At 49.2% G+C, this 144,179-nt stretch overlaps 1 protein-coding gene across 1 annotated transcript; it reads right to left on the reverse strand.

The window, feature by feature from the left end:
- Nucleotides 1-4,524: 4,524 nt before the first annotated feature.
- On the reverse strand, nt 4,525-100,417 carry Hpcal1 (hippocalcin like 1). The gene is made up of 5 exons (XM_051205942.1): nt 100,209-100,417; nt 25,760-25,848; nt 9,573-9,974; nt 7,692-7,797; nt 4,525-5,350 (listed from the first exon to the last, which is right to left on the reverse strand). The coding sequence occupies exons 3-5, from the start codon at nt 9,948-9,950 to the stop codon at nt 5,253-5,255; spliced, it is 582 nt and encodes a 193-aa protein (XP_051061899.1). The 5' UTR covers nt 9,951-9,974; nt 25,760-25,848; nt 100,209-100,417; the 3' UTR covers nt 4,525-5,252.
- Between the last annotated feature and the right edge of the window lie 43,762 nt (nt 100,418-144,179).

The following is a 144,179-nucleotide window of genomic DNA, read 5'->3' on the forward strand; positions in this document are numbered from 1 at the left end:
GAAGCCAGGGTGTTGTGGAGATGGGCCTGGCAAACCACTGACGATCCCACAGGCCTGTTTCTGAGAGCTCAAGGGCCAGCCCTGCCTCTGGGCACCTCATCTGCCCCAGGGTGCCACAGTGGACGACTCAGCACTTCAGCTCTCAGGACACATAGCTCCTATGGAGGACCATGGGCTTGCCAGAGTCCCGTGACTCATCCACAGCACATCCGACACACAGAAAAGTGAAGATCTTGTTTGTGCTGTGGTGCACATTTGAGTCGGGGCACAAGAATCCTTGCTTAGGAAGGTGACTTACGGGTCTGCGGTGTAAAGTTTGTCACATAACTGTTAGGCATCAAACCTAACAAATGGCTCAGTGTCTACTATCTGTTACAGGGTCCTCCTGGCTGTCCCCTACCCTAAACTTCTCCAGCCCAGAGGTGGGGCTGCCCTCTCCCCAGATGCCCTTCCCTGTATAATCCAACCTTTTTGGTTACCTGTTTGTTTTTTTGTTTTTCCCATCTACTCTCTTTGGGTGAATGATGCACTTAGTTCCCCTCTCTCCCATCTCAGTTGCTCTCCCTCTCAGGGTCATGTCCACTCCCACTCTCCCAGATGTTCCTGCCTCTGGTCATATCTCCCTTTTATCTGCAGTGACCCTCCTCCACCGTACCTAGGACCAGTCATGTCCTTTCCTGTTTTTCATTCAGCAAGCTCCCCCAGATGGCTGCACAGGGCAGCAGAGATCCTGGGATCCCAGAAATGAGAGCACAGGACCAAGAGGCCTTTCTGAGGTGGTTCCTTGAAGGGGATCCCTGCTTGGATAGAAGTTGAAGGTTCATTCTGGGTCTTCCCCTCTAGTGGGCTTGTCTTCTTGGCATGTGGCCATCATCTTTTGGGGCTACTTCCCTCGTTCTCCTAGTCAGCAGCAGACTGACTCCCCGAGGAACCACGCTGATTTAATGAGTTCCTGATGGGGCAGGGTCTCCTAGGATGCATATCCTCTACATTTGTATTACAAGGAGCTGCATGCAACCTGTGTCTTCCTCTTAGACATCCCCCCTCTCCCCAATAAGGTCTTATTCATCGAGACAGCAAGTAGCCTTGGCTGCCTGGTACTTGTGTGACCAGCCTGGCTTCTAACTTCTGACAATTAACCTCCTGTATTAGGTGCTTGAGTACTGGGACTAGACATAAATCACTACACTGGTGTGTGTGGAGAATTTGCCCTTCATTTTGTGATGGACACTGGCATCCACTTGGCTTCATGCTTGTACTTGAACCACATTGTTGGTTCTGGGTCTCTGAGTGACAGGGCTGAAGATATTAGGGTCTTCTAGTCATCACCATCACTTTCACTGTATCTACTACACATAGCCAGTTAGTGAACGAACAGATTGCCCACCTACTTAGTCATCTCTCCCATCCCATCCTCCATTTCTTTTTCTCATTCATCATGATCATTGTGGGTTGGTGTTTCTTCTTCTTCTTCTTCTTCTTCTTCTTCTTCTTCTTCTTCTTCTTCTTCTTCTTCTTTTTCTTCTTCTTCTTTCTTCTTTCTTCTTGTGTCAACTTGGAACAAGTTGGGGTTGATTGAGAAGTGGGGACCTCAATTGAGAAACCACTTCCATCGGGTTGTTTGTAAGTCTGCTTGGGGGCATATTTTTTATTGGTGATTGATGGGGGGGTGCTCAGCCCACTGAGGGTGATACTTTCCCTAGGCTGATAGTTCTGGGTGGTATAAGAAAGCAAAAGGACTAAGCCAAAAGGAGCAAGTCAGTAAGCAACACTCCTTCAGAGGCTCTGCCTCCAGGTTCCTGCTCTTAATTCCGTGCATGATGGATTGTATACCATAAGAAGAAATAAACCATCCAGTGTTGGTGGTATGCACCTTTAATCCCAGCACTTGGGAGGCAGAAGCAGCCTGATCTACAGAGCAAGTTCCAGGACAGGCTCCAAAGCAATACAGAGAAACCCTTTTGGGGACGGGGGAGGGGGATACACCCTTTCCTCCACAAGCTGCTTTTGGTTATGACGTTTTCACAGCAACAGAATGCAAACTAGAACAGAATGGGGTATTGCATGACCACAGTGGTTGGGGCAGGATTGTGAAAGCGTTTGGAACTTGGGGCTGGAAAAGCCGTTGAGTGTTCATAGCTTTAATGGGATTCTGTGGGAGTGTGGAGAGAAGTAAGGCCTGGCTTGTGAGGGTCCAGAGGGAAGCAAAGGCTCTCCCAGGCCATTTGTGTGATACTACTTTGTACTCAGAACCTATGGCTCTGGTGTGAGCAGCGACTGCTGAGCCAGCAATGACTCACAAGAGACCACACCACTGATGCAAACTTCTGCTTTGCTGGGACAATGTCACTCAGCCAGGGCAGAAAAGTCAGCCCTGATTAGGAAGAGGCCAGCATTGCTGAAGTCAGCTCTGCTGGGGAGGTGTTTGCTCAGGGTCAGAATGCAGAAGCTGGGTCCAGCGCAGGGAGAGCTGCATCTCTTGCAGGCAGCCAAACTTGGGTTGTGTTTTCCACATGGTGGTGATTTGGGCTGCATGAAGCTGCAGGGTCAAAGGTGTGGTAGGGGAAAATTGAGGCTTGGGTTGGAGTCCCTGAAGAGAGGCCAAGAGGCCATTGGCAGATGCAGGGTGGACCCAGCCTGAGCCCATGAGAGAAGATGTCTGTGTGCTGTGGAGCCAAAACTGGAGCTGCTTAAAACCCTTTCCAGCCCAGAAGATTGTGAGTCCCAGGTGTTAGATATTGAAGTATTTACACTTTTGGACTTGGTGGTGTTCTTATTTCTTTGTTTTAAAAGATTATTTATTGTGTGTACAGCATTCTGCCTGCATGTATACCTTCAGGTCAGAAGAGGGCACCGGATCTCATTATAGATGATTGTGAGCCACCAGGTGGTTGTTGGAAATTGAACTCAAGACCTCTGGAAGAGTAGCAAGTGCTCTTAATTTCTGAGTCATCTCTCCAGCCCTGGACTGGGGTTTTGCTTTGCTTTGATTGTAACTGTTCTTCCCTCTTGAGTGAGAAAGTATTTAACTTGTTTTTGACATATACAGGAATATATAGTTAAGAGGTTTGCAATTTATGCTGGGCGGTGGTGGCACAGGCCTTTAATTCCAGCACTTGGGAGGCAGAGGCAGGTGAAGCTCTGTGAGTTCAAGGCCAGCCTGGTCTACAAAGTGAGTTTCAGGACAGCCAGGGCTGTACAGTGAAACCTTATCTTGAAAAACCATTATATAAAGAGAGAGAGAGGGAGGGAGATTTGGGAATTTTAAAGATGATGGGGACTTTTAACTGTTCGAATGTGTTTTATATTGTGGTATTGATATAGGATCTTGGGGATAAAAAAGGGAGCTTTATAGCGTAATAGTGATATATTTGTGTCAAGCTGATAAGGAGTCAATTCTGTTGGTTTGGTGTTTTTCTCAGCTTGACATAGCCTGGGGTCATCTGGGTGGAGGGAGCCCTAATTGAGAAAATACCTCTCCAGGTGCATTGTGAGTCTGAGGCCAGCTTCATCTGCATATTGAACTCCAGGTCACCTAAGCCTACAGTGAGTCCCTGTCTTAAAACAAAATGAACAACAACAACAACAACAACAACAACAACAAAAAAACCCCACCTCCCAAAAAAGTCCCAAATCAACCAGACAAAAACTAGTGAGAAAATGCCTCCATCAGATTGGCATGTAGGCGAGTCTGTGGGGGCATCTCCTTGACTAATGATTGATGTGGGCGGGGCAACCCTTGGGAATGGTCCTCAGGGAGTTGGGATGGTGAGATGGAATGGCAATTAAGAGCTGGGTATTGATGGTGCACGCCTCTAATCCCAGCACTCGGGAGGTAGAGACGGGTGAATCTCCAAAGCTACACAGAGAAACCCTGCTTTGAAAAACAAAACAAAAAAGCACATGCTACTCTTGCTTGAACACCAGCCCTCACTGCTTTTGCTGGTGGACTGTGATGTGGAAGTGTGAGCAAAATAAACCCTTTCCTCCCCGAGTTGCTCTTGGCCATGGTGTTCCATCACAGCAACAGAAACCCTAGCAAAGACAGTGGTTGACATGGAAGGGAGCAGTCACTGGCTCTCAGTGACATCTGGGCGCAAGAGGCAAACATTCCCAAGGCAGGTGCACCTTCAGGAACCAGGCATAGGGATGGTACCAGAAGATGCTGAGAACTCAGGTCTGCCTCCTTACAGTAATGCCCATGTCCCTAAGCCACACCTGTTCTCTTGGATGTGGCTTTCCCGCTACCTTGATGATTAAATCACAGAGGAAAGAGGGAGGCAGCATGTCACTGTCATCCCTGCCAAGAACAGTCATCCTTTATTTTCACAAGTCTTTCTTGGCATTAGGCAGATATTGCAGGACAGGCACAGGAGATGTGCAGACACAGTGGTGTCAAAAGGATACCCCAGGGGCTGCGTTTACCAACAGCAGCCGGACACCAAGGACCAGCTCTTGCTAAAGATTGGAGAGGGGCACAATCACAGACAGGATGTTCACAGCAAAGAAGGAAACTCACGGGCCTTGGTTTATTTGATCACTTTAATTATGCCAGACCAATCAACAGGGAGGGCGGAACACACACAAACATCTGTATTCGCAGCACAGAGGGCAGATGTGCACAGCCCTGGGCATGCATGCATCTCCCATGGAGTCAGGCAAATCAAGAATGCATAAATACCACAGCACAGCCAGACTTGGGATGGGGTGGGGGATCACAGGCCACAGGGGACCATTCTCCAAAGGCAGTGGTATTAAATAGAGGGCCTAAATGTTACAGTCCACTTCACCGTACACATAACTCATAGAGTAAAAGTAGATCACGGTATATACGTGCAAGCAGCTTTGGTCAGAGAAAATGAACAAGGGGGTGCAGCCATGCACTGGAAAGGCTTGCCTGCCTACTCTCCATCTTCTTCATCCCCACCCAGTGCACATAGTCACCTGGGATCACAGACGCTGAAAAGTCCTGCCTGGTAGCCTTGATGGTTCCTCTGTGGGCAGGAAGGAACCTGACAGCCAAGAACACTTGAACCCTTGGAAGAAACTGGCCTGGAATGGAGAGGAGGGACATCGAACTGATCAGATAGGGGCAGCCGCATTGGCCAGGCGGGTGTGATGTGCTGCCTGGACCCAGGTCCCGGGAGAGCAGGAGAGACCGGAGATCACGGAGGAATCCACTTTTGCAAGCAAAGCTGAAGATGGCAGGACAAGCCTGTGTTTCTTCGCAACTGTCCCAAAGCCCATTCCCCTTAGAACTGGCTGGCACTGCTGGGGTCACACTGCAGCAACCGGACAATGGACGGGTCACTCTTGGCACCTTTGATGAATTCTTCGAGGGACAGCTTGCCTGAGGGACAGAATGGGAGAAACAGCATTTACTTCTAGTGCATTTACAGCTCTTTTTTACATGTGAACATACACATTATTGTGTGCATGTGTGGGGACACACGTGCTCAGGGAACAACTTGCAGAAGTTGGTTCTCCTTGTACCATGTCAGTCTTGGGGATCAAACTCAAGTCATCGGGTTTGGCAATGAATTCTGGCCTGAAGCAAGCTGCCAGCCCCACCCAGAGGCCTGGAGAGCCATGTACACTGGGGCAGCTGGGGAGATGGTCAAGTTTCATTTCTGTTACTAAGCTAAAATCCCCTGACCACCACTGCCCAGCTAAAATAAAAATAAGTAACCTAAAAAAAAAAAAAAAAGATGTCTGAGATGAGTCAAGTTAGCATTTAAGCTAACTGACACAATGCCTCCAACTGCAGACTCTTGCTAGCTCCAGGGGAGCCCACCTTTGCTGTCCTCCTGCCTGGACCCAGCTTCTCTGTAGTCCCACCTTCTTGAGAACTAGCAACTGGTTATTGGCTTCCAGGGACAATTTCTATGTTCAGTGGCCTCAGGGGCAGAACAAATAACTGGGAGGTGCACAATGGGGACACAGCCCACCCTCTGATGCTGGTGAGGCTCCTGGCCTTGACAATCAAAAACAATAGCCACAGCTTTTATTAGAGTGTGCCATCCACCAGCGTGGAGCTGCTTTAGCCTCCTCCATATAAGTGGGTTTCTTCCCATTTCACAGAGAAGAAAGCCAAGCCTGGGAAATGGCCAAGCCTCAATGTGGTGCGTTGGAATCAAAGCCTCGGAGTCATTACACACACAAGAGTGAAGAATGCTTTTGAAGTCAGCCCAAAGGCAGCACCAGGCAAGAGGCTGTCTTGTGTTGTGTGTGAACATGTTTTGAAAAGCATTTCCTTGCTGTCTGGAAAGCTTTTTGCTGTCTACGGTTCCACGGGAACCTTGTGTCCTGCTGAGCTCCGTCCTCAACTCACCTGCGCATAGCACTTGAGGCTCCGCATGGCACTTTCTTGTGCATTAGCGTGCATTTAATCTCAGCACAACCCAGGGAGCCTTTTTTTCCCCCCTTAATGGTGCATTTCTCGGTGGAACAAAAGCCAATCAGTCTTGGCTCTACAAAGCCACAAACAGGCAGAATCAACTCACCACGCACAGCAACCTCACCCTTGCTGGGGTCCTACGAGAAACTTACAGCCGAGGCAAAGAAGGATGTAGGGCATGTCCTCATGAACCTCTCACACCTCCCCTCTGCCCGAGACCCACATTTTTGCAGCCATGGTAGAACATCAGAGTCCTTGGAATTATGACCACAGACATATGAGGCTTCCGTGCCTGACCACCATCAGTATCTGGGGTGCTCCACATCTCAGGGTGATGGCAAGAGAAGCCTGGGCAGCTTCTCATGGGCCCATGGTTCAAAAGCCCTTTGATTCAGTATCTCACTTCTCACCTCTCAGGCCAATGGTAGACTTGCCTCCCCTCCCGAAAAATACTTCCAAAAGTAGTAAAACTACTATCTCCGTTGTTAACATGTGGACTGGCTAGATTTATGTCAACTTGACACATGCTATGGTTATCAGAGAGGAGGGAGCCTCAATTGAGAAAATGCCTGCATAAGATGTGTCTACAACTTTGTAGGACATTTTCTTCCTTTGATTTTTCAAGAAAGAATCTCTCTGTGTAGCCCTGGCTATCCTGGAACTCACTTCTTAGACCAGGCTGGCCTCAAACCCAGAGATCTGACTGCCTCTACCTCCCAAGTGTTGGGATTAAAGGCATGTGCCACCATGCCTGGTCAGTAGGTCATTTTCTTAATTAGTGATTGATTGCCATCCCTGGGCTGGTGGTCCTAGGTTCTATAAGCAACCAGGCTGAGCAAGCCATGGGGAACAAACCAGTAAGCAGCACCCTCCATGGTCTCTGCATCAGTTCCTGCCTCCAGGTTCCTGTCCCAAATCCTTTGATGATCTGCTATGTGGAAGTGTAAGCCAAATAGCCTTTTCTCTCCATGTTGCTTTTGGTTATGTTGTTTCAATAGTAACCTTAACCAAGACAACATGTAGGAAGCCTACAGCTCAGAGGAGCTAGAGACATGTTCATGGTCATAAAGCCACAGGGAGGGTACAGGATACAGGGTAGGTCACCCTGACCCTGAATTCCAGTCTTCCTTCAGCTGAATCAAGTGGGAGAGGAGGGGACACAGAGGGCACAGGAAAGGGAAGGGCCAGCTTGGGAGGACCAGGGCTGCAGAAGGCATATCCCAAACACAGCTGTGCCATTAACAGTTTCACACAAGCATCCAGTGCATCTCCCCTTCTCCCCCCATGTTCCTACCATCGTTGTTTGTGTCCATCTGCCTGAAGATCTTGTCTGTTCGTTTCTCTGGCGTGGACTCGTCTTCAGGCATTTTCATCACAGAGGACACCATCTTATAGATGGCCTGCAAAATAGCATTTGTGAGTGTGCTCAGGAGGACAGAGGATGGGTGATAGCTCTACCTCAGCCCACCAGGAAGCAGACAGGGCAGAGTCCTCCCTATCCAATCAGAACAAATGTCACAGACGAGATGCTGGGCAAAGGGAGCTGGAAAAGTTAAGTGATGTTTAAGAGCATGGGTTCTAGCTCGCTGGGATGGTTGGAGTGACAGACTCCTGGCTGGGAGTGAGTGGGGATGGGGGCTGGAAATGCTGAGGGGGCGGTCTACCTGTGGGTCCTGGATCTGCAGATTCAACCAACTGCAGATGGGAAATATTCTAGAAAAAGAAACATGACTGGAGGTATAGACTTTTTCTTACTCCCAAATAATACAATGTATTACTATAGTATCTGTATCTGCTGGGTCATGCATAGCATGCAACATCTATTTGTTTACTCCTTTATTCAATGTGTTGTGTGGGGGAGCGGATCTCATGTGGGGGGGGGTCAGAGGGCAACTTGTGGGAGGTGGTTCTCTTCTCCTACTATGTGGGTTGTAGGAACTGAACTCAGGCTGTCAGACTAGGCAGCAAGCGCCTTTCCCCACAGAGCCATCTCACTGGCCCAAACAGAGATGATTTAAAGTATGAGGGAAGGATGCAGGGGGCATATGAGCATTGTTCCCATGCAGGACTGTCCACTGCCTCAGCCATTACTGTTCCCAGTATTTAGGTATCTGTACTGACCTGCCCTTGGGGTTCTGACAGGATACACCCTCAGCTGCAGCCACTAAGAGCACCCCCTGTGCCATTTGCTATGTTCCCTTTTAAAAGGGCCCTGCCCACCTCGCATCCTTCTCTCTCTTTCTCTCCATCTCTCTGTTCCCCTTTCTCTTTCCTCTGTCTTGCTGCTCCTGTCTCTGGAGGCCAGTCTCCCCCCCCCCCTTCCCTTTCCTTAATCATGGCATCTTTCTCTCGAACCTGACCCACAGAGACAGGTAAGCCGTATGTAAGCTACACGTGTATGTATGTGTGTGTGCAACAACACCCATATGTGTGTGTGTGTGTGTGTGTGTGTGTATGTACATGTGTGTGCAAAAACACCCATGCAGATGCCAGGAGGGAGCACATTCCTTTTTGTCTTTAACTGAACTTGGAGCTTGCCATTTTGTTAGGCTGCATGGTCAGTAAGCTTCTGGGCAGGACTCACCCACCTGTCCCCTAGTTCTAGGGTTACATAAATGCTCACCCACCCCTGGCATTTACAAGGGTGCTGGGATCTGAACTCTGGTATCAAGCACTCTTACCTACTAAGCCATTTCCCCAGTTCTTCTTACTCTAATAATTCTTTTTTGTTTGTTTTTTGAGACCGGTTCTCTCTGTGGTTTTGGAGCCTGTCCTGGAACTAGCTCTTATAGACCAGGCTGTTCTGGAACACACACAGAGATCCACTGCCTCTGCTTCTCCAAGGGCTGGGATTAAAGGCATGCACCAACAATGCCCGGCCACTCTAATAATTCTTAAGCAATCACCTAACTGAGACTCAGATTTCATTAAAAGCAGAAAATGACCTGTTTTTAAAGGATGGTAGGGGGATAAACCTAATGGAGGAACTTAGCCAGGGCCCAATGTCTGAATGCTTGGCTTTTATCTTTTTCTCTGCAAGGACCACCAGTCCTTTAGTGTATATGGTGGCAAGCAGGCTGAGGAGTGGACTGGTATCATGGTGATCATGGTACAGGGCTGGGCGTGGGGATGCTGGTTCCCTGTGCTCCAGTGCCCCTGCAGAGAGTGCTGGTACCTGCACTATCTCTAGCATCTCGCTGCGGCTGATGTAGCCATTGCCGTCCAGGTCATACATGCTGAAGGCCCACTTGAGCTTTTGTTCCAGCTTGCCCCGAGAGGTCACACTCAGCGCGATGATGAACTCCCGGAAGTCGATGGTGCCATCGCTGTTGGTGTCAAAGGTGCGGAAGACGTGCTCGGCGAACTTGGAGGCATCACCATATGGGAAGAAGTTGGCGTAGATCTTCTTGAATTCATCTACTGTCAGGTGGCCGGTGGGACAGTCCTTGAGGAAGCCTTTGTACCACTCCTGTAGCTCGTGGTCGGTGAACTCCGTGTGCTCCCGCAGGTCCTGCAGAACCTCAGGTCGCAGCTTGCTGTTCTGTTTGCCCATGGTAGCTGGCAGTGGAGACCAACCCTGTAAGATACAAGGTCAGCTGTGGACGTCTCGGACCCAGATCCAGCTTCCCACCACCAAGCTAGCTAAGCAATGTCCCTTGTGTATCCAGTACCATGGGCTGGAGGAACTCAAGAGCACGATTGTGCAAACTCTGACTTTTAGCATGTTTTGTATGCCTCTGGTCAGAAAGTACAAAATGGTTTTACACACGGGGGGGGGGGGGAACACTAGAACACTCCGAGAAGAAAGAGCATCCTATGGAGTAAGGCAAACCCTTCAGCTTATCAGCTTGGGGCAAAGGGGCCACATGGGCACAACTCAGACCTCTGCTCTGAACAGGTACCTTTTTTTCTCTTAGGGCATCGTGTGTGTGTGTGTGTGTGTGTGTGTGTGTGTGTGTGTGTGTGTGTGCGTGCTTGTGTTTCATATCATAGATACGCTTGCTGATGCCACATAGTAAATGATACTTGGGCAGGTGGGATGGTGACGGTCCATGTCCCCATCCCACATAGCTTGATTAAATTTATAGGCAGATCCCACAGTCATCCTGAGTAGACTCAAGGAGAAGTTAGTGATGACTTAGAGCAGGTGCATAGCCCTAGCCTTGGGAAACTTCATTTATCAACACACCTAATTTTATAAACAATGATGTTATCAACCCTATTCCTACCCAGATTTCAATTTGGGTAGACTAGGATGTCATGGGGACTCGATATTCTTAATAAAGCTTTTCGGCAGAACGGTGGCTTCAGGTCCGCCCAGACTCCCAATGCCCCCTGCACACAGTTGACTAAGAAAGGTCACCAGCAAACATCATGCTGCTTTTATCCCTGCTCTTCATTACCCGTCTGAAATACTGCTCTGGCCGGGAGGATCCAGAGTGAGCATTGATCAGTGAGTGTCGCTCTTGAATGTTAATAGATAAAACAGGCCCCCTTGGAAATCCAGGATGGTGTTCCACTGGAAAACACATCCCACTCACGGTCTCCCACGAGGCCCATGTGTGAGATCCTGGGGTAATTTGTCATTGGACATTAATGCTATTTTCACTTCTCTGCCTCAGTTTCATTTTCTTACTCTGGCAGTAACACATGCGCATGGCTCGGGCAGTTTTGAGGCATATAGAAGAAAGAGGGTGGGTAGGTGTCCTCTACCCAAGTCCCAGAGGAAACCTCTCTGAACTGCTTCAAGGTTGAAGAATTCCAGACAATAGGTGTTGGATCCTGTTAAGGAGAATGAGACCCCCCCCCCACTTCAATGTTGTTCTCCACACCCGCCCACTTCATCACCTCCCTCCCAGGTTGTTAGTTCTCTAGATACATGTTTTATTTTTCTTATCTCTATGACTATGATACCTTTAAAGTCACCTTGATAGTGCCTTTGAAAACACACAGACTTATCTAAACACATCCCTACCTATACAAATAACCGGTGCCCCTAACAACAAGCAACTCAAATGTCTGTAGTGTTCTGATAAGATGTAATTGGCAAGTGAACTGGCCTGGTGGCACATACCTGTCATTCCAGAACTGGAGGGTAGAGATAGGAGGATCAGGAGTTCAAGGCCAGCCTGGGCTACTTCAGACACTGTCCCAAAAAATAAAACAAAGTAAAATTAAATAAAAAGGAGAGAGAAACCCTGCCCTCAGGGTGCCTACCACCAGTAAAGGTTAGGCACTACTACAGGATCAAACTACCCAGAATCAAACATCTACTCATCACATCTTCCCACCAAGAGTTAGCCCCTCTCCAGAGCTGCTTAAGGCCGCCCATAGGCTACGTAAGATCTGGCTGCCATATGTGCAGTGTGACTCCTCCCGCCTTACCAAGGGTCACCCAGGAGTGCTTTGCTCCCTTCATCAAACCTGGATTTAATAATTCAGTTTGTTGGCTTATTACATCAGTGGCAGTGGATTTCCACTAACGGGGGATTTAGGACATTTCTAAATCTACAAAGGGAAAGAGGTTATCCACAAGAGCCCATGAAGAGTGATGCTGTTTGTGAAAGAAAGCAACAAAGTCAGACGTGTCTGTGTGTGGGAATGTTGGCTGAAAGGAGCAAGCGATGGCTAGATGGACAAGGCACCTTGTAGGGCTTTTTGTTGTCTTCTCCTTTGAAATGTTATTTGTTTATTGATTCTGATATAGGCTCTCATGTAGCTCAGGCTGGCCTCAAACTTACGACGTAGATGAGGATGGCCCTTGCGCTCCTCACCCTCTTGCCTCCACTTACCAGTGGTCACAGGGGTGTGCCACCATGCCAGCTGTGTCTGCAATTTTAAGATGCTGAGCTGTGTCCACATTTTCTTTTTCTTCCTTGGGTGATTTAAGAATATTTACTTGATGTGTATGAGAGTTGTACTTGTATAACATGGTGTGGGGGCCAGAATAGGAGGCCTGGTCCCCTGGAACTGGAGTCATGGAAAATATGAGCCACCATGTGGGTGTTGGAAACTGAACTAGGGTCCTCTGCAAGAACTGCAAGGGTCACCTCTTCAGCCTGGCCCTTTAGTTTATATGTTCTGGTCAGAGAACACACACACAAATCACAGTAGCCCAGCCTCTCTTCCTTGATCGGGGTGGCAAGTCTGAGAACCTCCCACCTGGTAGAACAGGATGATAGAGGCTCAGCCCTGTCTGGAAGGGGCTTCAGAATGAGGACAGGGAGCAAGAAATGGAAACAGAGCACTAAGGTACATCGCATGCCTTTAATCCCAGCACTCGGGAGGCAGAGGCAGGTGGATCTCTGTGAGTTCGAGGCCAGCCTGGTCTACAGAGATAGGGCCAGGACAGGCACCAAAGCAATACAGAGAAACTGTATCTCAAACAAAAATAAAACAAACAAAAAGCAGAAATAGGATGCTGGAGGACCCACATAAAGAGGCACAGACCCTGTGGAGTCTCTCCCTGTGCTGGCTGACTGCCTGATCCCCTCTCTCTGCTTCACCTACAGGTCCATCTGAAACCCATCCCTGATGGCCCGTGCTGGCCGGAAGTGTGCCCAGAAACTACATCCAGCTCTGGGCAGGGGCCCATGAAACCGACTTCTCCAGCTGCAGAGACTCTACCCTAAGAGGACAGTGTGGCTGCTGGTCACTGAAGGGTCACAGCAGGCCTGTGAGGAGCTGGCTGCTCTCCAGGGGCCACTGCCCATGATTCACACCATGGCTTGGGATAAGAGCATGTTGGGATTCTTTGGAAAGGGGGAGTAAGGGGCCCAGGAGGGTGGCTTCTAGGGATGTCACTGGAGGGCCCTCAGTAGGCCCTAGACCCAGTGGAACAGTACTGAATCATGCTCATGGGGAGACTTGCAATGTGTCTCTGGACTGGGGTTCACTTAGAAATTTCACATATCAGATATACCCTGCTTTTAAGGAAACTGACCCCCAGAGAGCTGTGGACACACTCATAAGCCACCCAGGACTAGACTCCAGGTTCCCTGGCTTTGGGATTGTGTAGGTAGGACAGTCCTAGAGTGGGCAATGTGGTTAACAGCTGCACTGCTGCCACGGCGGCTCCGCTTGCCGAGCGGCCACCCTGCACCCCACAGCCCCTTGGTTCCCAGCTCACGCACTCAGCATCTGCTCACCTTGCTGAACACACATCACTGTTGTGTCTGTGATTATCCTACAGATGCTTCCACAATGCCAAACTCCTCGCACCTGCTTTGCGGATGTCTGCAGAGAGGAAGCTGCTGTGCAGACCGCCTTGGCGTTGGCTGGAGGACATGCTTGATTTCCCGGCTCCTTCCCAAGTATTCCAGGGGCAGCGGCTCCTGACCACAGTGTTGTGCTTCTTCCCACCCTTCACCTTCTCCCTGGTGTCTGCCTGCTTTGTGCTGCTTTAGAACACTTGCTGTTGTGGCTGCAGTACACACGCACAGGCACGCACACATGCACCCTTGCTCTCAGGTTTTGCTAATTTGGGGGCAGGAAGGTCTTTGACAAAGCTTGGATCCCAGCAGAAGCCAAGTGACCCCCTTTTGATGCAAAGACCAAGGCTCAAACACCAAAGGGAGTGAGACCACTCAGGAGCCTCCAAGCCACGTGCTGGGCTATTCCCAAGGCTCCAAGGGTCTATGGGGAGAGGAATAGTGTGGGCCTAACACTGAGAAAAGTAAGAGCTTTAAGTTCTGCTCCTGCATCCACATTCCTTCTAAGGGCACAGGGTGCCAACAGAAACAAGTCTGGCCATCTTAAGAACCTGGGACCAATGGCATAAACAGCCTGGTATAAGGAGGAAGAGAGGATAGGATTGGCCCTTTTTTTGAAACTTCAGCAAAGAGGGGAGTAGAGGGAGCCCCATCCATGGAGGGACTACATGGAGCAGAGTCCTCACGCCCTGACACCCCCCACTGTACCCACATGATGCTCAGTGCTGTGGTGATTAACGAACGTCCAGCAGCCAGCCAGCCTGAGCCATAGGAACCCTCAGCTCAGTGCAGTCAGTGACAGTGACACCCCTTCTAGCTCCAAAGAGAAGGGCTCAGTATACAGACTTGGGACAGAGGAACAAGAGTCATAGAGCAGGACAGCCGAAGCACCAGGGGAGGCTAAGAAATCTGGCGGCAGAGCCCTACCCCAACCCAGGCTCCTCCCTAGCCTAGGGTAGCTTGGGCTGGGTGAGGTCATCAGCTGGGGAGGGGGTGACTCTCCAGAGAAATCCATACTCTGGCGGGTAGGCCTTCAGTCAGCATTTTCCAGCCTCTTGGGCTCTTGTAGTATAGAATCTTGAGTTGTGTTGGGTTGTAGTCCCTACTCTTTAGTGTCCGGGCTCCCGTGGCACATTCCTTAGGCAGGAGAACTACGTGGTTTACCTAGGAAGATGGCATTTAGAGTCAAAACTGAAGGCCAAAGAGGATGGTGGAGAGGAGGATGGGGAAAAGGTTCTGACACTGGGAAGGGGTCTCACTTGGCTAAGCTGGGAGTCAGCAGAATCATTCCCAAGACAGACAGAGGGTCCAGTGGGCAGGTGCTTGCTTGCAACGAGGCAGAGCACAGTCAGGTGTGCTGTGACTAGGGCTGGGCTCCATCCTTTGGGCTGTACTCACTCCTAGGCCCCTTCCCTGCTAACATCCTGAGTGGCAGTGAGTTTCCAAGTGTACTTAGCTGGTGTGCACTGAAGCTCCTGGCCAGTGGAGTGGCTGTCATAGCTGTGTTACAAGATGGCTTCCTAATGCTGGCTTCCACCAGACCGTTAAGTGGAGCCCACAAGTGCTGGCAGCTCCACACTTGCTTCCCAGCATTCATTCACAGGCACCTAACAAAGACCTGGATAAAATATTTAATACAAAAGACCTCATTTTAGCTCTCTTGGAAGCACTCAGGCGGTGGCAACAAAGGATGTAAGATGGGCTCGGTGCTGCACGCCTCATGACCCTTCTGTTACTCATTAAGCAACTGAGCCAGCCTTATTGATGTTCGGCTGTCTGGGAAAATAACCTGACAAAACACAAACCCCTTTGCAGGGGCAGAAAATCACTGTGCATGCTCCCCAGAACAAACACCCACCTAGCCCTGGCCATCAGACAAACCCAGGCTTCAGTGATCAGACAACCCTGCTTTCTTTCATCTTTTAGGGGGCGAGGAAGGAAGGTCCCCAGGAAGAGCACAGCCACCCCCTACTTTGCTTAAAACACTTCATCTTCTATCAAGGCTTAGGTTGGTCAGACAGACAGCAGTCTTCTTGGAGTGTGGAGGGCATGGGGCCCTACATTGACTTCCCGGTAATGGGAACTGGGGGAAAGAGCTAACAGCTCCTATACCCTCTCTCAAGTCTCCGTTCTGCTCTTACTGTCCCAGGCACACTGAGAAGAAGTAAACAAGTAGCTGGGAGCTCTGTGAAAATGTTTAACCCAAGCGTGGTATGGCAGGTAAAAAGCTTTGCTAACAGCACAGTTAGTTCTGTTGATCTCTCAGAGAACCCACGGTTCAAATGTCCCACTAACTGCAGCTCAGTGCTGGTTGGAAACATGAGTGGCACTTCATTCCACTGTGGAGAGTGCTCCCATCAGTCAGACTGCCAACGTTTAAGGGCTGCTACACAACCACTGGAGGAAGACGGTAGGAGACCAGGACTCCTGGACTCAGGAAGATGCCGCTGAGTGAACCTCTGTGTCAGGTGGGACAGAGGGCGGCAGGTGCAAAGAGCCTCAACTGTGCTTTTCTTTATGGTGACACACAGATAAGTGTCCTTCTGGTGCAGACAGCCTGTCTTGAGGGTGACTGCATTTCCAAAGCAACCTGGACCCGTGTTCTGCTTTCCTCCAGATATGCAGGTGAGACTCAAGCAGCCTGCGGGCCCTGCTTTAGTACGTTCTTCGCAGAGGGGCCATCAGCTGCCCTCATAAAAGTAACTGCACTCCTGGAGCTACACAACTGCACTGAGACAAGACAGACACTAGAGGGCGCAGACTAGCAGCGTCCCTAGACAAGACAGCATGGGGTCTAACCAGTGCCTCTCAACGTGTGGGTCAGACCTCAGGGTGTTGAATGACCCTTTTACAGGGGTTGCCTAAGACCATCCTGCATATCAGACACATCATGACTCTAACAGTAGCAAAATTACAGTCATGAAGTAGCAACGTATGCAATTTCATGGTTTGGGGGTCACCACAGCTTTAAAGGGTTGTAGCATTAGAAAAGTTGAGAACCACTGGTCTAAACTCATATAGGCCCATAGGGTAGAATATAGATGATTTGGGGCATGTTTGGAATATAATGGGTTAAATCAAACAGGTTGGGAACATTGCTCATTCCTGTTTCTCTTTTCCATATGGTTGCAGGAAAATCCCATATTACATATGCATGTAGCTCAGCATACTTCTGGTGGACAGTACTGAGCAGTACCAAGTGATGGTACCGACGACTCTAGAGCTAATGCCAGACAGGGATTCTTCTCCCACCCATTAGCAACCTAAGGTGCCTTTCGTTTATTTCACTTGGGATGCCATGAGAGAAAGATGTGTTTGTATCTCAGTTCTTGGCAGTTCCACAGCCCTAGCTTGCAGGGTTAGCTTGGACCTCTTTGGGGAGTCAGTTGTCAAGGACCTGAGGCCTGGCCCCAGCCAGGGGGGGGCAGTAAGAGGAGTTTCCTCCTCTTCTGAGTGACAATAGCTAACCCCCAGTGAGATCTTGGGGAGGCAGGGCTAGGATGCTGTGGGTACCCACATGCAAACCAACCTGCTGTGTGAGCCACAGTGCCATGTCTACTTGGAGTGGCTCCAGCTGCAAATCTTCCTGACTCCTGGGCCCGTTCCCCAGGAGCTCACAGTCCCAACTCCCTCCAGTCACAGTGACAATAAGAAAAAGGGAGGCAGGGAAGCAAAACGGCTCCTTGGGTAAAGGCAGCAGCCACCAGCCCTGAGGGACCTGCATGGTGGAAGCAGAGAACGGAATCCTACAAGTTGTCCTTTCCTACAGACACACATGGTGACACCTGCCCGCCACACCCACACTGATATATAAATGTAAAACTTAAATAGCCGAGTAAACATGTCATGTTAAAAAGAGAAAGGGGGCAGCTGGCAAGGCTGCATGGTGAGCCCTGCCCTGGACCCCTCCATTCTCCCAAGGCTGAAGGGCTCCCCATGAGTTAGGAGACCGAAGAAGTGGAGAAAAAGAAAAGGAAACCCCCAAGAGGAAACTGCTCTGTAACAGGAAGAGGGCCGTGTGGGTGGCTCTCTACACCAAACAAGGCTCATGTGGGTCACACCCACCCAGTCACCCCGGAAGCTCCTACCCCCCTGCTGCAGACCATTCATTCCGACACAAACATCCCCTCACTCCTTGGACAGATTTCCCACACCCCATAATCACTGTCCTCAGCACCCAATGGGTGCTTCTCTTAGAACCTTGACTTTTAGGGTGTCGTTTCTTTGGTGCTCTCCCCCTTAGGCCCTGGTAAGCATGGTTCAGCCCCAGGGCCTTTGCACATGCAGTTTTTCCCAGCACTGTGTCCTCTGTATCAGAGAGCTATTGTGTCAGCATTGGTGCTTCCTCTCGGATTCCTGCACACAGGTATGCATGTACGCACACATACACGCTTGCCCTTTTGACATGTGCAGAGCATAGAAGTTGACATCAGGATGTGTGGGTTTTTTTTTTCTTTTTAAAAACAACTTTGTTTTACTTCTGTTCACAACTGTGTCCATGTGCCACACCCTCAGAGAGGCCAGGAGAGGAAGTCAGAGCCCTGGAGCTGGAGTTACGGGCAGCTTGCAGCGGGACAGAAGTGCTGGGAACTGAACTCCGATCCTCTGCAAGAGCAGAACTTGTTCTTAACCCTGGAGCCATCTCTCCAGCACCCAGGATGATTTTTGGATTTTGTTTCTCAATCCCTCCTGATTTCAGTTTGTTTTTCCCTTCCTTCATCTCCACCTTATGTTTTTGAGTCAGGGCTCCCTGAAATTACAGATTACTATTACCATTTTGTCTAGACTAGCTGACCAGAAGGACCCTGGAATCAGGCTTCTCCTGTCTCCATCCTGCAGTGCTGGGGTCTCTTCCCACCCTCCCAAGGGCTCTAACATGTGTGACCTCCGGGACACAGAGAGGAACTTGAGGGATGAGGAGCACAAAGTGATCCCTTCCGAAGTGAAGTTTGGTCTTCTAGACGCACTCACTGGCACAGGTGTAGACACTCAGCAATGTCACACTAGTCAGATGGGGATGTCCCTTCTATTGGGCAGCGACCCAGCTCTGGGTGGTGGTTGGACTGCCACAGTAAGCTTCAGACCTTTTACAGGCCTCTGCTTCTATGTGGGACCAGAGGGACATCTGGGCACCTAGTTCCCTGCAGTGGGGGAGGGGAAGGCAAAGAACGGTGTGTGTGTGGGGGGTCAGACCTAAGGACAGCATACTGCCCTACAGCACTTAACAGCAGCCCTATGAGGAAGCCACAGTAAGCCACAGGGACAGAGGTCTGGACAACTAACATGGAGCATGACCAAGAAGACCAACCCAGTCATGTCAGGGACTGGCAATGGGGAGAGCTGGGCACACACATGGAAGGCAGAACACACCCAGCCCCCAACTTTCCTCACCTAATGGCCAGCTTTATAAAAACCTTGGAGAAATACTAGTCACAAGCTCAGGTTCCCATCTGTGCTTTCTACACAGTAGAAGCTAGAGGCACAGACACAAAAACACATAAACTCTGAGAATTGACACCTGCCCGCTCCCATCCTTGTTTTTGAGACAGGGTCTCATGTATCTATCCCAGGCTGGACTTGAACTGGCCCTTGAGCTGCTCCCTGATCCTCCTGCGTCTATTTGCCAAGGACTGGGATCGGGCCATGCACCACCATATCCATTTTGTGCAGTGCTGGAGGACAGAACCAACAGCTACCAACAGTCCCAATCCCAGCCTATCCTCCCCCATTCCCTCCTCCCCTTTCCTGTGACAAAGTCTTTCTATGTAGCCCAGGCCAGCCTTGAACTCCAAACTCCTCCCTTAGTCCACTGAGATTAGGGGAGCATAGCATGCCTTGTCTGCTCTTTCAAACGGCGGGTGAGATATCACCACAAGCTGTAGATGGACAGAGAACTCAGTTTCCTCCCACCAGCCCCTCTACAGATGGAAACCTTCTGGTGGGATGGAGCCAGCTGATGCCTCTCTCTCTACCTTGCTGCCCAACACCCAGGCTCAGGTTGGCGCACCGGCCCCAGGCTTCGTAAGGCAGGTTCTTTGGGGCTCCTGGGCTGGCTATGGAATGACTCACACATAGATTCCTGATTGGGTGGGATAATAGTTCATATCGACTATGCTCTGATGCTATAGGCCAACAAGAGCCTTTCCCCAGTGGACAAGAGAATGGAACAGATCCTTCAGGATTGGCTCTGTATAGCCAGTGACTCAGGCTGCCCTGGCCAATAGCCAGCACCCAACACTCCTGGGAGGGCCTAGCAGTAAGTCTAGGGTGCTGAGCCAGGCCTAGCGTCTAGCAGGGTAGAGTACTTCTCATTGCTCTTGATCCAGCCTCTTAAAACGGGGGCTGTGGTTCATTGTGCCAGGCCACAATGGGGCATATGGCCTTTGGTCCCTGGATCAGTCCCTGCCAGCAGCCTTTCCTACTACCAATACGCTCCTGGCTGTCTCGACTGCTCCCAGCTGTAAACTGAGAGCGAAGGTCCTTGCAATGTTGAGTTTACAGCATAACTATTTCTACGACAGGAAAGGAAGCGGAAACTACAAGGAGACAAGACAAACTGAGACACCAGGCAAATGCATGGTGGTGGAATTGGCTGGGATTTTACTGTGAAAGATCCCAGGCTCGCTCAGTGAGTTCCATTAGAGTACTGAGCAGTGTGAGGGGGGAAGCCACAGGCCTGGTCACTCTAGCATAGTGGCATTAAAAATTTCATCCTGTGCTGGCAGAGAGCCTGGGGTCACAGCGATGGGGACACATCCCCAGGGTGGGACCATTGGTTCCAACTCATGTACTTCAAAGAGGAAATGACGGGAAGGAAGGAAGGATGCAGTCAGACAAACAGCAGAGCCTCACACTGGCTAAGGGGAAGGACGAGCACAGGCCCAAGCACCAAGGGCTTGCTTAATGCAGGGGTGGGGTTTCAGGAGGAGGAAGGCCCCTTCTCTCATATCAGGGTGTGCGCTGGGAAGCCCATGTCTACTGTTTGGGAATAGGTCCCTATTGTGAGGGGTGGGGACCATCAGTCTGCGATTCACATTTAATGCAGTGCATAGCACACATGCGTGTGCACACATACACGCACACACATGCACACCCTCCCCTAACAGTGATATGTTGCCTCACTGACAACCCTAAGGCTCCCATCCTTCCTGGCCTCAGTGACAGCCCAGGAGGAGGAGTCCCCAAAGCTGGGGGGGGGGCACACTATTCTTACAAGAATATGAACCATCCCTTTACTCACTCATTCACGACTTCTGCTGCTGTTTATATTGTTACCAAGCATGTGTGGGTGACCCCAGTCTTGAGCAGATGATGGGGAAATGCTGATTGGTGGAGACAGGAAAGGAATTCCCAGAGGAGCCAGTGTACTCAGAGGCAAGTGGCTATAAAGTGAGTGTGCATGGAAATGTGTTACCTGGGGTGTTGATTCTTGGGACAGGGGGTTCATGGTGTCAGAACCAGGGTCTCCTCCTGGAGTGCAGGGGCCTGCACAACACTAACGATTCAAGAGCTCATAGATGCAGGTTTGGGAACCAAAAGTCTCTTTCTGCTCTGGGCCTATCACCTTTCCAGGCACGCTAGCTAAGGGAGATGATGCATGACGTAATCCACAATACTACTCAACAGTAACAGAACTGGCATAGAACAACAAGGAACAGTCTAGAATCATACAGAACAATATAAAAGGATGAATGAATGAGGGGTGTGAAGAGGAGAGAGGGAAAGAAAGGAAATACCATCAAACCCAAGGCATTCGGATTCATTTCTTAAAGGTTGGTTCAAGTTTACAGAGTCTGGGTGGAAAAACAAGAACAAAATCCTGAAGGTACAAGGTAAGGCCTGCGATGTATAGACGTTTCTAACGTAGATTAAAATGTCTGCACTAGCTCAGGTACCTCAATCACTGCCAACCTCAGAAGGGGGCCCTGACACCCTTCCCTGCAAAGGCTTTTGGACAGTTCCATCTCTGAGCAGTTGGATCCCAGCTCTAAAATGCACCCTGTCCACAGGGCAGGTTCCCAAGGTACCGGAGAGGTCTGTTTCCCTTCTAGACACGAATATCCCTCTCTAGCCCTCCTGTCTGGCAGGTTCACTGCTCCCAGTGGACAGCAGAAGGCTCCATCTCCCAGGTTCCTGCCTGAGTGATGCCTAGATTCTCCATCACGGCTCCCCAGTGAACTGGAGCAATCTGATTCATGTGCCCCAAGTGAATGAGCTTTGACCACATCCTAATAATAAGCCCTGGTTAGATGCTAACAAAGAGAAATATCACCTTAAATGTCATGGCTATGTGCCAATACATGGTTCTGTACTCAGGGCAAGCCCTCTCCCCTCCCCCAATAGGTGGCCCCCAAGGCAGCTTGTAGAAGGGAGCGGGTCCAGCATAGCTCCCCACCCACTTCAAAACATTGTTTTTTTTTTTTTTTACAGGCTTGGAAGAAAACCTCCAGGGAATCGCCTCAGGAGGTATTTGACTCATGTCTAATGTCTTTGGGAAGATATAAAATCAGTAAGTCATGCCCATTAAAACATCCCTCCCTCCCTCCCTCCCTCTCATCCTTGCACATAACACTAGGTGTGGGATGTGCCTTCAGCCCCTCAGGGGCCCTGGCAGCCATAGTCATGAGCCCAGTTAGGAATACTTATGAGGAATCCTGTGGGCAGCTCAGAAAAGCCACCTTTGGCCATTTTGATGGGTATAAGGCTCAGGAAACTATTAACATATCAAAGGGGACCTGACCACCAGGTTCTTGTAGCATCCTGAGCGGTCCTCCCTACCTGTTACAGGGCCCTTCTCCATGGCATACCCCGCCTCCTACCCTAAATTTCTACAGCCCAGAGGCTGGGCCACCCTTCCGTATTTAATACAGCTATTTTGGTCACCTGTCCCTTTTTTGGTTTACCCTTTACCTCCTGGCCTCTTGGTCTGGCTCTCCTCACAGAGAGCTCAGGGTCATGTTCACTCTGGACTTTCACAGCTGTCGTCTCCCTCATGTCTGTAATAAACCTTCTCTTCCACCATCTATGGGAGGCCATGCCCCTCCCCTTTATTTCTCCCATTCGGATACCACAGGGCCAGAAGCCACAGATTATGCATGGAAGCCTTGGAGCCACACCCAAACGTGACTGAAGCCCCAGTGACAGGCATTACTGAACACTTACTACGTGAAATCCCAGAGCAAAGCAAAGCAAGGGGGTGCTCGCTGTCGGGTGCACAGGAGAGACCCCGGGCCCTCTCCTTCTGCATGGGGCCTGTGCCTGTCCTGCATGGCTGCAGTGTCCAGGCAGGTGGTGGGCAGAGGGTGAGGGCACAGAGGTTGAGTTTCAAGATGAACCAACTGCCCCCTCCACCCCCGCCCGCCTCCAGGGCACAAGGCTGGGTTCCAGTTTCCCAGGGCACAGCTGGGACTGATCTCATGACCAATTATCATACAACTAAACACAGGAAGGCCACAATAATTGTTTCTCTGTGGAGGAAGGAAGTCAGGGAGGGAGGGAACAAGCTGCCTGGGCACTCCTTTCAGCCCCTGAAGATCCAGCCTTGGCTGGTGGCTGTGTGGCCCACAAGCACAGTCCTCACCCAGGCATGCTTCTGTCACCCATGTATTGTCTGGTTCAGCCTGTGACTCCCTTCCACCCCCAGCCCCTCCTTTGTAACAGGATCTCACTTTTCCCAGACAGGCCTCCAACATGCTATGGAGGATGATCTTGAATTTCTCATCCTCCTGCCTCGCCCTTCTGAGTACTAGGATTACAGGTCTGAGCTGGTTCATGCTAGGGATGGAATGCAGAGCCTCATGCCTGCTCTGCAAACACTCTACCAACTGAGCTATACCCCTGCCCATCCTTTCTTAACTCTAGCCACAGGGTGGGCTTCCCGGAGACCTCAGCCATTGCCACCAGGTTCCTGTGTGCTCAGTGTTTCCAGCCTTAAAATGGCCACTCTGGTTGGCGGAAGTCCAAGACCATTCAAAACATAAGCTAGAGAGAAATGTGAAACCTGGGCTGTCCTGGGAACTCAGGGATAGATGTGTCCCTAGGATGATCTGGGGTGGGGTGGGGGAAAGGACTGATGTGGACCCCACCTGGAGTGGCCAGGATGTAGTGGGGAGGTGTCTGAGCTGGCTCAGATCTGGCTGGAAGAATCCAGTGGTCCTGCATACAGGTCTGCCATAGTGTACCTTGTTCTATCCTACTACGGTCATTGAACCCAGGTGACTGACTGGAAGTTAAATTGTTCTCCAACTGGCCAAGACCCAGGCTGGCCTTGCTTACCGGTGACCCAGGGCATCAGCTATTCTAAAGCACGTACCCAAGAAAGAACAGGGTTGGGGGGACATAGCTGGTGAGCACAGTGGTTCCCATCCCTCCTAGAAGTCCACGGCGGATGAGAGGGCCAAAGTGCACCGTGTTCTCACAATGGCCTGTACACGACCTTCCCCAGTAAGGTTGGAGAGGACAGCCACATGAATTGATACTGCCAAGTCATTTTTATCCTAGCAGTAAGCCTCGCCTTCCAACCTACCCTGTTACCATGTGGGTCCCCTTGGGAGGGGTCCACTCCAGGAAGGCTAGTGTGGTCTGAGATGACACCCAGGAAGCAGCTGGTTATCCCAAGGTAGGGATCATCACAGAGTGTATCAACCTTCCTAACGGTGAGCTCTGAGCTGCAGGCTGTACCTGATGTCCTCACTGAGTTCCATCATCTGACCCTTCTCATCCCCTCCAGCCACACAGGTCTTCTTCTGCCTCTATATTGATCCCCACTACTGCCATGGGCCTCTGCTCCCAAATCTCCTTTAGTCTTTTTCCCCGTCCAATGTCCTGAGGACAGAGCATACTCTCAATACATAGGGAGTGTGTGCACACTGCCTGCAAGGGTGGGCAGCTACTGGGGAGGCTATATAGGTCTTCCTCCACAGGGTGGGAATGGAGGAGGTGTCCGTCCTTGGGGGGGAGGTCTTCCCACTGGGCATCCCCTGACCCCTGACACCATGGTAAAGTTCAGACATCACATTAGAAAGAACCACCTGTCCTGACCCTCCTCGTTTAATGCAGGTGTGTGTGTGGCTGCCGGAGCCTCACTGTATACCAAAGCAACCAGGAGCCTCAGGATGAGAAAAGACCCCAAAGTCTCTAACTTCTATTCATCTGACCTCTTTGTCTGCCCCAGGCTCCAGATATTAGTTCCCAGGCTCGGCAGGCCTTTGTCATGCTCCTGTGTATGTGTGACATCTGGAGTCAAAGACCCTGGAGTTGGAAGCAGGTATACAGGTGGCACTCAGTCACACAGACTCAGGCTCTAACAGTGCCCTCCATCTGCCATTGTGTCTATTTTCTATTGAGGGGACCCAAAGACTCTCCCTCCCAAGGCAAAGGCCCTTTTCTGGGCATTTCCTTCAGACAGAGTGTGCAGGGAATGTGGGGGAGTGAAGGGTAGGCAGTAGGCGACGTCCTCTCCCTCTGGAAGATGAAGGCAGGGAAAGTTACCCCACCCACAGGAAGTCCCGAGGACACCCTGTGCCTGGAAATCCTTCTGTGAATGCTATGGGAGCTTGGATGTCTGGGGAGGGGGGACTCAGCCTTACCCAGGTCTGCTGGGAGCTGATAGTCTTCGATTCTGGGGTGCTATATCTATCAGATCCACAAATGGAAGTACCACTTGACATCTGCCTGCACATCTGCAAGAACCCGGACACCCATGATCTCTCAAACAAAGGTGATGATGCTGGGCCCATGGTTAAGGCCTGGCTCATTCTGGGGACAATTTTAAGGCACACAGACCCCTCCCTTCTGAGGTATGGCCTGGGGGAAGGTAAGGGAGAAGAGAGGCCTTGGCACATGGGGTGCAAAGGGAAGAGAAGATTAACAGAACCTCAGGAGGGACATGGCTCTGTTCTCCATTCCTTACTTTTATACTGAGCTCCCACTCTGCTCCCTGGACAAGCACATAGGTACACATGATGCTCTCAGAGAGACCAAGGAGAGAGCTGAACCTGAAACCCACAAGTACTCCTATTTCTCAGCCTCAGTTTCCTGACCTGTCCCCAGAAAGCACTGAATAGACTGGCCCCCACAGTCTCTATAAAAGCCTCCCCTCCTATTCACAACCCCAATTATCTGCAGGCCCATTGGCCTCAGAGTGACTTACCTAAGGCCAAGTGGGAGTACAAGACAGAGCACGGGTCAGAACTGCTGGGGGCTGATGCACAGGCTTGACCGGGCTGCTAGACCATACCCCTAGAAGAGAAGAACACAGGTCTCATGGGATGCTGGCGTCTGGGTGAACACACATGATCCCTCCACTTGCACCCAAGCACTGCTGGGGTGTGTGTATGTCTATGATTTCTACAATCCCCCATTGACAGAAGCCTCTGAGGTGCTGGTCCCCTCAGACCAGCTAGGGTTACATTATCACAAAGCCAGTCATGGCCATGGCCCTCCAGAACACAAACCTGGCTCAAAATGTAAATTATAACTCAACTGGGTGACCCTGGGCTGTCAGAGATGCAGCTGTGTGTGTGGTATCTGGCTCTCCACCCTTCTGGTCATTAGTTGGCCTGGTGGAGCCTCCAGGCTGGGTTTGGTAGGTTAAAGGAATATCCATGTCAGGTCCCTACCTGGGCTTATCCCAGGCCTCCTTCTCAAAGTCCCGATGGCCCCAGCCAGGCCTGTCTTAGCCAGAAGATATTCTAATGTGTGCAATGAATAAAAACACATCCGGGGTCTGCAGAGATGGCTCTGGGGTCAAGAGCACGGGCTGCTCTTTCAGAGGACCAGGGTTCAATTCCCAGTACCTACATGGCCACTCACAACTGTCTGTAACTCACGATCTGACACCTTCACATAGATATACATGCAGGCAAAACAACAATGCACATTAAAATAAATAAAAAACAAAAACCAATGAATGCATCCCGACTCAGACAGCACACAAGCCCTCACCATCCTGGGGAAGGAAACACGCCGTCTGCATCAAGTCACTCTACCTTTCAGGACACCTGGCAACTCAAAGCCCCTGGAGAGGGCCAGCTCAGAAGGCCACCTCTCTCCTGTCTGCTCCCCATTTGGGGTCTGGTGTCCCTTTCTAAGTGAACAGTATTATGGGGATGCTCCAGAATAGTCTTATACCTCACTAAAGTTGAGGTCCTCAGGACAGACCAAGGAGTCACATCCATTTCCTTGAGGGGGAAAATGGGCTCAGGGGGCTGCTAATTGATTCAGTAGCCAAGGGGCAGCCAGGATGAGACCTGGAAAGTTCTGTCACCTGTCACCTGAGCATGGCTTCTCTTCCTAGGCTATAGCCTGATCTCAGTTTCCCCTTCTGGCACACAGTCCCTCCAACCACAGCAATGATCATATTCCTATGTGCTCCCTGACCACCTCAGCATCTGCTCCTAAGTACAAGGGGGGCTCCCCTTGCTTTGCAGGTGGGGTGGGGAGGGGGATTGTATGTCTGCCCTCCTCCCATCCAGCCCAGTTGACTGGACACCACAGTCAGAAACACATCAGCTTCATTTCTTTGCATCTAGCCAGAAGCTGTACACAGCAGGAGCCTAATAAGCGGTGCTTTACGAATGAATAGCCTTAAATAGACTTGGCCCTAAAATTCAAGATCTGGACTAGGAAAGCCACACATTTTCCTAGAAGATATATGAATATTAGTGTGGGCATATGCACATTGGTGCAGGTGCCTATGGAGGTCACTAGAAGGCATCAGATCCTCCCAGAACCTGGATTACATATAGTTGTGAGCCTCCCAACACGGTGAGAACTGAACTTGGGTCTTCTCAGAGTACAGTAAGTGCTTTAAGCACTGAGCCACCTCTCTGATCCCCATAGGAATTTTCAATGGATTTTATTCTAGGGTAGTTCTAGGTTCACAGGAAAAGCAGAGGGAGGCACAGACACATCCCCTAGACCCATCTGGTCCACACCCTACACTGGAATGGTACAACTGTCCCGTCATGGTCATTGCTGTCACTCAGGTTCACAGCTTACACTAGCCTTTACATTCTGAGCTGTGGAAACATGTCTTCTATATTGGATACAGACTGACTCCATTGACCTAGCATCCCCTCTGTTCTACCTTGTCCAACTTTTTCAAGGTGTTCAAAACCTCCAGGCTCAGTAGGTTCCAAGAGTCCTGATCTGACACTTAGGGGGTCAAGACCAGGGCAGATGGCAGAAAAGAGGGGAACCCCATGGAAAGCCATCAGAGCACATAGCATGGTGGCTCAACAGGCAGGTATACAGTCAGTCACTGATTTCCTCATCCTGCCTTCCCCACAACCTCAGCCAAGAGCCATGCTCCAAGGGGTTTACCTAGGAGGCAAAGTCTCTGGGACATGCCCATGTCATTCTTGGCTAGATGGGACACCCAGAATGGACATCCTCAGCCCAGCCCCCATTTCCTGCATTCACCATTAACTAAGGCGGGGAATCTGTTTCTGTGTTTGTGTGAAACATGGTTTCTCTGTAGCTTTGGAGCCTGTCCTGCAACTCACTCTATAGACCAGGCTGGCCTCAAACTCCAAGAGATCCGCCTGTCTCTGCCTTCCAAGTGCTGGGATTAAAGTTGTGCGTCACCACTGCCCACATGGCCAAGAAAGCACTTAGTATCAGCCATTTTCTGTCCCCTAGAGAGGTTCCCAGGCTTAAAGGGAACCTGCTGGGTTTGGGGCAGCCCAGGGGAAGTTCTTATTTCAAGCTTGGTCCAGCTGCTGAATGACCTGGGGCACATATTGTGTACACCTGGGGACCTCAGCCACAGTCAGGTTCTCCATGAGAGAGAAGGCTATGGAGCGGTGGGAAGGGATAGCACCTTCCCTAGGAGTTCAGCTGAAGCTGCTGCCCTGCTGGGAACCAGCAATTCAAGAACAGAGAATGGCTGTTTCTTCTATATAGCAATGGACCATGTCTAAGGCCTGACTCCTCTTTACATAGTTTCTAGAAATCTCACAAACAAGTTTGCTAATTGTAATTCTGTCTGGTGTACCTCAGGGCCATATTCAACTCTGAAACATCCATTTAAAGACATAGTTTTGAGCCAGGCAGTGGTGGTGTACACCTTTAATCCCAGCAATCGGGAGGCAGAAGCAGGTGGATCACTGTGAGTTCAAGGTCAGCCTGGTATAAACAGAGTGAATTCCAGGTCAGGGCTACACAGAGAAACCCTGTCTTGAAAAACCAATAGATGATAGATAGATAGATAGATAGATAGATAGATAGATAGATAGATAGATAATAAAAAATAGTTAAAGAACCACCAAAATCAGATAGCAGACTACTCAAATATAAGGAGTGGGTTCTCCTGTAGGTGTTTTGTTCTTCCCGGAGCATTTTTCTTTCTAACTTATTTAGTGTATGTACATAGGTGTGTATATTCATGTGTATGAATATGGTGCACATGCGTCGATCAGGTGTTGGCCCTGTCTTCCACCTTATTTGAGGGTAGAATCTACACCACAGACCAGGCTCACTGGCCTGGGAGCTTTGGGGATCCCATCTTCTTGTAAGAACATTAGGATCACACATGCTCACTACTGCATCTAATTTTCCATTATGTGTTCTGGGAATTCAAACTCAGTCTCCATGACCGTGTGTAAGTGCTCTCTCTACCTACTGAGCCACCTCCACAATCCTGCTTCTCCTTGTAGTTACTCTTGTTCTTTTTTGTTTCTGTTTTCAGACAGGGCTTTTCTGTGTGGTCCTGGCTGTCTTGGAACTCTTGTGGTAGACCAGGCTGGTCTTGAATTCACAGATCTACCTGCTTCTGCCTCCCAAGTGCTGGGGTTAAAGGCACACTGCCAGGTTTAACACTTGTTCTTAAATTCATGTTTAAAGTCTCTTTTGCAAGCTGGAGGTGTGGCTCAGGGGGAGGGTTTCCCTGCTGTGCATGAGGTTATCAGCTCAGTTTTCAGCATTGCATAAAACCAGATATGGTGGCATACATCCGTCATCTCACTGTGTGACAAGTAGTGGCAGGAAGACCACAAGTTCAGGGCCAGTCTGAGAACTTGTCTCAAAACAAAATAAACAAATAAAACAAAAACTCTTAAATAAACTCCAGTCTGTTTCTACGCTGCCTTGTCCTGAAATTCTTTGCTGGGGAAGTCAGGGATCTGTCTGTACCTGAACAGAGGTCCCAGTAGGATAACGGAACTTAGTGTTCAGCTGTGTCTTCTGTTACACTATAACTAACAGGACTAGGGAAGTGAAATGAACCCCCTGAGGAAGACACGCCCCCCCATCCCTTCCTGCCAGCTCTGACCCCAAGTCTTCTTGCAGGAGAGCCCTACATCCCAGAGACCCTCAAGGCAGATTGGGAACACTCCATTAACTTGAATTGCAAATGTCTTCCTGGCCCTATCACTCAGCTGCAGGGGCTCCCAGGCTACCTACTGGCTTCCCAGTGGCAGAGAAAGATTGCAGTCCTTGCTGGAGACGACTCAAGGAGCTGAAGTCGTTAGGCGGGAATAATTATGTGGAGCTATGTCTGGTGGATCCTGATTTCTGTCTGCGATCATCTTACAGATTGTTGAGGAGAGAAGGGTGAGTCACACAGAGCCTGAATGAAGGTCTTGCGGCTCCAAGGATGCATAGGCATCCGGGCAGGGAGGAGTTTGTGCAGAGCTGGTACAAAGCAGGCACGGCAAGGCAGAGTTGACATGCAGGCCCAGTCTCTTGCAGGGTGCCTTCCACACTCCCCTTCCCCATGGGAGCCCAGCATTTTGGGCCTGTCAGACCTATGGTAGGCAGTGGCCAAGCCTGACACATGTGTCTGTCTACAGATCTAAGACAGCTGGAGGAGAAAGGGACCCGCAGAAAGAGCCGCATGGCCGTCTGGCCAGCTCAGATCAGAGCCTTGTTCCTGGTGAGTGACCCCAACCTGTTACTCCAATTCTTCTTGACATAATAATGACATTTCCTACTTTTAAGTTTTTTGTTAAAATTATGTGAGTTAGTTCCCTCCCACCCAAAAAGAAAGCTCTGCACATACAAAGAATGCAATAATGCCAACTCTGGAAGGGCAAGGGAAGGCTTGGAAGAGTCTAGGCCAACCAAAAAGGACACACTTAGCTGAATGTGGTAGCACAGGCTTGTCATCCCAGCACTCAGGAGGTAGGGCTATGAATCTGGCCAGCTCAAGCTACAGAGGAAGACTCATATTATGGTTCAATGATGGAGTATTCTGGCAATAAAACCTCTCCCCTCCAACCCTCCATCCACATAGTCTGGTCCAAGCTGGTGGCCTATTTGGGGAGGTTGTAGAGTTTTAGGGGTGTGGCCTTTCTTGCTGGGGGCAGGTCTTATGAGGTGGTAGCCAAGAGCTTCTTCCTACTTGGCTGTCTGCTTCCTGATCTGTCCAGATGTGAGCAAGCTTGCTGCCACACTATGACTGACTGTGACCCCCTCAAACAGTGAGACCAGATAAGTCTGTCCTCTCTTGAGTCACTTTTTCAGGTGATTTGGTCACTGCCATAACAAAAGTAACTATATAATTTGTCAAGAAGAAAGAGTAATGAAGAGGTTGAATAAGCAATGAGAAAACTCCCCCCAATGAAAAGTCCACACCCAGATGGCTTCACGGCAGAACAGAAGATGAGAAATGAGGGTGTCTAGGAAAATGGAAAAAGATGCTTCCCAATACATTCAAAGAGGCCAGCACTATGGTGACACAGAGCTGCAGACATACTTCAAGGGAGAATGAAATTCCTGAGCTATTTTCATTACGAACGCAGAGTCAAAAATCCATCACAAGACAGCACATCAAATGTAGCAACATATAAAAACATTCACCATGACTAGGTGGTTTATCTCAGAGATGCAAGCTTAGTTTACTTACCATCTGAAAAATCAATTGACCCAATGCCCAGCTTCTTTTTTGTAGTTAAATCTGTGTGTTTGTGTCTGTGTATGTCTGTATATATGTGTCTATGTACATGTATGTGTGTGTGTGCCTGTGTGTTTACATACATGTGTGTCCATATATGTGTGCATATATAGGCATGTGTGTATACATGTGTTTGTATACGTGTGTCTACATACACGTGTGTCTCTATGAACATGTATGTCCCTGTACGTGTGTGTCTACATGCATGTATGTATAAGCATGTGTGTGAAGGTCAGAGACCAGCTTTGAGGAGTTGGTTATTGCCTCCAACCATGTGGATCCCAGGGATCAAACTCAGACTATCGGGCTTGATTACAAGTACATTTATCCACTGAACCATCTTGTAAGCCTTAATACCCAGCTCCTTAAACTGTGTGTCACAATCCCATATAGAACCACTGAATGTGAGGGTTAAGAAAAGTATGGACATAAAATGTTTCAAGGAGCAACCAGAAATAAATCAAAATCAAACATATAATCTATCTGAGATGTTCCTGGCAGGTCTCAGACATATTGCATCATGTGACTTCAACACAGCCTTGGTTCTAGGCACAAAGTATGTACACTGTGGCATGCCAGCGAAGGCTGTCTGAAGCACCTCTGCATACTCGGATGTAGTGTATCACATTGATAACAAAAGTGACCAAAAGATACCAAATGTCACATGCTCTATCAGACAGATCTACAAGAAGCACTTGGCAATAGCCAACACCCTTACACAATGAAAACATTATATGTGGATAACAGGGCAAAAGGGAATCCCTGCGATCTGATCAAAGCCATCCATGACAAGAAAAACCACAGCCAACATCACGATTGACAGTGGCATGCCTCCCGGGATGCAGACTCAGACAACGATACCCATTTGTTTTCACCACTTACTTCTTTTCCCTCATGTGCACATGTATGTGTGGTATGTGCAAGCATATGAGTGCACATGTGTGGAAGTCCAAGGCTGATGTCCTGAGTCTTCCTCTATCATTATCTTACTCAGCAAGGCAGGGTCTCTTACTTGATCCCAGAGCTCACCTGTCTAGTCAGCCTTGCTCGGTCTCTACGTTCCATTTGGTGGCATTACAAGTGGCCCACCACACCTGCTTGGCATTTACGTGGGTTCTGAGCATACAAACTCTGTTCCTCCTGCTTTAACCACTGAGCTATCTCCCCAGCCATGTCTGTCCAAATCATATGGTTCCAGGCAGGGTGATAAAGCAAGAAAAAAAATGCGAATATGAAAGATATTTATTATGAGAATGGAAGAGGCACACCACTTCCACTTTCTGAGGCTATTATTTGGTAATTAGCACCCCTGGTGAATCCATTGCAACATTTTTCAAGAAGGCTGCTAGGCAAGATCAATAGATAATAATTGTGTGTAGAAATTTGTAATTCAAAAATCCAATTATGAAAGTGACAATAATTTGAATAAATAATTCCAAACAATAGCATTCAAAAAATACTAAGAAAAAAAATACTCAATAAAAAGTGCAAAATTCCTGCTCTGAAAATAACAAGACATTGTTCTGCCATGTTTCATTTATCTTATTAAAAAAAAAAAAAAAACCAAGGCCAGGCAATGGTGGTACACACCTTTAATCCCAGCATCCAGGAAACAGAGGCAGGTGGATCTCTGTGAGTTCAAGGCCAGCCTGGTCTACAGAGTGAGTTCCAGGATAGCCAGGGAGGGCTACAAAGAGAAACCCTGCCTCAAAAAAAAAAAAAAAAAAAAATACAAACAAGCAGAAAACCAAGTTCTGCTATATAGCCCACACTAGCCTAGGACTGGCCACAAATTCACAGCTATCCCCTGGCTTCAGCCTCCAAAAATTTGGGATTATGGGCATGCAGCACCAGACCCAGAGGAAGAAAAACATTGGTGAAAGGTATCAAGGAAGATCTAAATAATTCTGGGAGCATTCTCTGTTTACAAACGGGAAGACAATGTTAAGCTGGCCACCCTCCCAATTGGTCCACAATTCCTGTCAGCAGACTCCCTAGTTTACTTCTTTGTAGAGAGTGAAAAACTGATTTTAAAATTTATATGGAATTGCAAAGGGCCCGAAGTAACCAAAAATAGTTATCAAGAAGAAGTATTAGGGCTCATACCTCCCAGTTTTCTTTGTATTTGTATGTGCAGAGTGTTCGTATGTGTGTTTTGTGTGTATGAAGGCACATGTGTGTGGAGGCCTGAGGTTGATGTCAGGAGCCTTCCTTCATAACTTTCCACTTTATTCAGTGATGTAAGGGCTTCATTGGACATACAGCTCACTGATATGGTTAGTCTGGGTAACCAGCTTGTCCCAGGAATCCCCATCTGAACCTTCAGAGTACTGGACACCTGAGCAGCCATGATGGGAGGTGTCCTCCTGTATGCTGTGAACATACATTTTTTCCTATTGGTTGGTGAATAAATGCTGATTGGCAGTAGCCAGGGAAGAAGTATGGGCGGGGCTGCCAGACTAGAATACAGGGAAGAGCAAGGCAGAGAGTGGTCGCCAAAGAAACCATGTAGCCGCCAAAGGAGTAACATGCTGGAGCATCATGGGTTAGCCACAACCTTAGCCACAGCTTCATGGCAATACATAGTTTAATAGAAATGGGTTAATAATTAACAGAGAGCTAGCCAATAAGAAGACTGAGCCATTGGCCAAACAATTTATAACTAATATAAGCCCCAAGTGTGTTTACTTGGGACTGAAGGGTGGCAGGACCCAGCAGCAGAAACCTCTGCCCACGTTACCATACACATCTGACATTTGATGCGGATTCTGGGATCTGAACTCTGGTCCATACACTGGCACAAAAAGCCATCTGAGCCATCTACCCACACCTCCCATGGAAAGACACACAGCAATGAAATGGAATCAAGATTCCAGAAATAGATGCATACATTTGGGGCTATAGATGCTGCCCAGGGACACATCACCTGCCTAGCACAAGCAACGCCTAAGGTTCCATCCCATGCCTCCAAAGCCAGTCAAGTGACCCTACATATACAGCTTAGCAAGGGCATCAAAACCATCTGGTAGGAAAGACTATCTTTCCTTTTTAAAAAAATTATTTATTTTGGGTTGGGGGAGCATGTGTGTGTGCCTATGGAGGTCAAGAGGACAACTTTCAGGAGTTGTCTCTGTGCTCCTACCATGCAGGTCCCAACGATGGAATTCAGGTGTGGTAAGCGCCTTTACCCACCAAGCCATCTCACCAGCCCATGTTGGTGGTTCTTCGAGTTGAAGAGACAAGGCTTAGGAGCATAGGTTTCTTCTAGAGTGTTGAAAACATTCTAAAAATGACTATGGTGATGTTTGGACATGCTTGTGAATTAAGACCACCATCAACTGAATTATGTACCTTACATTTACTTTGTATGTATAAGGCATGGATATTGTTGGGATATTTGAACCGTATCTCCAAATCCCACTGTGCTGGGTGGTTTTATGTGAACTTGACACAAGCTAGAGTTATCTGGAAGGAGAGAGCCTCAACTGAGAAAATGACACTATAAGATCCAACTGTAGGACATTTTCTTAATTAGTGATTGATGAGGGAGGGCCCAGCCCATTGTGGGTGGTGCTATCCGTGGGCTGCTGGTTCTACAAGAAAGCAGGTGGAGCAAGCCAGTAAGCAGCACCTCTCCATGGCCTCTGCATCAGCTCCTGCCTCCAGGTTCCTGCTTTGTGTGAGTTCCTGTCCTGACTTCCTCCAGTGATGAACAGCAATCCGGAAGTGTAAGCCAAATAAACCCTTTCCTCCCCAAGTTGATTCTGATCATGGTGTTTCATCACAGCAATTGAGACTGAACTAAGACATCTACCAAAACAAAAAAAGAAAGGAATCTAAGCCAATGTCTTTCTTTCTACCTTTTTATGTGTGAGGCCAAAGGACAAAGAGCAGAGTCATAGGAACAAGATGACAAATGACAGGGCTTCCCAGTGCTGTATCATCGCCCCTCACAGACGGGAAATGAAGAGCAGGTGTCAATCTGGCTGGTGATGAGAAAAGAGCGGCTTCACATCCAGGGTACAGCCCTAAATACCATACTGAGGTATTTACGTACTGAGCCTGAGGCTGAGCTAACACGGTACCTCGGGGACCCCCAGCACCACTGAACCCCTGTGCTGAGGGCCAGCATGTACACTAGGTCCAGGGCCACCTCCTCATTTTTGGGTAGTGCACAGCCCAGTAGTTTCAGTCAGCTATTGCTGATGCCAGGCATGCTATTAGGAACAAGCTCTTGGGGGGGGTCTCCTCATTTAAGGGTGCTCCAGCAGCTGGGGGTGCTGTGGAGGGCTAGTCTTCAGGACACATGGTCCATTAGAGCTTCCAGCCGAGGAGTTCTCAGTTCAGCCACAAACTTCCCAGCTGCACCCACAGCGCTGCCGTTGTAGCCTAAGAATGTTTGGAGTCCTTGGCTATTTCTGTGGCAGGGGCCTCTTGATGGCCCAGACCTGGAAGGCTGCTTGTTCCTGCCTTCAGCTGGGGAAGTCTCTCCCCAGCCCCCCAAACACAGTCCTTCCCAGGCACTGTATCACATCCTACTTCCAAGACCTGCAGGGAACCCGGAAATGGCCTCTCCAGCCGGCTCCCACAAACCGGATGTGTGCTCAAGAGATGACAAATTGTCTTAATATATTCTGAAGCTCAACTTAATTAGGAAGCAAAGTCCCTTAGGGAGGAAAAAAAAATGTGGGCTCTGAAGCCCAAGATGGATGGTTTGGGATTATGACTACTCCTGAGTGACTGTGGCTTTGAGATGACTCATCCAACCACAGTCCCCAGGTAAAAAGCAAAGTGAATCACAGAATACCCTCAGATACTATTCGGACAATGACCTCCCTCTGTAGAGGGATCTGTTAAAGACAATTTACTACTCTCATTCTCCTTGATGCAGGGGTTTAACTCCTTCGTGCACTGAAACAGGTGGGTATCCATGCATCCAAGGGCATGTGCCATCACCAGTAAGGAAAACTATAGCATCCTTGCACAGTGGAGGACCACAAAGTCATCAGAATGATCCTTGGTGACACTGACACCAACCCACAGTCAATGGTGAAAGCCAGACACAAAAGCTCTCATGTGTTGAGTCTCAGCTGACCTGTTCTGACAAACTGCTTATTGGAGAGTTGCCCACAGGAAGCCACGCTCTCCCATCTCAGCTGGGGAATGAACCAGACCTTTGCAGCTGAGAAGACACCTCAGACAATCTCCAGGGCCTAGTATCTCATGAGGACAGCAAGGAAAAGTAGCCTGCCCTTCTTTCCACTGTGGGACCATGACATCTATGAACACAGACAGTTAGCCAGGGCTTCCATGGGTAAAGCAATGAAAATGCCATTTTGCATTTGTGCAGAGGATCCCAAGAGGAAAGAATCCTGGCCCTAAATCACATGGCCAGGTTTGACTGTGTATATGACCAGGAGTGGCCCTGTGAGACTAGATGGCCAGTTGTGGCCAGGCCATATACTCAGGAGTGGCCAGGTGAAGCCAGTATGGCCAGGTGTGGCATCTCCAACAAGCAAAAACTCCTGGGAGAGGCAGATGCTTCCATTTGCTTGATAGTGACACAAAGGTTCAGACCTGAACAAGTACCCTTTCTAAATCTACACGTGACATCACTTGTGGTCACTCAGTGGTCACCTGTCATATAAGCCATGGCCACAGCCCTCCACAAGTGCCACTGTCAGACATTCATAGGGAAATTGGAGGAGAGAAAAGAGAGTGGGTATATGGTTGAGAACGAATTGTCACTGTGGCCTGCTTGGGAGCACAATGGCCACAGTGTCCCCAGAGTAGCTGTCCCGAGTCCACCCCAGGTTCTCAGAGTACCAGGAATGTGGAAGGTGAGTTGGGGGGGGGTGGACCCTTCAACACGGCAGGAATCTAAAGTATGCTGATCCTGGACTCTGATATGTCACTAAGTGGCCCTGGACAGTCACTGTTCCTGTGGAGCTGCTTCCTTCTCCATCTCTCCTCCCTGTCCTTTCGCAGGTAGCCATGAGACCACATGAGGTGATGAACCCACACAGAAATACTCTCTCAACCCATGGGCATTCATGTAAAAAGCTGGGAGTAGCATCCCGCTATGCACAGCATACAGGACCACTGTGTCAGGCACATTCATATAAACACACAGTCCCCTCAGTTCCCACCCAGGGCCAGGCTGTCTAACCGGCCTGCCTGCCACCTGAGTGCTCATGATCTTGTCCTGAAGTTGAGCAGTCAGAGGGTGGGATCTTGCTCCTGGGCCCACAAGTACCCAAATGGCTCTTGGACAGGGAATGACAAAGACGAACCAGCAGGAAGCTCAAAAGGGGGAGCCAGGCTAATTATGAATGGTTTTAACATTAGAATTCAGGCTGTCTTCAACAACTGGGAGACATGGTGGATTCTTGAGTGATGGACTTGAAGGAGGATCAGTATGGTGAACTGGGCATGAATAGATGAATGGCATATACCAGGGTCTATGCCAGGGGACCTCAGAGGAGACAGGTGAGCATTCTAGGCAGGGGCTAAGGATGGTCCATGTGACAATCAGATTATCTGGGTCAAATGAGGCCATAGGAAGCTTTCCCTTGTCACATGCAAACACTGCACACAGCCTACCTGTGAAGCAGAATGCTGGTAAATCATTGGGTAGGTCAAGGAAGTACAGGGGAGGGAGGGAGGGAGGGAGAGGGAGAGAGGGAGAGAGGGAGAGGGAGAGAGAGAGAGAGAGAGAGAGAGAGAGAGAGAGAGAGAGAGAGAGAGAGCGCAAAGATGTTCCTAAAATGATGTAGCCTGTGAAGCAAGAAGCATCGGCTTGGAAACACATCACAAAGATGGGGGATTAAGGCTGCTGAAGCCCCTTAATCAGGAGCCTGCAGGATGCTGGGCTGCGATGAAGAGATAAGCCATGCGAAAACAGAAATAAATTATTCATTCCCCACAAATGAGCAGCCTCCACATTCCTGCAATAGCTGCCTCACCACAGGCACCCCAAAGGCATGGGAGTCCTGTTAGTGACACCACCGCTCAGCCATTGGGGCGTGGGTAAACACAGGATTCGGACATTGCCATCTTGACAGCTCCCCAGGATCTGTCTACACTGTGTGCATTCAGCATCAACAAATTTAAAAAGCCCAGCTCAGCTAACACAGTCCCGATTCAGGGTGGCCTCAAGCCACAGGGGCAGTTCCCTGGAAACGCTTATCAAGAGTCTGCTGAGAGCACACAGCAGCCCCCAGGAAAAGAAGCCTGGAGCTTATAGGTTGGGGCAAAACTCAGGAACTGGTTCTGGGTATAAAGCAAACAGGCCAGTCCAATTTAAAAGACATGTGTATGTGTGTGTGCGTGTACACACATGCATGTGGGCGGAAATGTGTGCACACACGGATAAACTATGCATACATACTTTAATTTTAGCAGCTCCCAGCCACACAAGCACACAGAGCTGAGGCCACCAGTAGGAGATGCCCAGGTTCTGGAGTCACCCCTGGCAATCACGGCAGCAGCTGCTGTGGGTCAGGACCCCAGGGGACCAGCAGGTACTGGAAAGGTCATTCACAAAACAGTCCACACTCTCAGGGCTCACAGTGGACCTCCCAGTCTTAACCATGCCTGACAGTCTTGAGGTTTTCTTCGTGCCAACCTCTGGCACACCGTGGACTATTTCCTCTGCCCAGTACATGTCCTAACTCCCCAATGAACCATTCTCAGGCCAGTCTTGAGGTTCCCTCCAGGGAGGCCCCAAGCCCCTGTCCCCCTCCCCCATTCCTATTATACCATGAGGTTTACTTTCCCCTTACCTTACTCTGCCACTAGTGACACGGGTGACATCTCAAGTGCCTGGGGCTAGCAACTGTAGCCCTGCTGTAAGGTACTATTGCACAGGGCAGGGCCCTTGCCTAGCACCCGGCACACTCCTAGGCACAGAAAGAGCAAAGGTGACTCAGCCGAAAGGGTCCACCTTCACGGTCCAGAACAGGTAGGAGTTCGGCCTCCAGTGAAGTGGGGAGGGTATTTGAAGACACTCCATAGGGAAGGGGGCTTCTCCTGGGGCTGGGGGCTTTCACCTATTGTGATCCACACGGAGACTATACTGTCTCCTGTCCCTAAGCTTCCACAAGGGGCCTTTTGCAGGAGCCACACTAGCTCGCATCCAGCCTCATGCACACTCCTTGTTGTGAGAAATGACTTACGTGTGTGGAACTGAAGGAAATGATCTTCCAGCCAGCCCCACCCTCAAGAGTGGAGGTCCATAGTTGTCTGCAACCCACATGTGACTAAGAATTGTGTCTAACAGGTTGGGGCAAATCTCAGGAAACTGGTTTTAGGTATAAAGCAAACATGCCAATCCGGACGACCATTAAAAAGGCATGTGTACGTGTATGTGTATACACACACACACACGTGGGCAGAAATGTATGCACATATGGGTAAACTATGCATACATTTTTTAATTTTAGCAGTTCTTACTGGAAGTGACTTCATGTCTCTCAGAGGGAAATGTGGTTAATGGGTGAAAACATTTTTTTGTTGTTGTTCTCACAAGTGGGAAGGGGGTTCAGAGGTTGTCTGGGGCATCTCATGGTGAGGATCAAAGGGGACACAGAATGGGCTACGTACATACTGCAGCTTGTACCACCCTAAGAGCTACAAAGGCCAAAACATCAACAGTGTCGAAGCTGAGATGTGGGGACATGAGTAGACCCCACAACCCACTGCTCCTCTGGTATGCCTCCTGAGTGTTTGTAGACTCTAGTGGCAAAGGCATATATATGAGTCAACTTTCCAACCAAAGGCGCCTGAGATAAGCAGTTTACAAACGGAGTTGACTCTGGCCACGGTTACAGAAGCTCAGGCTAGGGGTGTTTGGCCTTGCAGCTTTAGCAGGTTATGGTGGGTTCAAGTGGCTGAAAAAGTCAATTTAGGTCCTAGCAGCTGGGCGTGGAGTCCTCATGAGTAAGTCTTCTGTGGCATGTACCTGGGCCTCCTTGGTAACAGCAAAGGTGAGGGTGACTACTGGATCATAACATAAGAACGTATTTAGTTCTTACTGCCAACTGTCTTACAGAAAGGCTTGGACTCTGGCCATTCTAGCAGGTACACAGTGGTAGCTTGTTGCTTTAATTTACTTATCCTTAACTTACTGCTACTTTAGATCACACAACACCAGTCCTTTAACAAAAACAAAAGACAAGCTGTGAAAGTGTCTCTTCACACTTACTGATACATTAACTGGACAGCTTAATGGGCCCCACTGTGACACATTCACACAATGCACTTTGATCATATTCAACCCCAGGACCAATCTGTACTGCAGGCCAGTCTATCTGGGGACTGCAGTGACACTATACCTTGGTGGCAGTGAGGACCAGTGTAGGAGCTGCCACAGAGTACATTATGACACCCCCAAGTTGTTCAGGAAAAGATGGGCCAACAATCTGGTCTCTTAAGTCCTGTCTAACACATGAACACAGTCTCAATCTAGCCAACCATGAGACAGAACTGTGACCTCTGCAAGGATGAGGGTCAAAGCCAGTTATCTCCAAAGAATAAGCCAGGCCTGAGAAAGGAGAATCAGAAGTTTCCCAAAGGGAAGGAGGAGGTGTGAGGTCCTGGATAAGCCACCTGCTGTTCAATCCTCATGGGATTCTTTCAGAGCCTCAGATAACACCCAGAGGTGCATTAGCTCCATGTATGTCTTAGAAGCACCACCACAGGGGTGCTTCAGACAGAACCAGCATGGAGGGCCCCTTTCTGCTCTTACCAGGCCTTGGGGACTGCCTCTGTCCCACATAAGCAGTGACCTGGGGGACCTAATCACAGGTACCACCGTATTTGCCATCCATCAGGATGATGGTCGTCTCTATTTGCCCTTTCTTTCCCTTATTCACATCACATCTAACTGGGCTCCTAGCAAGTGTTAGGCTCTGTCCTAATTGTCTGGGATGCAGCAGGTAACAAATGTAATTCCTGCTTTCAAGAAGTTCATCATGCAGCAACAACCTCAGGAGGTTCTGAGTGACAGAAACCACAGAGGGAGCCCCAACTTAATCTAGGGTCAAGGAGAGCTTCTCAGGTCAAGGTGACACAGGGGAGGTGACTGTGGGGTGCCATCCTGGCAGAAACTTTCCAGGAAATGCTCCATCCAACCAAGAGGCTGCTCAGTGCCCCTGGGGAGGCTGGGGCTTATGACACACAGCAGTCAGTGGGCAGCTCCCTGGGCCAGAACAGACCATAGCCAGTAGCCTCTGGCCCAGTGCCTCTGCCTACAGGCTTAGCCTGGCAGTACTAGCTAGATGAAAACTCCAGGAGTTCTTCACTTCATAGACCAAAAGAACAACACTCCCTCACTGCCCTGTCCCAGCAGCCACCACCCCTGCCCGTTCACTCCAGACCTCAAGCTGGTGAGTTCTCGGGACACACACGTGGCTTTTCCACACATCTTCTCCCCACCTACAGAGCATGGGCCTGGGTGTCTCCAATGCCAGGCAAGCCAGTGCCCGGCTTGCTGAGTGACAGCTGGAGTTTTTAAACTGCAGTCATGGTGGCAAAAGGGCAGAGCAGGTAGACTCACAGACAGCCTGATTCACAGCTCTTCGGGGCAGGGGAATTGGGAGAAAATGCACAGGGCATTGCAGAGTTAAGCATTCCTCCAGGTAGACTTGGGCCAGCAGGTCCACCTTCACAATGAGGAGGGCATGCCTGTTCTGGGGTGGGGGAGGGTGGGGGTAGTACCAGGGACTCCTACTTCCTGCTCAGGGCTGCGGGCATCCTATACAGCTGTGTTGAGAATGAGCATTGGTTCTGAGTGTCTCTTCAAATCTATAGCACGATTTCATTTTTCTTGCTCCTGTCCGCTTCTGAACAAGACTACATGTTTAGAAGAGCCCAGCTCTGTCTGCTATGAGCCCTATCATGTTCCCTCTCCTTCCTGTCTTGTCTTCTCAACCCACCAATGCTTTTGGAATTTTAATAGCTCCCCAGCCTTCCATCCTGGGCCAATCTGATAAGTGGTGCCATGCCGTAAACGTGGAGGATGAAACTGTTGATGTGGTTCGGGCAAAGCCACCTGGCACCCACGGATGGATGTCCAGCAGCGAGGCAAGTCGTCCCACTCCTTAAGGCCTTTGACACGGGGCTACTGGACTCACTGTGAGGCCATCAGCTGAGCCCTGCTCAGCTGCCACCAAGGAAGGACCAGTCATGGCTGTGGAACCCGAAGAATATAGCCCAGAAGGGAGCCCCATCCGTTGTATCCCCCAAGTCTGTCAAGCCTCAGGGGTCCCACCACCAGCAGCAGCAGCGCCCCATCTCCTGGGGACAGGGACAGTGCAGTATAAATCCCTTCTCTCCAAAGTAACTCTCACCTGTCACATTTTGCTCATCTTCACGATATTGGGACAAACAAGTGGCTCACGAGAGAACAGTGCGGCGGCGGAGGAAGCAGCAGTGGTCACTGGGAGATGGCAGGGTTGCCCCTGCCTGCACACAGCAGCCTGCTTGACGCTCCCTGGGGAGAATCGGGGCGGTGTCTGCTGCCCTGATGGCTCTTCCGAAGGGCACTAAGGGGTGGTCTTCAACAGAACTGGAAGGTCCGAGTTATGTCAAAGCCCAAGTACTTCTAGAACTTGTCATCAGAAGTTCTGTTTACAAGGCCAGGTATGGTGGCTTGTGCCTTTGGTTATAGCACTTTGGATACGGCCTGGTCTACAGGGCAAGTTCAAGGCCAGCCAGGGCTACATAAAGAGACCCCGTCTCAGAAAAAGTTCTCTTTGTATATTTATTATTGCTACTATTTTAAGAATTATTTATTTTATGTGCACTGATATTTTGCCTGTATATACTCTGCTTGAGGGTGTTGGATCTCCTGAAACTGGAGCTACAGACAGTTGTGAGCTGTCACATGGGTACTGGGAATTGAACCCAGGTTCTCTGGAAGAGCAGCCATCTTTCCAGCCTGTGTATTCATTATTATGATGATGGTGATGTAATTTTATGACACTGGGTATTGAATGCTAGGCAAGTGCTTTTATCATTCAGTTGTATGTTTCAGCCTTCTCTGAAGGGACATGAGGACTAAGGCCATAGCCAGTTTCTCTGAAGCCCTGTGGCTTCTAAATGTCCATCGCTGAGACAGAGAAATCCCTTTACCGCTCCCTCTGAATGTCCCAAACAGCACATCCACACTGAAACATGCCAGAGAATGCCCATGGAGGAGGTGTCCACACTCAGCATCCAAACTGCCCAGAGCCGGAATCCTGAAAAGCCCCGCCCTCCACCAGTCCCATCCTGCTCTCCCTTCTCCAGGTCACAGGTCTGTCCATTACTGTTGCAGACAGACTGTGCTTAGCACGAAGTCCACATCTTGTTTCCCTTCCAGCTGTGACCCCAGTGTCTTCTGCCCTTGTCCCCTCAGCAGCTAGCTGATCATCACCTGTGCCGCAAGCTTACTTTTCACTCTGGACTGGCAGATCTTCAGGCTAGTGAGTTCCCATAGCCAGATGGCCACTTTTATGTCTTGCCACACTGGCCCTGGGGTTGCTCAGCCATGACCCGGAAATAGGAAAGGTAGATAAAGGCCAGGTGTGTGGAAGACATAGTGAGTCACCAACACTCTGGACCTCTCATGAGCTGAGGCTTTTCTAGGAATCTTCCAGAAGTTCTGTGTTACATGGGTGGAAAAGGATGGAGGAGACCACCAGGAAGGTAGGAGCTTCAGTAGACTTGAGGGCTGATGTAGGGCCAGCCAAGAGGGTGGAAAAACCATGCAAGGTGGTTCAGAACACATAAAAAGACAGAAAGGGTCCTGGGTCTCATGACTGTGCTGCTGCAATACTGGGACACTAGCAGGTGGCCTGCCAATTCTTCAAAACTGGGCCACAAAGGATACTTTTAATAAAACAGAAATGTACAGTTGATGACTTGTTTAGGTTAAACAAACCTGTTTAGAATGTGTGTGTGTGCATGCATGCGTGCGTGTGTGCGTGCGTGTGTTCGTGTTCTGAGTATGGTAAACATTAAGAAAAATGTATGTGCTATGGAATTCAAGAGACAGAGGCCAGGGGGTCTGGGACTAACCTTGCAGTGAGGAAAGTAAGTCTTTGACAGGGTTTCTCTGTGTAGCTCTGGCTGTCCTGGCCCTTACTTTTTGAGCAGGCTGGCCTCGAACCCAGATTCATTGACCTTTGACTCCCAAGTGCTACTGTTAAAGGTGTGCACCACCACCACCCAGCAGCATTTTAAACTATTACAAGGGAGTGCACTGGCAAAATATTTAGATGCGAGTATTAAAGAGGTGGCTGAGTGGCTAAGAGCTCAAATTGCTCTAGCAAAGAGCCCTAGTTTGGTTTCCAGGAACCATGCTGGGTTGTTCACAGTTGCCTATAACTGCAGTTCTAGAGGATCTGAGCCCTCTGGCCTCCAAGGACATCCGCACTCATGTGTGGTACACCAGCTTACACCCAGACACACATGTACACACAATTAAAGAAAAAATCTTTAAAAAAGTAGATATCTTTTTCTTCATCTAGGTCAGATATATTTCTCCTTAATATTAGACTTAGTTATTTCCATGCACTTTGCCTACATTAAAAAGGGATTTTGTTGTTTGTTTTTGAGACTAGAACTAATTCAGGCCTAGAATTTACCATCCTCCTGCCTTCGTTTTCTCACTGCTAGGATTACAGGTACATGCACCTATAATTTACCAACAATAAACTTCATCCTTTCTAGGTGAATGAACTAAAATTCATTTAGTTTTGATAAATGTACCCAGCTCTGTAACCACCCAACACAATTTTAACAGAATGGAAGCTTTTAAATTTATGCTAATAAGTGGTTTAGCAAATATGAATATTTATTGCCTCCCCAATTACTCTCCTGAATTCTTTTATTAATTGCTAGTTTTCCAACTGATTCTCTCTCTCTCTCTTTCTCTCTGTCTCTCTTTTCTCTCCAAGAAACAAAACAAGGCAAACCAGGATCCAGCCCTGTTTGGTGCCTCTATATAGAGTGACTTTGGCCAGCTGTCCCTCTAACTAGTGGGAGGGGGTGACCCTGTCCAGTCCTATGAAGAAAGAAAAGTCTAGAAACTGGATAACTTGCCCAAGGTCAGGCAGCTGCTAAGAGGAAGATCTGAGGTTCACATCCAGGGCTGATTCCCACTTCCATATTTTATCTGTTCCAACAGCCACACCACAAAAAATGCCATTGTATCATCCATGTCCTTGCCTAACCACCTTCACTGCCTCTAGTATCCCAAAGGGTGAGACGGGAGTGAAGGTTGGACCCATGCCCTCTGCCTTCCTCATACACAGCTCTGGCCTGTGAGAGAAGCTCCCAAGCACCCCAGCCTCCCGGGGGGGCGGGGGGGGGCGAGCATGGATGAGGAGATAGGAGAACAGGGCTAACTTCTCTTACCTAGTGAATTCTCCAGAGGATTACAATGTTGCTAGATTAAAAAGGCAGGCAAAAGATAGGGGATGATGTCACAGGTCTTCAGGAGTAAGCACCCACACTGGAGAGACCTTGGATAGCACAGATGCCTCAGTCATCAGCTAGAACAATAAGGACCACCTTTCTTCCCCTCCTGCCCCTCTTCCCTCCTCCCCTTTATTTTCTAGTATTCTTCATCATGACCAGCTTGTTGGGAAGGAGGAGCTAACACCTCCAGTCCCAGAACCCTGTTGAACCTTCCATGGCTGGTCCACCACACGGCTTGTTTCCCTCTCCATCCTTCAATCCTGCAGCCCCATTATATCAGGTCTATGTGCTGAAGTCCTAGATACCTCACAGAACTTCAAACTCTACTTGGGGGTACAGGTTACAGACAGGTAGAGCTAATAATCAAGAGGCTCCCAGATGTGGGGGCTGGCTGCCAGGAAGGACGTAGTTGAGCTAGTCTCCACGCTATCAGGTCCAGATGTCTGCCCAGTGCCCCTCTGGATTTCACACCTGTCCCTCTCAAGAAGCCACCCAAGCTATTCTCCCCACCCCCCACTCCACTCCATCCCAGTGAAAACCAGCGTCTCTCTCCCATAATCCTCAGACTTCTGGAGAAAGCTGACCACACGTGGCCTCTCCAGTGTGCATGCCAATACTGTGAGGAAAGCAAACAGTCACACCAGAGGGTGGGACAGATGAGTGGCTGGGCCAGGAGGTGGCCCTCAGTGACTTTTTTTTTTTTTTTTCTCCTCTATTTTTGCCAACTTTCTGGTCTGTTTTACATAAGTCTTCTAATTAAAGTAAGTGTTTTGTGCAGCCCGTTGTCCCTGGGGCTCTGGCATTCTGCCCCACTGACCTGAGGACTCAGCTTGACTCAGGGGGGGAGGACTTGGAACACGCTTCAGGACACAGCCTGTAGCATTTGGAGCCCAGCAGGCCAGCGGAAAGACAAGTGGTTGCCCTGGGGAACTGGGCAGGCCCAGCCAGGTAGCTCTGAGCTCCTGAGAGTGGGTGGGGACTAGGGATTTGGCTAGATTCTAAATTTTCCTAGAGCCCATGCAAGAAAACAGACCTTGTCCTGGACGTAGTGACAGACATCTGTACTCCCAACACTGCTGACGCTGAGACTGGGGGACAGACTTAAAGCTGGCTTTGGAAAACTTAGCAATAAATAATACTAACCAGACCCTATAGCCAAAATCCACCACCATGTCAACCCTGCAGCCACCCTGGGAAGAAAGTAGGATTAGAGTTAAAGTTCCCAAGGACTCTGGGGTCCAAAATACTGGATTCAGGTTAGGAACCTTAGAAACAAATTGGAAAGGTTTTTCATGTGGCCTGGGCTTTCCCTGGCACAGGATGGCATGGATTCCTGGAGGTAGCACCGGTGGGCTTGAGCCAGGGCCACGGAAGGGACCATGGTGAGATGAAGCTGCTTCCTGAGGCTGAGCCCCCCCCTCCCAAGGCCCAAAGAACAAAGGTTCCCACATGCGTCATTGGCTTCAAATACTGAAACATTAAAAGCCCACTCCTGGGGACTTGGGTGTCTGATGTCATCTTCACCCAGGGCAGCCCAGCACACAATCTCCAGTTTCTAGGAACGTTTCTGTCATTAGTCACTTCCATCACTTTAAATTTTAATTTTTCTATTATGGAGCCAGACTATAATGATGACAGCAAGGCCCCTCCCCCTCCTCATGCCTTATTCATGGAGAGGAGGCATGGGTGTCAGAAGCAGAGAGTCTCCTGGGGCCCGAACCTTGTGTCACACCTCCCTCAACACCATGTCAGTTTCTCCATCAGCCCCTCATCCCCAGTCCCAGGATCAGGCCCACCCACCACATTCCTGGAATCAGTTGGGCCCCCACTTCATTCAGGTACCCATTACCAGCTTCTGATTATCCAGTCAATTGTGGGGCTTGCTGCCCTCACCTGTCACCGACCATGCCACTCAAAGCCTCTTGGTGCTTGAGAACAGGCAGAGGCCTGTGAAAGAGGCTGCCCAGCACTGGCTTGCTCCCTTAGGGTCACTGGCATGCTAGAGTCAGGAAAGGACAGGGGGCCATGGCTGCTGGATCACAGAGCTGTGACAAGTGGCTCCGAATACACCCATAATTCAGTCCTTAGGTGGGGACAGGAAAGGCTGTCTTAGTGGCAGCCACCTGAGGGGCAACACAGGTGTGCAGGAGTGAGGGGACCAAGCTGATATCCAGTCGGGTGGACTGCCAGGGTTGGGGCTCCTGGACAGCATGTGGCACCTGCTACTGAGCTCTCTCTGCCTTAGTGACTGTGCTTGTCCTCCTGTTCATAGCCACTTGCTCAGTCACCTACCTCCCACCTGGGAGCCCCTGATCAACGCTCACCCAATATTGAACCTGCCACCCTGGATACAATACTGAGGCAGAATGAGTGCTGTGTGAATGGCTGAAGGGACGTATGCAGTAGGTGCTCAATACATGCTGGTGGACTTGCTAGACTCTGGTAGAACTCATCCCATGGATTTCTCTCCGATCTCTCGCCACAGTCAATGCACCACACAGCTCCCCTGCACGCTTCAGCCTGTGGGAAGGTGATGGTTTTAATCTCTCACCAGGGGAAGACTGATCAGAGGTAAAGCTAAAACAGGACCAGTTGGTGAGAGACTGACACACTCTCTCTGCATGGCCAACAGTGACAACCAGGTTCCCAAGGAAGCATTCTTCCACCTTTAAAGAACATGGAAAAGGAAGGGCAGGGATCGGCCTTAGAAGAGAGAGGAGAAAGGGCAAACAGCTTGCAGCCCTGGAAGAGGCAGGTAGACCTGCCGCCATCTACCTCCCGAATGGTTGTAACAGAGCTTGGAGCCAGCCCAGCAGCAAGAAACTCAGGCCTACAGGGCCCATGCTTGTCCTGTCTCCTTACCACTGCCATCCAGGGGATAGCCTCCCTGAGGGCATGCTGGCTCTGCTCACATTTGCTCAGGTTAGCCCTCCTGGAGAAAAGGAGGGGAATGGAGAGATGGCCTCCAGATGCATGGGATTAAAACACAAGGCTCAGGGAGGCTGCCCTAGAGAGAAGAACATGGAAGTCCCACCCTCTGTCCTCTGACCCTTTACTACAGTAAGACTTAGCTCCCTGGGACCTCCAGGTGGGGCCCTCAGGTGAGGCCATACCTTAAGACAGCCTGACGTGGAGCTATGGAGTCCAAAAAGTCTCCCTGCTGTACACCCACCAAGTGAGCAGCTACCCAGGCCTCCAGGCCCAGGTGGAGCTGACAGGGTAATGACACGGGTAAGAAAAGCTCCTGATGAGTACTGTAGACTAGGTGCAAGACACATATGGACTTCAGCTGGGCCATCCTCCTGGTTCAAGGGCTACAGTTACTTCCAAGATGCTGACACATTCAGATCAGCTTCCCCTCCAAGTGAAGAGTCAGTCAGACTCACATGACCCTCACACTCTACCCCAGCACAAAAATGGGACTCCCCCCCCTCCGTACATGTCATTCACTAGGCCCCTCCCACTTCTATGGCTTTGCTGCTATCACTCGCTCTTCTGCCCATACACTGAACTCCTGAGTCTACTGAGGGCCAGCTCCAACCTGCAATGCAAGGTCTATCTTGGACCCACTACAAAGTTATAGCTCAGTGACAGGTCCTGTTCTGTGACTTAAGATAGATTACTTTCCTTTATAGAAAAGGAAACTGAGGCAGGAGATGAAGGCCAGCTGGCTGTGGCAGAGAGGGAGCCTGAGCACAGTCTTCCCCAATATGGTTGCTACCTGGTATTCTCAAAGGCAGGGCAACACAACACAGAAAAGCATGCTGGGAGTTTTCAACTGTGCTAGGCTGCTCAGTCCTGTAAGAGGTCAGTGCTTACCTCACTGCCTGGAACCTTTCCTGAGTATCCAGAGCAGCCTTGACCAAAAGCTAGCTTACTGGCGCCATTCAGTCCTGAGGTGCCAAGTCCTGGGGTTGGTGAGCATGAGACAAAACACAACATGCCCCACACCTGTCTCTCCCTGTGGCTAAGCACCTCTGCCTGCCTGAACCCAGTTGAGAATTCCTTGATGAACTATGAGAAATTAAGGGTCTCACAGCTGGGGACAAAGTCACTAAATACCCTTGGTCCAGACAGAGTAGACACGTGACTCCTCAAATCTCCCTCAGCCATTTCCACACAGGTACCCTCAGGCTGACACAACTGTCCCCACACCTCTGCCATGAAGACGCTCTGCCTACTCCAAGAATGATGGCAAACAGACTGGAAGAAACTGAAGCGAGGCAATCAGGAAGGCGGTTCCCCAGGTTGAGAGGAAGAGGATATTTAGGGATACAAACAGGATGGTGGCTTGGGTTTGCTATGCAGCTCCCGGGGTTCCACAAAGGATGGGGTGGCAGAATGCCAGCACCGTGTTTGAGTTCCTCCACTCCAAAGGCCTAACCCAGTCATTTCTAGAAGATAAGTGGCCCAGGTAGATGCCTGCACAAGGAGAGTTGTTTTTTCCAGGATGTCAGGAAGTACATTTCAAGGACACACTGAGGGTGGCCTAATGAGGCCAGGCCCTTCCTTTCTCAAAACTCTAAGTGAACCTCTTTGAATAACGAGCTCTTGCCTGGTTGAGTCTGTGCCTCCTTATAGCTCATTTCAGCTTTCCCTGGAGGAGCTATTAATTATTATTTGATTAATAGGCAAATGGTGACAGTCTCCAAGGGACAAAGTTTATTCCCCCACTTTTAGGCTAGCTAGCAGCAAGCCCTGCCAAAGCTCAGCCTGGGTGCTGGTACCCTGGGCAGAGAGTTACATTCTTCTGATACTTATGAACTTGCTCTTGACCCAGGGAAAATGTTTAAGAGTGTCTCTCCAGTGGATTCCAGTTATGAAGCAGCCTGGAAGCCAGAGCCCCAACACAGCAGCACCGACTGTCTATGTTCCCACCTCATGCCAGCTACAAGCTCCAAAGGAAGAAGGGCTGCAGGGCTAAGAGAGATCCAAAGGGAGACATTGTTGCAGGGCCCAAAAGCATCTCCTGGAACCTGCATGTATTCTGTAGACACCTTGAGTCCAAGGAAAATCCTCAACAGCTGTTGAGCCCTGAAAGATAGGAACCCCAAGACCAACAATCCCTGGAAGATTTATCACAGAAATCAGGCCACAGATATTGACTTTACAGGGCCCACCTAAATGACCCATTTCTTCCTGACCCCACAGAGCAGGAGGGCAGTGCCTCTGGCTGCTGCAGCTGCCCTCAAAATGGCAGTATGACGTGCACTGGCCAGATAATGATGCAGTATCAGTCTGGGTCCCGCCTGGTGCAGCAGAGTCCAGGGGCTTTCCCAGACCAGGGACAAGCCACCAGTGGCTGCCAGCATGAGAGATGTGCTTTTGGGAGAGCCATGTAATTACGGCCTTCCCCTGCAGTCTCCCTCTCCTCACTCGGTTTGGCTGTTGGCTGAGAAAGCAAAGCCGGTTGCGGGGATGACTTCCAACAGATATAATCAAATAATCTATTCCTGGATTCTGCAAGTACTGAAATGTCGGTAATTCAATTCCTGAAATGTCATTTTGGAGCTGCGGGTTCAGGAAGCACAGTGGCTCAGCAAACAGGCTCCTGTCAGGGCCCCCATGCACACACCGACCTTCAGCCCAGTCTCTGCTATGCAGGAATGCATGGTCAAGGCCACAAGGTCCAAGGAACCCTTGGCACAGGATGGAGACTTCAAGGAGGGTGGATAAATATTGGCCACAGCTCAGAAGGCATGCCAACCAAGAATGTGACCAAAGTTCCAGGAAAGGAAATTGGCAAGCCTAGAGGGTTGGGGAGGGTGCACGACCACAAGGGGAGGCAGGTAAGTGTCAAAGCTCTGCTTACTGTTTGATTGGTTTGCAATGACAATTGTCACAACTTTCACCAACCCCTCCAGCAATCTATCATTTTCTGTGGGAACTACTCAGGACACCATGGGGGGCCTCAAGGACTTCTCTAGACTGATGTTTAACATCCAAATCTGTATGTAAGCTTGAGGCAGTTGTTAATATCTTACTTTTCAAGTTTCTTTATGGATATTTATGAGGTTTTTTTACACAATAAGAATATTTAAATTTTAGTTTAAAAATGCTAATAAAATACCTTTCCCAGAACCCTATTGCCAGCTGCTCACATCCTATAATTCCCTATCTTACCGTCAGGAGGTCAGTGTATTGAGACACAGCTCCTTTCAGATGATAGCATACCAGAGAAGCAATTAGAACTCTCCTTCAGCAATGTCTCCTTCCTGTGCCTCAGGGACACCATTCAGTCCCTCTCTTGGGTCCCTCTGCCAGGTCACCCTTACTGTGTGATTCCCACACCCTCTCTTAGCGCCATCAAACAGCCTTATCCTTCCACATCGAGGGACCTGCACCAACCCAGCACTGCTTGTTCCCCCCTAGGAAACCCTTGGGCTGATGCAGATTAAGTTAAGGCTGCCCTGACTTTGGATCAGGCACCCCAATCGTCGGTACCATGCCCCCACCCCAGCTGGAAGTTCCATCCTAAGACAGGCATGTCAGAAAATCACATAAAGCTGGGTCTGGTGAAGAAGCAAGATAACATCAGGGCACCATGTAGTACAGGGAGTGGGGAAATGGGAACAGGATGTCCAGGGCTCTTACAAACCTAGAGATGTGGATACTTGGGGTCAGAATACCCAAGGTTGTCAGGACATGATGAGATGCAGGGCCCTCAGGGCTTTGGGCACAAGGGCTGCTGGGAGGCCAAGGCCTGGAGTGAAGGACACTTGGAGCTTTCAGGGCATGGAACTGTGGTTGCCTAGGACTGTAGGATCCTAGGTTATGGACACTGGGGGGCGTGGGTACCAGGATGCTATGGGCCGTTCAGACATGAGATACAAGACACCTAAGGCCTGGAATGCCTTGCTGTGAGGCAAGGTAACCCAGAGCTGTAGACACTCTGGATGCAGGATGCCTGGGAGCATAGATGATCGGGGCTGCTGGCATGCAGGGCTCCTGGAACTGTGGAACCCTGGAGTTGTGGGCACCCAACACCTAGGGTAGCCAGTGCTGTCATAGCACCAGGTAAAGGTGCTCAGGGCTATTGGAGCATGGAGTGCAGAACACCTAAAAGTTGTCTCTGAGGTTTTGAGAGTGAACAGTAAGCTAAGGCAGGGAGGGGCAAAAACAAACAGCAATGTTATGAGCAGTTTTCCTGCCAGCCTGGTTCCACAGCCGCATGATCCCCAAATAACACACAGAGACACTGTATTAGATATAAAGCTGTGGGCCTGTTACTAGCATTTCTTATTAGCTACCTCTGTCTTAAATATTAACCCATTTCTATTAATCTAAGTGTTTCCACATAGTCTTGGCTTACTGGAGAGGGGGTCTGGACTGCTGCTCTCTCAAGTCTCTACATCTTGAATCTCCTCACAGTAGGCTGTTGGGAGAGACAGGTCAGGAAGAGCCAGTGTAGGAGTGTAGGACATCTCAAATAGCCACTGGGGATGGTTGTTAGTGGTCGGGCCTTGGAAACAACTCCATGCTATACGTGAGTCTCTTTCTAGACCCAGACAATGAATGACTCATATGATGCCTATCCTGGTCTACATGCAAGTCTAGCCTGAGCCTGAGAGGTTCATAAGACACAGAACACATCCAGTAAATGAAGACATACATACAGCCAGGGTGAGGAAATGAATTCAAAACACAGAGATCCAGACCTGGCTGCTGAACCAACCATGCACACCATATGAGCAGCTTCTTGAGCCTCACTCATTAAGAGGGCACAGTAGGGTCCCTCTCGGCCCACAGTGCTAAGTCCAGGTGAGGATGGCGGGTTAGCTACTGTTAGAATTTAGGTTAGTCAGCAGCTAATAGCCAAAGGCAAGCACAATGGCTGAAGTGAACCATACCCACCAGACAGTAAAAGGGAACAATCTGGACTCAGCCTCCAGAAAGAGCCACTCTTGAAGATTTACCTATCCTTGTAGGGTCGTCACCTGGTTCTATGCTTCCTGTTCAAACAGCAGATATCAACCCCTCCCCTCTAACTCTGCCAGCCCTATCCTATCCAATGGAGCTCAAGACAAGCCCATCCCACTCCAGGACACACAGGCATGACCAGGAGCCCTAATACTGTGTGAGGATCCCTGCCAGACTGGGCCAGAGGACCCCTTCTTGCTCTTTCCCCCCTGTGTAGACAAGCTGGCTGACAGAGTTCCAGAACTCAGCATGGCAGGGCAGTCACATGAAAGATCAAGGCACAAATGAATCCCTGCCATCCTGCAACTGGGACTTGGGGGCCTTTTCAAGTTGTATTCAGCAGAATCAGGACATATGATGCCTATCTGATGGCACCTAGGTGACATTACAGAGACAATGTAGAGCTGGCTACAGGTGGTAATGGGTGCTTGGGGCTTGGTCCCTCTCAGAGGAGGAAAGGGTGAGTGGGAGAGGAGCCTCTAGGTGAGGAGGAATGGGGGGAGGGGGGAAGGAGGGAGGAGGCATGGGGAAGGGGGAGTAGCAATCTACTCACCAGGCATTTTTTCCCCCAGAACTTACCCTTTAGCCTCACGAATGAGCCTACAGCCCCCAGCCTCTACCCCTGGACCATAGTATTCCACCAACTGGGCCACACCATCCCCTCCCTTCCCTGGCATGCTAGGAACACCTAGGAGGGCAGGAGGGTGTTGCCCTAATCCCTATGTACAAACCCTGAGCCACTCCTTCATGCTCAGAATGTCACCTTGGCAGGGGGCAAGCCTGTTAGCCTCAGGCTCAGCTTTCACACCTGCCAGGATGCATCCCAAGCAGGATACAGTCCTTGGGCTTCTCATCTTGGTTGCTGGGAGCCTGTTCCCAGGAAAGACAGAGGACCCATCCCTGGGTGGCCTTGAGGCTCTAATGAATGCAGGCAGTCTCCTCCCATCTCCCCAAACCATCAGTTTTCCAGAGGGCCTGCCCTTGGCCCTGGCCTGGCATCTTCCCCAGGAAACTTTCCCACATCCTGGCACCCTGAATCACCTAGCCCTGCCCATCACTTCACAAGCCCAGTATAGATACCACTCACCCAGAGCACACAGGGCGCCAGCCTCGAGGCCTATATGCTCCGTACACTCTAGGTGACCCCAACAGTCAGCAAGCAGGAAATGGGTGACACCCTGTTTGACAGGTAAGAGGATCAAGGTCCAGAAGTAGGAATTCATTAGCCATAGCCCTGAGGGGCAGCATGGAGAGTAAATAAGTCCTTTGACCTGGCCAAGAGTGTCCAGGCTGTGGTTGACCTCGGAGCTGACCTGAGCTCCTTTCAAATGAGATTCCCAGGGCTGAAGGGATAGCTCAGTGGCTAAGAGTGGGTACTGTTCTTCAAGAGAACCCAAGTTCAATTCCCAGTATCCTTGCCAAGGAGCTCACAACTGTGTAAGTTCCAGGGAGCTGATACTTTTCTGGCCTCTGAGGACACCATATTCATGTGTACACCCACCCCCTGCACACACACACACACACACACCACTCATAATTTAAAACCTTGAGACAAGGTTTCTCTGTGTAGCCCTGGCTTTCTTAGAACTTGCTTTGTAGCTCAGGGTGGCTCAGGAGTGCTGAGATTAAAGGTGTGAGCTACCACCCCAGCTAAAATTATATATATATATATGTATATATATATATATATATATATATATATATATGTTATTTTTTTTAAATGAAAATTCTGGCTCCAATTGGGACACTTAATGGTTGGTCTGGGAGAATTAACTTTGCATCCTATGCCGCAGCACCCTTCCCCCCAAGCACTATCTGCTGCTCTTCATTGAAAGCCACATTAGGGGGTGTAGGTAGCAATGTATTAATACAGTTCCTAAGAAGCCCATTCTACAAGTTCCTAAGCAAGGCTAATGGAATCTCAGAGTCACCAGGGTAGCTGAAGTGGGGTGCTAGAGGCTAACCCCAAGACTCCTGCCCATTCATCCATCTACAGATCTCTCTAAGTCATAAACATTATATCTGGAAAAGTAAAAACCCAACATACATTTCAGAAACACTGTTAGAATTCAAAAAAATAATAACAAAAAAATTCATATACACAAAAACCAAAAAAATAAATAAATAAATAAACCACAGAAGGGCTGTGTGACTCTGGGAAAACCAGTTCCTCTCTTTTGAGCCTTAGATTTCTCCATCATGCACTTGGCCCTGAAGCCCCTCCCTGCTCAAGAGCCCTCTGACTCACACTCTCTAATACAGACTGCCACTTATGCCCAAATCCAGGCTCAAACCATCTCATTTCTTGGTGCTTCTGGTCAACAGAGGTTGGGCAGGCAGTAGCTTCAGAGCCTGGGTTGGAGAGGCAAGAATCCCGCTGTAAAGAAACTATTATTATACAAGGATGTGAAGCCTGCTTATCCCTACAGCCAGGCCTGATAGCTCCCACTCAGGCTGCACAGTGACAGTTCTGAAAGTTCAGGGCTGAACATAGAGCAGGCTCCGCCATCATGATCAACTCCCCAACAAAGGGGAGCTGCAAGACCAGTAAGTTCCAAGACCACGGGCACAGTGGAAAGCCCCCACCCCTATCCCCATCTTCTCCTTCTCTGGTCCTTCACTACCCTGTGTGTGTCCGAAAGGACACTAAGGCACTTGAGGCTTGGCCTCTTGGAAAACGAATGGGGACTCCCACATTCAAGGCTCTGCTTGCTGAATTCCTCTTGTCCCCAGATTTCCTGGCTGATGGCCTGGAGCACTTGTCCTATACTTGCAATGGGTCCTTCCCTGCCCAATCCCAGCACTAACTCCAAGAATCATTCACTCAAGTTCAAAGGCAGGATGGGTCCGTTCTGATGATGGAATATTCCAGATCCTTCTCTGGAATTCCTCCCTTCCAATTATTTGAAGGCCATTAGGATCACAGATTGAAATTCTAGGAAAAGGGGGTTTAGCTCAGTTGGGAGAATGTTCATGGTTCACCCTGCAGCACCACCTAAACCAGGTGTGCTGATCCAGGGCTTTACTCCTAGCACTCAAGAGGTGGAGGTCAGAAGTTCAAGGCCCTCCTTAGCTACATAGAGAGTTAAAAGCCAGCCTGGGCTACATGAGACCTTGCCAAGAAAAGAAACAAGACAAACACAAGTAGGGAAGTAAAGGAGTGGTTTTACACCTTGGTGGGTTCTTCACTATATGGTAGACCCAAAGTGAAAGCTAGTTGGTTTCCATCTTAGATACACCATCTCCCTGGCTAGGCCCTGTTCAGAGTCATTCACTAAGGTCTCCCTTTGCACTGACTACCAATTAAGGGCCTGTGGAAAGCCATGGACCACCATCCCGTGCCAGTGTGCCATGCCCTGGGGCAGTCCCACACACACTGTCAGCTTCACTGGTCCTGAGGAGTTATCTGACATGGAGGCCACCAGCTGGCAGGCTGGGTAGGCTCCATGGTGGCAGGACCCACATCTGCCCGTGGCATGACCCTGCAACGTGGTACCTACCACCTCAGTGTAGAGCCCGGCGTCACGAGGGGGTCTGCTGGCCCATACTGCTGATGAGTACGTCAAAGGCAGGAAAGAATGCCCACAGATACATGGGAGAAACAGAGAGGCCAGCCATGAGCCAGGCACTTAAAGACACTTTCTCTGGGAACAAAGCCCTTTCACCTTCTCGGTCTCTGAAGAACTGCCTGCCTGATGGACCCCACCCAGTCCTGCCAATCATACATATAGAGAGCACTGAGGCTCTGCCCTCCTCCCCATACCACCTGTACACAGCTATCCATCATGAGACCACTACATGGTTACTAGGAAATTCCAAGGATAGTCTGCTTCACCACTAACCCTTTTCTCCATTAAGAGGCAGGGCTGTCTCAATAGTGGCCATGTTTCGGGCTACAAACAGGGCCTGCCACTCTCCACATTTCCAGCATCTACTCCTCCTGTAAGGAAAAAGGAGTTCCCTTCCCAGAGTTCCCACAAGGCACACAAGGTGGGTCAGGTGTAAATCTGAAAAGAGCCTCCAGGCAGGATGAAGCTTCAGCACCTTTGAGAGTCATCCAGGAGCAACAGGGCCCCTAGACCACAGCTAGGGGCCAACTCAAGAGAACAACTTTCTCTTACACCCTCCAGCCCTCCCAGCTGTTCTTTCTTAATTTCTCTCTCCTGCCAAGATGCAGCTTTTTCTGCACAGAAGGCTGCTGTTTCGTAGGAAGATAGTCTTATTGCTAGTGATGCTGGGAATGGGATGAAGGGGGAGGGAAGACACGATCTCTTGATTTTCTTCTCTAAACAGCAGGTGGAGAAAACAAATGGGGGTAAATAACATTGTTCTGCAAACACCTAGAGGGACTGGGGAGGAGACATGGGGAGTGAAGGAAGGGAAGCTTCGTGATGTTTAGAAGAACACTGGCTTCTTGCTGGGTGATCTAATAAAGATATGGCATCTCTGCTTTTTCTAGCATGCTTTAAAAGACACATCATCACAGATGCCTGAACCAGAGAGGATTCTGGGGGTGCTGGACCTCGGGGGTCCTCCCCTTCAGCTTCCTTCCAGGCTGCTCAGCAACATCTGGGCAGATGTGACATGTCACACAGCACCCAAGGTAGAAAAAGGTTCAAGATAAGGAAACATGGGGAAATATGAACATGAGAAAGAGCAAAACCAGGGGCTTGGGAACTTGGCCAGGTGGCTGTCACCTGAAAATGCTGGCCTGGTCTTGGTCTCCCCTCCCATCCCACCTGGACCCTGAATACAAGGGTATTATTCTTGGACTGGGCAGCATAGGTTCTCTGTCACCATGATTAACTGATTGATCAGTTGATTGATTCAGACTGGTTTCTACATTGTTCAGGCTGGTCTCACTCTCCTTGCCTTAGCCTCCCAAGGAACGGGAACTGTGCATCATTATTCCTGGAAAACCCCACACCACTGTTTCAATTCTCTTTTTCAGATATGGGACATGCAGTTAGGCTTTGGGGGATGGTGGGCAGGAAGGCTGCAAGTTTCAGTGCTGTAGGCTGGGGTGAAGCCTGTGGAAAACCCAGGACAAAAGTGGGACTAGACAAAAGGGGGCAGAGGTTGAGGAGGCCTGGACCCCCTTAGTATGGCCCTCAGTAGCTTCGCACCAATGCCAAGAGACAGTTTCCACCCACGAAGCTCCAGACTGGCGAGGTGGGGGTGGGAAGACACAGTGCCATGGTGAAGACAGGCAGCCCTGGGTGCAAACCCTGCTTTCATACCGGGATGGATATTTCCTAGCCCTGGGCCTCAGGCCCTCAGTGGTAAGTCAGGGAAGTTGCACCTGATAGGACAGTGTGTGTGACACCCGCCGGTGCCCAGGTCAGAGCAGTCCTCCTGTATTACCTGGCTCACTCCAGCCTCCTTCAAGGTTTTCTTCTTGCTGGTGCCTCAGCTAGTCTTCAAGACTCATTTCGCAGCCACTTTCCTGGGCCTTTAAGCTCAAGGACCGTCTCTGTGGGCTCTTTCCATACAAGGCCGACTTCCTTGGGGCCCCTAACACTCTAAATGTAAGGGTCCTGTCTCCTCTTCTGTGTAGGGAGTGAGGTTTAGTAGCTTAGGAGCTGTGTGTCCTTAGGCAGGTAGCTTAGCCTTGCTGGTCTTCACTTTATGCATAAAACAGGGAAGATAAACCTGTCTCATAGTGTTGTTGCTGGAGTCTAAAGAACAAGTGAGTGAGTGAATGAATTTTGTAGACAGTTAACATTTCCAAGCCCATTACCAGTTGGATGGCACACTGAGGCCATGCCGACATGGTGTGGGAGCAATGTGCGTTTCTTCCACAGAGGAAGATCAGGAAGGAGGGAAGGATATAGAAAGGCTCTGCCAAGGAGCAGAAACCAGGCCAGCAGAGTTGCAGGCTGCATGAGGTATTTTAGTCCTGGATGCTCCCTGGAGGACTCTGTGCCTAAGCAAGTGCACTGCGTTCCTGTAATCTCACAGCTGACTAGAAGGGCAGGCTCATGCAGTCCCTGATAGAACAGTAGGGGCTAGAGGCTGGGGAGGATTAAAATAACCATCTCAGACACTCAGGATCCCCACCCAAGTGTCCAGACCAAAACTGCTGCTTCTCAAGGGCAGAGAAAAGCCAAGTACCCATTTCTGGAGTTGGGGCTGCTGCTGCTCCTGCAGCTGGGACTGCTGTTACTCCTCCTCCTCTCCTCCTCCCTCTTCTCCCACCCCCTCCTCTCTCTTTCCTCCTCCTCCTCTGTCCTCCCTCTTTTCTCCCACCCTCCTCCTTTTTCTCCCCCCCCCTTCAGTGCCTCCTCCACATCTCCTCCCAGCATATCTGGCTCACTCTCCCACACACTTGGACAGCGGAGGGGCAGGGCAGAAGAGGCCCTGATCTATGGCCTCGCAAGCAGGCCAGTCCTACCCAGAATATCTGTAGACCAGTTCGCTCACTGGCTAGGATAGAGTATGTTTTGCCTGAAAACCCACAGGTCAATACCACCCCACTCTGTGCAGTCTAGTGGTAAATGAATGTGTCGTGACTCATGTCCCCAGGGAAGGGAACACACTCTCCACAAGGGGCCCAGTGCTGTACGTAACATCTCAGCCAGGAGCTCTCATCCCCAAAGATGATCGAGGAGGACCGGTTTCCAAGACACTCCTGAGGGTGTTTTGTGGGGCCTAAAGATTCCATAATTCAACTATCCCTCTGAGTGTGTCCTGTCCTTTGATCTAATTTAGCTACGCTTCTTTTCCTTTAATTGTATTTTGTCTCTCACTCAAACTCTAGAAAATTGTTGAAGAGCAGGGTTGGGGGGGGCAGAGTGTGGGGAGCACAACAATAAAGTGCCCATCTGGAGACGATTCTTGGTCTATTTAGGAAACATAGCCATCCCTGTGGAACCCAGTGCAAGCCAGCCCCTCAGTCTCAGAGAGTCCTCTGGAATGAATGGCAGGCAGAAGACTTGAGGAAGAACAGATCACACATGGGTGAAGAAGGCAGAGGTGGCCCTCCAAAGTCCATTAGGGCCGCGAGGCTAGCAACTGTGTCCTCAGGGTTACCCCTGTGGTAGGTGCTGGCATGAGGAATATTCCCAGCTTACCCTAGCCAACCAAAGCCCAACCCGCTTTCTCAGATGGTCGACATACCCTTCCAAAGTTTGCTTTCTTATTGACCAGTGCAAATAAGAGACTACTAAAGGGTCCAGCCCACCCTGATGATTCTGGCAGTGTCATGTGGAAGGAACTGGATTCAGTATTAAAGAGTGCCCTGGCTGGAGGGCTGCAGATTGTTTTCTCTCCATTATAATGCACTGTATACCATGATTGACATTTGGACAGAGGACCAGGGCGGCACAGAGACCCCCAGAGGCTCCGCCTGCTGGGGAAGCACCAGGTGAAGCTACTTCCCTCCAGCTCCTAGCCTGGCTGGTCGCTGGGGCTCTCCTGTCCACCTAATGCTCAGACACCACAGACGAACTTCAGGAATGGCTGTGGCTGCGAAGAAAGCAGTGGCCTGGATCTTGCCCCAGCTTGCAAAGCCTCTGTGGCGTGACAGCTAATGGAGATGCAGTCACCTGGTTCCAGGGCAATTAGTTCAGATGTAGACACAAGCCCCACTGGGAAATCAGCCCACAGTGAAAGCTAAAGAGATCTAAGTGGGGTGTAACACTGCAGTGATGTGTGCGTGGGGTGCAAGGTTCCTCCTGAGTGGGCACCGTGGGACTGGGAGGGAAGAAAGAAGACCCCAGTCAGACAGGCTCAGGAAGACACTCTTCCTATTGAAGCATGAGAGGAAAGAGAAACATGAGAGGAAGCAGAGCTCCTGTGCTAAGTCCTTGGGGTTTTTAACAATCACGTGTGTTGGTCAAGTCTCACTGTCAACTTGACTGAGTTTAGAACTGCCTAGGAGACAAACCCTGGGCATGTGTGGAGTGAGATATCCACCCTGCCCGCCCCTGTAGCACTGACTGTAGCGTGCCAAAATAGGCATGGTCACAGGTATAGCCTTGACAGAGGTTTAGGTTAGGTCTGGGGTCCCCGACCCTAGCTCAGTCTCTTGGTTCCGGTCAGGTCTTGGAGAGCAGCCTGGGTGTGGATCCTTGGAGCAGGAACATTTGGGTCATCAGTTTCTTATGTAAATGATTTCTCCCCAAATAAAAGAATACCCCATATTAAATCTAGTCCTACGTATCTTAATCGGTGCGTCAGTATCTGGCAATACATGTGTCTATAAGGGCACTTCAAAGAGGGTTAGCTGAAGAGGAATGACTTGCCCCAAATGTGGGCTGCACCACCCCATGACCTAGAACAGTGGTTTTTAATCTTCCTAACACTGCGACCCTTTAATACCGTTCCTCAGGTTGTAATGACCCCCAGCCCTAAAATTATTTTCACTGCTACTTCATAACTGTAATTAGGATATTGTTATGAATCATATTGTAAATTTCTGCATTTTCTCATGGTCTTAGGTGACCCTCGTGAAAAGTCCATTTCAACGAGAGGGGTCACAAGCCCCAGGTTGAGAACCACTGCTCTAGTTGGATCCCGGGGTGAATGAAAAGGGGACCACAAACTGAGCAGTAGCATTCATCTCTGTGCTCCCTGACTATGGATGCAACGCGATCAGCTGCCTCTGGTTCCCACTGCCATGCCTTCCCCGTGGTAATGGGATTGTGTCCTCTCAAATAGAGCCAAAATCAACCTTTCCTTCCAGAAACTGCTTTTGTCTAGTGTTGTATCACAGGATGGTGTAACCAACACACATCTCCACTTAGGAATAGTACACCAGCACACGGTTCACATGTCTGAAGTACGTAACTCAATGACTTTAGGTGTGGGCTCACTACCACAATCCATTTTAGAACACAGTCTCTGACCTAAGAAACTTCATGCCTGCCCTAGAGAGACAGCTCAGGGAGTACATGTGCTTAGCATGTACATGTGCTTAGCATACAGAGCCTGAAACCTGAGTTCAGTCCCATAAGGATTTACATGATGGGGTCCCAAGGAGAACCAATCCTTATAACTTGTCCTGACCTCCATATGGATGACAGTGTACACACCACACCACACCACACACACACACACACACACACACCAAATAAAATCTGTTTTAAGGAGAAACCCTGTCCCTATTACCACTCATTTCCCGCTTGCCCCCAACCACCACAGCAGGTAACCACTGATACACATCCTCTGTGGCGTTCCCAGCTCTGGAGATTTCACAGAAATGGAACGATACACAACCCATTGTCTCTTGTGATTGCCTCATATTTTTGGTGTTTCTTTTGGCAGTGGACAAGGGTTCTAATGTCCCCACAACCATTTGTACACTTGCATTTGCCCGACTTTGTTCTCAGGGTATTAGGGGGTACAGGTGGGCCCTAGTGTTTGGGACTGAATGTTTCCCATGACAGATGAGTGGTTGCACATGTGCTCACAGCCTCTGTGTGTGTGTGTGTGTGTGTGTGTGTGTGTGTGTGTGTGTGTGTGTGTGTGTGTATTCTTCGAGAAATGTCTTCTTGGGTCCTGTAACAGTTAACACCAACTGTCACCTTGACAGATTCTAGACCCATGTAGAAAACATGCCTGTGAGGGCATTTCTAGTTAAGTTAACTGCAGTAGGAAGACACAGGCTCACTGCGGGGAACACCATCCTGTAGGCTAGGATTTTAGGTTGAATAAAAGGGAGGAAATGAACTTAACACCAGGACCCCCACCCTGCTGTCCCCCTCCTGACTGCATGAGCAGCGTGAGCAGGCACCTCAGGCTCCTGGGCCAGCCTTTCCTCTCCAAGTGGCTTTTGTAAACATCTTGTCAGAGCAATGAGAAAAGTCAGCAACTCTGCTCAGGTTATTTGTGAGTGTTGTAGGAGCTCTCTGCATATCCCAGACACAAATCCAGAATACACAAGCCTTGCCAGCCACGCTTGTCTCTTCTGTGACCTCTTGTGGCCTTCCTGATGGTGTCCTTTGAACACCATTGCCCATATTTTCTTTGGATATCTCTTCTTCCCGAGTCCTATCCAAGAATGGATGGCCCAATTAAAGGTCAAGACTTGGTTCATTTATCTCCTAAGAGTGTTCTAGTTTTACCTATTATATGTAGGTGTGGGGTATATTTTGAGTTCATTCTTTTATACGGCATGAAATGGAAGTCCAACCTTATTCGTTTTCACAGACTTTGTGCTTCTGACCCTCCTGCCACCACCTCCCAAGTGCAGGAATAAAGGCATGTGCTACTAAGCCTGGTACATGAGGGGCGGAGGTTCAAATCCAGAGCCCCGTGCATGCCAGGCAAGCACTCTACCAACCAAGCCACTCCCAAGGCCCTGCTTTTCTTTAAGGATGGAAGTCAGACACTATGGGCCAGGCTGGACTAGAACTCATGGCAGTCCTCCTGCCTCAGCATTCGGAGCACCAGAATTAGAGACATGAGTCACTGTGCCTGGCTTGTTATTACTTTTAGAGTAGTGGAAAAAACATGATAAAATTTCTTTTTTAAGATTTGCATTCCATTCTGACACAGTAATAATGGGAAGAAATTCAGAAACATCTATTGCCATGGCCAACGGCATCATGGGAGCCAAGAAAATTCCTGGGTGCGGTAAGAGCAAAATACATAGGAGAGACACAAATGGAACAACACTAGAGAGGGACCAGGCATCCACCCAGGGTGTGGCTATTGTCATCGGGAGTTAATCAGCACTGAAAACAGATTCCTTCATTTGCCTCACATTTGGATAAGCCCTTCATGTGCCTCTGTGGTCCAGCTGCTGGGAACTTCATAGTGAGCTTTTGGCAAAGAAGCAGGGCTACTAGACCAAACAGGCGTGAGCCACAACACACCACACACATCCGATTTCCTGGGAGGCGGCCAAAATCCAGATAACTTTAAAAAGAAATGCAATGTTGCTGCTTTAGAGTGTATAAAATTGCTGGCTACCAGTCTGCCTTGCTGGCTCTTAATCCTTAGCCTTCCTTTTTCCATCCCCAGAACATACTAGGTGTACAGCAGGCAGCTAATAACTGAAACAAAGCATGAAGGAACACATACTTGTGTGACTGGTCAGAACGTCCCTGAGCTGGGCTCTGAGGTGGTCCTAACAGTGGCCCTCCCTCCCCAGCCACATGACTGCTGCACTGAGCCCTGTGTTGTGTGATTTACTGAAGATGTAGAGATGAGGAACCCAGGGACTAGATGTTAAATGGATGCGCCCATGTTTTGTGCCAGCTGCCTGGTGAAGGCCAATGCCACAACGGAGGCCTAGAGGAGTCCCAGCCTTTTCCCCCAAGGGTGGGATAAGAAGCCAGATGTCATGAAGGAGACAGCAGCAAACATGTGCTTATACCTGAGAAGCAGAAGGTTCCAGAGAGTCTGGGGGAGACTGAAAGAAAAGGCATTCAATGGAGATGGCATCCACCGCCTCCCCCCCCCAAAAAAATCAGGTCCTGGAAGCCCAGAGTGACAGTCTTGGTCATAAAAAGGGTTGGCCGGTAAGGGGACATAGTTTAACAGTTTGGTTGAGAGCCCAGCTTATAACTGCTCAGCTCTCTCCAGCCCTGGCACAGTTTGCAAACCTGGTTTCTTCTTCCCTTGCCGCCATCTCCTCCACACTTCGGACTGAAGCTTGGGGTGGGGAATAATGTATTGGGGACCACTGTGAAGCAAAGAGAGGCACATTTCACTCACCCAGGAAAAATCCCCCCCCCCAGTCCCAATTCCACGACCACCTATGGGAGTTCTCCGGGGCCCCACACGGCACGGTGACAAGACAAGGAACAGATGGGCAAGTCCTGAAGCATGTTTGTCCAGTGTCCTTTTCCCTGGGTGGCTCCTACACTACCCACGAGGCTGAACTCACCTAAGCAGCACCTACCACTGGCAGCACCCTGGAAGTATGAGCAAATGTTTGAGAGACTTGAGTGTGTACTGCTACAATCTTCCTCTGAGGAGGAAAACAGCTTGCAGGCATTCCACAAGCCAAAGGTGGGTGGGGTACAGGGAGGGAGACAACACGTGTCCACACTCTCCTGTCTCCAAGAGGTCCTGAGCCCCACCAGAAGGAAGGGAGGATGCCTGGCTGTCTCGGGAGCAGGATGAGGGCTGCAGTAGACACAGAAAAGCAGAAGGGAAAGGGACAGTGATGACTGAGCGCTGGTTTTATCTCGCGTCATGGTGGACGCCCTGCCCAGGCCTTCCACACTAGCATTAACCAACACAAGGACATACTACTCATTCCAGTCTGAGGCTGTTAGCCTGGCTGGCCAGTTGCCCAATTGTACAGCCTGTTCACACCCTGACTGGCTCCTGATACGGGTCGACTCCAGTTCCTTGGAGACTTGCTTTTGCTTAAATGGCCAAGTGGACAGAATTGGCACCAATTGGGGGTGGAGGTGAAGGCGGGTAGACATGTTCAAATTTGGAGATGAGGGACTGCCTCCCCAGGGGATCCAGGGCTAGCCCTGAACAGGCCTGTGGGCGTCAAAGAGCCTGAAGCAGGCTGGGGCTGACCCCTTCCACCTCCTCCTGAGGTTAAAGTTTCTCCCACCACGTCCTGAGAGCCTTCTGACCCAGTATAAGCTACAGCTGGTCATTCCATCGTCATTACTGACCACCACCACTATTCTTCTGGCCCACCTCTCCCTTAAAGGGACAAAGACAGCCAGGAGGGTGCTAGCCCTGAGGACACCATGGCATTACATACAAGCTTTAGCTGTCTGTCACATAGGCACAGATACTGTGAGATGTGCACAAACTCAAACTTTCCATTTATTTATAAATTATCCCTCATGCTTTGGCTAAACATACCATCTATGTACCCAGGGTATGCAGAAAAGCCTCTAAAACATAGTGAAACATTCCCAGAAGCTGTTGCTTCACTGTGTGTGTGTGTGTGTGTGTGTGTGTGTGTGTGTGTGTGTGTGTGTGTGCATACACAGGCACACCCGTGAGAAAACCAGAGAGAAAGCGTGTGTACATACACAATGTGCAGCGTGAGAAATCCTCCTTACTCATTTGGTTATAAAAGATTCCTGAGCCACCAGATGGTACAGTGGGGGCTGTAGATGCCCTGGTCGCTTTTCTCATTTCATTGCACAGGGTTCCATTTCAGGGCCTGAAAGAGTGACATCCAAGAAGCTATTCCACAATTCCACCAAGACAATGGCTGGGCAACTTCAGCAACTTGGCTTGCGCTTGCTCCGCTAAGCAGATGTGTGCCCTTTCCCACCTCCTGAGCAAACAGGCCCTGTGAGAATACCAAGGCACCTGTAGCACTCTGGGCTCCCTCACCGTCAAATGGCCCTGCTCAGGTGGGGCCTGAGGTCCATGCTCTATTACATAGTTAGTCCTGGCTCAGACTTACCACCACCTCTCCATGACTGACAGCTTAGTTGGTCCCAAGATGGCTGTGCCAGAGCCAACATCAGAAGCCATGTCCCCTGGTGCTCTGTGCAGGAACAGGGGCCTGGGAGATCAAAACTACAGGGTTCACAGTGTCACTCAGCCACGTGGCTTTTCTGCCTGGTATGCATTTGGGTTAGCTTTCAAAAGGGGACGCTTCAGTTCAGCCCTGGTCCTCCACAGCTCGTCTGGTTAGAAAACAATAGGCTCTGAGCATCTCCAAGCAGGATGCACCAGGTAGGATGCTCCAGCCTCTCTGAGGAGAACCAGCTGGGTGTCCCAGTGAGCAGATAAGTGCAGGTCTCCAAGAAGACCATGGTGGCAGTGGCAGAGGTGGTGCAGGAGCCTGGCACAGGAACTGTGTGTGGAAGCTGAGCACAGCCAACAACATGCTCAGCCTTGAAGATAGCTCAGTCTACCTCCTGCTCCAGTACACACACATACACACACACACACACACACACACACACACACACACACACACACACACACACACACACACACACACACACATACCTCTCCGCCCACCCCTCCAGGGAGCAAAAGGAGGATTTCAGGTGTCATTAGATATTCATCTAAAAGCCCCTTTGCAAGAACTGGGTTCACAGCGGGGCGTCAGTGGCCCACGCCTTTAATCCCAGCATTCGGGAGGCAGAGGCAGGCAGGATCTCTGTGAGTTCAAGGCCAGCCTGGTCTACAGAGTGAGTTCCAGGACAGCCTCCAAAGCTACACAGAAAAATCCTGTCTCGGAAAAAAAAATTTATATATATATATATACACATACATATATATGCACATATATATACACACATATACATATGTATATGAAATAAAATAGGGCTGGAGAGATGGCTCAGCAGTTAGAAGCACTTATTGCTTGTGATGTTCTGAAAGAAAACGGCCTCCATAGGGAATGGCACTGTTAGGAGTTGTGGTTTTGTTGGAGGAAGTGTGGCACTGTGGGGGCAGGCTTTGAATTCACATATATGCCGCGCCCAGTGGGACTGCTCACTTCTTGTTGCCCACAGATCACGATGTAGAACTCTCAGCTACCTCTCCAACTCCATGTCTGCCTGTGTGCCACCATGCTTCCCGCCATGACACCAGTGAACTAAACCTCTGAAACTATAAGCCAGCCCCAACTGAATGTTTTCCTTTGTGAGAGCTGTCACAGTCATCCTACAGCGATAGAAACCCTAAGACACTGCTCTTGCAGAGGACCCCAGTTTGATTCCTAGCACCCACATCAGGCAGCTCACAACTGCCTGAAACTCCAGTTCTAGAGGAATCTAATGGCTCCGGCCCCTGCAAGCACCTACACTCACAAATGTGCACACGAGCACATGTACGAGCACACACACACACACACACACACACACACACACACACACACAATCAAAACAATAAAACAGATCTTAAGATTCTCACTCAAACTCCAGATCTTCTCTGAGGAAGGAAACCCCATCACCTCCTCTCCCTCCTCCCCCCGCTCCTCCTCCCACTTCTCTTCTTCCTTCCCTCTATCCACCACCAGTCCTTGCTTTGACTGGAGATTTCACCTATCCTGATCACTACTGAAAGGCAATCTTCCTGCCTAGTGGAGTTCCCAACCCGAAGGCTAACATCCTGAGGAAGTCAGCATCCTGATATTAAACTGACTTTAGTTGAAGTCAGTTTGACGTGTTCTCAGGCTGCAGAGCTCAGCTGTCTCTTGCTTCAGCAGCCTGTCCGCTTTGAAGATAGCAGACTTCTAAACTGTAGAGGGCAAAGCAGAGGTGAGCTACACCTGCCAGGCAGGCAGAGGGGAAGTTCAGATGCAGAGGCCGATGTGTGGAGATTTAACCTAAGAAGGCCAGTAGTGAAACTTAACAGCCCACACAGCCCAGGGTGGCTTCCTGAACTACTTGGGTCACAGTGGCCCCAGGGAAGGTGCACAGGGTTGTTTAGCAACCACTACCTCAGTCATTTTGATACCAAGACAACACAGCTTAGGTTGATCACACCAGCTTCAGGATGGCTGGCTCCGTACGGACATGTGGTCTCAGTGGCTTCCAGAGTGCAGAGGAGCCAAGGACAGGACGCAGAACAACCTCCACACTCGTGGCTACATGCAGGGCACAGATTTCCACACACTGAGCCTCAACCAGATCCCAAAGGCAACGCAGCCCATCTCTGAAGCTTCCCCAGCACGGCCTGTCTCTAAGAGGACGGTGGGGAAGACCTCTAAGAAGAAGGGAGTGCTGCTCCCAGGACACAGCCTTGGGTTCCAGATTCAGAGCAGACACTTTTGCATGGCAGCAGGAACAAACTGTACCTCCCCTCACTCAGAAAGCTGGGGAGGAAGACAAAACAAACCCCAAGCAGAGATAGATGGATTCACAGAAAGGCCCTCAAGACATGCCTTGAGCCAATCCCAAGGCCCAGGCTCCCTAGCACATGCTGTTCCTTGTGTTTGGAGCACACTCAGCTGAGTCCCTCCCATGTCAGTGCTGTGATGTCCTGAGAGGTCCAGAGCCTCCTTCCCCGGGAAGCTTCTCCGCACTACACTCCACACCGGGGCCTACTATGCAAAGCACATGAATAACTAGAACATTCCTCTAGCGAGTTCTGGAAACACTATGCCTAAGTCCTTGTCACAGCTTCCAGCCCAGAGTCTATGATGTCCTGCCTCATCTTCCATGGCCGAGGACAAACAGCCCAAGAACATCATTCCCTCATATTCACATAAGGACACCTGGCTCAGAAACTAAGAATTTTGCAATGCTATTCAGCTGGTTAAGAGAATAACTGCAGTTCTATGACAGACTTCTGGAAGGAATTTGGAGGGGACATGAGATGGCAGCCACTCCCACTTCAGTCCCCAAATATCAGCTATGTATGGTGGATAGTGTTAGGAAGATACTGCATGTTACTTTGGGGAAACATGCATGTACACACACATGCACACATGATGTGCTGGCTGGTTTTATGTCAACTTGACATAAGCTAGAGTCATCAGAGGAGGGACTCTCAATTGAGAAAACGCCTCCATAAGATCCAGTTTTAGGCAGCAAACCTAAATCATTAGTGATCGATGGGGGAAGGCCCAGCTCCCTAGTGGGTGGGTGGCCATTGCTAAGCTGGTGGTCCTGGGTTCTATAAGAAAGCAGGCTGAGCAAGCCAGTGAGCAGCTCCCCTCCATGGCCTCTGCATCAGCTCCTGCCCTGTTTGAGTTCTTACCTTGGCTTGCTTCCTCGAAGAACTATGACTTGGGATCTGTAAACCAAACCCTTTCCTCCCCAAGTTGCTTTTGGTCATGGAGTTTCATCACAGTAACAGTTACCCTAACTAAGACAGACAGACACACACACACACACACACACACACACACACACACACACACACACACACACACACGTATTCATGAATACAAAAACTACCTTTTAGAACAACAACAACAAAAACCCACCATCCAAGTGCCTTATTCAAAGCTAACCAAGAACACCTACCCCATGAGATGAGGGAAGTGTCCCCATCTTAAAACCTGGCAGGAGCCTCAGGACCTCTGGTGCCATTATTCACCTCAGGAGGCTCGTGAGCCCCAGGGACTGCTGCACTGGGCCTGTTGCTAAGCTCCCCCATGTACAAAGCAAGCAAGCAGACCTGAGTCCTGCTGTGTGACCTGGCTTCCTCTAGGCCAATGGTTGTCAGCCTATAGGGCACAACCCCCCTGTGGGTCAAACAACCCCTTTCATGGTTTCCATGTCAGATATCCTGCTTATCATACATCTACATTATGATTAGTAACAGTAGCAAAATTACAGGCATGAAGTCATAACAAAAATAATCGTATGTTGTTGAGGGTGGGCAGTCACCACAGTATGAGGAACTGTATTAAAGGGTAGCAGCATTAGGAAGGTTGGTGGCGCACACCTTTAATCCCAGCACCAGGGAGGCAGCGGCAGGCAGATCTCTGTGAGGCTAAGGCCAGCCTGGTCTATACAGTGAGTTCCAGGTCAGCCAGGGCCACATAGTGAGACTCGGTCCCCAAACAACATTTTTCTCAGTAAAGATTTCAAGCTACAAAACAGAAGCCTGTAGGAGGCATGACGATGGGTCACAGCACCCAGTGTCCTGTCCCCAGGTCACAGTCACTTCACACACTGTCCCATGCAGTCCTTCTACAGAACTCATCCCTGACATCCCATCACTCCACAGGTGGCTGCTTCAGCCTGTCCTAGAGTTGCCTGGACAATTATACAAGGAGCAGGCATGCAGGAGGTGTTCGGTGTCCTTCCCTCGTTCTTCCTGTTATCATGGCACCAATGAGCCAACATCGGCCCTGCCCCACTGCCCCTGTGATCCGGCTGCCTCTGCCTCTGGTCCTTTATCGAGCAGAGACAGCGCTGACTGACTGAGCTGCTAAAGTGGGCCACACTGGAGAGAGACAAGCTCTGTGACCACATCTCCAAACAAGATGTGCCAAAGGGCTCTGCAAGTTGACTCTGGGTACAGGTGGGGTCTGAACACTGCTTCACTTTCCTCAACCACATCTGGTACTCAACTCAGTGCTGGGCACAGAGCAATGCATAATCATCGAGTCACCACTCTGTGACACCTACCAGTCCAGGGAGACACACATCATCACCCCATGAAGTCTTCAGCCCTACAAAGTGGAAGCGATCCCACTTAACAGATGGGAAAGGCGAGGCTTAAAGAGTTTGAGTGAACTCATTTATAACTCTTCATAACTAACGGCCATCCTTGCCTGATGTGTTCATGGCTAGGATAACATCTCCCAAATTCACCTTTCCATTCCCTCATGTGACTCCCCATAGCCTGCCAAAATACTGTCAGCTCATATTTGCACAGTTGTGGTGGTCCTGGCAATGACCTGTTCCTGTGCCCCTGACTGTTTTTCGTGTGTGTGTGTGTGTGTGTGTGTGTGTGTGTGTGTGGTGTATGCAGTGTCCTTGATCACTCTCCACCTTATTCATGGAGGCAGAGTTGAGCTCACCCATTGGCAGGTCCAGCTGCCTGACTTGTCCTGGGGAGTGCTCTCCTAGCACTTGAGTTCTTGGATTGAAGGTGATGGCCTCATCTGCTTCTATGTGGAGATGTGAATCCCAGTCCTTATTCATATACAGCATGTACTTCTCTACCCAGCCCTGCTACCCAATTCTGCAATGGTTTCCAGCTGATTCACAGGAGGTATGCCATCACAGCTAGGATCAAAAAAGAAGATCAGTAGTCATTTCTGGCATCCCTCCCCCACACCCCAAAAATACAGTCTGTTTTTGGTTTCTTTAGATTTGCCTATTCTAGAAATTTCATTTAAGTAACACAACATGCCATCTTCTGCGTCTAGCTTCTTTCATTGAGTATAATATCTTCAAGTTTTCTTCACATTTAAATATATGTCTATGTCTCCTTTCTTTTTATGGCAGCGTAATATTCCACTGTATGGATCTACCACATTTTGTTATCCATTCAACAACTGAAGGACATCTGGGCTGTTTCTACTTTGGAAGCTATTAGGAATAAGGCTGTTATGAATATTCATGTTTTTGTGTGCACGTGTTTTCCTACTGCTTGGGGTATATGCCTGGAAGTGGAACCATGGAGTCATCTGTCAGCTCTGCACACAGTCATCTGCGGGACCGCCAAACTGCTTCTCAGTGCCGCTACACTGCTTCTCAGCCCCTCCATTGGGGTGCAAAGGTTCTAATTGCTCCACATCTCCACTGACATTTGTGATTGTCTGTTCTGGGTTCTATCTATACAGCATTTAGAACGTATGTTGTGCCACTATAATATTCCCAAAGTTCATCACAGCAGCTGTGTAAGGCAAGCAGGAAGAATATACGTTAGAGATGAGCCTACACAGGAAAGCCCAGGCTACACTATTCTTGGCTCAATTTCTGTTCTGGCCCCAAAATCAGACACTTGAACTTCTACAGGGTCCTAGGAGGGAACATAATTAACCAGTCAGGTCCAAGATCTGAATAGTGTTTCAGCATTTGGACAGAAATTCCAACTGGTCTACCTTTGCCTACTTAGGCCATCTAGGGACATATGTGGGGTGACATGGGTGGGATCCTGAAGAACAGTCATGATATTTTTTAAAGCCATTCTTCAAAATAAACAACCCCTCTCTTCCACTGTGTAGACTAACAGGATTTCTCACATTCCCTGCTAAAAATAGTAAATCTGTTCCCCGAGCCCAAGGATGGTCAGCAATACCTTAATACAGATTAAGCCGTTCAGCTGCAAGCCAATGGTTCTGAGGGCAGCCCCCAAGTTGCTGTAGGGACAGAGCTGGGGCCTTCCTGAGGACCTGCCTGCCCTTGGAACTTTTTAGGAGACCCTGGAATCATAGCCTCTCTAGGCCAGATGCAGGGAGGGGGCGGGGTCAGAGCCTTGCTCTAATGGCAGCCATGGGCTCATCCTCCATGGATGGAGATGTACTTCCAAGTTTGTCAGGTTCAGTCCTTCCACAGGCAGGGCCCCTTCATGAGTCATCTTCCACACAGCATTTGGCTTCTTCCAGATCAGTTGATCCCAGAGAGAAGGAAAGGAGCTGGGGGCATAGCTCAACAGAGAAACCTTGCCCAGCCTGCATGAGGGAGGTCCTGGGCTCCACCCCAGTGTTGCAAAGAAATGAAACAAAAAAGTAAGTGCAGACCCAGCATGGTGCCCCAGCCTTAGACCCTGGAGTCTGCATTGGATTTTATTTTCTAGACTCAAAACACTAAGGCCAGGCCATACCAGGCTGGGGACCACACAAGGATGTGGGCATAAGGATGCAGAGGGAGGCATGCATGAGAATAGGATGTTTACCACAGCAACTGAACCAATCCAACAGCATACAACAAAGAGGGAAAGGATGCTTACAAAGCATTGTTTACCACACCACCCTCCACCCCCAGAACCCTAGACCACAGTGTCAACACTGACAAGACATAGAAACACCACTGAATGCTCTGCCCAGACAAGGGACCAACTGACAGGAAGAGTGGCACACAAGTACATCTAATGCACCGACACTGTGTTTCACTTGAGCTTCTGCACATGTGTGGAGAGAGGATAAAACCATGTGGGTGTGACCCTCGCTCCTCCTGGGCACAGGGCTTGCTGGGGAAGGCGAGAGTGGAGCAGGGAGTATGGTCTGAGGACAGTGTGGGTCTCCACAGTACATTCAACCAGAGTGAAGGGGAAGCAGGCTCAGGCTTTGGCTGGAGCACACGCATAATTGTTTAGGCTTACATTCAGGTGTCCATGGAGCCCGGATGAGAATGAAATGGTTTTACCCCTTCACAGCCAGGAGCCGTTGGAGGTCGCTGGTCTGTGTGCTCTGCTTCCTGACAGCAGAGCTTAAAATGGACAGAAACAAAAGGAGAGACGCACTAATCAGGGTTGTATTGGGATAACTGTGAGAACTTGCAAAACCGTATTTGTGTGTGGTGTGTGTACATGTATATGTGTGTGGGGGGGTACACAGCAAAACACATGTGTGAAGTCAGAGGATAATGCGTAGGAGCTAGTTCTTTCTACCATGTGCATCCCGGGGACCAAACATGGGTTATCAGGGCTCATATGGAAGTGCCTTTACCTGCTGAGCCAACTTGCTGGCCTTAGAGAAAGGACTCGTTTGTTTTTGTTTTTGTTTTTCTGCATTTTCTAATCTTACCAAAATTTGAGTGTGAAAACTGAATTAAATTTTCTTCCAAAATCAAAACCAAGGCTGAATCTAGTAGCCGATACTTTTCATGCCAGAGACAGCAAAGAAGAGGCAAGCAGATAAATTTCTGTGGGTTCAAGGCTAGCATGGTCTATCTACACAGCAAGCTTCAGGACAGCCCAAGCCTCACAGGAAGACACGGTCAACAATAAATACAATCACCCTTTCTATACGGAGAGATACCTTGCTCAGTCTAGGCATGCAGGAGGTGGTGAGGTACCTTGGTCCTGCCTCAACAAGATGATGGGACAGACTTAGTAGACTTCCTAGAGGAGGCCTTACCCTCACCGAGGAGCAGGTGGGAGGTTGGGTATGGAAGAAGTGGGGGGAGTGGGAGGGGAGGAAGGAGAGGGAACTGGGATTGGAATGTAAAAATTATTAAAAAATAAATAAAAACCAAAATGGACAGAGTTGAGCACCAGAATACATAAGCTTTGAGAGTGAGTGATAAGGAATCCCAGCTCAAGCAGGACAGCTGGGGTAGGGGTGAGACCTGAGCCTCAAGCAGTGATGATATTGAATGCAGGAAGCTCCCACACTGGCTGTGTGGCCAGGAGACAGCAGGAATTCCCTGACCCAGAAGTGTGTGACAGACGTGAGAAGCCTTGACCCAAAGCTACCTCCCTTGACCTGCAACTTAGGCCAACAGGAACAGGGGTCAGAAAAACACAAAACTCCATCCCTGAGCTCAGGTACAAAGTTCCTACAGTTGCTTTTGGCCACCTGATTTACAGTCCAACCCTCTAGAGTGGTGAGTTTCCTCCCAGAGGTATCAATCGGTTTCCAAATGAGAAAATTCTGTTGCACAGAGGGCTGTGGGGAGAACAAGGACAGAGCCAAGAGCAGGGTGGCCCACACAGCAGGGCTCAGGCATGGCCAGCCCATACAGTGTCCCCTGAACTCCACAGTCTGTGACCGTGCAATTTCCCTCACAGCCCTGGCCACACCAGGATTCTCTGAGCCCTCACTGGCTTGGCCATAACCTGCCCCACCCCACCCCACCAACTCTGGCCTACTATCCTAGGCCTAGCAAGGAACCTGCTGAATTATCTGAACAAGCCCCCTGATGACCACTGACATTCAATCAAGTTCCTCACTCCTCACCCCCAAGGCTGGGTTCGAATCCTCTACCCCTAATGTCTCTCCTTCAGTCATTTCCCATCTAGAGATCACATCTGTCTGTCTATCATCTATCTATCTATCTATCTATCTATCTATCTATCTATCTATCTAATCATCTCCCACAGCCTGCCTCTCTCCCTCATTCCCCCCCTCTGTCAGCCCCCTCTCAGCCCATATCTTTCCGGTATTAGAATTCACACTCCCCACCCTCTCTGATACAGTAGAGATGATCCCTACTGCACTTGTCCAGATGTTTTTCTTGAGGTGCTGAGTAGCAGTCCATTTTTCCTTTAGACAAAAACCAGGCTTAGGCAGTGAAGGGCCAGCCTCATCCTTAACCCACACCCCCTTTAGTTAGAAGCTTAGTGATGATTAGTTGGGTGCAGGGTATGTGATATCGTCTTGCTGAGAAACACTAAGGGATACATAGGGCACTAGAGTAAAGAGAGGACTCCAATAAGGCACCTTTTGGGCAGACACAAGGCTGAGGACACGGGGCTAATCTAGTGGCATTTAAACGGAAGCAAACAGTCCATTCTTGGGGAGAAAAGGAGAGGCTGAGTAAAAAAGGAAAAAAAAAAAAAAAAGTGGGCGGATATTGGAGGCTATGCTTTCTGCTCGGGTTCTGGCTCAGTGTGACCTCGGCAGAGTCACTTCCCCTCTGGGGACCACTGTGTCATCATCTACAGAGGCAGGAAAGGCAGAGGGGTTGATAAGCAGGCCTAGCATCAAGTCCACAGAATGTCAGCTCTGTGACCCTGCTCCTGTCCTTAGAATAGGACACATTCCCTTGTACGGACACATGCATGACAAGGTAAACGAACGCCCTTTCTACACTGCTTCCGAATCCAGCCTTTCCCAGACAGGCGTGTTGGGGAAGCTGCTCGCTTGGCATGGAGCTCAGTTTACCTCAGGTCTTGTCAGCGCAGTTCAGGCATCACAGGCTCCTTATTGGTGACCAGGGAACACAGCAGCATCCTGCTCCCAGGATCTGCCACCTCCATGTAGCTTGAGAGTGGACCCACATGTCACTCTACCCCAAAGCCATGTCCATCCCCTCTTGGGCCCCAGCCCTTACCCACCAAGTCTGAAGGTGGGGGTAGTGGTGGTCAGTGATAGTGGTGGCCTAAGGCCTAGCCAGTGTCCTGAAGAAGGAGTGTGGCTCTTGCCCGCCCCTCCCTCTACAGAGTATCTTCTGCCTGGGGCATGTGGGGAGGTGATGGCAAGGTACAAATGTTAGTCTCCCTGTCACAGGCCCTTCATGAGTTACATTGTATAATTAAACCTTCCCAGAAACACACTCAGGAGGGACAGAGCCAATGAGCCCATTCAAATGTCCTAGTCCTCTTCAGAGCAGTTGAAAGACAGAAGCTCCTTCTATAAGCCTCTCACAAGCCTGAGTGAAAGCAGAGCCTCAGGAGCCAGCAGTTCAGGGATGCCCAAAGCAGATCCAATGATGTGAAATGGCACTGAGTGGCACAGGGTTCCCCTACCCAGCCCTGCCAAAGCCCAACAGGGACAGCCAGCTCAGCTGGGGACTGAGTCAGTGTGATAACTATGACCACATTCCAGGTTCACAGAAGACTAGAAAGACTTCCTCAGGGGGAGAGAAGAAGCTGAGGAGTGTGCTGGAGCCCTAGCAGAGGCAAATGAACCACCCAGAACAGAGAGAGAGAACATCTAGACTAACAGAGCGCGCGCACGCGCACACGCGCACTCACACACACTCACACTCACACACACACACACACACACACACACACACACACACACACACACACACGGAAAGAGACCTGCTTCCATCTGAGCTATCCTAGGGTCCTGGTTGCTACTGCTTCCAAGGGAGAGCCCTGCCTCCTCCTCAAGAGTGCATCTTCCACCCCCAGGAGTGCCACTGCCCTCTTCTTTCCCAGACAGGACAGCTCAGGGTCTCAGGGACAAGGAACACTAGAGAACAGAATCCAGCCCTATGCTCGGGGATGGCACCCCTTCTTCTGAAGGAAGGGGTGGGTCATGGGGTAGAAGAGTTAAAAAGAAAGTCTCTAAGATCAGAGGGCAGAGGGCAGATGCAAGGTTCCAGAGGCAGGTAGGATGCCTGTTCAGCTAATAGCAGGCAGCCAGGGACTCCTGGGAAAGTGGCCATGAGCCCAAGTGTAACACAGGGATGCCAGCCAGTCCCGGGAGGGGGGGGGCACTGCACTTTGCATTCTACAGCCAAATCTCCAAAGAGCATTCTCTGTGTGTACGCCACACACAGGGCTAGAGAACAGTGCTGGAGGCAACAGGAGGCAGAGAATAAAGTGTGCTGTGACAGCAAGGACCAGGGAAGAGGGAAGTTTCCAGGAGCTGCTGAAGAGACTCTCTGTGGGTGGTGGGCTGAGAATCTACACCGAAATTGCAAACTGCTCAGCCTCCAGCAGCTACTGGCTGGCAAAGCCAGGCATGGCCTGTGGACTCTCTCGAACAGAGACAGGCCAGATCCATGCTTGGAGAAAACTGTCTTAGCAGGCAACAGGGGTGGGCAGGGTGGTAATTCCTAGAGAACAAAACTGCTGCTATCCAAAAGGAAACCCAAGAAAAACTGCCCTCCTTTCTCCAGGGTTAATGCTGGCTGCTGCTTATTTAGGCAAACTATCACTTTTATATGTAATAGGCTGAACTGTGTTCCCAAAAATCCACATGTCTCAAGCCCCAGTACTACAGGAAGCCACTTCAGTTTCATAATTAGGTCCCCAACAATACTTCCCTGTCTCATGATCAAGCATCCTGAACGGAGAATGTCCAGGTAGGAAAGTAACCCAAATTCTGCCATGATGGTGAGGGTTCTCCAAGGATTCAGCACCTGTTAGATACTATAGCAAGATGACGAAGGACTGGTCCTCATGGCTATGGAAGCTGAGAGGTCCCACAACCTGCTGCCTGCAAACTGGAGATCAGGAGAACCAGTTGGTAGGGATTCTACCCAAGTTCAAAGGCTCAAGAACCAGGAGCTTGGTGTCCAAAGAGGAGCCGTGCTGTCCACACTCCCTCCTGAGCAATGGTTAGTCTTCACTGTAAACATTCCTCGACCTGGAATCACCATGGAGACTGGCCGTATATTCTGGGTGTATCTACGAAGGTGTTTCCAGAGAGGTTACACTGAGATAGGAAGACCCAGCCTAAATGTGAGCAGTGTCATCCCATCGGCTAGAATATGGATCTACAGAAACCGAGCTGAGTGTCAGCCCCCCCCCACCTCCACCCATATCTCTTTCTTCTTCCTGATCAGATGCAATGTGACCAGCCAACTCAATGTCCTGAATTTCCCACAATGATGGACTGCATACTCAAACAGCGAGTCCAAGCAAATCCTACTGTAAATTATTTTGTCATAGCAATAAGAAAAGTAACCAATACATTTGGTTAGTGTGTCTACTCAGACCCTCAAGGGACTACATCATACTTACCCACACTGGGGTATCTATCGATCCAACCGCCTTTGATCTCTCTACCGGCTTCTGCACTGCTCTCTTCTAGTACCACAGGAACAACAGTCTACTATCTACCTAGCCATCCCTTAGCCCAGTCAGGCCGGCTCATGAAACAAGCCATCACACTGGAAAACAAATGTCACAGCTACCCTGCATGAAGTACTGTTTCAGATGAGGGGCACAGGCATCGCAGTCCTGTCACCCAGGAGCTGTTAACCTGGACAAACTGTTCAACCTCCCCAGGCCTCTGTGTCCTTTTCCATTAAATAGGGTTCTGGCCATCATCTGCCCACTGTGGACCATTCCCTGACAGGTAGTGGTGTTCCCTATGGCTACCACTCAGTGTCCCATAGGACCAGCTCCTCCCACAGCAGTTCAGGTCCAGAACCCCATCATGGACAGAAAAAAAAGACCTCAGCTCAAGTCCTTCACACTTCTTAAATCTAATGGGCCATTAAAATGAAGCTTCAGGCAATGAAAGTTATGGGTCTGGAGTTAGCCGTAAATCACCCACTTGTGAAGACATATATAGTAAGTCATTAATGTTAGCACCGTCTGTAGCAAGCACGCTCCTGGAGAATTAAGACCCCCACAGTTTGGCTCTAAATAACTCCATTCTTCATGGGAATAAGCCAGGGCTCTCGGCCAAACTCAAGTCCTGCTGAAGGTAAGGCTACCGACACCCACAGACGACTCTCATAAACTGGCTCCTGTCCTGGACTTAAAACTAAAAATTAAAAATAAATAAATAAATAATCAAGCCCTCTCCAGTGTTACTGAAATTAGGAACTCACATGAACATGACAAGAAAGAGCTCACAGAGTTCCCCACAACAGTCTAAGAAAGTCAATACTACACACACGGGGAAACTGAGACTCAAAGACAGATCTCAACTAGGAATTCAGGAACCAAAGGAGAAAGGTTCAACTCCAACACTCTCCACTCTGCAGGGACAGAGAGAAGTACCTGCCCCCCACACACAGGTCATCCCAGACAGCGAGTGACCCCAGGAATGACACTGCCAATTCTGCCCTAGCTGGACTAAGTGCACGTTTGGAATAATTTGGCTCCAGATGAGCATCTCGAAGCATTCCTCCAGCTCAGCCTTGGCTGCCCTTCACAAGAACGATGGGTGAGGCGATTCCACATGTGCTGTACATTGGACAGAGCATGAGGTCACAGGGAGGTCACAGAATGGGTTACTGCTGCAAAGAGGTCCTTGTACCTCCCTCCCTCCATCCCTTCCTCTCTCCATTCCTCCCTCACTCCCTTCCTCTCTTCTACTACAGTGTAGGAGCCACAGGTTCATGGAGGGAGCCATCCACGCAGAGGGGCATGAATTGAGCTTGACCAAAAGCTGGGGGCTGGGAAGGTGTATGTCTGGCAAATGGCAGTTGTCCAACTCCTTGGGATACAGGGTGGACATGGGAGGAGAGGCTGTAATGGCCAGCCGCCCATGCTAGGAGCCTCAGGCATCTGTTAGGAAATACTAGCCAATTCTAACACGCACAAGGTTGGGGGGTGGGGGCGCATGGTCTAAATTCCGCCCAAAAGGGAGAAATCACAAGAGTATTATTTCCTTACTAAAGCTGTACAGAGAGAAAAACAAGTAGGAGAGCGGTTGAATGGACCTTCCGTGTTAGCACTTAGGAGGGCAGGGAGGAGGCCAGCTTCAACTAGGCTTTCTGTTACCCTAATCTGGAGCTCTGGGCAGGTTGGTCTCACCTGCTGTCTTACTCAAGGGTACCACTGCTATCATGAAACACTGTGACCAAAGAAACTCGGGGAGGAAAGGGTTTATTCAGCTTATGCCTCTACTTCACTGTCCATCATCTAAAGAAATCAGGACAGGAACTCAAGCAGGGCAGGAACCCGGAGGCAGGAGCTGATGCAGAGGCCATGGAGGGGTGCTGCTTACTTACTGGCTTGCTCCCCGTGGCTAGTTCAGCTGCCTTTTTACAGAACCCAGGATGACCAGCCCAGGGATGGGACCACCCACAATAAGGGAGTCCCTCCCCCGTCAATCACTAATTGAGAAAATGCCATAGCTATGGCCTAATTTAATGGAGGCATTTTTTTCAACTGAGGCTCCCTCCTCTCAGATGTCTTTAACTAATGTCAAGTTGACATAAAACCAGCCAGCACCCCTACCTTCACAGGTGAGGGGTGAGATCAGAGCACCAGTAGGGATAAAGGCAGGCCTGCATAAACACCCAGGTGGCTAATTCCCAGCCTTGTCCCTAATCCTACCTCCAAAGAGGGGCCATCAAGATTTTTTTTCAATGCAGGACCTGTCACAGGGTTCTGCCACCTACTGTCACAACATGCCAGTCTCCTTTAACACACACCAAAGCCACCTCTCACCAGGCAAGATAGGCACATCAGTTCATAGCCTCTTGGCCATTGCCTTTGGGTAAGAAGATCCCCACCCCCACCACACCTACAGGGAGGACAAACTCAAAGGAAAAACATCTTTGTTTATTAACTTTGACAGCCCCAATCCAGACTGGGAACAAACCTCCCAGTGGAACCCTTAACCTTCCAGTTTTATTCTGTTCAGATGTTGTTGTCTCCTGTGGGCCCCGAAATGGACTCTAGCCACTGTGTGAAGGGGACACAGTCCAGGACTCTGGTGGCCTCTATCCTATAACCCCAGGGCCCTGAAAGACAGCTGCACTACAGGCAATGGTTCACAGACTGTACAGGTTAGATGTCAGCACAACAGTCTATTTCCCACACAATTTAAAAGTCCCCAGCAGCTGCTTCATTTCCCAACTGCCTTTGCAGAGCATGGGGAAAGGCCAGGCCAGTTTCACACAACCAATAAGTGGACCTAAAGCCAGCCAGCAGTGGCACTAATTAGCCCCAGTTGAGCCAGAAAAAGCAGGACTCTGATAAAGGCTGGGAGCCAGGTGCACCCCAGGCAGCTGTTTAATATGTGCTTGCAGCTGTGTGCCTTGCATCTCAAAGTCACGGGCCATGGCCGGAAGCCACAGCAAACCCACACACACAGGAGTCCTGGGTCTAGCACTCTTCCATACTAAACCATCTATGTGACAAAGTGAACGATATCTCTACAGACTCACTGAACAGCTACTGCAAAAGTGAGTGCTGGGAAAAGTCCCCAAGGACAGGAAGACTAGGAGACCATGTGCATTAGTGATGCAGTGACAGGTAAAGCAGTATAGCAGCAGACACAGCTGCCTTCCCAAGCCTGGGACCCCATGCCTACTCTGGCACCACCATGAAGCCGAGGAAACACAGACCTTCTGGACCCCAAGATTTTTGTGGTGTGTGCGTGTGTGCATTCATGAGCATGCAGGTGCATGTGTGTGCATGCACTGGTTGTGCATGTGGAGGGGTCAGATGTCAACCCCAGGAGTCATTCCTCAGGCACCTAGCAGTTTGTCTTGTGAGACAGGGTTTGTTGCTGGCCTGCACTCAACCAGTGGCTAAGCTGGCTGGTGATCAAGGCCAGAGGGTTGACCAGTCTCAGCCTCCCTAGTGCTGGGGCTGAAAGCACATGCCACGATGTCCTGCTTTTTTACATGGCTTATGGAAATCAAACTTAAGTCTCATGATTGGCATGGGGCACTCGGAGTCAAAGGTCAGAGATGCCCACAGATCCAGCTACCTCTGATAGAGATCTGCCCTTGGACCATAGAACAGAAACACTGCCTTTGTCATCAAGGGTAGCTGGACATGAGGGCAGGGTCTGTACATGCCCTCATCTAACCTGAGAACTTTAGGGGGGCACATCTGGAATCAATAAACACCGAATCTTTGTGTTCGATGGCTACTGGTACCCAAATTGCAAGGAAACAGAGGCCGGAAGGTGACTTTTCCCTCCCAAGGAAACTCACAGGAAGTCCTAGATGCACTGAGCCTTGAGATCTTGTTCACAAGCTCTCCCAACTCCCAGGGCCAAACCACAGAGCCCCGTGCTGCCCCAAAGAGGTCAGCAGACAGCAATCCCCCAGAAGGACTCTGCCAACAGGGCCCCTCTCCGGGCCCCTCTCCATGCAATGCAGTCACCATGGCAACTGCAGCCTTAACAACTTTGGCATTTCCACAGCCTCTGATTGATCCAGGGCTCAAAATTAACATTTGCAATGAATCAGTATTTGCATTTAATTTGATTCCAATTGGGGTTTTACATAACATCTTTAGGTTTCACCCCTAAAGACAGGGCCAGTGAATCCACAGCACAGGGGCCCCCCAAACCAGTGAGCTAGTTGGTCTTTCTCAAAGGCAGTGAGGCACAACTCAATTTTCTTCCCTGACTTGTTCATTTTGTTCAATATTCTTTCCTCTTCCTGAGATGACAAGGCCATTCGTTTGCTGAAGTTCACCCTTTGGGGGATAGCTATATAAGATTTATTTATTTATTGCATGTGTGTGCTTGCATGCATGCTATGGTGCACGTGTGGAGCTCAGGTGACAACCCACAGGAGTTAGTTCTCTCCCTCCCCCACATGGGTCCTGAGGTTTGAAATCAGGTCATCAGGCTTGGTGGCAGGCATCTCTGGCCCTTGAAGCCCATCCTTTAGACCGTGTTCTTGGATCCTACCGAGAAATGATGGATTAAGAAGACAGGAGTCAACACCCAAGGTATCTTTGAAGGAGCCACAGTGAAGCTCAGAGATGAGAGGGACGCTTTCCCACTGGTGTGAGCTGAGGGCCTGGAAGGAGACTAGGAATGCAGTAGGCACTCCTAGTTGTATGACAAAACAGGTCCTATTGTCCAGGCTAGTACACTGAAGCTCAGACATTGGGCTCTATCAGTCCTGCTGTGGCTCATGCCTGCTAAAGCAGGGCACTTTGAAGTATAGGCAGACAGTAGCATGTGTGCGTGCGTGCCTGTGTGTGCACTCACCTGATACAACAACATCTGCAAGTCTCAGCCTCCCTCTGCCTCAGCTCCATCCATCCCAGGGGCCAAATGGAGACCCGGGCAAGACTGGATGCAGAGAAAATATCAGGGCCTGCTTGGGCCCTGTTCTCTGCGGACTCCATTAACTGGGAAGAAAGCCAGTTCCTTTAGAAAATGCCACTCCGCCAAGTTGATTACAAGCTACACAGGGCACCCCAGGAAGAAGATGACATTGCTTGCGGTGTTGGTGTTTATTAAATTTGTATCTGTGTGCATGTGCATCTGCATTGTGGTGCATTAAAATGTGTGTTGGGATGCACACACCCATCCATCAGAGGCCAGAGAGGTCTAGTGTCCCGCTCCATTACACTTGGAACCTGGCAGCCAGCTAGCTCTTGAGATCCCCCTGTCTCTGCCCCCACCTCCAGCACTGGGGTTAGAAACCACACCTGGCTTTGATGGGGATTCAAACTTGGACAGCAGGTAGGTGGAGGGGAACAGTGCTCCCAGCAGAGGGAACGGCATGTGCTAAGGCACCAAGCAGTGATATGGTAATTATCAACATCCTTATGTCTGTCAGGGGGAACCCCCTCATCCTAGTGACCAACAGAGTCTAGACTGCTAAGTGGAGGGAAGTAACACAGAGAAGGGACCAGAAAGTCTCCCAAGTCTGCCATGACATGTGCCTAGCAGCAGTAATCTATCTGAGGACTTGGACATGAGACACCCAGTTGCCGGGCATCTGATCCACGAAGAACAACACATTCAGTTACAAATGGTGGCTTAGACAAAAAAGGCTTTTCTCTACTTTACACTACAAACAACAGTGATGGGTCACAGTTCAAGAGGCCAACAAAGACCTAGTTTGTTTATCTGTTTTGCTGACCTAGATCCAGGAACTTTAGCCTCATAGTCACAAAAAGGTTGCCCTACTTCCAGAAATTATATCAGCTTTCCAGGCAGGATAAGAGAGATGCTTTGAAAGCCTTTGGGATTAGGGTGTTTTCTTTGGAAGCAGGAGCCCTTTGGACTGGCCTTGACCGTCTCCCAGCTAAACTGTCTGGGCTTCCCTGGCTGGGGGTGGCTAAGGTCAGGCTTCATTTCCCAGTATTGTGTAGAAGTACCTTCTGTACTTGCAATCCCACATACTGAAGCTTCCAGGCAGCCAATGACCCCAAAGATCACCTTCCTGGACCACACTCTAGGGAAGTGAATTTCACTACATGCCTAGGAGAAATGAAACCTATGTCATGTCCACACGGAGACTTGTAAGCAAATATCCCCAGCAATAGTATTCAAAGTGACCCAAAGTAAAAAAAAAAAAAAAAAAAAGAAAGAAACCAACCCAAATGTACATCAAAGGAGAGAGAAATGTGTGTGTGTGTGTGTGCGCGCGCGCGCGTGTATATGTAGTACATACATACATATATATTCCTGTTTACCTGCAATGTGCAAATTTGGTAAATCCATAGAAACAAAACAAACATAATGGGTTTGCAGGCCTAGGGCAACAGAGACCAGGAGTGACTGCTAAGGCCTATGAGATTTTTTTCTCGGGATGATGGACATGTGAAATCAGACAGTATCAGTTTGTGTTCAACTTTGTGCGAATACTAAAAATGACAGAATTGTACATTTAAAAAAATACCATTTCTTTTCTGTGTTTCGGTGTGTACCACATGAGGGTCTGGGAGTTATAGATGGTTGTGAAACACCTCGTAGGTGCTGGGAATCAAACTCAGGTCCTCTGTAAGACCAACAAGTGCTCTTAACTGCCAAGCCATCTCTCTAGCCCCATTGAATTATACATTAATTCAGTCCCCCTTCTTCTCTCTTTCTTTTGCTATGTAGACTTTCAATACTCCCTCTTCCACCTCCAGAATACAATGTACGAATACCATGTGTTGCCCTATCCTAACAAGGAGGAGGGGGGACAGGAAGAAGTCATTTCTTGCCCTCCATGCTTGTCATGGACATAGCCCCTCAAGATCACCACCCATGACCGGACATGAGTCATCTGCAAGGAGCCAGGATAGCACTCTGATTCCCCAAACCACATGAAGAAGTAACAGCATCCTGTGGGCAGAGAGAGGTACCCACCTCAGATTCCAGCAGAGAGGCCAAGGATGCTGATCCCTTGGACTGGAGGGTGCTAAAGCCTAGCTGGGATGAAAGGAAGAAGGGAAATGCCAGAGTTTGAAGAGATCTGGCCATTTAAAGAGCTGTCAGTCTACAGCTTCAGCTTTAGCTTCCAGTTTGCCTTCAAACTGGTTGGGGAGGGGGTTGGGGCAAGATGGTTCTATGGGTAAAAACCTAACAGCCTGAATTCAACCCCAAGAGCCCATACTGTGGAAGGCCGGAACTGTCTGAAGGTCCTCCGACCTCTATACTGCACTCACAAGCGTACATGCACATATGCACAGAAATAAATTGAGAAAGGGTCTCCCGAGGGCAGGCCCAAACTGTCGAGTATGTGAAATAACCATAAGCAAGCAGACAGATAATACACAGGAGACACCTATGAATTACTAAAGACCCCACCACACAGCTGCTGGGTCAACCGGGAAAAACACATGCTGGCTCTCACCACAGCAACAGGGAAAGTTCCCACCCACAGCTCAGCAGGGAGCCAAGAGCCTATCATCTTCATAAAGCCCATGGCTATGATGACTTGGACTAAGTACCCCCAAAGGCCCATCGACTTGTCTTAGTTAGGTTTCTATTCCTATGGTTAAAAACCCCGGATCAAAAAGCAAGGTGTGAGGAGGAAAGGGTTTATTTTAGCTTACAGGTCACAGCCTACTTTATTAGACAATCCAGGACTGCTTGTCCAAGGGAGGCCTCACCTAGTAGCCTGGGCCCTCCCACATCAATCAGTAATAAAGAAAACACCCCCACCCATAGACTTGCTTATAAGTCAGTCTATTAAAAAAAGAAAAAGAAAGAAAGAAGAAAAGAAAACAAACAGGGTCTCATTGTATAGCCCTGGCTACCCTAGCTTATCTGTAGACCAGGCTGGCCTCTAACTCACAGAAATCTGCCTCTCTGCCTCCCAAGTTCTGGGATCAAAGGCGTGTTCCACCATACCTGGCCTACAGACCACTCTTACTCTAGCAGAGGCATTTTCTCAATTAAGATTCCCTTTACCCAGCTATGGCCAGGTTTGTACCAAATTGAAAAAAAACCAACCAGGACAACCTACCCCATGTCAACATGACACACAAACGCATTCACTATAACTACAACCTTTCCTTTCCCATTTGTCCCCAAGACGGTCTATTAATATAAACACAGCATAACTTTAAAAGTCCCACAGTCTTTACCTTTTCAATACTTTAAAAGTTCAGCCTTCTCAAAACACCAAAAGTCTCTTTCAAAGTTAAAACAAGTTAAATTATTTCTTACTCCAAGAAGGAAAAAACCAGGACACAGTCACAATTCAAATCAAAGCAAAAACCAAAGTCCAAAAATGTCCACTATCAGACATCTGGGACTCACTCATGATCTTCTAGGCTTGTGTAGTTCCAACTGTTTGGCTCTGCCAACCACAGAACACGCATCTCATCTCACAGGCTCAGGCTGATTGCGCTCTACACCTGCTGCTGTCCTTTGGTGGTCCTGCCATGGGACTAGCATCTTCAAAATGCTGGAGTCCCCGCTGCAACTGGGCTGCACCTTCACCAATAGGCTCTCTTCAGGGACTCTGACCCCGCTACATGGTGCTAAGCATCAACGTCTCTCTATGATCTCCTCAATCCAGGAGCTTCTGGATTGCAACTGAGGTTGGCTTCCCCTGGCCAAGCCTCAGCTGTTCTCCATAGCCCCTTCACACCTTCAAAACCAGTACCACCTGGAAGGCTCTTCTACAAGCATGAGGTACAGCCTTGGCCCATCTGATCTACAGCTTCTACCTGCCGGCCAGGAGGAAGCATTTCTCAGAAGATTTCTCCTCAATGATGCTGGTCTGCTCTTAACCACAGCTCATTCTTCAGCCGCATGTGACCAGGGCTGATTATCTCAGCAAAGCAAAGGGTTCACTTCTGTGGTTCTGGTCTCATTAATCACAGCTGATCCTTCAGCCCCAGCTGACCAGAACCACGGAGTCTCAATTCAAAATATGACTAACAGAGCCCTGATAGTCTTTACTTCACTCTGAACAAGCCAGACCTCCATCATCTAATCACTCAGTATTTCTATCTTTACAAATTCCCGGAGAACAGCCCGTTAAGATTTGAGCATTCAATGGCCTTTCCAACCCAAATCCTCCCCAAAACACACAGTGAGGTTGGTCACAGCAATACCCCACTAGTTTGGAACCCATTTCTGTCTTAACTAGAGTTTCTATTGCTGTGATAAAACACCAGGACATAAAGCAACTTGGGGAAGAAATGTTTTATTTCTTCTTAGTACTCTAAGGTCACACTCCCACACTGAAGGAAGTCAGGGCTGAAACCTGGAGGCAGGAACTGAAGCACAGGCCATGGATGCTGCTGCTTCCTGATTTTTCTCATCATAGTCTGCTCAGTTTGCCTCCTTATACAACCCAGGATCACATGCCCAGTGATGGCACTGCCCACTGTGGGACACGCCCACCAATCATTAGTGGAGAAAAGGCACCCACAGACATGCATACAGACTAATCTATTAGAGGTGTTTTCTCAGTTCAGAGTCCCTCTTTCCAGCCTTGTCTAGGTTTGGGTCAGGTTGACAAAACCCAATCAGGACACTACTGAAGGCTTTGTGGAACCCATCAAGAGGTGGGGCCTCCTAGAAGGAAGCAAGGTCATCAAGAGCATGCCCTAGAAAGGAACAATGGGACCCTGGCATCTTCCTCTTCCTTCATTTCCCCATCAACCACAACACTTCCTGTGTCACACCACCAGGCCGAGTGACCAGTCACCAAACCTCTGAAAGAGTGAACCTGAATAAACATTTCTACTTTTTTTTTTTTACACTTATTTATTGACTTTTATCACTTGTGGAAGTCAGAAAATAGGTTTTGGGAGCGAGTTCTCTCCTTCCACCATGCAAGTCCAGGTTGTCAAGGTTGGCAGCAATTGTCCTTACTGGTTAAGCCATCTGCTAGCCCCTCTCTATCTTCCAAGATTTTTTGTTTGCTTGTTTGGAGACAGGCTGTCACCATAAAGCTCTGGCTGTCCTAAAACTCACTATATAGACTAGGATGGCCTTGAACTCACAGAGATCCACCATCTCTCCCTCCCAGGTGCTGGGTTTAAAGGTGTGTGCTACCACACCTGGCCTTTTAAGTCTATCCTCTCAGATAGCAATACTGCACTGAGAACATAGGGAGTGTGGTCATAACACAGACTCAGCAACTCAGCTCCAAAGCTGTCCTGGGCCCTGGGTCAAGGCTGGGAACACAGCCCACAGTGGTTGAACTCATTGGCTGAGTTCTACAGAGACCTCATCCTTCTTGCTAAACAAGCTTCCTTGCTTTAGTAAAAGGTTTCAAAGGCTTGTTGCTGTATTCAGTAGATGGTCTCAGGAACTTTTGTTTCTGGCAGGGGAAGGGGTGGGGAAGCTATCCATAACTAAGCAGATGAGAGAGCTGAAAGTAAAATGACGTCAGAAATCACACTGCCAGTAAAATAAAGAGCCCACCTCTGCGTAGAGAAAGTTCATTCACACACATTCCTAAAGTGGGGCTTATTCAATTTCTAGGACGACTGGGGCACCCGGGAAACCACAGTGACATACCTGGTCTCCATAGTAACATACCTGTCTTCAGTGATGGGCAAGCAGACTTCCTGCATGGTTGCTTGGACTGCCAGAGGACCCAGCATCAGGAAGGGCAATTTCTGAACAATATGGAACTCTGTTCTTTTTTTTTTTTTTTAAATTTTGTTCCTTACAGTGAAGGTCGTGAAGTTATATACCACCAGGCGCAATGGAATATTGCTGACCACTGCAATGTTCTTTCCCATATCATAAATACAGAGAATAGGCCATAAAGCTGTGCTTCAAAGCACATCTAATCTAACAAAACAATGAGCAGCCACTGAGAAGGGAGCACAGGCAACCCCGGGTTCCCCACAAGCCTCAGCAATGCTTCTTGCCTGGAGGCAGCCCAGCTCCCAACACCTCTCTCCCTCGTCCATCCTAAAATTAATCTTTATATTAGCCAATCATTTTCCTAAGGTTCCAATGCTGACCCTGGCAGACTGAGCTGCTGAAACACATCAGGGAACAATAGCCTTTGGAAGGATGCCACCAAAAGTCTGTCCTGATCCAATCAAAGGTTGAGATGGCTCCACACCAGTCAGCATCAGCCTGCAACACCTGAGTCAAAGCACCAGGAACCCTCTGGTTCCCAAGGCAGGATGCTAGCAGATCCCACCTCCTGGTCACGAGGGAATGGCTGGACAAGAACACAAAAGGTTACCTCAAAGGGGAAACTGGACACATCAGCCAGCCAGAAGGACAGACAGACAGGAGATGATACCTGAAGAAGTAAGAACAACAAAAACGCTAACAGGGACCATTGGCAGCAAGGCTTCAAAGTACCCCAAGTGAGGGTTGTCAAGATATCACAGCAGACAAAGGTGTTTGCTGCCAGGTCCAACAACCTGAGTGTGATGCCTGGAACCCACAAGGTAGAAGGACAGAAACAGGCCTTGCAACCTCAAAAAATGCACACACACACACACACACACACAGAGAGAGAGAGAGAGAGAGAGAGAGAGAGATGTACACACAAAATAAATAAGTTTTGTTTTTGTTTTTTTGTTTTTTTTTTTTTTTTTTGGTTTTTGTAGACAGGATTTCTCTGTGGCTTTGGAGCCTGTCCTGGAACTAGCTCTTGTAGATCAGGCAGGTCTCAAACTCAAAAAGATCCACCTGCCTCTGCCTCCCAAGTGCTGGGATTAAAGGCATGAGCCACCACCGCCTGGCAAATAAGCTTTAAAAAAAAAAAAATTAATACTCTGTGTGAAAGCATCAGGAGCTGGAAGCCACCTTTAGATCAAGAGACAAGTGAATGCCCAAATCCAAACAAACAAAGCAGGAGTGCACTGTGGGTCGGGAACAAACTGCACTCGGCCAGAGTGACAAGGCGGATTTCTTGGAGGACTGGGGACATTTCCCCTTATACCCAGCTAATGCATTTTACTCCACATTGAGTTTAGATTGAGTTAACAAATTCTAATGGTGTATTTTAGATGCATTTCCATTAATTCACACAGCCACAGTATGGAAGTTGTGGGTTCCAGACAGTCTGGGGATAAGGAAGAATTTGGTAAACAAATTAAAGAGAGTATGCTACAGATGAGATGAGCAAGGGCTACTGTCTCAGGCTTCCTTTAAAAACCAAGCGACCGTTCTTCGTTCCTTCCTTCCTTCCTTCCTTGTTGGTGGTGAAGGTAGTGGTGGAGGGTTTTTTTGTTTTGTTTCAGATAAGGCTCAGTTTGTCCTCAAACTCACTGTCACTAAAGCTGGCCTTGAAACACTGATGCTCCTGCCTCCACCTAAGACATAGAATTACAAGCATGGACCACAACATACAGCACCTGTCCCTCCCTCCCTTCTTTTCTTTTTCTAAATTTATTTATTTTAAGTGAATGAGTGTTTACCTGCATGTATGTCTGTGCCCACGGAGGTCAGAAAAGGGCACCGGATCTCCTGAACTGAAGTTACAGATGGTTGGGAGCCACCACGTGGGTGCTGAGAACAGAATTCAAGACCGTGCTCTTAACCACTGAGCCATCTCTCCAGACTGCTCTTCTTTCTAATTATGAAAGTCTTAGACGCCCATTGGAAAACTTAACACTGCGCAGAAACTCAACAGAGCAGGGAGGAGGAATCACTCAGCCACCAGCTGTACTCAATGCCTGTCCTCAGTTGAGCCTCTTCTTTCCCATGGGCCTCTTCTGATTTTCCCCTCTCAAACGTAAGTAAAATGAAGTTGTCTGTATAATTGCATATTTTGGTTCCCAACCCCATACTTAGGAAATGCTTAAACTCCCAGTGTTCAACCCCAGGAACTAACTCCCACTATCTAACTATGTGCTAATTTTAAAAGAATTCTTAGGGGTTCTCTCACAAGACCAATTTGAAGCAAAATCTGGTCAGAGTTTTGCTTCACTAAATAAACTTTGGTCTGAAAAATAGTATGATTACTTGTCCTGCGCAATACTTCATAAAGCTGACATCTCCCTAATTTACAATTAATGGAAATAAGAAGCACCATCTCCCAGTCTCTTAGATCATCAGCATAGAACCTCCCAAGTATGAAACCATCATTAAATTGAGGAAGACTGCATACTTGCCAGTGGCTTTCCTTGCTAGAGCACCCAGTGGGAACAGTACACAACTTCTAAATAAGGCCCTGAGTCCAGAGCCCAAGGGCTGAGTGTACCTGCAAACCTCTGCCAGCCTCTCACTGTGAGCAAGGCTGTCTCCCACACCCCCTTCCCAAGAGCCTTGCCTTGTTACCCCACCCAACAGGGAGTTAAGTTGAGCTCCCTGGCTGCACCCCACCTAGTATCACCTTGCCTCTCAACACAGCAGTTGCCAAGGTATCTGCGAGGTTTTTTCTTTTTTTTCTTTTTTTTTTTTTGAGACAGGGTTTCTCTGTGTTGCTTTGAAGCCTGTCCTAGAATTAGCTCTGTAGACCAGGCTGGCCTTCAATTCACAGAGATCGCCTGCCTCTGCCTTCCGAGTGCTGGAACTAAAGGCATGTGCCACCAACGCCTAGCTGTGTTTTCTAAGAGGTTCTTCATTAATCTTCCTTTCTTTCTTCCTTCCTTTCTTCCTTTCTTTTCTTTCTCTTTTTGCAGTCAGTCTAGCTACATAAATTTTCTCAGTGGGCAGTGGTGGCACACACCCTTAGTCCCAGCACTCGGGAGGCAGAGGCAGGTGGATCTCTTGAGTTCAAGGCCAGCCTGGTCTACAGAGCGAGTTCCAGGACAGGCCCCAAAAGCTACACAGAGAAACCCTGTCTCAAAAAACAAAAACAAAACAGCGAACATTTCTCAGTATGCTCTTTGTTGGATATGTCTTACCACACAAGTTTACTTTTTTTAAAACCATTTTTTTCTGATGGAGGATTTGAAAGTTATCCAGCCATAAACCCCATTTAACAAATGAGGAGGATGGACTCTAGAGAGTAAGCCTTCCTATGCCAAGTCAAAGCCAGACATCAGCAGGGCAGGGGTCATCCCAGCAACCCATGCTGTCGTCATGGCTTCCAGACCACTGTGTCACAGTTTTAACAAATGCCCCATCAGCCACATGCATAAGAAATGCCACTAGTGCACTGGGCTGGCCACACAAGCCTGCAGACCATGCCCCTCAGGCAAACTGTGAAGATTTTAAATAATTCAATGCAATCACCCTACAGAGGAGCAAGTGGGGTTCTAGCACACATCTGGACATCCGTTGTGCTCCTGGCTCTATTCCAGTAAGAGAGCATCAACCAGTAGAAATCTACAGGGTTCTAGCTTCAGAGGCCTGCTGCCTTGGGAGTGGTGGGCAAACAATGCCCAAACAGTACAACTGGGCTCTCTGGAGGGACATAGAGAGCACCACAGCCCAGATAACACTAGCCTTAAAGAATGAATGAGCTTTTTCCAGAAGCTTCCAGATCAGTAAGTCTCCTGGAGCCACTTTCGTGATCATACTCTACCATCCATCCTCCATTCGAGTTATCTGTGTCTAGAGTCATCCTATGCAAGGTCTCATACCCATAACCACAGGCCATTACATCACAAAGTGTGAACATGGACCAAAGACTGAATCTATGCTGAGACTAGGTGACTGCGATGATTGATAGTACTGGTAGTAATGATGGTGACCACAACGATGATAATGGTAGTGCTGATGACAGCAGAGATAATAATGGTGATGACTGTGGTGATGGTAATGAGGATATCAGTGGTTGTGACGATGGCGGTGACAGGCGGTGGTAACAACTATCAGCGGTGATAGGACCTATGGTGATGATGGTGACCCTGGTGACATGGTTTACCTAGAGAGCCAGTAACTTCCCCAAGACAAGCTAGGGAGGGAGCTACAGGGAATCCCTTGTATTGCAGGGTGCCCTGACTGAGAGGCCCTGAATTCCTTCCTTCCTTATGCTTTATTTCATCTGGCCCATTCTCACTAACACCCCCAAACTACAAGTTCTCACCTGACACTGGAGTCAGGGGACCATCATTTTAGATTAAGCGATAGAACAGCACTAGGAACAGACGATAGTGATCCTTCATCCACACCTCCAGGATGAAGGCAGTGGCATCCTCCAGAGAGGTCAGAGTTCTGACATGGGTGTCTCCCAGACAGGCTTGTTTCTAACTTCACTAACTGAAGAGCTTGAAGCAGCAGCCACAGTTCACATACCATGCCTGGAAGCCATAACCAACCACAGGACTTATAACAAGTATATCCTGCCGAGCTACACTTGGGCAAGACGCCAGGCTGGACAGCATTTATTTTATTTATTTATCTATTTTATGTGCATTGGTGTTTGCCTGCATGTATGTGTGAGAGTGTCAGACAGTTGCTAGCTGCCATGTGGGTGCTACTGAATTGGATTCTCTGGATGAGTAGTCAGTGCTTCCAACTGCTGAGCCATCTCTCCAGCCCCTGGACAGCATCTATTAACAACCCCTACTACCACCACCACTATAAACAGGAAGAGATCCCTTGAGTTAAACTCAGGGAGGGGAAGGAGAGAGAAAAGGTAAGCCATGAGAACAGGCTCTCAAGTGGCTGCCTGGGATGGAGCTTGGGCCAGGAAGTGAGACCTGAGGGTGAGACATCATTCAGAGAAGATGCAGGAAGCCTCTACAGATGATGGCAATGGTTATGTAACTGTAGATCAATAGAAAAACCATTGAACTGTACACTTAAATGGACAAAACTTTATCTGAGTTGCAGTATATCACTACAGAATTCTTGTAGTTACAGAATTCTGGAGGGATTCTAGAGGACAGGGAGAGAGGTTAGGAACCACCCAGCCCCAGCCCTTCTAGTCTCCACTCCTCTCGCTCTTAGAGGGCATCCCCCCACCCAGCTTCCTTGATCCTGGTCTTGGCAGAGGCTTCCCCAAATGGGTCCCTTCAACTCTAAAGGCTTTTTGATGGTTTTCCCACTCCATCCTCAGTTCAAGACCCTAATTTTACAGCAGCAGCAGGTCCAGCTTTCCCAGTGCTTGACTGGAAGAGGTTCACAGGAGGCGTGGGAACTAACTTACTCTGTAAGAGACAAACCTGAGTAAGGATGAGTGAAATGACATCCCCTACATGGAGTTGCTGGTAGCAGGGTTGTAGTGGGAAACCAGCAGGCACAGTGCATGGGAGGCAGTGGCTCCGCTTGAGAGAAGAGACGGTACGCCAGATTTACTTTGAAGATTCACCAGGTGCCATGAGGGACAGAAAAGAGACCTCATCCCTACCTGAGACACAGAGCTTACACAGACAAGGAAAGAAGGTTGTCTAGTCATGATAGCTAGAAGATGTGGGCTCAACACAGAGTTCTGGACCAGCTGGGATGGGTAGAACATGGAACCAGGGTTGCATCCAAGGGGGTGATGTAAGAGTGTGTCACCTACCAGTTTGGGGGATCCAGCAAGTGCACTGCTTATACTGCTCTTACTGAGGGACTCATCCCTGGCTGAGGCAAACTTACAGCAAGGAATGATTTCAAAGGAGGCCCAAGGATACTGAAGCATAGCGGCTGTGCAAGTTGAGTCACCCTACCCCTCAACCCAGGCCTGCTTCCATTTTAAATTTAATTGGCAGTACTGGTGGTTGAGCCTAGCACCTCATGTATGTTGGACAAGTGATCTACCACAGCAGACCTACCGCCCTACCCCCTTTCTTTCTTCTCTTGGGATCATGGGAATCTTCATCATGGAGTGGTTACCAGTCTTGAGTTTTCCTACTCAGAGACTATTGCTAGCTCCTGGAGAAGACAGGTAGAGCTGAACTGACATCTCTACACACCACACCACACACACACACACACACACACACACACACACACACACACACACACACACACACGACTCCTGCTGCTTGCCAACTTGGGCTATACCTAAAACACCACAAAGAAACAAAGTACCAGGAAAGTAGAGCCACTAGGTTAGAAGTGTTGGGGATGCACTAGGGTCATTAAGGTAAAGGAAAAGATCTCTAAGAAGTGCAGTCTCCAGCCCTCAGGCTGGCAGGAGAGGGTGAGCCATGAGCTGGGAGAAGGGAGTGTTCAGTTAGTCATGGTTCATAAATGCTGAGATGTAAAGCTTTGCCTTTGAAATTCATTTTTATTTGAACCAACGTGGTCAAGGTAGGGTTCTCTAACGTGTGTGTGTGTGTGTGTGTGTGTGTGTGTGTGTGTGTGTGTGATTTCTTTAGACTCACACATTGCTCATCAGCACTGAAGAATACTGATTACCTGAAGTTCTATATTACAACCCACCTCCACTAGAAAGTGGTTCTGAAATGAATGTTGTTCTTCTCCTACACAGAGCAAGGGGCACTGAGGAGTTAGCCTGTCAACCCATCCTGGTATCTCCATATGTAATTACATCCTCCACGGATTAAGAACCCAACCGAAAAGGAGCCAGTCACAAGAACTATGTGAGATTTACAGATACACTGACACCCCAAAGACTGTAGGTTTGATGGGGAGCCCCACAGAAGTGCACAATTAAAATCTCCAAGTGTCAGCTCATCCTACCTCAACAGGGCCCTCCCTTCCCAAGCACAGTGACATCAGATCCTGACAAACACTCAAAAAGCATACATAATCCCCCATCAAGCCTGGGCCAGCAACTCATAAAATGGAAGCATTCTCCCACACCAAACAAGCACTGTTTGGGACTTGCTGGAATGCAACAGGTCCTAATACAAACTGGATCCTAACTTAGATAAAGAACCCAGTTGCCAAATAATTTAACCTTCAATCCCAAATAAATACTGGGGCTCCCTGGGAGGGCCTGAGATTATTGCTGGGCTGTAGGTAAGCCTAGAGTCCCACCATTTATAAAGGGCAATACAAAGTCTCAGAAGAAGTTTGAGAGGAAGACACCGCATCCTGCGCCTAGCCTGTGTAAAACGGATAGGTAAGGCAGCCCGGTAAGGCAGCCCTCGGGGTCCTGAGTACTAAGCTCCAAAGGCTAAGAGCTGCAGGTCCACTGCCTAACAAAAGTCTCACTGTGTAAGGATGGAACTAGCCTAGCAAAGGACCCATTTCTTTTCCTTCCATGGGAATTTCTAATTCTGCATAGCCTTGTGGTCTGAGAGGGACTGAGACAACATCTAAAACAATTCCCTGAAGCGCTCTCTCTCTCTCTCTCTCTCTCTCTCTCTCTCTCTCTCTCTCTCTGAGCACACTGTAGTTTGGGCAAACCCCTGTTCATTTGGGCTGTCCACCTGCTCTGATCTCTCCACAAACCAACCACAGCCTTCCAGACTTCCATTCTCGAAGTCATGGCTCCTGTCATGACACATCATGACACATTGACAGCTGTGTTCCACCTAGGAAACAGTGTACAGTGTAAAGTAGGGTTCAAAGGAGCGGCTGAGGCTAGGCAGTGCCACTGCACCCCCAGAAGGGAGCGACATAGCCCCTGGGCCTTCCCATTGCACATTATCCAATAAAACCTCAAGAGCTCCGCAATTACAGGCGCTTTCAAAAGTGAAACAGAAATAGATCGAAGGCCAAAATACTGGTTTGCTTGAGACAAAAGGCTGGCTTTAACTAGGAAAGCAAAACAAAACAAGGCAGCTTTCGGATATCTTTTGAGCTGAGAAAGCCAGACTGATTTTTAAAAATGATTATTAAATCTAATCTGGGGTAGATCAGGTTCCAATCAAAAGCCCTTTTCTCTTTAGGATCTAAAACCATTTGATAGTCTCAAAACAAGTGGCTTTCTAAAGTAAGTCCCCGACATCAAGTCAGGATGACAAATCAGCTTATGACAGCCCTGGATGGCCATCATCCCAAAGACCTCAGGGCTCTGGAGACAAACCAAAGGACCCAAACCAGAGGCTTCTGTTCCTAAGTCTCAACACCTGTAACATCTTCTAGCGTTGAGAGCACTGAGGAGCATGTCATACTCTGGAACACATCCCATACAAAGGCAGGTGGCAGGCATCCCTAACCCAGCCCAGTCCCCACCAGAGCTCCATTTTGAGAGTCCCTGGCACCAAGAGGATCTGTTCCTCCCATGCTTAAAGGCTGTTTTTAAACCGGGAAGGGTCCTGGGAAGAACAAGGCAGAGAAGGGAAGCCATTAAGGGACTTGGCAGGGCCAGCAAGCAGCCCCACACACCTCTCTGGCTGCTGCACACACAGTAAAGCCAAAGTGCGATGGGCTGAGTAACCTGTCCATAACAGTGGCATGCATATCCAGGGTAGTGAGGTTTTTACCAGGTTTACAGTTGGTGTGTGTGTGTGTGTGTGTGTGTGTGTGTGTGTGTGTGTGTGTGTGTGTGTTCTTTCTTTTTAATCAAGGCGTGGAACTAGAAGGAAGGATGCCAAGCAGACCTCGGCCTCCTGCATCAGGCTGACTGCATGAGAGCAGAGGCAGGTGGGGCTTGAGGGGTGGGGGGCGGCGTCCAACAGGGTTTGGAGTTCAGGCAAATACCCTCCTCTAGGTGGACTCAGTAGTGGCTAGGAGAACAGAGGGTGGCTCTCCCAAATGACCAGGCCAGTAGAAAAGCTCCAGGAACCACAGACTGCGTGTCTACGGAGACCGCTACTTTCACACAGCGACTGAAATTCCAGGAGCGACATCCCCCAAGCACTTGTTGAACAAAAGGGCTCCTGAGTAGCTGCTTCTCAGAACCCTTCGCAGAAGCGGGAGCTTTCCAGGCTGGTAGAATGCACCACGGGTTCCCACATCCCCAAAGGCCACATCACATCACGCAGCCCACAAGGTGCAGAGAGGAGACAACGCACCCAGTCGCCTAAACTTTCTCGAATCTCCAAGCTTTCGCTGAGAAGTTAGAGCCAGAAAGCAGGAAATGACAGCGCCATCCACAATATAGGCAAAACAGATTTTTTTTTTTTTAAAGAGATGAGAATCCAGTGACAGGCACCTAGTGTGTGCGAGGCTCTGGGTCAAGAACTGCACAGAATGCGTTCTAGCTCCATCAGGACCGTCCCCAAGGACCCAAGAAAGTGGCGTGTCTGGCACAGGTCTGAGAGCGGTAACGGCAAGGCCAGGGCTGGGTTGGTCTTTCCCAGTGTCCCAGAGCTGATCACCACCCCGCAGGTCCCCACCCCTCTTAGAAGCTCACAAGCGTCCCACGTGGACCCTGTGGACCTGCTTCGGGCGGGGGGGGGAGGGGTATCAATGCCCGCTGCCCATGAGGCAGACACTCATGTTCCTGAGCTGCGCACTGCGCCGAGCGAGCGACACCAACCGGGGGCTCAGTTTGCCAGGCCAGACCGCCCACGCCCACCCCGCCACCCCCACGCTGCGCAAGAGGCTCCCCCACACACACACTCTCTCAGCACTAGTCCCCACCGACAACTGCACCCCGACACACAATTCCACAAACGCAGTCTGAAAAGTGCACATCCCACCGAGCACACAGATCCCCACGAGGGCACGCCATTCCAGAGCCACGCCACCGTTGGCGGCCAGCTGAGAGTCCACCACATAGAGAAATAGGCACCATCAGCACCTGTGCGCACACACCCGCGCACTCACACAGCCGGGGTGCAGCGAGTCGGTGCACACACGCTCCCTCCACGCAGCCTCGCAGCCCCACAGTGGCCCCTTTCCTACCAGCTCCGGCACTGGACGCGGTCCGCCGGCTTCTCGAGCCCAAGTTCGGCGGCGGCTGAGGCCGAGGAAGTGACTAGGAGCGCAGGCGTCCGTGCGCCCGCAGCCGCTGCGCCGGCCCTGCGACCTTCGCAGCTCGAAGAGACAAAAGGATCCGCCGGCTCAGGAGGGAGCGAGGTGTGGGCGACCGCCGCTCCTCAGGTCCAGCACCCGCAGCCACCACCAGCCCGGGAAGGAAGGGACTGGAAGGCGGGACCCGGAGGCGGAGGCCGGGGCGGGGCGCACGGTGGGGGCGGACACTCAAGTTTCCTGAGGACCCGCCCCCACCTCAACCACGCCTCCAAAATTAGCCCCTCCCCGGCTGCAGCCCGACCACGCCCCCGTCCTGTGCCACACCCACTGCCGGACCCTCTGTGGGCGACCCCAGGTCCTTATTACCCAGACCACTCGCAGATTCCCCGCTGGGTGTCAGTTCCACAGGACTCCTGGACTGGGGAGGGGCCGAGCACTGATCCCACCTCCCTCAACCTTGGCCTCTGGCCTGCGGGTGTGGGAGAGACCGAGAGGCGGCGCCCGGAGGGGCCGGCTTTACTCCAGCGCCCCCAGCCTCCGCCGTTCTTGGCAGGAAGTGCGGCCCTGGTGGCCAGGGAAGTAGAAAAGAGGCCTGACTCGCCTTAGGCACCCCAGCACCTTCTGGGCCTTCTGCCAGGCCCTCCTCCCTCCCTCTCCACGCCAGTCCCGTGTGCACCTATCACCCATCTTCCCGCGCCTCGTTAAAGGGAAGAGCCTGGCCTGGAGGCTGGAAGACCTGGATTCCCGTTGTAGTTACTTCTCCCAACTCATCCAGCCATCTTGCCAAGAAAACCCTTAGATTCCCTCAGCCTCTGTTTCTCCACCTGTCAAACAGACAGCGAGGAGGGCCAGGACCTCTTTGGGTCTTTCCCTCCCTCACATTCAGTGTGGTTTCGGTCTCCTGGTGAGGAGGGCAGCTGGGCTGACATCTCCCAAACCAGGGACAGTTGGCCTTCTAGGTGCCAGGGAGGGGCACAGTAGCTCTTCCTTCAACTCCCGGCATACCCTGGCAGATCGCACCTGCCATGCCCACCCACTGCAAACATCCCAGAAGACAGGTAACCACAGAAACAGCTTATATGAGGAGCTGGGCGAGCCTGTTGTGCAGAGACAAAACTGTCTCTCTGGCGTCTCTAGGGGAAAACTCAAATCCCTCCTTCAAATCCTCCTCCACAAAAACATGTGAGTGAACTCCTACTACACAGGAGGCTGCCAAGAGAGCCAGGAGTAGAGCAAGCTCCCGAGGGTGGAGGGCAGCCCCAGGGCCTTCTCCATTCCTCCCTGCCTCTGGTGCAGAAAGGCACAACTAAACCCAGAAGAGTCGAGGAAACAATGGCTATGAGGGCTACAGGGTACCTGTCCAACCGATGTTAGGGGTTGGACCTGGTCTCTCAGATCATGATGACTTCCTTCTCAGTAAAGATCCTATCCAAGGTGTCCTTTCCATAGCACACCACTACACAGGTAAGGTCCTCAGCAGCAGTGCCCCAGCAAGACAGAGGACTTCAGAGATCCAGTACGCCAAGGCAGGTTGCTTCGTACTATGCTCCCTTATCCACTCCCAGGTTGCACTTCAGCCTGGAAGAGAAGGGCCCCACTCAGACATCCAGAAACCCAGTGAGGTCAGCAGACCCTCAGGCTACCACTGGTTCTCAGCATCCATTAAGAGAAAAAAGCCAAGAGAGCAGGCATTGTGCTTCAGGGAGATCTTTTAGGGGCTAAGCCTGGAAATAGTCTGGCCAAAGTCATTTCTGCCCAACTCATGGTCCAGAATTAGTCATATGGACCTACTTGGCAGTGAGAAGCTCTGGGAATTACTGCCTTCTTAGATGCCCAGACAAACACACACATGCATGCACGCACAGAGTAAATAAATTTAATTTTAAAATTAAATAAAAGCTAACGTATATAGTACTTTAAGGGTAGTGAGTATAGCTGGGTGGTTGTGGCCTACGCCTTTGATCCCAGCACTCAGGAGGCAGAGCCAAGTGGATCTCTGTGAGTTCGAGGCCAGCCTGATCTACAAAGCAAGTTGCAGCACAGCCACGGCTATTACAAGGAGAAACCCTGTCTCAAATAATAATTTAAAAAGAAAAAAAGAAAAAGAAAGGGAGAAAGAGAGGAAAGGAAGAAAGGAAAGAAAGAAAGGAAGGAAGGAAGGAAGGAAGGAAGGAAGGAAGGAAGAAAAAGAGAAGAAATGTGAGTGTAGCTATGCATAGTAGTGCCCACCTTTAACCCCAGCACTTGTCCAGTCTGGTCTACACTTACCACCCCTCCTTGGTCTTGAAGCTAGTGTCTCAGAACCCTAATCATGGCTTTAAGGAAGTCTCACCCTGCACCTTTAAGACTTATCTGACCTACCTTGAATGCTGAGGCACCAGGACAAAGGGCCGGATTTTAGGACTTCAAGTAGATATACGTCATGAGGCAACTAGGAGACATAATTGATACCCTCTTCTTATTCACCATTCCCCAACCCCTGCTTTGACAGGCCTGGAACATTCTCTGTAGTCACCCCCAACTGCTTCAGAATCCAGGTTTCCGGCATCCCTTTGGTTTTTGTCTGTCTGTTTCACACTTATTCATTTGTGTATGCATATGTGAGTATACATGTGCCATGACATGTGTGGAGGTCAGAGGACAGCTTGCAGGAATCTGTCCCTTCATTTCACCACATGGATCCCAGGGTTTCAACTCAAATCATCTTACTCCCTCTATCTCTTAATTCCTAAATGTGGATATTAATGATTTTAAACAGTTGATGTATACACAGGGCCTATGGTATTGTAGGTGCCCAGGAAACAAAGGTACATTTCTCTCATCTCTATGTCCTCCTTCATCCCTTCCCTTCTACATCAGAGCTGACTACGTGGCACATATAAAGAAAAGTAACTAGTCAGTCAGGAGGCCTGGGGCTGCTCGAAGCTGCACAGAAGAAGACTGACTGCTCTGAGCTTCTCTGGCAGAGTACTCCACCATCAAGTAGATTTGATGGGAGGCAGGTAGGCTCAAAGATACTAAGGAGTGGGAAATGGCTTTACAAACTATGAAGTGTACTTGAGCCACTGCAAATGTTGATCTTGGAGGGCTCACTCCACAGTCACCAGGATGGGTTACAGGTCTATTACAGGAAGATTTGCACGGCTGGATGGAGGGAGGGTCTACAGCCTGGTGGGTTCCACACACAGAAATCAGAAGCCCCAGCCTGAGCTCTGTACTGTACATTAATGCCTTTGTCTTGTATGAAAACAAACAAAAAAAAAATGAGAATTAGCCCAGGTTCTGTGTGACTGCAGATCTCTCACGGAGAAGTTAAACTCCAAAGTCAAATACAAACAATGGCCCTGACCACTGTTCCAAACCAGTGTAAACTAGGAAGGACTGCCTGCCTCTCCAGCTTTGTTCCCAGTATAGTCTGTATTCTGGAAAGTCAGCTACTGGTGCCCTGAGACCTTGGTGCACCCCTTGCACAGGGATCAGGGTTTTTTGTTTTTTGTTTTGTTTTATTTTGGTTGGGTTTTTTTCTTTTTTAAAAAAAGTTGTTTTATGTGTGTGGGTGTTTTGCCTGGATATGTCTGTGCATCACATGCTCCTTGGAAGCCAGAAGATGCCAGATCCTCAGGAATTGGAGTCATAGACAGGTGTGAGCTACTATATAGGTACTAGAAATCAAAACTCGGTCTTCTACAGGAGTAGCCAGTGCTCTTAACCATTGAGCCATCTTTCTAGTAAGCATTCCCAACCCATTTTGTTGTTGTTTTGTTTTGTTTTGTTTTTGAGAGAAGATGTCACTGTGGAATCCTAGTTGTCTTGGAACTCCTATGTGGGCCAGGCTGGCCTCAAACTCAAAGAGATCTGCCTGCCTCTGTCTCCTGAGTGCTAGAATTGTAGGTGTTCACCACCAGACACCAGTGAGCCAGAGACTGATCCAGCATGCACTGTGTCTCTATGGCAGGCACTGTCCCTCTACAGTTTCTACTTCAAGTTCCTGCTTGAGTCCCTACTCTGGCTTCCCTCCATGGTGGACTCTAACATAGAGTAGAGCTAAATAAGCCCCTTTCTTCCCTAAGTTGCCTTTGGTCAGAATATTTTATCACAGCAACAAAGAAAGCAAACTCAGACACGTGGGTTCTAGGGATGTGAATTCAGGACTCTGTGCTTGTCTGGGTAATTGCATTACACGCTGAGCCAATCTCCCCAGAACCTGAAATCAATTTTAATGGTGCATTTTACTTAATCCTGTACGTATGTGAAAAATCAATGTGAAATCATGAATGAGGTATTTTTTCTAATTCTCTTTCCACATTAACTTTGAAATTGAGTGTGTTTGCATTGACTGCAATCCTAGTGATCAGTCAATAATCATGTGTTTGTGGTTGTCCCAGTGAACATCAAGATAATGCAGGAGCAATGCAATGAATTCCAGGCCTTAGTGCCCAGCAAAATCCCTCGAGAACCCGATAAAATGGAGTGTGTTAGGATGTTGACTGCTGGGCCTGGGGGCCGAGAGTGTTTAGAGAAGCAAGCCTGGGGTACTGCCTGAGAAAGCACATTTCAACAGTATCTGGAGCAGTGGTTCTCAGCCTTCCTAACTGCAACCCTTTAATACAGTTCCTCATGCTGTGATGACCCCCAACCATACAATGATTTTCCTTGCAATTCATAACTGCAATTTTGCTACTGTTTCAGTCATGATGTAAGTATCTGATATCTGATATGAGACCCCTGTGGGGTCTCAACCCACAGGTTGAGAACCTTTGCCCTAGTTAATGCTGATGCTGCAGGTTCAGGGACTGCACTGTAAGAACTGCTTGTCATGTATTCCTCCAAGGCAAGCAGTGAATGTGCTTCTAGTTTCCACATGGAGCAGCAACATCATCACTACAAAGCTACAATAATCAAGACTGTGTGGTGTGGTCCTGGTGTCAAAATCGCCATCTGGATGGACAGAAGAAAACTGAGTCCAGAAATACACCCACACACATTGTCAAGTGATTTTGTCAAGACTATAAAGATAATTCAGTGGGAGAAAGAATTGTGTTTTCAAAAATGCTGCTGGAAGACGTGTGTGTGTGTGTATGTGTGTGTGTGTGTGTGTGATATATGTATGTATGTATGCATGTATGTATGTACGTTAGGTGTCATACCCCTGTAATTACAGCACTCAGGAGAAGCAGGTAGACCAGAAGTTCAAGGTCATCCTCACTTACCCAGCAAGTTCTAGGCAAGCCTGGGCTACATGAGACCTGTCTCAAAAATAAATATAGCAAACAAACAAATGGAAAAGGAATAAATTTAGGCCCCTACCTCATATCCTATACAAAAAGTTAACTCAAACTGGATCAATGACCTATAAAACTCTTAGAAAAAAATTTAAGTAAAGTGTTCATGACTTTGGTTTCTTTTTATATTACTGACCAATAAGCAAATGAAAAGAAACACTGCCACCATGGCACATCTGGGGAACATAAATCAGAGGCTCAAGGAGAAGATGGGCTCGGTTTTTGTTTTCTCTTTGCTCTTTGGGAGTCCGCCACCCAGCCCCCAAATAAATACATGGGGACTTATTCTTACTTACGAATGCCCAACCTTACCTTGGCTTGTTTCTAGCCAGCTTTTCTTAAATTATCCTGTCTATGTTTTGCCTCTGGGCTTCCACTTTCCTCAATTTTATACACCTTTCTTTACTTCTTACTCTGTGGCTGGCTGTGTGGCTGAGTGGCGGGCCCCTTACATTGTTCTCCACCTCTCCTTCTCTTAGTCCTCTAGCCTAGATTTCTCCTCTTATTTATTCTCTCTCATTAGCAGCACCACCTATCCCTCTCCTGCCTGGTTATTGACCATTAGGCTTTTCATTAGATCCATCAGGTGTTTCAGATGGGCAAAGTAATACAGCTTCACAGAGTTAAACAAATGCAAGATAAAAGAATGCAACATGAAGAATTCAACACATTTTTGCATCATCAAACAAATGTTCCACAGCACAAATGAATGCAACATATCTTCAACTAATATTCCACTACACTCATTATCACAAGCTGTTGTCCTACACCCAGAAGGTAGAAGCAGGAACCAAGAGTTCAAGGTCATCCTTGCTACATAAGGAGTTTGAGGCCAACCTGGACTACAGGAGACTTCTCTAGAAAGAAAACCAAAACACAAACTAATAATAACCATAGTAATAGAATTTAAATTTTTTAAATGTCAAAGAATATAAAGGTGAATTCTCTGTACCTCCCAGTATAGCTAGGACCATAAAGATGAGGGACTGGGTACTAAAGACTGGAAGCCATTGCCAATGAGAATGCAACTCAATGTTGGTTGTGGAGAACAGTTTGACAGTTCAAAAAATATAAGCATACAGATCACAATATGATCCATCAGGTCCGTTGTGGGACAGGGTTCTGTAGATCAGGAGTTCTCAACCTTCCTAATGCTGAGACCCTTTAATACAGTTCCTTATGCTGTGGTGACCCACCCAATCTAAAATTATTTTTATTGCTACTGCATGATTGTAATTTTGTTACCGTTACAAATTGAAATGGAAATATCTATGGAAATAGAGGCTTGCCAAAAGAGTCGTGACCCACAGGTTGAGAACCAATGCTCTAGAGGACCAGAAAAAAGGAATGCATGTACAATCTGAAACAGGACTCACTAGAAAACACCCAAACCTATCTGCTAATGAAAGTGTTAACCAAATTTGTATACATAGAAAAGATCAGCTAACTAAAGAAAAGGAAAAATGGGCTGCTAGCTCCATGCTGTGGGATGTTGAACCTTGAAACCATCGGGCCAAATGAAAGCAGCCAGATTCAAAAAGCCATGACCTGTACAGCCCATCTCTACATAATGCCCAGAAAAGACCACCCACAGAGACTGACCGAGGTTCCTGCCTGCAGGGGCCGATGGGAAAAGGGAGAGGAGAGTGACAGCTGGTGGGTACAGTGTTCCTTCTTGGAATCAGGTGGTGATTCATACATTGTACATCCACAAAAACCTACTGAACTGTGTGCTACATGAATGAATAAACTGGAAACATCAGAGAGGAAGACATTTACTTCAAATCATAAATAATAAATGGTTAGTGGGAGGCAGGTCCTGGAATACAGACATCTAAGTGGATTTCCCCCTGCCTCACTTGGTCTGTGGGGTTCTGCTGTCACTACGATCACAGGACATGACTTGAAAAGGCTCTTATGAACAAAAAAGGGATTTCACAGAAGAAAACCAAAGTACAAATGACTGATAAACACAAGAGTCTCAGCTTCATCTGTGTCCAGAAAAGGCAAAGCAAGCAGTAGTATGCTGGGAATTCCCACTCCTGGCACAGGTATGGGATGGCCCGTGGGCAAGGGTATACCCCATGCTGTAATAAGAGTTATGAATTGCAAGAGTCATTTGGCCAAATCCAGGAGAGATTTAGAGGCCAGTCTCTCAGCCCAGCCCAGCATTTGTGCTTCTAGTTAGAAAACCTGACAAAATTTCAGAAGCCCCACAGTTCAGGGCCAGAATGTCACAGCAACCTGGAAGGAGCTAGTGTTGAAATGAAGCCTGTAATATGGAAACCCAGACTCTTAGAGCTGGCAGTTCAGATCAATCAGATGAATGAGAAGGCCTGTGGGCAGATCTCAAAGCCAACACAGAAGGGGCTACTGCAAACCTGAAGCTTGTTACTATTTAGCTTTGTACATCATGATACAAAATATATTTATTCACTTGGCTACAAATGTAGCGAAAGTACTCCGGGTTGTCTGAATAAGAAATGTGTCCTCTAGTTTCATGTGTTTGAACACCCAATCCCCCAGTTGGTAGCAATGTTTGAGGAGGCTATGGAACCTGTAGGAGGTGGAGACTTGCTGGAAAAGGCTCATCATTGAGGCAGATTTCAGAGCTGATAGCCTCATCCTACTTTCTGTTCTCTCCCCCTCCCACCCCCACTTCCTGCTTGTGGATGAAAATGTGATCTGCTAACTTCTTGTTTCTGCCACCATGCCTATCTGCCACTATTTCTTCCCTGTCCCCCTATGGGATTCTACATGAATGTGATGCACTCAGGCACAAATACTTACACATAAAATAATCCTTAAAGTGAATACTTTCCCTTGTGCATTCTTTTATTTTTAAGTCTGGATTTGGGTGTAGGGCCATACCCTGATCATATGATTGTCAATGTTCCAGGGACAGTAATTATTGGGGAGGGGAGTCATCCCTCTAACTAGGCAGAGGTGACACCATTGGTTGGAGGCACCCTGTAAGACTATATGCTGGGTATCTTAGGGTTTCTATTTCTGTGAAGAGACACCATGACCATGACAACTCTTGTAAAGGAAAATCTTCAATTGGGATGGCTTACAATTCAGGGGTTTGGTCCATTATCATCATGGCGGGGAGCATGGTGGTGTGGAGGCAGACATGGTCAGAAGGCAACAGGGAGTGGACTGAGACACTAGGCTATATCTTGAGCATATTTGAGACCTCAAAGCCCATCTCTACAGTGACACACTTCCTCCAACAATGCCACACCTTCTAATAGTGCCACTATCTTTGGGGGTCATTTGTTTTCAAACCACCACACTGGGTAATGCTGAATCTCAGGCAGAGAGGGAAAGCAAGGCAGAATCTTAGACACAGTGATGAAGGAATGTGACTCAGAAGGAAGTGAGATGTCACAGGTTTTAAATGGGACTAGGGAAGGCACCAGGCATGATGCTTAAAATAAGACAAGGAGGTAGGGACAGTCACCTAGGAGGAACATGTCAGAAATGACAGTAGGAGATGCTTAGGCCTGAATGAGACAAGCTTACAAGACAAATGAGGGGGAAAAGAAATAATCAGAACCCTTGGCCTCTCCGGTGTGGGTGACTTGGGGACAGGGAAGGCAAGAGCGCATAGAAGCACAGAGGAAGCCAAACAATGCTGCTTTTGATGACATATGACCCTGTCCCCCAGAGTGAACTTCTGACCCATGGAAAGCCCTGCATCTCTCCATTGGGCTTTCTCCCTAGGGTGCACAGTGAGGGGGTGTGACTCACAAATCTGTGGAGACTCACATCACATGCCTGGTTGCTAGGGGCAGGTGTGGGGCACAGTGGGGAATAATGACTGATGGGTACACAGGGCTCCCACACATTTAAATGAACCCGAGGACATGGGACAACACACACTGTGTCACAGCTGCTATGATGACCCTTGGATTCCCACCACAGCCACAACACTCTTCTTCTCCACAGCTGTGAGCTTTGGTGACTTATGGCTCTTGGTTCTTCCCTGGGAACTGTCCTCTAGTGGAAAAGGCTACCTATCCTAAAGTCTACCTGTGCCCAGGATAGCCTATATCTGGAGACAGGTTTATTTGTGGATACTAAGGTCCTGATTCCTCCCAGAGCAACTCTGAAGGTCACTCTATCAGGAGACCCCCTGTGGAGTAGGCAGAGTCTGTTGTAATTGTCCCTGTCTGTGTTTGCTAACACACTGGTATCTCTCTAACCCACCTTCCTGTCTGGGAACTTCACTTCATGTCTGCTCCTCAGGAAATTGTTCTAAAGCATCGGGGTATGTGAGGTGGGTGGTTGGAGAATCAAAGATTTTCCAAGGAAACACAGTGATTTAAGAAAATACCACATTTGCTTAGAAGTCGAGTTGTGTAGACAATGTCTCTGCTCAGTTCTTTAACAGTCAGCTATACATAAAAAGTCTGAAGATGTTGACTTCAGCAAGGTAGCCATCTAGTTCTTCCTCTAGTATAAGTATCTCAGAAATGGGGCTGGGAAGGTGATTCAGCAGTTAAAAGTATATACTGTTCTTGCAGAGGACCTGAGTTCAGCTCCCAATAGCACCCACAAGGGGCATTTCACACCTGCCTATAACTCAGGCTCCCAGAGATCTGATGTTCTCTTCTGGACTCTGTAGGTATCTGTAATCATATGTGTACATACATATGCGTGCTGCATGTGCATGTGTGTATGCATGTGTGTATGTGAATACATACATTATAAAATAATATATCTTATAAGTAGCTCATGTTGGAATGAGCCTGTAAGACAGGAAGTGTATTGATGGTTGTTTGACTGCACAGGAGTTAGTGACTGATGGCAAAGGATGCTAGGAACTTTGGGGTGTATTGGGGACATTCTGTATCTTGAGATACTGGCTAAATGGGGATGAGCATCTGACAAGCTTCATTAAACTGAACACTTGAAATGGGTGTTTTTCAAGAAAAGAAAAGAAAAGAAAAGAAAAGAAAAAGAAATGGGTGCTTTTGCAGGGTTAGAGAGATGGTTCCTCGACATGTAAATTGCTTGCACTGTTGTAGTCATGGTGTCTACTGCTGTGGTGAAATGCTGCAACCAAGAGCAACTTGAGGAGGAATGGGTTTAGTCTGGTTTCACTGCCACATCACAGTCCATCCCTGAGGGAAGTCGGGCTGATGAATAAAACACTGTGTGGCCAATAGAGGCAGGAAGATAGGAGGGACTAGAAGACGAGGAGAATTCTGGGAAAGGTAGGCAGAGAAGCACGGAAAAGGGACGCCAGCCATGTAGGGACCAGGAAGATAGGACGCAACAGGCATTTTATGGTAGGACAAGACCATGTAGAAATACATAGATTAGTAGTTATGGGTTAATAATTAAGACAGAGCTAGCCAGTAAGAATCCCTAGCCATTGGCCAACAGCTTGATCATTAATATAAGTTTTTGTGTGCTTATTTGGGGACAAAACAGCTACAAGAAACTCCAGCAACAGGGACTGGAGAAGAAGGCATGGAAGAGTGCTCCTTACTGGCTGGCTCCTCATGGCTTGCTTAGCCTGCTTTCTTGTAGCTTCCAGGACCACCAGCCTAAGGAATAGCACCGCCCACAGTGAGCTGAGCCCTTCCACATTAATCACCCATCAAGGAAAATATACCATAATTTTGCCCACAGGCCAATCTTCTGGGGACATTTTCTCAACTGGAGTTCCTTCTTCCCAAATGAGTCTAGCTGGTGTCAAGTTGACATAAAGCTAGCCAGCATACAGCACACACATACAGACTTGAGTTTGGTCTCCAGAGCACACATGAAAAGCCAGGCACAGTGGTAAGTGCCTGTAATCCCAGGGTCAGGGAGGAACACACAGGTAGATCTCTGGGCTTTGCTGGCCAGCCAGCAAGTCTAAAGTAATTGGTGAGCTCCAGGCCAGTAAGAGGTCTGTTCTCAACAAGACAGATGGCTACAGAGAAACAGCATTGTAGTTGATGTTTGGCCTTTACACATACATGTGTACACATACACATACATGCAGAAAAACACACCCAAATGGATGATCTTTCAATTTCTGTCTGTTATAATTCAAGGAAGTTGATTTTAATAATAATAATAATAAGTATTATACAGTAGCCTAAAGGTAGGAAACCCAAGATTAAAATGTCATCTCTAGAAGACAGGGACCCAGTCTTTTGTCTCTTGTTTCTCTGAGTGGTATGGTTTTTATTTACAAAGCCATGCCATGACTCAGAATGGCTATAAAAACTCTGGCATTTATATTCAATAAGGAATAACCAGCTAGAAGAAGAAAAAGGAGAAAATGCTTCACCTCCCTCCTAAAGAGATAGTAAGTGTAGGGCATGGACCACATACTTAATCCCAAGATGAAGCAGGTAGATCTCTATAAGTGTGGCCTATATAGCCAGTTTCAGGCCAGCTAGGATGTGTGTGTGTGTGTGTGTGTGTGTGTGTGAGAGAGAGAGAGAGAGAGAGAGAGAGAGAGAGATGCACACAGGGAGACAGAGACACACATGCACAGAGAGTCAGAGACACAGAGATAGATACACATGCACACAGAGACACAGAGATACAGAGACAGAGATAAGAGGAGGGTTTGGGGAGAGAATGGCTATGTCCTCCTATAAGAAAGGATGGAAAATGGATGAACTTTTAACTAGAATCTTTGTAAGTCTAAATAAACTCAGGATCCTGTCCCAAGGGATAGGAACTAAGTAGCTCAGACATAGTCCAGTGTGAGTGTGGTGAAACAATACAGGTTGAGGGGCTACAGAGATGATCAGCACTTAAAAGCATGGTTGCACTTACAGAGGACTGGAGCTCCATTCCAGCACCCATGGTAAGCAGCTCCCAGCAGTCTGGAACTCCACCTCCAGGAGATATGATGCCCTCTTCTGACCTTTGAGGGTACCTGCTCTTACATGCATACCCAAACATAGACACTCAGACACACACACACTGCACTTAAAAATAAAGTAAGGGTGAAGAACAGGACTGGAAAGATGGTGCAGTTAAGATGGTTAAGATCACTTGCTGCTTTTGCAGACAATCTAGGTTCAATTCCCAGCATCCACATGGTAGCTCACAAGTATCTGTAACTCCCAGGCACTCAGGTGATACACATTCATACATACAAAATAAATAAATATAAAAATACAAAAACAAATAAATAAATAATAGTAAAATGACTCAGTGGTTAAGAGCACTGGTTACTCTTCCAGAGAACCTGAGTTCAAAGCTCAGACAGAAATTTCATGGAGGCTTACAATCATCTGTAACTCCAAGCAAGTTCCAGGCAAACACCCTCTTCTGCCCTCTGAGGCCACTGCATGCATTCGGTGCAAAGACAGACACACAGGCAAAACACCTATACACATAAAATATAAAATAATAAAAATAATTCCAAAAAGAAATAAAAAGTGAAATAAAATAAGGACTATCCTTAATCCAAAATTAAAAAAAAAAGGCCAATTGCTCCAGAATTTAAAAGTTTGGTGTACTGATATAATGTCACAGTGGAAGATTCCACACTGATGCCTGCTGTATGTCAAATACAAAAACACAGCTTACTAAAAATACTGGGTAAAATTACCTTCAGGCTACATGTATCAGGTGCAAAAAAAAAAAAAAAAAAAAATGAATGCCTTCTCTTTCTCTCCCTCCCTTTCACCTTCCCTCTCTCTCTCTCTCTCTCTCTCTCTGTGTGTGTGTGTGTGTATGTGTGTGTGTGTAATTTTCTGTTGTTTCTTTTTCAAGATAGGTTTCTCAGCCGGGCAGTGGTGGCACATGCCTTTAGTTCCAGCACTTGGGAGGCAGAGGCAGGTGAATCTCTGTGAGTTCAAGGCCAGCCTGGTCTACAGAGTGAGTGCCAGGATAGGCTCCAAAGCTACACAGAGAAACTGTCTTGAAAAACAAAAATAAACAAAAAAGATAGGGTTTCTCTGTGTAACCCTGGATATCTTGGAGCTCACTTGGAAGCAGGCTGGCCTTGAACTCAAAGATCCATCTACCTCTGCCTCTCAAGTGCTGGGTTTCAAAGCATGTTCCAAATCCAAGCTATATTCCAAATTAATTCATTTGTATACTATTGTGTGGAATTCAGATTTTCCTGAAGTCTGAGAAAATATTCCTTCCCAAATCTAGAACACTTCTGGTCTCAAACATTTGCATCAGCGTTGTTCAACTTAAAAGAGGCAGTGTTAGGAGGAGGCCGTGATGATGAGTATCCTAGCACTGGGGGCTGAGGAAGGAGGATGGCAGGCAGTCTGAGGCCAGCCAGGGCCAAGACCTGTCTTAAAGAAAGAAAGAGGCGCTGGGGGGTGGTAAGGAAGGAAGATGGCACTGTGCAGGCTTTTTCAATGAGGTTGAAGCCTTGGCACTATCTGGACTGACATTGATGCGCCAGGATTAGAATCTGCAAAGAACCAACTTCTAGTCACTCACTGTTGGAACAGAGCCATGGTTTCCTAGAGCTGGGGCTGGAGTGGCTGGGTTTAGAGGGAACCGGGGGGGCTCTAAAATGTAGTTTTTCTTTTGGGGTTGATGAAATGTCCTAAAATTTGTTGAGGTGATACTGAAAACCATGGAAACGTGCTTTTGGTGAATGAATCGAGTGATTTCTGTCCGTCAAGGCATCAGGAAATGCTTTCTCCCATTCCCCCACACCTGCCCGCAGGTAAGCTGCCTGCCTTCTGGCCTTTTGTACACTGCATCCTCTTTAATGAGCCCCCCTTCCCTTCTCCCCCCTCCAATGAAACCCCTTTAGTTCTGCAACCAGAATCATGCCAGACCCACTAGACAGAGCCTGAGGCTACAAAAACTGTGTCCTCAGTAGATACTTCCAAAACATCTCTCATTATGAACAAGAAAATAAGCCTCCAAGCCAAAAGCCACCACTCCGTAGAAAGCCCTTAATTCCCAATTCTGTTCACATGCTATTGTCAATCCACAACCACACTAAACCTGTCCAGGGTGCAACCTGGAGATACTAAGTCCCAGTATACAAGACACAGGGTCACCGAATAAACTATTGCGCAGTTTCTGCTTACATCTCAAGACTTTCCTTAGCATGGGCTTTTACACTGAGTTAAAGTTGAGGAATGTGAAGGCAGTGTCTCTGGATGGTTGGATTTGGCACTTTCACAAAGCCTTTCCCTCCCCTCCTGTGCCTACATCTGCTTCTGGGAATGTCTGATGTTTTGTCATAAACCTCAGTATTTACCTATCTCTACTTCTAAAAAGTGAGTTCCTTGGGGTCAGAGACTTGTCATCTCTATACAAAGGCAGAGATGCAGAACGTCCCCAGAAATACTCGCTGGATTTATCAACCACAATTCCACCATGGTTATTACTCTTCTCTCCCTTCTCCACTGAAGAAGAGAGCCCTAGCCTCCTGTCCCACCTCTCTGTGAACAACAAAAAGGACGTGAGACCAGGTTCACAGGCCTGGATGCATCCTCAACTAGCCTACATGGCTGCAAAGTATCTTGTCTAGACTTAAGTCCTAGGATTCATTCAAATCAAGAACCAACAGATTCCCTAGCCTTGAGGTGCCATAGCCCAGTCTAGAGCAGCAGGTCTCACGGGGGTCACTTAACACCATCTGCCTATCAGACACTTGTAGGAATAGCAAAATTAGAGTTATAAAGTAAAAATGAAAATCATTTTATGGTTGGGGGGTCACCACAGCATAAAGGGTTGCAGCATGAGGAAGGTTGGGAACATGCCCCAGAGCATTGTGGGAGGCTCCAGGTCACTGTGGTCTGAAGATGCCATCCCAGGCAGACATGGTAGAGGGAGGTGAGATAGTTCCCAGGCCAGAGTGATATGGAGGCAAGCCTGGTTGAGGATGGAGGACTGCCTTCTGGCCCCAACCTCCAACACCAAGCATCATGGACAAAAGCTGACTACAGCACTATCAGGTTCCCAGCAAGGGCATGAGCATGCTCTGTAGCTAGGAGCATCCCTCCCTTACTTTCTCACTGGGAATGTGAGGGAATGGCTCGGACTCAGCCGTCTGGGGGAGGTGGCTGCTTGATGCTCTCCAACACAGGCTGCTACCCCTTACACACGTCCCACAGGCCCTCATTGCCCTCTTCATCAGCTCCAACAGCACAGGCACTGTGCCCGGGAGTCAGGAGTAATGAGCATATACTGTAGCCTACTATACTGTTGCAGATGGGTCCCCATTCACAGTGGCCCATTCTCCAGTCCTGCCATGTCCTCTGGAAGCTTGGGGACGATCCAGCCACAGTAGGAAAAGAGGGAAGTCTTTGGGGAAAGCCAGACTACTCAGGAGCAGCTGGCTACAGGTGGAGGCAAGCGAGGGCCCAGACAGAGGCCTGGCTCTGACACTGATATCAAATGTTAAAGCTTCCTCCTGCCACTAAGCCTGTCTCCACCTCTATTTGGTGTCTTTCTGAGAGGACCCCACTCAGAGTGACAGGTGAGAACATGGGAGATTGAAACACCAATGGGGTCTGAAGCCAAGATGGTCTTCTGGCCTTCGAGGACACGTGGTGACTCTATGGCTTTCCGAACATGCAAAAAGGCTCTTCTCAGCTTTTTTTTTTTTTTTTTTTTTTCTCCCCAAGACAGGGTTTCTCTGTGGTTTTGGAGGCTGTCCTGGGACTAGATCTTGTAGATCAGACTGGTCTCAAAATCACAGAGATCCGCCTGCCTCAGCCTCCCAAGTGCTGGGATTGGAGGCAAGCGCCACAGGAGGGGAAATCCATCTCCCACTGCCTCCTATTCCCTGGGTAAGACTGTCTCTAATCTTTCAGGGCTTGCCACAGCTAGGAAGCCTCCACTCTGATGAAATGTCACTCAGGTGAAGACAGGGGCCACTGTGCTCAGCCCACCCCTCTAGAACCCAGAGACTGTGCCCTCCCCCTGCCCTCCCACCCTCCTACCTACCCCCATCTCTTTCTCCCACTGGCAGGGGGGCCCTTCTTACTTCTCTCCCAGCAGGACACTTGCAGCCAGGGTAAGGATTCAGGCCTTCATACACCTTACACTTTCTTATCTTCACATAGATAAACCCTAAAATACCTGTTCCTGAAGTCTGTTTTGTGACAGTTAGAGCCTTGGCTGTTGCTTTAAGCTGGCAAAGCTACCAGTCGTCAAAAGCATCAGGGTTCTTGAGAGGATAAAATTTACCTGAATTATTAGAGAGTAACAGAGACTTACTAGCTGGCAGCATGGACAGCCACCCCCAGGTCCTCCACAGTTGTTGAGGTCACAGACAGAGAGACAGAGAGACGACAGAAGAGAGGAGGGAGACAGGAACAGAAAGGAGCAAAGAGAGAGAGTGGCTACCCTTACAGCCAGCACCTGCTGCTTCCACGTAAGCCCCTTGCCCTAACTTCTGTTTCTCAGCGCCTACCCTCACATTGGTGTCTGTATTTGAGATGATGGCCCACACAGCACCAACCCCAACCTAAGAGCACGCATGCCTCGGAGGCTGGTCACACAGACAGTCACAGTGAGGGACAGACCTTATGGTGGTCACTATACTGACATGTATGGAGCCAAGTGGGACCCACAGGTTGCTGGGGTGAGGAGAGCAGAGGGCTGAGTGGCCTCGGAAGCCCAGGTGGTCGCCTTTCTCTCGCCCTGTGTCAGCCAGGGGCCAGGGTGACTCAGAGGAGACTGCTTCCTTTTGACTATCCGTTTCATTCACAACCACAGCACTCCAGGCCCAAGTGCCTTCTTCAGGTTCGGGTCCTGATGTTTCTGAGCTGTCATCCCTCGATCATAGTCACCCCCCCCCTCAGTCTTGATCTCCCACGAACCTGCTCAGTGCTGTGGAGCTGTGGGCACATTGTACAATCTCTCTGAGTCTCAGTTTCTATAGCCGTTTTTATTTTTGTTTTTGCTATTTTGAGACAGTCTTACTATGTGGCCCAGCTGGTCCAGCAATCATTCACTATGTAGACCAGGCTGGCCTCAGACTCACAGAGATCCACCTGACTCTGATCCAGCCCTGGGTTTCCACATCTGAAAGCAGATAGTCAGTTCGAGCCCTTCTGGCTATGTCTGCAGGCTCCAGGCTCTCTCACATTCTGAAGGATCGTGCTTGCTGCCCTCCCCCAGGCAGACCTACCCAGCCATGAAAAAGCACTTCCTCCCCTATCTGCAGGACCTGTCCTGTGATAGGTGCATTTGTGTGGGCTTCATTCTCATGGGCCTGGTGGAGAGTTAACAAATGCCTGCATTGACGTGTCTCAGGCAGAGCAGTGGACACTTTAGGAAGCAATGTAGTTGGACTTTATTTACTTCTCAAACCCTAAATCAGGGTGCTATTTGACCCTGGGAAGGAATTTTTAAATTTGAGCTTATCCAGGTCACCCAAATGACTCTGTCATCTCTGTTGGTGGCTGGTTGGAAGCTCAAGTAACAGGGTCACACAGCCTCCTTCTAGAACCTTCCAAGGTGTCTTCTGGATAGTCTCCCATAGATCTGAACTGGTTTTCAGCTAGCTGCATGGGTCCATTAGTGCCTGCCAGGGAACACAATGCTGCTTTGTGTTCAAGCTAGCATCCTTGCCCAGTTGTGACAAAGCAGACAAGCCACGGGAGTGTCGGTTGCTTCACCCAGATAGAGAGGAGGCTGGGCACAGGAGAGGGCCTGTGGTTTGAGCCATAGGTGAGTGCAGGACCTGGGGCCTGCCTGTGGTGAGTCCAGGACCTGGGGCCTGCCTGTGGTGAGTCATGGATGGCACTGTCCACGTCACCAAGTCTTGTCCTCCCTGTGGTGGTGGTCACAGTTCCACAATTCTGTATCTCAGGGCCTCGGTCTCGGAAGGGCCAGCCCTCCCGCTTCCACACTAGGCCAGGCAGAATCACTTGAACCCTGAGCAGTCTTCTGGCTGGCTGGCATTCTCCTCTGTTCAGAGATCCCCGCCTTCACTCAGATCCCACCAATGAGAGCTGAGAGCCTTTAAGGGTTTTTCCCCCTTGTCTACACTCACTGTGAGGCCCAGACAGCAAAAGCCTGAGCTGTGACATGGCTTAGGAAGCTGATACAGCTTGGTTTGATAAAGGAATTCTCTCTGTGTGTGTCTCTCTCTCCTCTCTCTCTCTCTCTCTCTCTCTCTCTCTCTCTCTCTCTCTCCCCCTCCCTCCCTCCCTCCCTCCCCCCTCCCTCCCTCTCCCCCTCCTCTCCCTCTCTCTCCTCTCTCTCCCCTCTCTCCCCTCTCTCTCTCTCCCTCTCTCTCTCCCTCTCTCTCTCTCTCCCTCCCTCCTTCTCTCACCCCTCTCTCTCCTCCCTCTCTCTCCCTCTCTCTCCCTTCCTCTCTCTGTCTCTCTCTCTCTCACACACACACACACACACACACACACCCTAACTGGGATCCTGGACTGTGTAACTTGGAGACAGGAAGCTGGGAAGCAGCACAAATTCATCCCTCTTGCTTCCTGATTGTGGATGCCATGCAACCAGTTGCCTCAACTTCATGCTGCTATGACTTCCATGATGAACTATATCTTGAACTCTGAGCCAAAGTAGCACTTTCTCTGCTAAGAGAAACTAAGACAGTGGCCCACCTGGAATGGCTCCCAGGGTTGCTCATCAAGAATTCTAGCTAGAGGGAAGAGGAGTTGTAGGTCAGTAGCTGGGTGTGGTGGTGCACGCCTTTAATCCCAGCACTGGAATGGGAGGCAGACATAGGGAGATCTCTAGGAGTTTGAGGTCAGCCTGGTCTACAAAGTGAGTTCCAGGACAACCAAAGCTATATAGCAAGACCCTGTCTCAAAACATACCTAAAACATTGTAACAGGGATTGGACAACTATGGAGGTTTTAGGGGGAGGATGAGTCTTCCAGAAGGAAACAGAAAGTTCCCCACCCCAGAAGGTCATGGCTGTTCTTTTAGAGGGTATGATGTGTTGAACTGGGTAGGGTGGAGGGACACAGATTATCCAGTGTGAGTCCATGAGCAAGGCCCAGCTGGCCTGATGGGCGTATGCAGGAAGGGGCAGTCTTCCTGCCACCAGCCTAAGAGAGATGGTTAAGCAATGGCAGTGGATACTGAAGGGGGAAGAGGTACCGAAAGGGCCTTATGAGAGGCAGGCAGGGCATCTGGGAGGGGAGGAGGGTGATGGTGTGTGGGGAAGTCTGAGGACTGCAGTCATTATAACAGGTAACATGTGAACACTGTCCAGGCATACTCGTGTGCTGCTCCAGCCCTGCAGAGAGGCCTGCAGTCATCTACACTGCAGAGAGGAGACTGCACAATGAGGCCACATCTGAACTGGATTCAGAAGCTCTAGAGCTTGTACCCCACTGTCCCTGTACTCCAAATGCTGAGCTAGGATATTGGTGTACATTTATATGCTGGAGGTTCTGAGTAGGAGCAATACAGAACACAGGTAGTCCTAGAAGCCCTGGGCTGGCTACATCAGGGAAGAAAAGCTAGAGAAAGGCAACTTGCTGGGATGCCATGGAGAGGAGGGTCTTTGTTGCTAAGCAGCTAATTGCTGACTAATCTCTCATTTCAACCTGCAAGACCCCCAGGTGGGCGCAGCTGTGAAGATGTGATTTGCTTCCTGCCTCATACTCTTCTCCCACCCACATCCTATCCCATCCTGTCGTAAATATCTACATGGATGGCCCATCAGTGCTGTGGTTTCTCCAGCCCCCACCTCCTCCTCTTGGCCATGTGACCTCCATCCATTAGCAACTCGCTCTTTCCATGGGCCAATTGCCCAACCTGGATACCGGGTCCTCATGTCTCAACTCAGACCTCCCTGCCCAAGCTCAAGGTTTCTTCTCCTTTTAAACAAAATTCAAGTGTTTTACATTTATTTCTTTTGTGGATATGCACATATATCTTTGTGCAAGCGTGCGTGTGTATCACAGTGCCCATGTGGAGCTCAGAGAACAATTTGTGGAATCACAAGTTTCCTTACGCCATGTAGGTCCTGGGGATTAAACTTGGGTCACTAGGCTTAGTGGCAAGTGCCTTAACCCACTGAGCCATCATGCCCACCCATTCTCCTTCCTTCTTTTCTCCCCCGCCAGTGGCTCATCTGTTACACCCACCAGTTCACTGGCCTCACTGGAATTCTTCTCTAAGGCTGCCCTCATAACCTCACCTTGCAGCCCACTTCCTAGCATGCCAGACTCGGGCATGTGGTGCTCACACAGTCTATCTGGAGCTGCCCTATGACTCCACACTCTATCTTCCATCCACTTCTCTCGTCTTCTTTAACACGTATTTAATGTCTTTCGGACTCTGAAACCCTCTGGTCTCCTTTGCACACCTCATTCTGGTCACTTTCCACTGCCTGATCTCCAAACCTGAGTGTCCTCCCATCCCCCTGCAGGAGCATGGACTGTGCTTCTGCTTAAGCCTGGGCCTTGGGCAATCCCCTCAACTCCCTTCCTGACTCTCAGGGATCTGAAACCTAAGTCATCTTCCTTCCTCTGCAATGCTGGCATTTCTCATTAATATTTCAGTGTGATGCGGCAGAGGCAGCCAGGGGTCCTCCGTGTCTGTTCGCATCCTCTTTGGCAGCAGATGTGGGGCAGCAGGTAAGAGCAGATGGAGACCTTGGCAGTGGGGAGCAGTCAGTAATTGCTAAGATGGTGGGTAGAAGGAGGATGTGAACTACTGGTGACAGAGATGACTGAAGTACCCATGGGATGGCGCTATTCATTTTTAGGGTGGGTCTTCTCACCTCCATTCAACCAGCCTGGAAACTGCTTGAAACCCTGCCCAGAGGCTGGTCTCCTTGTCAAATTGACAGTCAACATTACCATCATAGTCACCCACTTTGAGCATCCTTCCTCAATGAAATTTACATCACTACTTGATTGACTCTCAACCAAACCTGGTCACAACAGATACACACACTGTCCTCATCTTAATAAAGGTGGGGGTGTTAAGAAGAGAACAAAGCTCTTAGAATTCCAGGATCCTTTTTCATTCTCTGAACGTTTTATGATGTGAAAGACTTGGTCTCCATGCATGCACCCTCTGCTAGTAACTCCGTTGCATTTAAAGAAGCATCTTAGCAGGTCTTCCTGGGGCCCCTGGCACTATCCTGAAGCACTCTTTTCCTTCAGCCTGGGTGGGCTCTTCCTCCCTGGTACTGGAGCTCACGGAATGGGGTCCAGTAACCTCTCCATGGGCTATTTCCTGCCCTTCAAGACCGGGCTTCCTCGGAACCATTGATGGTGTCACAAGAACCTGTAATTGGAGTATCCCACCTTCCTCTGGAGCTTGGGTCCTGCAGGAGAAGCTGTCCCAAGTCTGCCAAGGTGCCACCTACAACCTACAGTTGCCGTGGTCTCTCATGGGCCTCAGCTTCCTCAGTATAGCTGTGGCCTGCACCCAGCTCCTCATGAAGGCCTCAAACTTTCATCTCAATGCCTAGCAGGCATTCCTCAGCTACACATTCTTCTATGTTACTTGCTTTTCTGTAGCTCAGATAAATCGCCACCCAGGTCTCCCAGTCACTTGTAATTCGACCAAAAGTGACTTATGGAATAAAGAGTTTATTTGGGTTTATGTTTCCAGTGGGAGAGCATATTACTGGCAGAGGAGGCCAGCACAGGAAGCTGAGAGAATATGCCTTCAAGTACATGTAGAAAGCAGAGAGAGAAAGAGAGAGACAGAGACACAGAACTGGAAGAGGACTTGGCTATGACCTCTCAAAGCCTGCTCCCAGTGACCGGATCCTCCAGTAAAGCCTCCCCGTTATGAAACATTCACTGCTTCCCAAGCAATAACCAGGGCCTGAGTTTTCAAATGCATGAGCCTATGAGGAACACTTCTCATTCACACTGACAACAGCCCCCATTTGTCCTTAATGGATTCCTTCTGTGGTCCCAGGTTTGACAGTGAGCACCACAGTCCACCTGAGTCTGAAAGCCCAGAGTCGGGACTCAGCTGGTTCCTGGTTCATGCTGCCTTTTCCCACCCTCCCACCAGTTCCTCCCCCGTTCAGCCTGAGACCCCCATCTCCTCTCAGCTTGCATGGCCACTACCAGCCACTTGCACTCAGCAGCAGGAAGGGCTGCTCCCTGGCCCTGGAAACCATCCAGGCTGACTCCAAGGTCACTGGACATGGACATCATGCTGCCTGCTGCCTAAGCCCCTCCAGCCTTCTGTTCGTGGAGATGTGACCTGTTTAACAATCCAGCCTCTGCTTGGGTCTCCTCTCAGAGACTGACAGGCACCCTGCTAGGAGGTTGTCTGTGAGTTCCTGGCTAATACAGACAGGACTTCTCACCTGGGAAGCCAGGCTACACCAAAGTGGGTATTGGTGGCACACATCCTGCTACGCATCCTCTTCGCTGTCTATCTGGAACTCAAGAGAGCCTGGCTGCAGGTTCCTGATGCGAGGCCTCATCCTCAGAGGGCTGAGCAGAGACCTCTTCTGCAGCTTGGGCTCTGCTTCTCTTCAGAGACACCACCATGCTGCCTGTCCTGCTTTGCTGCTATGAGGGGAGCAGAACTCTCCGAGAGCTCATGCCATGTTTTTGCCTCTCTGTCTATCTGCCCATGTGCTAAAAAATCTTTGAATAAACCCGTTAGTCCTCAGTAACCCTCAGTGTGCTCTTGAACCAAACTCAATAGTTTGGTTTTTTGAGACAGGATTTCTCTGTAGCTTTGGAACCTGTCCTGGAACTCACTCTGCAGACCAGGCTGGCCTCAAACTCAGAGATCCACCTGCCTCTGCCTCCCGATTGCTGGGACTAAAGGTGTGCACCACCAACGCCCTACTCAAAACTCAATAGTTTACTTGCCTTTGCCTAAAGCCCATCTCCACCAGCCACCCTACTCTTCCCTCCTGTGCTCTGTCAAGGGGATACACATGGACTGCCCTGGCCTCCGAGAGCCCCCATAGCTTCAGGACTCTTTCTGACTGATATGCCTGGTCCTAGCTCTCCTCCTACCCTGCCCCTGCCTCTTCCTCAGGTCCCAATTCAGGTTCCTTGGTAACTGGGTCGGCCGGGAACTTCCATGCACTGGGCAAGATCAGGTGTGTGATTATCTTGCCCACCAGAGTGACACAACTTCCTCAAGAGCTGGCAATGCCAGGGGCAGAGCCTGGCTTAGCCGGTATCCGTAAGGAACAGCCTCTAGCCTCTCAGGAAGCAGGCATGGTAGAAGGGCTACCAGCCATTCATGCAAACACAGATCAGAAACCCACAGGTCTTCTCTAGTTCTGGGCAGCACCGAAGAGACAGGTGGGAACCCTGACAAGGCAGACAAGCCCTGCAGTCAGGGGCTTTCTACCTGGCCTTGTCGACCATGCGGACACTTACACTTCAACACCTTTTTGTTTGTGCCTACAGTAGGCCTCTGTGATGGCCTTCCTGGGTAAAACCGCTTGATGGGACAACATTAACACGTTGTGAAGTTTGTTTCCTATGACAACCTTTCAGTTTTTCAGACAAATGAACATCTACGTGTAGTTTTAGAATCCCAGCGAAACACTCTTTTCACAAGATTTCTGGACTGATGCCAGTTTGTTTAACAAAATAGCTTTAACGATTTCTTTTTGGAGACAGGGTCTCTCAATGTAGCCCTAACTGGCCTGTTACTGACCATGTTGACCAGGCTGGCCTGGTGCATATCTACCCACATGGCTCTGTACCCACAGCTACAGCACCATGCCCAGCCAGAGTCTCATTTTTAACAGAAGACATACGTTAAGTGCATTTATCACTCCGGTTTTGATGTGCCGTGTTTGTTTGGTTCAGACACTGGTGGGAGTGAGTACTGGCTGGGGTGGCAGTCACATCTTCTGATTTCCATTTCTTTAGGGGCAGTAAGAGCCAAAAAGCATTTATGAAACAAGCTGAGTATTGCTGTCACTGAAAGAGCCACTCCCCCACCCTCCACCAATCATATTGCTGCTTAGTGCTTTCCTACAACAGTCAATCATTTATTCTCTCACAGCGGGTGTGGTCAGGAACTTGGGAGCAACTGGACCACACCAGTCTGCTCAGGTGAGACTGACTGCTCAGATGACTTGAGAGGCGGGTATTGCTGGAGCTGAGGGATCCACAGGGAAACAGCTCAAGAACACCTCAGCTCTTCCTAATAAGAGCTGAACTCCAGAGCAAACGGCCTAAAAGAACCAGGCAGCAGCCATCAACCCATCATGGAAGAACATCATATTCTACCATTCCGTGTGTGTGTGTGTGTGTGTGTGTGTGTGTGTGTGTGTGTGTGTGTGTTTGTCTGCATGTATGTATGTATGCATGTGTGTACATGACCAGAAGTCTATGTTATGTGTCTTCAATCATATTCCACCTAATTTTTTGAGACAGAGTCAGTCTCTCAGTGAATTCAGTGATTCAACTGAGCAAGTTTGCCAGCAAGCCTCAGGGATCCTTCCATTTCTGCCCCCCAAGGCAAACACGCTGCAATTGCCTATATAGGACCTACTATCAAAGCACTTAGTTTAGCATCCATAGAGGTGACTGCTTTCATGTTTATGGAGCAGATTCACATTTTGTGCATAGCACACTAACAAGCACAATTTGTATCAATGATTTGGGAGCAGACTCAACTGACAAGAGAAGAGACACAGAGGTTTGAGAGATGGCTCAGGGGTTAAGAGCACTGACTACTCCTCTAGAGGAGCAGGGTTCAATTCCCAGCTGCCAGCATCTACATGGCAGCTCACAGCTGTCTAGAACTCTGGTTCCAGGGGACCGATACCCATGGCAAAACACCAAAGCACATAAAATTAAAAGAGAGAGGGAAAGGAGACACAATTGACGGTGGTAGCCCAGGCACACAGGCATGACAGGAAGGGTCAGCTTAGAGTAGCAAACACAGGGGTCTTGTCAGAGACTGTGGGACCTCATGCAGCCCAGTGAACCCTCAGATGACCCTGGAGCCCTCTAGGGGGTTGACAAATCACCATAGGCAGGGGAGTTGATGGGTCTGGGCTGGCTGCTGTGGCAAGGTGCCCCAGACCAGGTGGCTTAAACAACATAAGCTTATTGTCTCCAAGTCCTGGAGGCATGATGTTTGAGGTCAAGGTGAAATCAAGATTGCTGGCCACTGAGCCCTCTCTCCTTGCCTTGCAGACAGCCGCCTAGCCTCATTGCTGCATCTTCTTTGGTGTGTCTGCACCCTAGTCTACTGATAAAAACTTGGGTCCTACCGTTGGGACCTGCCCACATGACTTTCAGAGAGTGTCTTCAATTCAGTCATACCCTGAGAATTTGAGGACTAGGCTTAAACCTGTGGATTTGAGGGGACACAATTCACTCACGCTAGTGGAGTGGAGGCACCCACTCCAACTGTGGGCTTCTTGGCAAAGCCAGGATTAGGTGGGGCGATGGGCTGTGTGTGTGTGTAGGAGAGACAGTCACAGCCCTCAGTGTCCTCCTGCGTGAGGCAGGCAGGAGAAACCCTGCCAGGCTAGATGCTGTTCCAGGTCCCTCCTCCCAGCCTTCCTCTCCTTCCCCTGGTCTCCTGCAGGTGACACCTCCACAAAGGAAAAAAAAAAAAAATACAGAGTAGAACAGTAGAAGCCTGGTGGCTGAGGGGGAGTGGCTTGTGTGTAATTTGGCCTGGAGCATGGAAAGTTAAATCAACTGGAAAGAGTTGAAGGAAGTTAGAAAAAAAATTTTAACCCAACCACCACTACAGGAGTGACGAAAGGATCGTGAGGCCACAAGGGTGTTTGGAAAAACTGAGTCTTGGGTAAAGACTGAAGGAAGGAGAGAAGGCAGGGCCTGTGGTTGTATTCTCTGCTGTGCACCAGCAGGGGAGGGTTTGGAGGGGAGGGGTGTGTCAGGGGTGGGGCTGTGTGGATGTGTGTGAAACTAAAGGTCAACTTAGGGTGTCAACCTGTAGGAGCTGTCCATTCTCAGAAAAAAAATGATCACAGTTATTTATTTACTTACTTACCCTCCTCCGTGTGTGTGTGTGTGTGTGTGTGTGTGTGTGTGTGTGTGTCTGTGTGTCTGTGTGTCTGTGTGTCTGTGTGTCTGTGCATGTGTGTTTATGCATGCCACAATGCACATGGCGAAGTCAGAGGACAACTTGTGGGAGTTGGTTCTTTCCTTCCAACATGTGGGTCCCGGGGACTGAACCCATGTCATCAGACTCGACAGCAAGTGTTCTTACCCACTGAACCACCTTGTTGGCCTCATCTTATGTTTTGTTTTGATGCCAGGTTTCTCTCTGGGACCAGGGGGGTTGCAGTGAGTGCTAAAGACCCTCCGGTCTCCATCCCCCTCACACTGAGATCTGGCACACCCAGGTTTTTACGGGGATGCCGGAAATCGAAGTTAGGGACTCATGCTTGCATGGCAAGCAGCTCACTGGGAGTTGTCTGCCTGGCCTCACCTGAGCTGTCATAGGAGCTTTGCCACCAGGATCTTCATCCTCACTGTCCCTGTGTTAGCTTCCATGCAGTGGGCCTCCATGGTAGGACGACGAAGGCTGGGTATCCTGTACCTGTGTGAGCCATCCCTAGAGGCACTCACAGTCCATGGTGGGCATGTACCCTCACAGCCGGCACATGACACTGAGGTACAGGTGGCAACAGGACAGTGATCACCAGAACCCTGAAGAAGCTGGCCAGGCCTTACCTGTTCATATACTTCGCCATCTCTCAGTCTCCTGCTTCCAAAGTCAGATCACCATATGGCCATCAGACTGAGCCCTGGGTACCCTCTAAGCCCCTCTCCAGGCCCCAGAGGACACCCAGGGTAGGGGAAGCATGAGCTCATGACAGTCAGTCGGACTCAGGGCCCTCCTCCTATGGATGGCGTTTGTACCCAGGTAGTACAAAGAAGATATAGGCAGGGTGGGAGTTGGGGGATGGGCGTGACCCACTGGAAGGAATAGCCTAGCTACATTTTATAATTTGATCTCACCATTATGGAAATTTAGTTGTGGAGCAACGTATCAAATACTTGCATGCTTGCTTAGGATATGTACATGGATAGCATGTGCCCACTGAGGTGAATAGTCCAGGCCTCTCACCCAGTGCGGAATCTACCCACAGCCTTCCGAGACCACAGGCCCCAGAACACCACCACCATGCAGGGCTGGCACTTGAGGCTCTAGAGAGCCCCGTCATCCCTGAGGCCTGGAAGCCTGTCCCTTCTGCCCCTTCCCAGCCCATTGCTAGAGACAGGCTCTCCTCTCCACAGAAGCAAGAATCAACCAGCTGCCTATAGGTCTTCAGCTCTTCCTCATTTCTGGAGCTGGTGAGGAGTTCTAATATAAACAGAGGCAGGGTGTGCGTGTGGTACATGTGTGCTTGTACCCTGACCTTCCAGGTTTGGAAGATCCAGGCAGGACTGGCCAGATAAGGTTCCTGTGTTGGCCTTGGAAGGAGGGGTGGTGCCACACAGTGCCAGTTGGCACAGCTCAGGGGCCTTGGCTAACACCCTTGTCCTATTTTCCAGGTGGAGTTAAACAACATCCTGGGCTTGGTCTGTGGACAGCCTCCCAACAGAAGCCTGGGGAACCCAGGTGAGGTATCCCAGGAGGCCTGAATCCTGGATCTGGGCAGATGGAGGCAAAAGAAAAAGTAAAGGTTTGCCTGTGGCTGCTACCCACCTGGTGCTCAAGTCTACTGCCAGCGCCTGCACCAGGCTGGTGCTCCAAGCCTGGTGTTCCTTACATACGTCCTCCTACCTGAGTTCACGCTCAGCACGTGTGTGTCCACCTGAGTGCCCAGGGACACTGGAAGCCCAGGGAGCATGGGACTGGTTCCAGCATGTTGTTTGTCAAGGCAGTGCCTCTGGCTCATCCAAGCTGGGAAGCCCCTCACCTGCTCAGGGGGTGGGAGATAGATACAGTTGCTGGGGACCAGCAAGCAGGAGAAAACATCTACTATTTTACGTGGTTTCCTTCAGGCTCCTGGTACCAGGGTATCGTATGGAGCCAATAAAAGGCAGGGAAGTACTTCCTATTTGCAAGAACCAACAGCTCAGAAGTCACAATCCCCCGTCCCCCTCCCCCATACCTGTGTAGAGTCTGTTCTGTGCCTCTGAAGTGTCTGTGTTGCTGTCCCCTGTGCAGAGGAGGCTACAGAGGATCATAGAGAAAGCAAATGGCCTGAAGCCATGTTCCAAGTTCAAGGCTGGCTCTAATGTTCCCATGTGAATTTTCAACAGTCCCCTGCTCTGCTAGGCTGGCTTGGGATGATGCCACAGACCCGCTGCTTAGGGGCTTTCCCCAGACCCCTTTATATACCTCCATTTATCAACCCTCTCGAAGTATACACCTTATACTGCTTTTGTTTGAAACCAGACTTTTCAGAACCAGCTCTTAATTCACTTAAAAATGAATCCATCACACATTACTATGATAACATTTTTATGGGAGAAAAAAGCAGCTGTATTTACCCCCAAACAAAGTGTTTATTGAGAAGTTTATCACCATTTTACAGTTACAAAAAGTAGACTTGGTAGAGATTCTCTATGACACCTCTGCATGGGACTCCTGCAAGGATGCAGGAATGCTCACTGTACTCCAGTGAGAGGAAGAGAATACCACACCGATAAGGCCTTAGTAGCATTATAGAAATGGCTTTGGGTACTGGAGAGATGGCTCATCGGTTAAGAGCACTGACTGCTCTTACAAAGGACACCAGTTCAATTCCCAGCACTCACACACAGCTCATAACTGTCTCTAACTCCAGTTCCAGAGGATCTGACACCCTCACACAGACATACACACAGGAAAAACACCAATGCACATAAAATAAAAATAAACCATTTATTTTAAAAAGAAGAAATGGTTTTGTTTTTAGACAGGGTCTCATGTATCCTAGACTGACCTCAAGCTCACTATATAGAAGAGAACAGCTTTGAACTTCTGATCTCCCAAGTGCTGGGGTCACAGGGGCACTGGGGTCACACCTGGTTTATTCAGTGCTGGGAATGGAATTTAAGGCTCCTTAAATGCTAAGCAAATACCCTGCCAACCAAACTTTCATCCCTGAAATGGCTCTGGCTTGCAGACTTCCTCTTAGGGGTTCCCCAAGGGTCCACTTGAAGAACAGTTGCATGGAGTTGTGAAATGTATCTGTGCTGCCTACAAAGTGAATCCCTGACTCCCGGACTCTAAGACCCATCCCAGCCCAGGACACATCACAGTCTTTGTGAAATTTCAGTGCATCTTTTTAAATTTATGTGTGCCCATTCACAAATATGCACGCAGGTGCCAGCAGAGGCCAGAATAGGGTGCTGGATCCCCAGGAGCTGAAGGCACAGGCAGCTGTGAGCCATTTGATGTAGATGCTGGGAACTGAAGTGGGGTCCTCTGGAAGAGCAATGAGTGCTCTTAACTGCTAAGCAACCTCTCTAGCCTCATCTTAATGTATCTGAAATTGCCCCTCCCTTGTGTTCTCACAAATTGACCCGGTCTTCTAGTGCATAGCATCTTAGAACCAGACACTAGCCAGGCGGTGGTGGCGCACACCTTTAGTCCCAGCACTCAGGAGGCAGAAGCAGGTGGATCTCCATGAGTTTGAGGCCAGTCTGTTCTTCAAGTTCTAGGACAGCCAAGGCTCCACAGAGAAACTGTCTCATCCCCCACCCCCAAAGGAATCAGACACTTACAACAATCTAATCACAGAATCATAGCCCACATCTGGATCAGGCCTCTCTCCCAGACAGGAAACTCTTGGAGCAGTTCTCATTCATAGCTTCCAAGTGTTCCTGGGACACTGAACCAGAACCCAGACAGAGGCAAGCATGGGGCAGGTGCCAACCCCCTCTCAATTCCAGTCTGCGACTCATCAACTCCTCTTTGAGTCCGCCAAGCCCCTCCTCCCTACCCTCACTTCACCTGGCTGCTCCTACTTCCCCTAGAGGACATGGCTCTCTAGGACACAGGCTCTGGGTAACAAGCTGTTGTACTATGCGGTTCTGCCTCCCCACCTGGCTGCAGGCTTCTCCAGGGAGGGTTTTAGTCCATCTTTGCAAGCCAGAGCCTGGCACCATGCCAGGAAAGCAGGCAGGATCTGTAGACAGCTAAGGAAACCTGAGTTTGGAAGGCCATTCACTCACAGCAGGTGGAGGGCAGCACCAGGAGAGCCTCTCTCGCAGGGCAGCTGTTGCTTGGCACAGCCAGTGGGTGTAACTTGACACACAGAGAAGCTTGGCAGTTTCTCAGCCTTAGACGATAAGTGGTGGTCCTGTAGGAGGGGCTTCTGGGAAGCCAGGCCTCCAGGAGAGCGAGCCCACTGGCGTTCATGTCTGATACTCTCCTCCTCCCTGCTGGGTTTGTAGTTGGGGGTGCATTCTTGTCCTTGTCTCTGGGACACCTGGCACAGTACCTAGGCAGCATTTAGCATTTAATAAGGGTTTGTGGAACTGAATATTTTATGAGTGTTCTTTTATTTTTTTAAAACAGGGACTCATGTAGCCCAGGCTGGCCTTGAACACCCTTGTAGCAAAGATGACCTTAAACTGCTGACCCTCCTTTTTTTAATCTCTCAAGGACATGTTCTGCCACCGGACAGAGCTGAATTTTTTTTAACTGTGTGTGTGTGTGTGTGTGCGCGCGCGCGCGCGCGCATATGCACATGTGTGCACATGCATGTGCATCTGTACATGTGTGTGAGCACTCTCATGTAAGCATGTAGTGCACATGTATAGGTCAGAGGACAACTTGTGGGAGTAGGTTCTCTCCTACCATGTGGGTCCCAGGGACCACCCAGGTGATCAGGTATTCTCAATAAGCCATCTCATCAGCCCCCAAAACTAAATGTTTTACACGAATGAGGATACATGTACTTACTGTTGTATTGCATTGATTTTATTGTTTTATATTTTTCTGATCTACCATCATAACCACTTGGCCACAACTGCACAAGCCTGTTGGTTTTTCATTATTGTTGCTTGAGACAGTATTTCATGACACTAGCCAGCTGATATCAAGCTCCTAGACTTCCATGTTCCTTCTGCCTTGGCCTCCTGAGTAGCAGGGACTACAGGGACCACATGTATATATATACATGGTGGGAAACACAGAAACTTCGAGGTTACAAGGTGTTAATACAGAGTATGCCAGCCTCAACATTTGTGTTTTTCTGCAATTGGTGTTCTTAAAATGGACTACACTAACCCTCCATAGCTAAGTGAACTGGAATATTCCACAATTCTGAGAAATCCAGGCAGGCAGTCTTTTCAAAGAAAACCAACCTTCATGAGAAGGTTCCTAGGAACCCTGAGGCACTGGCCCTGGCCAGAGCAGGTCATATTCACAGGTCACTGATTCTGAAACCTAAAGTAACTCTGGGTTCTTTTGGAACCTATGCACCTGGAGGATTTTCTCATGAAGTTGCCAGCTATGAGTTGGAAATCTCTAGCAACTTCACAAGCTTTCAAGACAGGCCAAAGGAAAGCAAGACAGATACCCAGGCAGCCTTCTGGGTAATTCTAAATCATTAAGCAAGTCCACAGATAAAAGGTCCATTTGCTGACCTGGGACTTCATCCCAGGAGATGAAAGGTATAAGAGAGAGGTGACATGAGGCACAGGAAAACCACACACACATACACACACACACACACACACACACACACACACACACACACACACACTTTTCTACTGTTATAGTTCCTGAAAGTCTTGTATCTATGACTCACTATGAAATATAGTGGGTATTCGCTCTGCCCACCACCTTGGACTATCTGGTCTGATAGCCTCAATTCACACCTGCCCAAAGTAACCTCTAAAAGGAAGGAGGGAAGGGGTGGAGCTCTTTTGGGTGGTGAAGCCTGGGTCAGGTGGTGTGAAGCAGCCTGTGATCTGTCCCCAGCTTTCCAAGGACTCTGCAACTGGATTTACCACATCCTGTATTCGTGTGTGTATTCTCCCATTTTGCATGTCTTAATAAATCCTTGATGCAGCACCAGAGACAGAAAGGACTGGGAACCACTTTCCCTTGGTTTTCACCCCAGGAAACCGACTTCTGATCTCCAAGGAATGAGAGAATAGATGTGTGTTGCTTGAAGCTGATAGATTTGGGCCAGTTGGCTTCTAGAGCCATAGAAACACTCACAGAAGAAATCAGTCTCCTGCTGTGAGTAACTGCACCCCAAAAGTTCCTGGGCAGGACTTTTTGTCAAGCCCAGCAACATTGCAGCAAAGTGGACAGATGGGTAGGAGGCAGGGGCGTGGCGGGACGGGGGTGGGGGCGGGGGCGGGGGCGGGGGCGGTGCGGGGACAGGGGCAGGAGAAGATCCCCGAAAGACAAACCAGTTGGTCTGTGTGATCACAGAACTTGTAATGCCAATACCTGGGACAGCAAGGTCTTGTTTGTTTGGAGACTATGACATCCCTGACATCTCAGAAGTCTTGTGACAACAGTCAGCCTTCTGAGTAATCTCCTAACCCTAGATACCCCCCAAAAAACTGCAGAACAAAAGTAGTGTCACCCTCCTCTTCTCCCATGGACTGGAGAAAGCTCAAACCTTTGGGTAAAAGAGTGCCTACCTACACTTCCTCAGAACACAAGGCCAGTAATGCTTGATGTCCCCAAGTACCCATGATTCCACAGCACTTTTATGGTAGCCACAGGCCACTGGTTAGCCTGACCCTAGAACCTGAGAGCCACATTATACCTTGTAATTCAGCTGGCTTGAGGTTAGAGTCCCTCCTTGCCAACCTTTTCCTGAGTCTTGTGGTCCTTTGGTAACCAGACAGAGTCTAAGCAAGGCCAAACACAAACCCAAGAGGATATGAAACTCAAATTTATAAATAAAGAACATGGTTTCTGAAAGTGTTTGTAACAGCCAAACAAGAGAATCTGCAAATAGAATGATGCATACAACAAATGCCGGTGTGAAAAAGAAAGGTGATGTGGTTTAGATCCCACTTAGACATTCATTTCTTGATGCCTTCAGCCTTCCTGCTCAAACCTGTATACCAACAGTCAAATGCTTGATAAAATGCATGAAGAAACAGACAGGAAAAACCAACCCTGCCCTCTCTAGTTCTAAGGTGAGAGGCTTACACCTAACATGAATCCTGCCAGCAGCTCCATGTGCAATCAAGAGCTACAAATAGGGCCTTTAATCCCAGCACTTGGGAGGCAGAGGCAGAAGGTTCTCTGTGAGTTCAAGACCAGCCTGGTTGGCATAGTAAAATCTAGGCCAGTCAGAACTACACAGTGAGGCCTAGCCTCAAATGAAGTAAAATGGGTTTGAGAATTGGCATCGGTAAAGTTCTCGCTGCAAAACCATGAGCACCTGAGTCTGGATCCCAGCAACCAAGTGAAAGGTGCCTGATGCAATCCTGGTACTGGGGAGGCAGAGGCAGGAGGATACCTCGGGGTCACTGGCCAGTCATTGTAGCTGAATTGTAGAGTCCAGGGTTCAGGTGGAGAAACCACAGAGGAAGACACCCATCCTAGCTTCCTTCTTTTGCTGTGATAAAAGCACTTTTGGGAAAGAAATGGTTTATTATCTTCCACTGCCAGGTCAGAGTTCACCATCCAGGGAAGTCAAGGCAGGAAGCTGCAGCAGAAACCATGGAGGAACACTGCTTGCTGGCTAGCAGTTGCATGCTTAGGTAGCTTATGCAGCCCGGGACTTCCTGCCTGCTGCAGGAAGTGGTACCACCCACAGAGGGCTGCCTCCTACCTTAGTCAGTAATCAAGACATCCACACAGGTCAATCTGGTCTAAGCAGTTCCTCAGCTGAGGTACTCCTGTCAGTCAACTGTAGACTGTGTCAAATTAACAACTAAAGACCCACACACACACACACACACACACACACACACACACACACACACACACACACAGATGCATGTGCATGCATGTGACACAGGTGAACATATACACATACACCCTACACACAAACACAAAGAAAAATAGATACAATGAAAGGAGACTCTCCATTCAGGATAAAAATGTCAGCTGCCCACCTTCTGTGTTCTAGACTCAGGGATGGTAACCTGGCCCAGACCTCCAGATCTTTCTGTTTTACTGCTCCACGGGTCTCAGAGGATGGTTTTCTTTTCTTCCTTCCTTCCTTTCTTTCTTTTTTCTTTCTCTTTTTTTTTTTTTTTTTTTTTTTTTGTGGGGGGAGGAAGGTAGGGAGGAGAGTTTGAGACAGGATTTCTCTGTGTAGCTCTGACTGTCCAGGAACTCACTCTGTAGACCATGCTGGCCTTGAATTCACAGATATCTGCCTGCCTCTGCCTCCAGAGTGCTGGGATTAAAGGCATGCACCACCAATGCCCAGCAGGAGGGTTTTCCAGAAGGAGCTCTACTCCTCTACTCCTGAGCCTTCAATGGCTCCACATAGCCCCTGGATGTGAGCTCTCTAGCCCCACAGATGGCTTCTTCCCATGGCTTTTAACATCTGCTCTCAAAACTCTCTGGCTTCAAATTCATCACCTCCACAGACTCCATCACCTCCACACTCATCCATCACCTCCACAGCCTTTATCCATCACCTCCACAGATTCATTATCACCTCCACAGTCTTTATCCATCACCTCCACATTCATCCATCACCTCCACAGTCTTTATCCATAACCTCCACAGGCTCCATCACCTCCACAGCCTTTATCCACCACCTCCACATTCATCCATCACCTCCACATTCATCCACCACCTCCACACTCATCCATCACCTCCACAGTCTTTATCCATCACCTCCACAGACTCCATCACCTCCATAGTCTTTATCCCTCACCTCCACAGACTCCATCACCTCCACACTTATCCATCACCTCCACAGCCTTTATCCACCACCTCCACAGACTCCATCACCTCCACATTCATCCACCACCTCCACACTCATCCATCACCTCCACAGACTCCATCACCTCCATAGTCTTTATCCCTCACCTCCACAGACTCCATCACCTCCACACTTATCCATCACCTCCACAGCCTTTATCCACCACCTCCACAGACTCCATCACCTCCACACTCATCCATCACCTCCACACTCATCCATCACCTCCACACTCATCCATCACCTTCACACTCATCCATCACCTCCACAGCCTTTATCCACCACCTCCACAGTCTTTATCCACCACCCCCACAGCCTTTATCCACCACCTCCACATTCATCCATCACCTCCACAGCCTTTATCCATCACCTCCACAGATTCATTATCACCTCCACAGTCTTTATCCATCACCTCCACAGGCTCCATCACCTCCACAGCCTTTATCCATCACCTCCACAGCCTTTATCCACCACCTCCACATTCATCCATCACCTCCACATTCATCCATCACCTCCACATTCATCCATAACCTCCAAACTCATCCATCACCTCCACAGTCTTTATCCATCTCCTCCAGACTCATCATCACCTCCACAGCCTTTATCCACCACCCTCACAGCCTTTATCCACCACCTCCACATTCATCCACCACTTCCACATTCATCCACCACCTCCACATTCATCCATCACCTCCACACTCATCCATCACCTCCACAGTCTTTAACCATCACCTCCACAGGCTCCATCACCTACACAGCCTTTATCCACCACCTCCACATTCATCCATCACCTCCACAGACTCCATCACCTCCACAGACTCCATCACCTCCACACTTATCCATCACCTCCACAGCCTTTATCCACCACCTCCACAGACTCCATCACCTCCACACTCATCCATCACCTTCACACTCATCCATCACCTCCACAGCCTTTTTCCATCACCTCCACAGATTCATTATCACCTCCACAGTCTTTATCCATCACCTCCATAGTCTTTATCCATCACCTCCACAGGCTCCATCACCTCCACAGCCTTTATCCATCACCTCCACAGCCTTTATCCACCACCTCCACATTCATTCATCACCTCCACATTCATCCACCACCTCCACACTCATCCATCACCTCCACAGTTTTTATCCATCACCTCCACAGACTCCATCACCTCCATAGTCTTTATCCACCACCTCCACAGACTCCATCACCTCCACACTCATCCATCACCTTCACACTCATCCATCACCTCCACAGCCTTGATCCATCACCTCCACAGATTCATTATCACCTCCATAGTCTTTATCCATCACCTCCACAGTCTTTATCCATCACCTCCACAGGCTCCATCACCTCCACAGCCTTTATCCACCACCTCCACAGCCTTTATCCACCACCCCCACAGCCTTCATCCACCACCTCCACAGCCTTCATCCACCACCTCCACATTCATCCATCACCTCCACACTCATCCATCACCTCCACAGCCTTTATCCATCACCTCCACAGATTCATTATCACCTCCACAGTCTTTATCCATCACCTCCACAGGCTCCATCACCTCCACAGCCTTTATCCATCACCTCCACAGCCTTTATCCATCACCTCCACATTCATCCATCACCTCCACAGTCTTTATCCATCACCTCCACAGGCTCCATCACCTCCACAGCCTTTATCCACCACCTCCACAGCCTTTATCCACCACCTCCACATTCATCCATCACCTCCACAGACTCCATCACCTCCACACTTATCCATCACCTCCACAGCCTTGATCCATCACCTCCACAGATTCATTATCACCTACATAGTCTTTATCCATCACCTCCACAGTCTTTATCCATCACCTCCACAGGCTCCATTACCTCCACAGCCTTTATCCACCACCCCCACAGCCTTTATCCACCACCTCCACAGCCTTTATCCACCACCTCCACATTCATCCATCACCTCCACAGACTCCATTACCTCCACACTTATCCATCACCTCCACAGCCTTTATCCAGCACCTCCACAGACTCCATCACCTCCACACTCATCCATCACCTCCACACTCATCCATCACCTTCACACTCATCCATCACCTCCACAGCCTTGATCCATCACCTCCACAGATTCATTATCACCTCCATAGTCTTTATCCATTACCTCCACAGTCTTTATCCATCATCTCCACAGGCTCCATCACCTCCACAGCCTTTATCCACCACCTCCACAGCCTTTATCCACCACCCCCACAGCCTTTATCCACCACCTCCACAGCCTTTATCCATTACCTCCACAGTCTTTATCCATCATCTCCACAGGCTCCATCACCTCCACAGCCTTTATCCATCACCTCCACAGCCTTTATCCACCACCTCCACATTCATCCATCACCTCCACAGACTCCATCACCTCCACACTTATCCATCACCTCCACAGCCTTTATCCATCACCTCCACACTCATCCATCACTTCCACAGTCTTTCTCTATCATCTCCACAGACTTCTCCATCGCCTCCACAGAATTATCACATCCATCACTCCCACAGACTTCATTCTTCTTTAATCTTCCCTCCTTTGGTTCTCTTGAATCAAAGTCCTGGCATTGCCCAAACTGGGAGGTGACTACTACAGCCATTAGCATTAACTTTCCTCTCTGGATGACATCTCCCAGGTCTCTTGATGTTCATTGTATCCCTGAGACCAAGGAACTTAGGGGACTAGAGCAGAAGTGATTTACTGCTCTTCAAAGACTGAACACCATAAACATTGTCTCCTATCCCACCGTCCCTTCAGCTTCCTTCCTTCTGATGGGTGGCCTTGGATGGCCTTGAGAGACACCTGTTGAATACACAATCCCACAAGATTCAAGAAACAAAGGCAGGGAAATGTGGCCCAGTGATAGAGTGCTTGCCTATCACGTGCAAGGGCCTAGGATCAATCCCGTATACTTTAAGAAAGCAAACAATAAACTAATAAAAGCAATCTTTGGTTTATTATTGTGGTTTCTCTATGTAGTCCTGGAACTCACTCTATAGACCGACCAGGCTGGCCTTGAACTTAGATATCTGCCTGCCTCTGCCTCCTGAGTGCTAAGATTAGTCTCATTTGTCAACTTGATGGGCTCTAGAATCATCTGGGAGATGGGTCTCTGAGCGTGCCCATGGAAGGTTATCTTGACTAAGTTAACTGAGACGGGAAGACCTACCCCATTGTAGATGTCATCATTCCCTGGGCAAGGAACCTGGACTGCAGGAAAAGAAGAAAGCTAGCTGGGTGTGCATTCACTGCTCTCTTCCTCCTGGCTGCAGACGCAATGGGGAGTCCAGCAGGCAAGACAGCAAGGAGTCTATCTTACTGTCTTGGCTTTCTCATCATCACAGTACATGCTTTATTAAATATGTTTCCCTTAATGAGTTCAATTAGAAAGAAATGTCTGATTTTACCAGAGGGGTCTTGGATCCTACCACGGAAGCATGTTTTTATCTGGACAATCTAAAATGACATATGAGGTGGTGGCTTCAGACCCAAATGACCCATCTCCCTCCCAGCCCATTTGCTTGCTTGCTGCAGAACTCCAGGTTTTGATCAATAACCCCCAAGCCTGTATTCTCAGCACAGTGCAGGCCATACAGATTTTACTGCAAAACCAACAAGAATGCCTCCGGGCAATGGAAGGCTGTGAAAAGAAAATGACAAAAGAAACTATAGGAAGAGGGGACCAGGGAATCCTGGAAACGGAAGAGAGGCGGGTGTGATTTACCAACAAGGAATATATTATGCAGGGCTCCACGAAACGGATCCAGTTTAAAAGGTGATAATTTGTTCCACTATGGTCACAGGGCTTAGGGCTGCTGGAAACTCTTTAAGCTCCTAGAGAAATTTAATAGAGCAATGACAGCCTTAATGACACCCCCTCGCTGCCCCCACAACCCTCACCCCTGGGTGTTGGCCTGTCAAAATGTGCCCTAAAAACACTAGCCATTAACCACCCTTTCCAAGAGTGGCTATGCCCTGCAGCTCTAAGGGCTAGCTCATTGTTCCCAGACTTCCCAGGGATGCTGGAGTGAGGACAGAGGGCCCCCTGTGCCTGGGTAGGAGGGATGACTCTTGGAGTACCCCATCTCTCTCATTGCCCTTTCAGGATTCCTCCAGCATGTCCAGCTCCCTCCAAGATGTTGGATTCACCTCAGACAAGGAGGCCCTTTGGATTCAGAACAACCAGTTCAAATCCTGCCTCTTACTGACTCTGTCACCTCAGACAAGGGACTCGGGCATACACAGTCTACCTCATCCATCAAGGGTACTAACAACATTCCTTCCCTTCCTGAGGTGCCACTGTCAGCATCCAAAGAAACCGTGTGATATAAAGTTCCTTACTGTGCTTCCTTCCCCACCCCTGCCCTAGGAACACAGAAAGGCTCAGCACATTTTCCTCATTTACCACACTTACTTTACACTTTAAAGGTGTGTGTGTGTGTGTGTGTGTGTGTGTGTGTGTGTGCACGTGCGTGCGTGCGTGCGTGCGTGTGTGTGCGTGTGTGTGTGTGTGTGTGTGTGTTTCCATGTCCATATATGTGATCATGAGTGCCCAGAAGCCAGAAGGGGGTGTTATATGCCCTGAAGCTGGAATTGCAGGCCTTTGTGAGCCACCCAACATGGGTGCTAGGAACTAAACTCCAGTCCTGTGGAAGGGCAAGTGCTCTCACTGCTGGGTTCTTATGGAGCAGCAAACATACCAGGAGAGATATGGGTTTGTTTTTGTTTAAAACAGTCTTGCCATTTAACCTAAGCTGGCCTTGATCTTCTGTCTCCTAGGTGCTAGGCTACAGGTGTGCACCACACTGAACCTGCTTCTGTGTGTAGACACCAGAGCCTCAGGAGCCCCCCTCCCCATGGCCTGCTTCCCCATCCCCAGAAGAGGTTGGAACTCAATAGTAGAGGCTGTAGGTGTGAGGCAAATCTTGAGGGAGAAAACCTGAGGCGTGCCCTTGAGGCTGCAAGGCAGAGAGAAGCAGGCTGAGTCTGTACTGAGTTCTTGGGGTCTGTGCACCTGGCCCTAGCCTCCCACCTACACTGCAGGTGACCCAGTATGTCCCCAGTCAGGAAGATTCCAGAGCCCTATGCATACACAAGACCCACACTCATGACTACAGCTACAATAGTTGGTGTGATTTCTGGGCTCAAGAGGCAGGGTCCAAGATCCTTGAGCCTGTGGGTATGCTGTGAGTCACAGGCTTGTGTGACTTTGGAGCTCTGAGCACAAGTACATGGACTGATAAGTTTGCTTGTTGTGATGGTACACAAAAATAGGAATTCCCAGCTGGGAGTGGCGGGACCTGCGTGTAATTCCACAATGAGGGAAGCAGAGGGTGGTCAGTTATAAATTCAAGGCCAACATGAGTTACATAAGGGGCTCAAGGCCAATTAGACTATGTAGCAAAGTCTTGTTGGTTTTTGTTTTTGTTTTGTTTTTTAAAGAAGGCTAGGGATGTAGCTCAGTGGCAGAGAGTTTATCACACATGAAGCCTTGGGTTCAATTCCTACTACTGAAAAAAGAAGCTGGGCAGTGGTGGCGAACGCCTGTAATCCCAGCATTTGGGAGGCAAAGACAGGCGGATCTCTGAGTTGGAGCCCAGCTTGGTCTCCTGAGCAAGTTCCAGGACAGCCTCCAAAGCTATAGAGAAATTCTATCTCAAAAAAAAAAAAAAAAAAAAACCAAACAAACAAATGAACAACAAAAAAAGAAAAGATGAAGGAGGGAGGAGGGAAGAAAAGAATAGAGCGGAGAGAGGAAAAAATAGTAATTACTAACCCAACTAGCAATTGAAACTCTAATTTCTTTCTGAACCCACAGTGTGGCATGAGGCACAATCCTTCCATTAAGGCCACTGTGAGTGACTCCTTAGTCACAGGTAAGAGAGGACCTAGGAACCTGCTTGGGGGGGACCCCTGGGAGGTCATTCTTGCACTCTTCCTGCTGTGTGAGCTCCATCAGGATAAAGAGACCCAAACCTCTCCTGTGTGACACTCTGTTGCTCTTAGTCTGGGATATTAGCATGAAAATCTGGTGTTTCTGGAAGTCTCTTGGTCCCAGAATGCTGACTTCTTTAGCCAGTCCTAAGACACATCTATAGCAGACCCTGAACAGCCATTTCTTGCTTGAATTCATCAGTTTGGTTTGGCTCAATTTGACATCATCTGAATTTGCAGACCTATGCTAGAAACATGTCAGCCATCTGGCTCGGTGCCCATCACTAAGCTTGCTAGGCCCTCCCCTTCTTGGAATATGGAAAGTAGGTATTTCTCCTAAGGAAACAGAAGCCATTTCTGAAACAGAAGCCATTTCTGCCTACCTCCAGCATGGGGAAGCTAAGAGTCAAAGTCACCCCTGCAACACAGCCCCCTGCCAGGGAGATCAGCACTGTGGTGGTGGGTAGGATATGATGAAGACTGGTCTTGAAGGGAACAGGGTCTCAGAACCCTGTGCCTTTCTGTTGGGCACTTGTTATTCCTTTTAATAACCAAGAACACATCCTTCATTTCCTCTAGACATTCTCAAAAGCATTTTGTTAGGGAGTGAGTGGAGAGTGGTCCCAGAAGAAGAGGGAGCTCCCTGGAGTCCAGATGTACCAGACGATGGGAAAACCCAGGTCTTGCTAACGCAAAGGCCAAACACTTCAGTGACCATGAGATTTTCAGACTCTAATTTGCAGCAGCTGCTCCTGGTTTAGGAGCCAAGAGAATTCCCAGGATGGCCAGCCCCACTCTCAGCAGAGACTAATCATTTCCCACTGGAAACTGTGACCGGTCATGTAATCAGTGAGCCGGCAGGGCAGCGGCTGCCAGAGTCACCCACGCTGGGGCTGGTGACACTCAGGGCTGAGTGACAGACTTGCCCTCCCCAGTCAGTATCATGACAGGGTTTCTAGTCCACAGAGAAGTCAGGCTCAGCGAGCAAGAGGCCAAAAGCAGTTGGAATCCATCTTGGAGTGAATAATCCAGAATCTTTGGCAGGCTATGGAGGGTCAGTGAGTCTGTTACAACCAACGGGCTGTGTCCACTGGCAGCAACCAGTAAGCTCACTTGTTGGTGCCAGAGCCCGGCTGGGCAGGAGCAAGCAGTTACTTGGGGAGGGGCAACATCAGGGAAGGATCTACATGAGGCTGGCTCACCGTGCCACCTCCTGGTTGGAACTTCAGGCCACAGGTTGTCAGGATTTTTCTGTTTCCTCCTCTGCTCTCTGCACAGCCATCTTGTGATGTCCCCATGCATGTGTTTCCACTGTGACCTGGGTTTTGTTTGTTTGCTTGTTTGTTTTGGGGGGGACTTGACTCCCAAGATTCGGTACATAATGAAGTGAAGGAGACTTAAGCAGAACATCACAAACACAAGACCAGGGGACAGTGTGGCTGTCACATGGGACGGGGTTGGCTGTGGGAAAGTGGTGGTGGTGGGGGGGGTGATGCACTGATGCTCAGAGCTTAGTCAGTCCACCAGCTGCTCATGACATTGCAGGTGTCACCTACAGTGACGAGCCTACTGCAGACTGAATGACTCTCCATATCCCTGTCACCCCAAAGCTTCCAACACGCCTACACCCTCCTCTGGGAGGGTTAATATTGACATCGACTTGACAGATCTAGAATCATCTAAGACAACCCGTAGGTGTGTCCGTAAGGGATTATCTAGACCTGGTTCATCGAGATGGGAAGAAGCACATTAAATTCGAACAGCACTACTCTGTAGGCCAGGGTCCTAGACTAAATGAATATGTGATGCATTGAGCTCCAGTATATGCCTCTCTCTGCTTTGGGACAATAGATACAATGTCACCAGCTGCCTCTCTATCACTTCAGCTGCCATGACAGACTGAGAGTCCCCAACTGTGAGCCAATTTTACCTTTCCTCCTTCCCTTCCTTAAGTTGCTTTTATAGGGTGTTCTGTCAGCACAATAATGAAAATAACTAATACACTCCCTGTCCAGTGTTGCTGCTGGCTACAAAGCAAAGCCCTGGAGAAGAGGGGCTTTGGGGGGACATATGTGTGGGTACAGGGGCCTAAAGGAAGGCCCCTGCAATCTTCCCTCCAGAGCCCCTGGCAGGCCTGGTGTCTGCTGTCCCGAAATTATAAAGCCTTCCCTCTATTCATTTTCTGCAGCAGCCCTCTAGCAGTGGCTGTGTTGGGCCCTGGGATGCCTTCCTTGGCAAGCAAAGATTTTTGAGCCCGTCTGGAAGAGGGTACACAGGGGAGCTGGCTGGATTCCGGGTGCCTGTACATTTCCACAGTAAGGCTCCAAGGTCCCGTGACTCTGAACACAGCTCCCGACTGTGTGCCACATACCAGAAGCCTCGGGTCTCAGGTGAGGCGTGGTGAGCCTGGGCAAAGCCCACAGGGGCAAGGAACTCTGCCTTGGGGAGAACAGGGAAGGCAAGGCAGGCCTTATGGCCAAGATCACTAGTGTTATCCAGTCCTTTGGCTTCCTTAATCCCAGGCTAGCCCAACCAATCTACTGAGACTACAACAGGTTCCAGCATCCATCTGCAATTTGGGGTCAGCTGTGTCCCTGCCGACTTGGAGATTCACCTCAAACCCTACTTGCCCTCTAGAGTCTGAGCCTCAAGAGTCACACTACAGATTGACACTTATCTCTTTCTAACTCAGACTACTTCCTGGCTCAGCCTGCAGCTTGTAACATTAGCCCTAGACAGCCCCCAAACCTGCCCTCAGCCCCACCCTCTTGTGACTCTGGGGTGCATTCTTTATTGGCAGAGACCCCCCCAGTAATAAGAATGGGGAGTAGAGAAGCATTTCTCCACTCACAGCTTGGTTTATTCCCACAGGTGTTTTCAGAGGGCCTGTGATATTTGGAGTACTCTACGGGAGGGGACAGACATATGAACAAGATGATCATACACTGTTGGTAGCTGAGAGACAAAAACCGGGAAGCAGGGAC

This window comes from Phodopus roborovskii, unplaced genomic scaffold (assembly GCF_943737965.1).
Source record: "Phodopus roborovskii unplaced genomic scaffold, PHOROB, whole genome shotgun sequence".
In the NCBI taxonomy this organism is placed as follows: domain Eukaryota; kingdom Metazoa; phylum Chordata; class Mammalia; order Rodentia; family Cricetidae; genus Phodopus; species Phodopus roborovskii.

Coding starts and splice junctions, on each gene's coding strand:
- Hpcal1 (XM_051205942.1), bottom strand. CDS start 9,950: ATGGGCAAACAGAACAGCAAGCTGCGACCTGAGGTTCTGCAGGACCTG. Junction 7,798..9,572: donor AGATGCTAGAGATAGTGCAG/GTACCAGCACTC, acceptor GCTATTTTGCAG/GCCATCTATAAGATGGTGTC. Junction 5,351..7,691: donor GATGGACACAAACAACGATG/GTAGGAACATGG, acceptor TCTGTCCCTCAG/GCAAGCTGTCCCTCGAAGAA.